The 142,389-nt window shown below is 39.3% G+C and overlaps 10 protein-coding genes and 1 non-coding gene across 16 annotated transcripts; 5 read left to right on the top strand and 6 right to left on the bottom strand.

Moving 5' to 3' along the window:
* Positions 1-34,745: 34,745 nt before the first annotated feature.
* glulb (glutamate-ammonia ligase (glutamine synthase) b) lies at positions 34,746-40,780 on the top strand. 2 transcript variants are annotated; one of them, XM_085398001.1, is made up of 7 exons: positions 34,746-34,846; positions 38,698-38,881; positions 38,991-39,152; positions 39,236-39,382; positions 39,480-39,607; positions 39,695-39,894; positions 39,979-40,780. In XM_085398001.1, exons 2-7 carry the CDS (start codon positions 38,716-38,718, stop codon positions 40,295-40,297), a joined length of 1,122 nt encoding a protein of 373 aa, XP_085254127.1. In that variant the 5' UTR covers positions 34,746-34,846; positions 38,698-38,715; the 3' UTR covers positions 40,298-40,780. The 2 variants fall into 2 exon arrangements, with proteins under 2 accessions (XP_085254127.1, XP_085254125.1); XM_085397999.1 differs by lacking the exon at positions 34,746-34,846 and adding an exon at positions 38,175-38,328.
* Positions 40,781-54,707: 13,927 nt separating this feature from the next.
* On the top strand, positions 54,708-57,479 carry znf648 (zinc finger protein 648). The gene is made up of 2 exons (XM_085398590.1): positions 54,708-54,826; positions 55,104-57,479. Exon 2 carries the CDS (start codon positions 55,104-55,106, stop codon positions 56,568-56,570), a length of 1,467 nt encoding a protein of 488 aa, XP_085254716.1. The 5' UTR covers positions 54,708-54,826; the 3' UTR covers positions 56,571-57,479.
* Positions 57,480-57,661: 182 nt separating this feature from the next.
* Positions 57,662-73,857, bottom strand: sec16b (SEC16 homolog B, endoplasmic reticulum export factor). Of its 3 annotated transcripts, none has more exons than XM_085398588.1 (25): positions 73,732-73,857; positions 72,941-73,219; positions 72,610-72,698; positions 72,409-72,511; positions 70,144-70,346; positions 69,917-70,068; positions 68,021-68,082; positions 67,759-67,897; positions 67,406-67,636; positions 66,876-66,973; positions 64,625-64,706; positions 64,407-64,524; positions 64,218-64,329; positions 63,946-64,051; positions 63,169-63,306; positions 62,960-63,073; positions 61,251-61,326; positions 61,012-61,171; positions 60,736-60,899; positions 60,604-60,632; positions 60,341-60,448; positions 60,158-60,253; positions 59,965-60,079; positions 59,607-59,650; positions 57,662-59,218 (listed from the first exon to the last, which is right to left on the bottom strand). In XM_085398588.1, the coding sequence occupies exons 2-24, from the start codon at positions 73,201-73,203 to the stop codon at positions 59,634-59,636; spliced, it is 2,775 nt and encodes a 924-aa protein (XP_085254714.1). In that variant the 5' UTR covers positions 73,204-73,219; positions 73,732-73,857; the 3' UTR covers positions 57,662-59,218; positions 59,607-59,633. The 3 variants fall into 3 exon arrangements, with proteins under 3 accessions (XP_085254714.1, XP_085254713.1, XP_085254715.1); XM_085398587.1 differs by having other exon boundaries at positions 57,663-59,218; positions 73,294-73,807; XM_085398589.1 differs by having other exon boundaries at positions 57,667-59,218; positions 60,158-60,250; positions 73,294-73,806.
* Positions 73,858-74,600: 743 nt separating this feature from the next.
* gadd45ab (growth arrest and DNA-damage-inducible, alpha, b) lies at positions 74,601-76,459 on the top strand. Its single transcript, XM_085398996.1, has 4 exons — positions 74,601-74,738; positions 75,045-75,146; positions 75,248-75,455; positions 75,660-76,459. Exons 1-4 carry the CDS (start codon positions 74,689-74,691, stop codon positions 75,771-75,773), a joined length of 474 nt encoding a protein of 157 aa, XP_085255122.1. The 5' UTR covers positions 74,601-74,688; the 3' UTR covers positions 75,774-76,459.
* Positions 76,460-78,679: 2,220 nt separating this feature from the next.
* gng12b (guanine nucleotide binding protein (G protein), gamma 12b) lies at positions 78,680-116,179 on the bottom strand. Of its 3 annotated transcripts, XM_085398774.1 has the most exons (4): positions 115,938-116,179; positions 111,651-111,714; positions 80,821-80,941; positions 78,680-80,718 (listed from the first exon to the last, which is right to left on the bottom strand). In XM_085398774.1, the coding sequence occupies exons 3-4, from the start codon at positions 80,911-80,913 to the stop codon at positions 80,593-80,595; spliced, it is 219 nt and encodes a 72-aa protein (XP_085254900.1). In that variant the 5' UTR covers positions 80,914-80,941; positions 111,651-111,714; positions 115,938-116,179; the 3' UTR covers positions 78,680-80,592. The 3 variants fall into 3 exon arrangements, with proteins under 3 accessions (XP_085254900.1, XP_085254901.1, XP_085254902.1); XM_085398775.1 differs by lacking the exon at positions 111,651-111,714; XM_085398776.1 differs by lacking the exons at positions 111,651-111,714; positions 115,938-116,179 and adding an exon at positions 84,534-85,005.
* On the top strand, positions 89,665-92,023 carry LOC146641499 (uncharacterized). The gene is made up of 3 exons (XM_085398163.1): positions 89,665-89,684; positions 89,938-91,840; positions 91,908-92,023. The coding sequence occupies exons 2-3, from the start codon at positions 90,694-90,696 to the stop codon at positions 92,021-92,023; spliced, it is 1,263 nt and encodes a 420-aa protein (XP_085254289.1). The 5' UTR covers positions 89,665-89,684; positions 89,938-90,693.
* Positions 116,180-117,841: 1,662 nt separating the features above from the next.
* Positions 117,842-121,186, bottom strand: LOC146641497 (protein wntless homolog). Its single transcript, XM_085398426.1, has 10 exons — positions 120,950-121,186; positions 120,703-120,858; positions 120,454-120,590; positions 119,695-119,863; positions 119,511-119,608; positions 119,383-119,435; positions 119,134-119,255; positions 118,923-119,006; positions 118,623-118,788; positions 117,842-118,514 (listed from the first exon to the last, which is right to left on the bottom strand). Exons 1-10 carry the CDS (start codon positions 121,097-121,099, stop codon positions 118,414-118,416), a joined length of 1,236 nt encoding a protein of 411 aa, XP_085254552.1. The 5' UTR covers positions 121,100-121,186; the 3' UTR covers positions 117,842-118,413.
* A 1,145-nt stretch (positions 121,187-122,331) lies between these two features.
* dr1 (down-regulator of transcription 1) lies at positions 122,332-125,615 on the bottom strand. Its single transcript, XM_085398972.1, has 3 exons — positions 124,694-125,615; positions 124,406-124,569; positions 122,332-123,527 (listed from the first exon to the last, which is right to left on the bottom strand). Exons 1-3 carry the CDS (start codon positions 124,911-124,913, stop codon positions 123,381-123,383), a joined length of 531 nt encoding a protein of 176 aa, XP_085255098.1. The 5' UTR covers positions 124,914-125,615; the 3' UTR covers positions 122,332-123,380.
* A 2,073-nt stretch (positions 125,616-127,688) lies between these two features.
* Positions 127,689-130,203, bottom strand: LOC146641495 (retinol dehydrogenase 8). The gene is made up of 6 exons (XM_085397630.1): positions 129,956-130,203; positions 129,030-129,191; positions 128,752-128,931; positions 128,582-128,675; positions 128,026-128,209; positions 127,689-127,941 (listed from the first exon to the last, which is right to left on the bottom strand). The coding sequence occupies exons 1-6, from the start codon at positions 130,050-130,052 to the stop codon at positions 127,711-127,713; spliced, it is 948 nt and encodes a 315-aa protein (XP_085253756.1). The 5' UTR covers positions 130,053-130,203; the 3' UTR covers positions 127,689-127,710.
* A 149-nt stretch (positions 130,204-130,352) lies between these two features.
* On the bottom strand, positions 130,353-142,039 carry scinla (scinderin like a). The gene is made up of 17 exons (XM_085397629.1): positions 141,883-142,039; positions 140,858-141,050; positions 140,603-140,757; positions 138,081-138,242; positions 137,816-137,965; positions 137,615-137,701; positions 136,410-136,542; positions 135,417-135,505; positions 135,097-135,309; positions 134,886-135,019; positions 133,989-134,079; positions 133,239-133,409; positions 132,968-133,142; positions 132,773-132,888; positions 132,555-132,632; positions 132,400-132,460; positions 130,353-131,836 (listed from the first exon to the last, which is right to left on the bottom strand). Exons 2-17 carry the CDS (start codon positions 141,033-141,035, stop codon positions 131,691-131,693), a joined length of 2,139 nt encoding a protein of 712 aa, XP_085253755.1. The 5' UTR covers positions 141,036-141,050; positions 141,883-142,039; the 3' UTR covers positions 130,353-131,690.
* trnac-gca (transfer RNA cysteine (anticodon GCA)) lies at positions 135,796-135,867 on the top strand. Its single transcript has one exon. It is a non-coding gene; the product is annotated as a tRNA-Cys (tRNA).
* Positions 142,040-142,389: the final 350 nt, after the last annotated feature.

Genomic DNA, 142,389 nt, shown 5'->3' with positions numbered 1-142,389 from the left:
CCCCCTCAACATAGTGCAGGTGGTAGAAGACAGAAAAACTTTGGCAAAAATTATTATATAAGATAATGTGTTCATGAAAAGATTCATGAGCACATACTCCTGAGTCTGAAGGGTTTGGTATAAATACAGTTAGTCTATTTGTAATTCTAATAATCAGATGAGCAGAGCTGAACCGTAGGAAAACACATGACACACCATGTGTGGGAATCTTTTCAAAAGATGGCTTTCTTTGCCTCTTAGACACTTGCTCACTAATTATGTCACAGACGAACAAAAGCATCACTTGTATAATTTGCCAAGTCTTAGTCACAATGGGTGATGTTGGCTTTCTTTCACTGAAAAAGTGCAATAATAAGCAAAAAGAGAAATAAAACAGCAGCAACAACAAAAGCAACAACAAAAAACTTTAAGCTTTTTAAATATTGTTTCCCATCGTCATAAAAGCAATTAAATTTGATATTATGAAACTGTTGACTGTTACTGGAAAAGGAATGGTCAGTGCAGCTGATCCTTATGATGAGTGGTGGGCAGACAAAATCTCCAGTGGAAAAAATTCTCAAGTTATCTGCATGAAACAGTGACAAAATAAGCTTTTTGGAAGTGGGCAAACAAACCTTTAAAGTGCATAAATACTGGATTCGTGTTATTTTGGGACTGTTAGCATGGAAGAAGATCCCTATTGTTGTGACTCATGTTGAATAAAGATAGTTACTGCCAGCGTTATTTGCATGGTGAACGCATGTTACCAAAACTCTCAGTTTACTCTCAGTTTCCAACCAATTTACAACCTGTACTTAGTGCAAGATGGTTGTGACATTGATAACATTAATGTTTGAATTTCTAACACTAATGTTTCAATGGCCAAACCAACCTATATCACTCACCTTAATCATGTCAGAGTGCAAATGGTAAACTGGTACTTGCTACTGGTACAAGTGGCTGTTTGGGTGAAAAAACTGTTTGGGGCTCTGTGTTGTTTTTGAGAAGGATGTGTGTTCTGTCATTCTGCAGCTTTACTGCAGAACTTAAAAGATTTTCCTTCTTTCTCTCCAGCTGCAGACCATTTAGTGGCCTGAAATCATCTGTGCTTAGTGAGAAAATACACCAAAGAGTATGTATTTTGTCAATTTTTAATTCAATGAGTCTCTGATTACATGGACACTTGGATTACTCATGAATAAAGATTCAACCACTCTCTGTGTGACTGCAGGGAGGCTTGACTCCCCAGCGCCTTTTGGCAACAAGAGAAACTTCCACACAACTTGGCACAGCTCCTTCAAGACCTCTGAATACCCCTGGCAGTGCATGAGTCACACACACATGCACACACACTTGATGAGGATAACTTCCACTTCAGCTGGTTAGGTGGACTGCCTGGTCTCTCTTTCTCTCTCACACTCATTTTTCCCCCCATTTCACTCTTTCTTTTTCTCACTGTGTATCTAACGGACATCCCTGGGGCACCAGTAGTTGTTAGTGTCTCGTAGTGGAGGTGGCGGTGGGGGCCGAAGTGCAACACGGTCTCATTACCTCCACATGCTCACCCTGCAGCCCACAATGGGGGTCTGAGATGAGGGGTGGCGGACAGAGCCTGATTCGTTTTGATGTTGCGCACATAACGAGGCTCCCTAGTGTTACTCCCTGTCCCTGAGTGGAGCCCCGAGGAGCCTGACGCGTGGCCCACGCCGTGGCTGCATGAATGCCTTGCTGCAGCATCCCAAGCAAACCTCACAAAGGTCATGGAGTAATGTCTGCTGAATTTCTGTGTCCTCAGGGCTTTTCTCATTAACAACCCGGAGTGGGTGGATCTCCAGCGTCAATCAAGAAACACTCTAAGGATCTCCCAGTAGGATAAAGAGAACAATACCACGCTGTACTCTCTCTGTAACAAAGCAGATATAATACAGTTGGGACTATTCTGCAACCAAACCTCAGGAAGGCATCTTACCCTTCTATCCCCTAACTCTCATTCTCATACACTTCCTCCCAGCCCATTTCCCGACCACATGCATCGCACCGTCACACATATCCTGCACTTAATCTCCTCAGCTTGGCCTCCAGACTGACAGTTAAGCTTGATAAGGTATCTGGTTTTCCATTATTGTGTCTAGGATGATGACTGAGAGCATGTACACATGTACGGCTAACACCGAGCTGTGTCTGCCTCACTGATGCTTCTAACTGGTAGAGCCTATTACCACCTGATTGCCAGCGCTCAGAGAGGCTTTACTCCCAGTCTGCCACCCTCTCCACTGCCTCCTCTCCCAGCTCTGTTGTTTGGTCTCTGGAATAATCTAATAGGCACATCACGCCTGAGATACTTCGGCCTAATATTTTCTCTCAGAGTCAGCTCGGATGCGGCTGGGAGTGAATGCCAGCTGACTGTCTGTTGAAGTATTCAGTCATGACAGAGTGCTGGAAAATTTAGATGTATTTTTTATACATTTGAATTATAGCTTAAAAAGGTATCTGCATGAAAAATACACTTCCTGTGACCCCATATCTGCACTGCACTGCACACAAGCTGATATTAACATCACTACTAATGTTACTGTTAAGGCAAGTTCTAATAAAATAGTAAGAAGTAATAAACAAAGGGTTAGGTCATCGAAATAATGAATGTATTCTAGATGTAGGATAGAGTCTATATAGAGTTAGGGAAATAATTATTTGATCCCCTGCTGAATTTATAAGTTTGCTTTACTTATTTCATTGAGTGAAATAAGTATATAGCCAGAATCATTACAGACACTGCTGACCTCAGCGTATGTGTATAAAAGACATAACAAGGATGTCAGGGATAAGGCTGTGGAAATGCACACGTCCAGAATGGAATGCAAGACCATCAACAAGAAGCCTGTTGAGGTGATAACTGTTGGTGCGATTTTTTGGCAGCGGAAGAGACATAAAAAGAATCAGTCACCCTCAGCCAGGAGCTCCTCATGGGGTGTGGATGATCATGAAAAAGGTCAGCTCAAAACCACATAGAAGTAGTCTGCTAATTATATAAAGGCAATTGGGGACCACAGTCATCAAGAACACCATTGATAACACTCTTTTTTGTAATGGACTGAAATCTTACAGCACTGGCAAGGCTCCTCAAGAAGGCACATGTGCAGTACAGACCAGTCTTACGTTTGCCAGTGAACATCTAAATGATCCAGAGAAAGCGTGGGGGAAAGTGCTGTGGTCAGATGAAACCAAAATCTAACTTTTTGGCATCAAGTCAACGTGCTACATTTAGAGGAATAGAAATGCTGAGTATTGCTCAAAGAACACCACCCCCACAGTCCAGCACAGAGGTGGAAATATTATGCTTTGGGTTTGTTTTTCTGCTGAGAATATGGGATGATATTTTGTCTATCGAGTGTCTATCGAGACTGAGGTTTTGGAACAAGCCATTTGAGGACCTAGTTTTAGTTTTCTTGAAGGACAGATGGATAATTTTTAAAAAAATTATCTGGAAGGCAGAGAAGTAGCGAACATACAAATGCTTTATTATTGTATTTAACTATCTGTATTTCACTTGGGTATTTATTTTTCTGGCAACTTTTTACTTTTATTCCCTACATTTTTACACAAATATCTGTAATTTCTTACATTTTCAAAACAGACCCTTTACTTTAGGTTCAGCTGTGTCATTTATAGCATTTATAGTTAAGGGTTAAAATGGGTCAGAACAAACGGTGTCTGTAAGTTGTGTCACTTTAGAATCTACTTATTGCTGCTGAATAAAGGGAGTAACATTTTTTAAGTGGCAGGTATTTTTAAATGCAGCTTTTCTATTAGCTCAACAAACATCAGCAAACACACAAATTGTTCGTGTGTAGTTTGTCGCATAGTGGGCTGCTAGCTAAAGGTCCCGCTTCTTTATTCCCTAAGAGAGAAAAGAGTGTGAAATAAGTTCAATCAGAGATGGAGAAAGATGTAAGAAGACAAACAGGACAGGACAAGAAGAACAGAAGTTATATTTAAAGGTAAAGACTGCTCAGTGACACTTGCTAAACTGCAGATTTAAACATTAAATGCAGTTTTAATCACATTTTGGATCTGTATGTGATGTATTATGATAAATTATTTATTTCCATATTGTAAAATGTCAAAGCAGCTAAGTATACAAATTTTGTGTTATTCAAATGTTGCATCATAGCAGGATAAAAAGGGTTAGCTTGTACTGTGGTGAATTTACAGTAAATCACTATGTTCGGCTGGTGCACGGTGGCTGTGGTACTCATGGTCAGTATTAGGTTATCGATTTGCATTTACACCGATGACACTAAAATAATTCACTTAATTCCACCTAGACAATATACAGTATACTGTCAGTGTGGGATCAGCCAACAGAGCTCGTGAAACATCTCGTATCTTGTTGAATTTAGTTGTCTAAGGAAAGTAAGTAAAGTTTACTTATTAAGTTCTTGTCACCGATAAACAATCACAAAGTGCTGTATGTAAAAAAGAGTGAAATAAATAAGAACATTAATTGCCATAATAGTCAATAAAAAATACAATAATACACGAAAAACCCCTTTTAAAATAAATTAAAAATTATGAAAAAAATCTCAACAGAAAACCTTTTTAGACAACGTTTTTAAATGCTGAGACATAGCAGGTTTTCCTATCGGTATGTTAAAATGAGAATCTTAAAGCTTCCATTAGAAATTATTGTGATTCTTTTTCCCATGCTTTGCTACTTGTGGAGGCAAAGTCAACCTCTACATAAGAAGTAGAGAGAAGTAGAGAGCAAATAGTATTATTTTTAACACAGGCATCTGTACTTCTATTTAAGTAAAGAATGTCTGTATTTGCCACAACTAGAACACCACTATTGATGTGAACTGAGTTAGGTTGGCAGTATATTCTAAGCAAATTACTATAAATTTAGCTTAAAATAAGCCATTATTAATGATTTTTAAAATTTGGATTTACTAGTAGATGCAGATTTATTCCACAGATTACATAAAGATGTCTAAAAACACGTATTATTTAGTAAAAAAATACTAAATAATACAAGCACTCAGCAGAGCCATAATAATAGACTTAATAATAGCATGTGATAGATACGAAATACCTGAAATAATAAAGTAGGAAGTATATATAGCAGCTTACAAACTGTTAGATAAACAACACTGAAATCAAAAATGCACATATATTTGAAACGAAGAAGTGATATTTCATTTTATCACGTGAAATAGGCAATGTTTTACTTACTATGTTTCAGTCAGGACCACTACAGCTCAAAAACTTAACTGAATTGAATTTTCTTGTGCACTAAGAGCAGCAGCAAGACCCAGCAAAGACTAGATTACATTAGATATACCATTAGAGGAGGAGCTTGAGATGGGTTGCAAAGGGAATGACTCAAAAGTCAGCTGTTTGATTTCTTCAGGTCTTTCTGAACTAATGTTGTGCTCAATGTCTGTCATATTTAAGTCAGTCTAATCTTGGAAGTTAAACCACTTGAATGTCAACACTGTAGTATTCCACCAGCTCCACCAGAGACAACTCTCTCTAACATGGAATAGATTATATGTGAAAATAACAATATTTTAAAAAAGGCTAATAGCAAACAAACAGCAAATAAAACAAGGCTGATAATGAAGATATCACTCCTTTTTCATCAGGAGTAAAAGATTAAAGAGCATTACTGTTACTGCCTCATCAAGAGCTGAGGAGAAGAAAATAATCTAATTTTAACCGGCTATCAATTTCAGTTTGCAGAGACTGCAGGAGCAAAATCAACAAGAAAGGGTTACAAAGAAGCCTGTCTAATTTCTCTGTTTTTCACCTTTACTTTCTTTCTCCTGGAAACCCTGTAATGTATGTGCCTCCAATATACTGACTTCAGCAGAACCGTGATTGGCTCCTTTGTGCCTGTCCTATCAGATGGGAGTTTAAAAAGAGAGGTCTCCCTCAGCCTTCAGACATCTATTCAGTCCTGCTCCTCTCCCCTCTGCTGTGCCAGGCCAACAGAATGAGAAGCTGCAGACAGACAGACGGACAGCAGCAGGCAGGTGGAGATGGGATGAAGCACACTCGAGAGTTTCTTGTTGATCACTATCTGACACACAGGCAGGGGAAGGCAATCAGCACAGCAACCAATTCTTACTTTTCTCCTGCAGCAGTGTTTTATCACAGCAAATTTTATCTGCACCTGATGCTTAGATACTCAAGGAGCTGAGGACATGGAAAGAGATTACCCAAAATATACAGCCTGGATGAGACTAGATACCAGCTGCTCACAATGCTCCATACATATGCTCAAAATGTATTTGTTTGTGGAACAGGAAATTTATTTTGTGCCTTCACCTAATTTTTTACCAAGACTTTCCTAGAAAACCTTTTGAACATGTGGTAAATTTGTGATGAATATGCAAAATGAATGTGCATATGCAAAAAAACAAAAACAAAAAGAGAACAAAAGAAAGAAATGTATGTCCATGACCATTTCACAACTGTGAGGGTTTCTATACATGCACTGTTTAGAAAAAAAAAAACTTTTCCCCATTGGCCGCCATTCTAAAAGACATCGCTAAAACAGCTGCCTTCCAACAGCAAACAAAGTCTAGAAAAATAGGTTTTAAGTAATGATTCTCCAGAAGGGTTCATAGAGTGCAAAAGGCAGAAGCAAAGCTTGCTCATATGACAGCTGTGAGTCCGGGTTCAAATGATGTAAATCAGTAAATCAGTGTAACATAAACAAGCTAATGCTGACTAACATTTTTGCAACCATGTGCGATGAACTTGTGAACTTATTGCCTTTGAAATGGTTGCATCCAAGCCAGGGACCATGTAAAACACCATTTACGATCTTCAGAGCAAATCTGGTGTAGCAAAACAATAACACAACCATAAGTCTGGTATCAGTTTGCTGTTGAACAGGATCAGGCTGGTAATTACATGCGGTCTGTTTGTGGTATTGCGGAGATTAAGTGTGATAAATCTATATTTATTTGGCAAACCTGCTGCGAACTACATACACAGAAATTCACATTAACTATTTGTGTTAATGTTCAAGCTGGAACATTATAGTTGGAATGAGAATTGATGTATTTGCTGCATTATAGCAACTCAAATGCGACATTACATAAATGCTAAGCAAGTTTTATATATAAGAATTATCCAGAAAAACTCATTTGCAGACAAACTGGTGAAGGTTTGTGAATAATTGCTGTTTAATTTATAAAAGCAGAAATAATTAGCCAAGCTTTCTACTTTGTGTGAGTAGATGCTTAACCTTGTTGGGTTTAATTTTGCAAAGGAATGCTTAACTTAAATTTCACTATGTTTTAACAAGCTCAGATAAAACTGAATGCCAGTGGCAAGCGTCTTTTTTCAAAGTCTGTAGGCTAATAGGCTATTCAATGGAACACAGAGGTACTTGACAAAGAGTCCCACTACAAACATCAGCTGTCAGATGTCACTTAGTCACTATTATGGTAGATATCATAGCCATAAATATGTCCACAAACTATTGGCTATTTTTTAAAAGCATGGAAATATATGCAAAGGATTAAGTAATAGTTTTGTTTAGGGATAAAGAATTCAATTATTTAAAATGCAAATATGCATCAAAAAATTATAACTGTTTGCTCATCTTTAGTGCAAATACTTTACTTTTGCTTGTTTGCAGGATAAAACAGTTTTTGTCTATGCATTTGCATGACCATGCCTGCTTTTTAAGGCATTTCTGCAGCAGCCTTTAACTGGCTTGCAATGTGCTCTGGGAGTACTGGTCTGTTTTCTCTTAGTCCAAAGCAGGAGATGGGGATCAGAGGGTGAAAAGTCAGAGGGAGGACAGCTTGACAGATAGAGCCGGGGTGGTGGAAGGGTCAGCGCTGGGAGGGCCATTTCCTCGCTGATTTTTATCTGTCTATTAACACAATACACCACCTGGCAGCTATAAACACACATGAATAAGAACACGGTGAATGCATGCATGTTCAAGGAACAAACTTGCAAGAGAAAGAGACTGCCTGATTGTGGATCATTTAAAAACTCACAAACAGCCATGCTTGCAAAATAATATAATTCAGTATGTTCTTTTTAAAGCACCATTCCAGGAACAGACTCCCACATTAATCAAAATAACTTTGATGACAAACTTTAAAGGTAACGCTTTGTCCCAAGGAACCGTCTCTTTGATTGCATTTTCCTTTTATTCTTCAGTTTAATCAGAGGAGCCTTTTCAATAGAGAATTCAATTACTCCATACACCTGAACACACAATACTCTGGACCTCATTCAGAGTGGGTCATTGTTGGTCTAAGCATCAGCGTCTCTAATAGGAAATATTGATTCAAACTTCCTCGCCTTCTTTCAGTTCAGGCGCCAGCATGTGTTCTGGTCTGCAGCTGAACAGATCGGAGTCAAAAGTGAACGGGTGTTTATTTCATTTGGGCGTATTTCCCTGCGGACAGCCAACGCCTCTTTGCAGTTTATTGCTTGGATTATCATCCTGAAAAAGCAATTAGTATGAAATGATCCCTTCAATTCATTACTATTGGGAGAGAGGGATGAGGATTCAGGGCAGAACACGCTAACCTTTCTATGTGGCTTGAATACCATTTGTAATGAAACCTGAAGCACTGAGAGCTGCTTAATGTTACACACTTAATAATCCTGACAAAGGTAACCGTGTCTCAGCAGCAGAGGATGTAAAGGAATCATAATGGCAAAAAATACTTAAAGGAATGAATGCCCTTTTGCAAGAGTGGTGGCATATTTTGTTAAAGGTCAACGTGGTAGAGTCGACTCCCAGAATAAACAGGAGTGCTCCATCCAGCTCTGGAAAAATGCAGCGTTCTTTGGACAGCACCAATTTCAAATTCAGCAGTCCAGCCAGAGCCAAGTGGAGTATATTCATCATGTCCAGGTCTAAAGCGAACAGCATCTACAAACGACTCCTGCACAGATCACTTCATAAATCTACTAAAGCGCACTTAATGAAGGTCTCCGATCCCAGGCACAGAGATTTACATACAAGTTATGACACCGAAGAAGGCTCCGAGTCGATGCTGTTATCTACTTTCATTTGGTTTTAGCTGGTGCAGAGGGCACTTTCTATCCAAGTCTCCATATGCCAAGTATATCAATTTAATATTACAGGCAAGAGACACTCACTGCAAGACCACACCATAAAAACCATTCAATAGATATTTACCGTCAATGGCTGTACTTCTATTGCAGTACTACTTACAGGATCGTGCGCACCCAATGCACTTTAAGTTCAGTTTTCATATGTGTTATATGATATTTATTTAAGAGTGGATAACAGATTTTCTCTTTAGGTTTTCACAGTTTTCTCTAAAAGCTAATTAAGATTTAATAGTCTGTGTGTTCACTCTGCTGCTTTGCAGCGCTGCAGACTTTTTGCTTGAATCAATCAATTCTCCCAGTTTTAAATGGTCTCTTAGTAAGTATACTTCTCTATACGGGGAAACAACAAAAAACTACACTTGTCCACATGACAACACTACTAATACTAATACTTGTGGTTTTTTACACTGGCACGCTTTAGGACATCTAAAAATGGGACTTTGAGAAACACTCCTGAATTTTATAAAGGCTTGTCTATGTCGGCAAATTTTTTGAGTTGACTGGGTAAATTTGCTTCAGGTGAGACCTGTTTATTCAATGTCGAAAATTCTTTCTTGAAGCTTATTTTCATTGACTTTTTTATTTCTTAATAAGGTCAGCCTAGTGATGTAGTTTACTTCCAGGGCATCAAGGACGAAACCATTTCAGCCCAAAAGTTTAAAGAAAAAATCCACTTATTACCGATTCTGACAGGCCTGGAGGGCTCCAGATCAGTTGAAGATGGTTGCACTAGCTGGCAACCATAAAATAAAAATTCTGGGAGCCCTGAAAAGTTGAAGAAAAATCAAGCAGATAAACAGAAGCAGCTAAAAAATGAACGTCATATATTTAGAACAAAATTCCCGGTACAGATTAGAGGAGAGAAAATGAAACATACTAGAACAGAGCAGATATTAAACATTAAAGTCCTCATGGTGCTTCAAAACAAAAATATGAATACTGTATATTTTTTACTGCTTTTTAATGGCAAGTTCATCCCTCATAGTAACATAAAGAAATACAGTGTCATGTCTACAACAGAGCCTCCCTCTGTGTTTTCCATCTCGGAATAGAGGCACTCTACAGAGCATGTAGTCTTCTCTCTGTGTATATCTCTGTGTGTGTTTGTGTGCGTGTATGCTGTCTACCTGCGTCTACCACTGAACCCATTGCAATGGGAGGGAGGAATCCGTGATCTCCCATCAAGCGCTCAGGAGAGCGCAGCCACGCAAGATTGATGACACCCTCCGGAAGAAACAAAAGATCTGCCGCCTGCGAGAACCGGCTTATGAGACCTGATAGACTCGTCTCTTAATAAACATCACTGATATGTCAGCCACAGCGTGTTTCACCCACAGCTGCATCGTGGAGGGTGCAGCGAGCAACTACACCCTTACTGTCACTGCACTCTCACAGTGAAAAGCCATAGTGGTTACAGCAGATGAGACAGGGGTAAAATACTAAACCACTAATATCACAAGTTTTCCATAGGGATTCTGGGGGGAATTATTGAGGAGTAAAAGAAAAAATGCCTCTCTGTCACAGCACTGCTTTAAGGCAGTTGACCTTAAAGCTCTTTTATTTAGAATTTCTAAATAAAAGAGCTTTCACTCTTGGGACTTCTGGTTTCATAGTGGGTGTCCAGGATATCCAGGATACATCGGGTCCTAGGGAGGCGGTGCCAAGGAGTATAACATTTTATAGGTTTCCTTGTTAACAGGGATATTGCATTAGCCATGCCACTTTTTAGCATTCACCATTGATTTCAATTACAGATAAGAATTTCTAAAAAAGCTCCTGGCTAGCTGTCAACACCGACCACCCAAAAAGCTGCTTTTTATGCAGTCATGTCAGCGTCAATCGCAATTGTATTTCTATCGCATATTCAAAGTAACAGAGCTGACCAAAGTGTTTTGCAAGTTAGTTAGTGGACAAGAGAAAAACCATAGAAAAATAAATACAATAAAATATAAGACTGTGAGATTTTACTTATGTTGAATAAGTCATATTATTCATCATTAGTTTATTTTACATATTTGTGTTTCCAAATCTATTATTTAAATCTTTAATTGTTTATATATGTGTGTATGAACCTGATGAATCTGCTTTTATGGTTCCGTCACATTTACCTGAGTCTAAGACCTAGCTTGTGATTGGCTACTTCAGTCACATGTTACTGTTTTGATTTCACTACATACCCAATGTGTACTCTTGTTATGGTTAGTGATAGCCAAAGCGGGGCTTTGCTGCCACTCCTGCTGCCACTTTGTAAGCCAACTGTCAAAACTGGGGTGAACTACACCAAAAACTTAAACTAGCCATCATCACTTGGCATGGGTGTTCTGAACCACACTTGGGCTTTGTAAGCTCAGCACAGCATCAGGCCATGAGTATTGATCATCCAATATCTAGCCATTATTTGAAAAAGTGCACCAACCGTAAGTCATGTTGGGAATCTGTCAGTGTTAATTTCACAAACTGTACAAAGGTGCTATTTTATGTGTTTTATGGGGAAAAAAATCCAGTTTCAGTTTTCTGTAAGAAAAACTGAACCATCTTAGTATTGTTTAATTTCATTGTCACTATAAAATCAAGACAATATTTGCAAAAACTAAAATAAAAAGTGGTCTGTAAATAAAAAAAATTGCCATTTAGCTCCATTCAGTATTATCCCTTAAGGACTACCTTTATGCGTCCTGAGGATGAAGTGCAGTGAATTTCAGCAGAATGGTATCAATAAGAAGTGAAGAGGCTTTCCGTAGATCAGCTCAGCATTTCTTATTCTAAAATTGCACATTTCCATACTTGTCTGGTTATGGTTTTCTAATAGGACCTTGAAACTAAATCACACATAATCAATACTCAGTAATCACTCTGTGAAATAGAATGTTTTATTTGAATGAATAAAACTGGAACCATTGCTGCTCCTACTGCTAAAAAGCTCTAAATAAATAGTGTTTTGCCCATGTATGTAATTTCCACAGGGAAGAAGAAACTGAATGACATCTATACATACATGAGCAGCTTTCCTTTCTGAACTCTGCCACATTTATACACTCTGCTGTTTACAATATTCTGTATTCTTGCCGTAAAAAATGTTGTATCTGTCACAATTCTATCTCCCAGACCTTCCCTCAGTGCTGTATAATGCCTTGTTAAAGTCAGCCGTGTGTGAAATGGCGTTTTAAAATAAATGAAACTGAGCAGGAAAGTGAGGAGAGGGGGAATATTGCGATGTCAAGCTGACAGACAGGCAGTGAAAATGTAACAAGAGCTATCATCTTAAAGGAAACTGGATTAAATAAGAACCTAGGACCGTCGGTGCATCTCCAGCCCTGATATTGACATGTCTCCAGCTAGGGCCATTTTTCATTGTCTCATCAAGACAAAGCATTATGGGAGATCAATCTCCCCCTCTTGCATCAGATAGGCACATCCCGCTTAAAGTGCTGGGTGTTGGTTTTATTATTCCTGGTAATCCACTGAATGTTTTGGACACTGCGAGAACAGCGCTGTCACACTAGCATGCCAAGAGGAAGCTTAATTTTAACCTGGAAGGATTCATAGCATCTGTTGTCGCCACACAACCGGATGTTAATCAATAAAATACTGCTGGAATCATTTTGCATTTACTTAGCCATCACGCTGGCCCTTTACTTGTAAAAGGTTGAGTCAATTTAGATAACAACTGTGAAAATCAAAGGCAAAAGCTTCACTTTTAACCACAAACTAATGGTTGTAAAATTCTTCTCTGTGTTGCAGCGCATGATAACAAATAACACACTGAAAATTGTGCCCAACGATGACACGAACATCTACATCATGCCTTTAAGCGCAAGTGTTTGTATATCTTTCAGGGTCATTAATTTTAAAAGTCAACCATTAACCTGTGGTAATGTGGGCTGAGAGATGTAGTAAAGCAGGTCTCTATAAAAACAAACACAGATTGCAGATGTGCCATCAGAGCACAGACACGGTCAAAACTGCTTAACAAGTCCAGCAGTCTGAATACTTGTTACACAAAAATTGCTCATTTTGCAGCTTTTGACTTAAATTTTAATCTTTCTTGTGCAGCAGGTCTGAATGAGGGTGATATCTGCATATGAATATGCAGAATCTGTAGGCAAGGGAAAATATTTTTGGTAATGGAGTTTCTTGGTTTCCCTTTACATTCCAAGTTCTATTGACCAATCAAATTTGATTAAGGTCTTGGATGCAGGTGAACAGTCACTGTGTAGTGCAAAAGAAGCATGGCATTGCTGAAATCCCAGCCCATTGAAAAATGTCTAATGGTAATCTGTATTTTATTTGTTTTTTTGATTCATTTGCATTATAAACAAAGGCCTGCAGATTAAACAGGAAGTCTTGGCCCAGATAGCCGATGCCTAACTGGAAGCCCTGAAAAATGGTCTGTTACTCCCAACGGCTTCCCAGATTGCATGTATTTTCAAACATGACAATTGAATTTACATTTATTTAATCAAATTAAACTGAATCTACAAAGTCATTTTAGTTAGTAATAGAATTTTTCCAATTCGATTTACCACGCTTAAATACTTAAACATTTCTTGTTATTGAGCAGTGAAACTTCTGCATAATTTACTTAACCTCATTAAAGCTTAAATCCACAAAACCTGGGTTAGGGTTAAACTGCCTAATAGTCTTTAAGATAGAGTGTACGGGTTCCATCTCAACTAACAACAGCAAAGACTATGTAAGCATTATTGAATCAGGAATATGTATCCAAACGTGATCTATAACAGCATAGCAGAGCTAATAATTGTTATTCATTTTGTGTGCAGACTTGTGATGGTATTTTGTTAGGTTTTGGTATTTACTTAAATAAAGACTTCATCAAAATTGAAGTTGATATTAGGAATAATAGTTGGAGTAACACTGTGATGCGCACTCACAGATCACTTTATCCAGAGATGTCAGTGAAGTGCACAACAGCTCCGCCTGAAATCTGACTTTTACATCTCTCTCATGTATTTTGTGTTCTGTACACTAACAACAACAAGAGGAGCATCTTTCTCAGCATTTAACAATGACAATGTTCAATGCTGGTAAAAGTATAAGTCACAGCAGAGGTGTACTAAATACTTGTAATAAACAGAACAAATACCACATAGCAACAGTAACCAGTTTTGTAACAGAAAGACAGGTCCTTGTATGTTGTCCTGTGACAATAATACTCATGTGTGATTGGTTGATTTACTCCTTATGAGTTGGAAGATTTGAGCAGTTATATTTTTATGATTACCAGAAAGACAGACAAGCTGTTCATAAGTATAAAAGTCTGTTTACTCATTGTCAGACAGCAATTAAATTATTTAGCATTATGAGCCCCAAGCAATGAAGTGAATAATTACAATTTTTAAATAACAGCTTTTTGCAAGAACAATAAAGAGCGCAGCCGAAACAAAAACAAACTGCTGTGCTCTTCTGCCTGAGCTCTCCCTTAGTGAGTTCAGGGCTCTGTGATTTTACCTTCATGGCCCCGCAGGGAGTTAGGTACGAAGTCTTGGCTTTGCCTGTTGATTGCACTTTGACCGATCATTTCCTTGAAGTGCTCCAGAATGTCACATACAAAAAGCATTCTTCATTCAGTGCAGGGAAGCCAACGTCCACTGAGATCAAAGAGACATGAATGTATCTGGCACTCTCCCACAGAACCATAAGTCCTGAGTGTTTAGATTTCAGTGTCTATAACTATATTTGGCTGCATGTGTCAGAGAAAACACACAAGCTCTCTCAAACTAATGTTTTCTTTGTGAAGGGAAAAAAAATGTATAAAGTTTATTTCCCAAAATACAGCAAAAAATAAAATAAAATCTTTGAAGCTTTTTTACCTTTTGAAAACATGTTTGACATTTCACACAATGGTAAGGAACAACAGCTAAAATCAGCAGAGATTTAGCGCAGTGCACCCGAGTCAAGAACAAAAAGAGAACCTGATGTATCCTGCCCGAGGAGAAAATCAGACCCAGAGCTGTGTTTGCGAGGATTAAGATGTTTGACGACCAGGGCCCCCTGACCGAGGCGGTTTCTGACCACAAATAAACATCAGCCTCGGCGGGTCCCCGTGCTCTGGCCTCTGCACGGTCAGCAACAGGAGCGCATCAATCACAGCTGGAGTGGGGGCTCCCCAAGGCGGGTGCATTGAAAAAAAGCCTCAGCCAGCTGCCGCCCCAACCCTTCACTCATACAGTCATGCACACGCAAACACACAGAAGCTTATTCTCCCAGCACAACACAAGTGTGATAGACACCCCATAGTGTGGCTGGAGCACACGCGAGGCTGAACAAAAAATGAAAAGAAAGAACAGAACTGTGATGTTTTTATTTAATAAAATACTTCATCTCTTTTGTTTACTTAAACTATCCAATAATTAAATGTAATTAAATGTATACTTTTCTGGTATTTAGCAAACAGTTTATTAAAAGTTGCTTTTAAATAGGTTTAAAAGCAATGGTAGTGGAAGTCCCATATTAAAAATCTTACTACTTTATGTGAAAAGCACAGTACTAACAGCTAAACAGGCTTAATGAATCAAAGCATAGGCTTAAATGTTATATACTATTGGGATATTATTGTCAATGCTTTAGAACTTAGATGACATTTAATATCTAAGTTCAGTCTTTATTTGGATTATTCAGAGTGTAAGAGACAACAGCACAGTCCAAATTCTGAAGAGGCAGAAAAATACACATATACATAACAAATGCATTTACATCTAATTGAATATATTTAAAGTCACATTTAATCATGTCTGAACTAGAGGACATGATATGGTGCTATGAATGATCTACTAAAAATGCTCCATATTAAATAATTGCTGTGTTGTAAGATAAAATCTACTTTGCAAACTCTCGGTTATAGCAACGTTACATTGAATTTAGCAATTTTAATTTAAATTGAAAGAAAATGCCTCAATATTGCACTGAAGTCCCTCTAATTGGTTACTGTTCTCAGTTACACTGTTGAGAGACAAAAGTGAACTCAGCAACATATCAGTAAGTTATTTCTATGTCAGCAGCCTGTATTATGTCCTTCATCTGCAGGTAATTATGTGGAATGATTTTGAATTTCTGCTGCTAACAATTCTGAATAACTGCACAACACTTTCACCAAGGTGAAAATACATTATGCAGTGGTAATAATCCACTGCTCATGTGGAAGCAGAACGAAATTATGCAGCTTGTAGTATTTACATGTGTATGTGATGTGTGTACCTGTGCGTGTGTTTGTGCGTATTAGTGCATTGTATTTAAAACAAATCCTCAAGCTAGCGACTAAATGTGTAATAAAGCTGGTTTGTGTGAAACATCAGTGTGTTTATCTGATATCAAAGTGCCTCTTGTGAATCAGGCGTTCGTTTATTTTGTGCGTTTTACAAAAAGGGATCTCATCATTTCGAGCAGCCGTTGCTCTTCTGCAGCAGCTGTACAATTGAGTTGGATTTCCAACAACATTTTATCACATTAGGTTGAACACTTCCGCATGTTGTGATCAGGGAGCCGGTGTGTTTGTAGGCCATCAGCTCAGAAGATCATACTTAATCTGTTTCTTTTCCTGGAAAACAGTTGATATGATATGCTTTGATTTTGTCTCCCAGTTTTGTTTTTCAGTAACAAATCTTCACCTTAATTTCAGTCAGCGTTGGCTTGTCCTCCCTCCTTGGTTAACATTGCCCCCTGCTGGAAGACAGCAGACTGAGCTTTAATTTTTAGCAAACTGAGCTGCAACTCAACATATCAACATATTATTTTTTTTTTCTGACAGATGTTCAAAGTCCAGAAAATGTAAGAAAATCACCAGTCACTATTCTTCAAAGCTGAATGTGACATATTAAGTTGTCTCAGGTTTTTAAGCGTTGCATAGAAAAGAAAAGGAAGAAATTCATACACTAAAGAACCTGGGAGATTTGTCTTTCTTTCTTTCTTTTTGGCTGTAAGAATGAACAGTTAACTGATAACATATAGATAATAAAGCCATTGTCAAAAACACTAAGGAAAGAAAACATTTTACAAGCAACAATGACATTTTTCTTTCTTTCTTTCTTTCTTTCTTTCTTTCTTTCTTTCTTTCTTTCTTTCTTTCTTTCTTTCTTTCTTTCTTTCTTCAAATTTCCAAAATAGGAAAAACCATTGAACAGAATAAGAACATTGGTAATATTTAAACATTAAAGACACAATATTGTGTGTGTTGTGTTTGTGAGGGAGTACTTGCACAGTTATTTACAATTCAGAAATGGCAGGGAAAGGAAAACAACAACAACAACAACAAAACCCCCGGAACGTATACAAGAGAAACAGGGAAAGTACTTGGAATCACTCACACTATTTAAAAAAATAGAATTAAGTGTCCACAAAAGGGCCCATATAGCATAACAGCAGGGTGAGGTTGGCCAGTCCTGTTTCATCATGTCCTAACCAAGTCCTAATTTACGATGATTGATGTTATTTAGTTGTTATTTTCTTCATTTCAGAAATGTTTTCTTACATCAATGCTGTGGTCTTATGCATTATAGTAAAGACTCCTAATTGTATTAATAGCTTTGCTTTTTTCTACATCAAAGTAATACCACATGTAAAAATTTCTGAATTCAACATCCCTGCAAAGGATTATTAGCAAAGTGTCAAAAGTAAAAGCACTCGTGCAGAAAAACGGCTGCTTAAAAGACTGAGGTCACTGTGACCTCAGAATTGTATGCCACGGAACAAAGCCCAATGTTAGGAAATATTTTTAATAGGTAAAATATAAGGAATTATGTGTTTGGATTGTTATTTCTGCTGTTTAGCTGAAGCTGAGCCACCAACCTTGACCTCTTTGTTTTTGTGTTTATTGAAAGTGCAAGACTAGGTCTTAACAGAAAGACAAAGGAGAATGCAAAGATAAAAGGGAGATAACAAGCTTAAGTTAAGGACAGAAGGTGTCTGGCTGAAAGAGCATAATTATGTATCTTACATTGCATGAAGGTCAGTGCGAAGCTTTGTGTAATGATAAAGGGGGAAAAGAAAGTCAGGTCACCAGCGTTTGAGTCTGAGCGCAAATGAGGAAGTTGGTCCTGCTTTTGTTTTAAGATAAATGGGATTAATTAAAATGACAAAATGTGGCGTGAAATGTAACACATAATGAAGTAAAGTTCCTTCTTTGGATACTCAGGTATATAATTTAGATTTGTTGCCAGGGCCACAAGTCAGTCTTTAGATTAGCAATGAATGTTACATTTTATTACTGGACTATTTCTTACCCATAAGATTTTAACTTTGTCATGTTAGTGATCATGCACCTCCTCGATTTGTTGCACCAAACTGAATATGAACCAGGGCACTGGTGGAAAAAGCAAACCGATGTGGGTAAACAAGGAAAATGTATGCGAGGCATCACTAAATATTCATATTTTCTGCTTTTTAAAAAAAATGTTCTCAGCACAACTTTTTCCTGTTACGGCCTGCATATTATAAAAACGCCGAGGGAAAAAAAAAAAGAGCAGTGGTGCCAGCAAATTAATGTGTGCTTCAATGTGCATAAACAGCAAAGCTCTATCATCGAAGTGCTGAATATTCATTTCCCAGGACGCAGCGTGAGCAAATTAAAACAGCTGACCTCATCTGTTGGATTGATTGATATCTGTCAAAAGTGGAAAAGCAGCCAGACGGAGCAAAGATTCACCTGACAGTGTTCAAAGCACCACTCGAGTCTTACAAGTACACACGGTACTGTAACTTTAAACGATAAATTTCAATAAAACTGTGCTGGATGTTGGCTTTGGTTTGGAAAAGACAAATTTTCTGTACTAAAACTCCACATTGAACAAAGGCTCAGAATCCTGACCTACATGTGTGTTAGTGCTTTTGTGTTATAATTGAAAGCTGGTTAGGGATGCATTAATTAGTCAAGGGTTCTCTCCTCCTCTGCCATTTGCAGCCATTATGAACACTGCCTTCACAAAGCTCTCCATGTAATTGATATTGTGAACAAAGATCATAAAATCTACCTAAATCAAATAAAAAATAGTTAATTGGTCGACATATTACATTCCAGAGTCCATTATGAAGAATTATATTATATTCCTTTTCTCTGGGAGGTAATTGAATTTCTAATAGAACATTTAGTTTTTGAAATGACCTTTTTCAATTAAGCCTCTTTTAATTGAAACTATATCTTTTTCAATCACTGGATGTCATTTAATTAAACTATATCAGAAATATATAGGACATGCTGGTTCTCAAATTGTTTCAATTTTTTTGACACTTAACTCTTTCTGGATTTTTGTGCCTTTGGCAAACTGCCATCTGATAAAATAATATTCACATCATCTTGTCATTAATATTAATTGCAGTAAAATGGGGATGTTACATTAAATCTCTAGTTACATTATAATATATTTATACTGTGATACAACTGTAGACTTATTACAATTTTAGACCAAAACGGTTAAAGGTGAAAAGAACAGATTGGACAAAGAAAGAGATTATACTAATGTAATAACAGGGTTATTAAATAAATAAGAGAAAGACAAATCTAGAGCTCACAGAAAAGACCGATATCCAAAAAAGAAAACATTTCTCAAAAAAAAAAGAGACAACATGCAGCAAGTATTTAAACACAAAAAGTGAATTTCTAAAGAAATTACTTAAAGTACAACCATCAACTGGAAGATCCACATCAGCACACGCATCAATACCTTCTTGTCAAATGGTGTCAAATACAGTCAAACCTGAATGTGTCTAAAATGGGTATGAATGGGTGAATGCTGCATGTAGCAAAAACACTTTGAGTGCTCAGTTAGAGAAGAAAAGTGCTGTATAAGCACCGGTCCATTCATTCCATTACACTGGATAGACAACAATGTTGTTATTGCACAGTAACTGTGATACAGTAGTATATCATCAGCATACACGTGAAATTTTATAGAATTGTTTATAAAATGTGGTCCAGAAGCAGCCAAGGCAGATCTCATATCCTGAAGGCCCAATGGCTGAAATATTTTACTAAGAAACAAGTTGCAGTTTCATTATTTCCACAGATACCAGCATACCATCCCATTCGCTTAGTGCTGTAAAGCTTAGCTTATTAAGCAAAGTAACTGGCAGCACATTCCTTAATTGATATCTCTCAAGCAAAAACACAAAAGCATTGATTTACCAGCTTCTTAAATATGAATATTTGTTTGTTTCTCAGGTCTCTCTGAGGGTATGCTCATTATCTGGATTCCTTAGAGTCCAAAAGCACTGGTGGTCAAGGTTTTGAAATAAAAATCCAATATATTATGCCGCATTATTGTAGATAAGGCTACACAACAGTACATAAGTAATATCTGTGCTTGAGCACTTGAGCCTAGAAATAGTGCCCAATCTACATTTCTGCTATATTTATTTCAACAACCCTGCAAACTCTGGGCATCTTGCATGGTTGTCCTTTGTCATCTTTCGTGTCCCTCAAGTATCAGCTTTGGGTGCTCTTTTATTCTAACTTTATTCACTATAATGGGCTCTGGAGACAGACAAGTCCCAGGTTTCCCCTTAAAATCTTGGTCTGTTTAATTAAAACAATACAATAAAACAACTGAACTAACACTTCTAACAGCTAAATTTTCACTTTTGCACATAAAAAAATCAAAAATCCAATATCAGGTCTTAAATCCTGTGGGTTGACTGACAGAAAACTCTTCTGTCAAAATCTACTTTTAATACCTCAGTTGTTTGGTCTTAAGTTGTTAAGTTCTCTGATCATAAAAACAAAAAATATATATATTATTTGAATAATTTTTTCTTTATCAGTTAATTAATACTAAACAGACCTTTGACAAGATAATGTTACTTCACCAATGAAAGCAGCAAACAACAAATTTTCATTTTGATCTGTGAATTATTCGTTAATTTATTGGTAACTTTTATTGTTTAATGTATAAAACTAAAATAGGAATCTATCCATCTACATCTTATGCCAACACCTTAAAAAGGACAAACATTTATACATTTTTCTTAATATTGTTTAACTATTCAATAGTTAACCTTTAAGCTGCTTTTTAGTTTTCTAGATGAGCAGTGAGCGGCAAGCTTTCCACTTTGTTGAATCTGTGAGGGGAGCACATATATTTAATGAAGTGTGTATTTTTTTTTCTTCTTTAAAAGAGAAAAACAAGACAGCACAATGAGAAATCCATCAGCCATAATAAGATTTGACAAACAATGTGCACACCTTGCCCATTGCTGTTGTTGCCCTGGAATATTTTTGTCTTTTACTCTCACCTTTCGGCGTTGCATCGTAATGCTCCACTGCTGTCTGCTTGCTTTCTTGCAGCAGCTGTCGTTGTCCCCCGCGCACCCACCTCCCTCCTCCCTTTTTCCCCCAACCCCCTCAAAATCACCTTTTCTTTTCGAATCAAATTCAACATCTGGAGGAGAAAAAAGTCCCCCGAACCGCTTTTGTTCTCTGCGTCAGAACAGATTTCAGGCTAGCTGAGGCACAATGTAGGACCGCTGTAATGATTTGTCCTAAATATGTTATATTTTAGCAGCAATGACCAACTAAGGAGAATTTTTTTTAACACCTTCTGTTTTTATTTACATGTTTAAAACAGAATTTATTTTTAAATAAATCACATTCAGTCTGCAAACAGAATCTTCATCATCTTGTTAAACATTTTCATCCACATTCTCCTGACAGACGAGAAAATTTGAATATATATAAAATCTGTAATGATATCAGCATAAATACTTTGGTGTTTTCAGGCTCTGTTCAATAAAGGGACCAAACATTACAGTCGACACTGGATTATGTCAACTTGAGGCCAAACCTCAACTGCAAGCGGTGCAGATCTGTGACAGTATCTGACCAAAAGGGACTAATAAGTAGGGGAAAGAGACAAACATCAGGGCTGCACAGCCGAGCGGCGGTTGTTTGTTTCCAGGGTGTATCACCCCTCAGAACATGGGATGCCTTTACATCCAATGTGACAAGACTTCCTCTATTCTTGACTTCTGCTTCTGTGGCTGCTGGGTTGGAGGAGAGCAGGGTTAGGGTGTGTGGGGGGATTGGAGGGATAGAGTCGGTGGGCTCCTGGCAGTGGCCTTACAGAGGATTGTCTGACACAGCTTCCGCCTCTTCGCTCCACGAATGTGTGCCTGCAAGACAGCACGCAGCCATCTGCTGGATCCCCCACCATCACAACCATCGCCACCACCACACCCCAGACCCTCCATTCACCCACCCCCTGCCATCCGGATGCTGCTATAACCACTGACAACGCAACAAGCTAATTAGGAGATTTACTGCGCTAATTACACATGCACAGAAGTGTTGCTGGAGATTTCTATTTGGGGCTCAGCTCTGCGCACGATTTCCCCTCAATTAAAGGCAAATGTAGCATGTAAAACTGTGTGATTGTCTTTTACACCCCTGCGTGATGCTGATTCACAATGACACTCGACAGACAGCTGGAATGGCTGAGGGCCACCTGACTTCTGAGGGCTGTAAGAAAGAGATGCGCTCCAAGCCCCTGCAACCAAAGTGAGAAATGAGTTGTGCAGTGTGCCGAGGGAATGCCAGACTGGAGATAACACCCACAATCCATAACATTGTGGTCTACTTTCTCTGTCAATTAAGAGACAAGCAACAAGATGACTACAAAGGCAACAACAAGCCTACAGAATGGAACAGCAGCCCAACGCACCCAGCAGTTTCCTTTGATATCAAAGTCAGGTTTACTGCAAAGCTTTTCAAAAGTTGCATTGAGCCCCAAAGGAGGAAAAGAACAGTTATCAAATTTATTCTCTGTAACTGAAAAGGCAATGTTATTTTGAGCAATCCTCCCCAGAAAAACTATGAAAAATATTTCACCCAAATACTAAATAAAGTTTTTTATATTGCTATATACCACCGTGAACTTGCTCAAGGTAAAGCAATCCTCTTAAAATATCCTCCGATAAGCAGACAATGTCATGTACAGTTGCTACATCTGCAGAGTTATCTCGAAACTTGTTATCAGAGAGGTGCCTATTAGCACTCTCAGCAGATAGAGAGCCTTATTAGCATTCAGTCAGAGCTGCGTCTGTCCTGATTAATTTAAGACTAATTTTCACTCTCAAAATTAAAGTTTTCTTGCTGAGAGATAGATTAAAAGATTAAAATATTCTTAAACTCTCTCACATCTGTTTATTTAGTATGGAGCTCAAGAAAGTTAGCTTAGCTTAGCACAAATACTGAAAGCAGGGATAAAATGCAAAAATCCCCCTGTCAGCAACAATAACTGTAACTGACACATTCAATATTTTGTTAATGCTGGACCAAAAACAAATGTATTCTACTAGTGTTTTTGCATGTTGGATATGTATCTTATACACTGATTCCAGGAAATATGCATGCATTGTTAAGTCTCATGTCAAAAGCAATTGTCTTACTGATCCTTTTTTAATAATGTACAGCCACAGAAATGAAAGTGTACACAGCTGTGTTTCAAATTTTGTCAGGTACAAAGTTTAGTTTGCTTTAGGCAGTTCGGGCTCGCTGCCTGACACTTTCTGTTGATACAAAACGTCTGTCTGTATATGCCAAAGACTACAGTAGAGATAATAAGCATTCTAGAGCCAACCAGATTTGTTTTACCAGTCATACTGCATATATGTTATATGTGCTACATGTAGACTTTGCTCATTCAGTTTATTATTACTTTTGCAACTTTTTGCTTGCATTTTAATTTTAAAATTTTTGGCTCAAAGTTTCGTTTGGTTTATTTTTAAAATTATTACACATCCATAGCATCAGCACAAATATCACTTGCATTAATTTTTTACCTATTAAAGCCATTTTTTACAGCAATTTGTAGAGGCCCAAATAATTGGACAAACCAACAGCGTTTTAATATATGGATAGTTTGATGAAGATCATCCATCTATCTATCTATCTATCTATCTATCTATCTATCTATCTATCTATCTATCTATCTATCTATCTATCTATCTATCTATCTATCTATCTATCTATCTATCTATCTATCTATCTATCTATCTATCTATCTATCTATCTATCTATCTAGCCAGTAGACCTATAAATGGTGTATGGTGTCCTATAAATGCCCTTAAAAGCACCAAGATGATGAACACATTCAAGAAGTCCAGTTCAGTGACTCAGATTTGCAAAAATGAAGCCTAGGTGACACTGATGGGCATCCCATAATTTCAGTATTTACATGGATGAGTTATATCAAAGGTTTTGGATCCTGTTAAATGGCCACTAGAGGAAATGTCTTTAAAAAAATCTGTACAACACATTTTCACCTGTGTTCACAGTGTGCAAACAACTATCATAGTTATGATGTTTGTTTATTCCTTAATGTCCACGTAACCTGATTACGGTCTTATTCTGATTTTCAAGAGTCCATCCTGTCCTCTCTGGAGTACTCCAGTAAAATCCAGGATATTGAGACATATGATCATCTGATTCAGGTTTCTGGACATTTAGTCTGCTGCTAAAAAAAACCCCCAGACTGGTTTACTTGACGGTTTACAAAATGAAACACAAATGGCAGGCAGCACGATGATACAGCGGTTAGCAAAAACATTTCTGTTTTGAGCCTTTCTGTGTGTGAAATGTGAATTTCTCTCTGTGCCTGTGCTGATCTCCTCTGGGTAGTCTAGCTTTGTCCAGCAGGTACAAGTCTATGGAAGATGGAACTTGTTACCAGTACAGATGACAGAGAACCCAGTAAAACTGAATTAAAACAACTTTTAAAACAATATTTATTTGGTCTGGTTTTTGAGCATGGTTAGAAATTCCAACATGAATTTGAAATTTTGTGTGTGTGCTGTAGTAATGATTGTAAATCAAATGTTATGTTATGTTATGTTATGTTATGTTATGTTATGTTATGTTATGTTATGTTATGTTATCGTATCGTATCTTATCTTATCTTATCTTATCTTATCTTATCTTACCCTGATATGATGCCAGATTTGTGACCCCAGGAAGTATGCTTAGTTGCTGTAAAAAAAACCTAAAGGTCACAGACATGCATGTTAGATTAACAGTTGATTCTAAATAAGCCGTGGATGTGAAGAAGAGGAAATGTGTGTTCAACAAAATGAAGTATGAATAAACTTGTATTGTCACGTGTTTTCAGTTGATTTTAAAATGTTATTGTTTACTTATAAAATCCTAAATAATATGGCACCTGATTACTTAGCTGATCTCCTCCGTCTGTATAGCCCTAAGAGAGCACTAAGATCATCAGGCCAGCCGCTCTTAGTGCAACCTAGGTCTCGGCTTAAGACCAGAGGAGACCGTGCCTTTGCACCCAAATTATGGAATAATCTTCCTCTTGATAGTCGCGCATCAGATTCTATTCAATCTTTTAAATCACGTCTAAAAACGTACTTGTTTAACCTGGCATTCAAGGCTAATTAGGGTAATTTATATCTGGCTCTGCATTTAGATTATGCAATTATTTTATATTTTATATCTGTAATTTATATTTTATATTGTGATTTTGATTGATGATTGTGATATTGTGATCTGTATCATGGTTTTACTGGAAAGCACTTTGGTGTACTTCGGTCTTTAAATGTGCTATATAAATAAATTTGATTTGGTCAGTACAACTAGAAATGCACATGATGAGATACCTAAACATCGCAGGCAGCAATGAATAGAGTCCATTTTCAGGTAAAAGCTCAAAGATGGTGCCAGGATGAAACTCTGGGAGATCCTGTCTCTTATAATAAATGCCAGTTTCAAAACCTTTCCAGAAATCCTGAATTGGTTATTGAGAAAAAATCCACAAATCATGTTGTGATAAGTTTTGTGTAGAAACTATTTTGTCGTTTGCTGAACAGACGGATGATGAGGGGACCATGCTCATAAGGCTATGACAGTATGCAAACATTAAAGGTGTCCCCCTAAGCCGAACTGTAATTTCAGCTAGCTGTGTGCTGCATTCAGTTGGATGTAGACAGTGGAAATAAAGTAGTTTCAACATGACAAATGTTCACGACAAGTTCTATGAAATCTGAGTAACCAGGTCATGATTTATGGAAGTTTGGGATTTTTTTGTTTTGTTTTGCTTTGCTTTATTTTGATTTTTTGGAGTGAAACCAGACAGGTACCATCTTCCTTCGTTATACTCAGGAGAAGGCAGACATCTCTGCAGCTTATATCTCCTAAACGGTGCAATCAAATCAACTGAGGCCAAATGAGTAATTTGTGAACTCAGTTTTGGGGTGAATTGTCTCTTTAATGTCAGTGCTACCGATTTCCTCTTTTAACTGTTGGACAAAAAATAAATAACAAAGCAAATAACGCTAATCACAGTAGTCCAGACTATACTTGTGTCATCATGTAGTAATTTCACCTCTAACCAGGCCTGGTTAGAGAGTGGTCATTTAAACAATGCTGTACAAACATGCTGCCTGCACTTTTCCACCTTACTGAAGGCCAAGCAGAGCAGCAGATAATGCCTGGGAGCCCACAGGCTCTCTAAATATTAATGAACCTCTGTCTCACACGGGAATAGCAGGAGCATCTTTTCTTTTTCCTCTCCTTTAGTGTGCTTGTTTGTTTAATTAAAAGAGTGTGTTTTAGGGAAATGAGCTGCTGTCAACCACCTCTGGGGTGGTTCTCACCAGGAAGTGCATTGCTGGCATTTCGATGGAGTAGCCCGACACTGTCGTGAGACCTGGTGGAAAATTACTTTGTTTTTAGCCACGTCTCGCTATTATTTGTCTTATTTAACAATCTAATCATTTAAATATGTAAATGTAGGTAATAAAGATAGTTATTTGTAACGAAATAATCCTAAATAATAAAAAGTAACCAATAAAATCATGCACTTTTTAAACAATGTGCTATAAAACAGCCGGAGAATGTGTGGCTGATGTGTGGATGTGGCCTGGCTGCATAAAAACATGGCCTGAGGCAGCTTTTAAATTCAAGCTGCACAGTCCTTCATCATTAATAAGAGTGAGGTATCAGATAGGCTCATCTCTTCCATAACAATAACACGAGTAAACAGGACCTCCTTTGGCAAGAATGATCCAGGGCTCTGTTAGAGCTTCCAATTTCTCCATACTTTATCCTTTCAGAATCCAATTCACTCAAAAAGACGACATAAATGAGGCTGAGCTATAGTTTGAACAGATAGCAGACAGAGAGCTTTTTTTTTTTTTTTTTTTTTTTGGATTTCCAGTATAACAGTGACAGGTTTGCAGAGAATACGACCACACTCGAATCCCTGTTTTAATTGCTTTTCAACTGTGGTAACAAAGGAGTAATTTAGACCACATACAATAGCATTCTCAGCTGGCCTGCCCCAGTTATTCCAGAAAGAAACTTTTAATTCAAAGTGCTGTGTAGATTAATTTTCTGATATGTTAAACATTGTTCTGCATACTAATTGACACCGTTTTTTATTGTGCAAAGTAAGTCTTTTCATGGAGGCGTAATTAAAAGGGCTGCTGAGGCTTTTATAGCACACGTTGGAACGGAAATTAGCCAATTACCATTTCTGTTTGAGGGGTGAAATGACCATCACACTGCCTGGCACTCTTTTATGTGTCCCACTTAATGGTTTTCACCCCCCTCACACTCACATCTCTCCACCCAAATATTTAGTATTCCAAGCCAAAAGAGAGATTGGAGAGCAAATTACCCAGCCAATATATCACTCCCTGGACTGCAATCACTTTGAAACACAACACACTGGAACGGAACATGCGCTAATTTCCAAAATAAGTATGTTTTAAATTATGAGTGATGATTTATAATCCTTTTGATTTCCATCCCATAATGAGTGAGTCTCTAATTTTCACACGTGCTATAGGGTGTATTGTTACTCAAAAATGCCTCTGCATGTTTATAGTCGCAACAGGGATGCAAAAGTAATCTTCAGATTAAAATGCTCTTTGCCTTTGACCTTAAACTGTGTTATATAGAGTAATGCAAAAAGTGACGCTTTCAGGTTCCAGTCGTGGTTAAGAGTGAAAATAGAGTATGTGGAGTTATTGCGCCACCCTGTGGTTAAAGCAAGTGTAGAATATATAGACACCAAATGCAGTGGTTCCATGTGAGACCGGACTCACCACATCACTCGCCACATCAGGGGCAGTCATCATGTCAAGGCAGATTTACTGATAAAGTGCAATATCACAAACTGATGGGCTTCACAATCTGGACTACAGATAATCTACTGTTCTTTAATCACAGGTAGGCATGCAATACATGTTGTGTATATAAAATAGAAGATTTACAGCAGAGGTGTTAAACTCCAGGCCTCGAGGGCCGATGTCCTTCAGGTTTTAGATCTCACCCTGGGTCAACACACCTGAATCAAATGATTAGTTCATTACCAGGCTTCTGGAGAACTTCAAGACATGTTGAGGAGGTAATTTAGCCATTTAAATCAGCTGTGTTGGATCAAGGACACATTTAAAAACCTGCAGGACACCTGGCCTCGAGGCCTGGAGTTCGACACCTGTGATTTACAGTATGGAAAGAGTATAGCGTATGATCCATGAGGACTTTAAGCAATCATGCACATCAACGATGAGAAGCCAAGCGCAGTATAGACCATATGTCAGGGACTGGCAACTGTTACTACCAAAAAAGCAGTTTTTGAATCCATTTTTAACCAACCAACCAGCCTTATAATGAAGGTGACGCAGCCTGTTAAATGTGGTGATTTGTAATTATATATGTGCACTACTTTGCTGTAGTGCAGCCTATTTATGATTATTCAGTACTTTAACTTGACATTTTCATTGCAATGATAACACTACATAAATGAAACTGCAGTGAAAGCAATGAAAGCAGTTTATGCATATTACAGTATGTAAGAGGGTTAGGGTAACAGCTGCATGCGACTCTGGAGGTGCAGGTCATGAAATCAGCCTTAATCTGTTCAATATCTGGTATATACAGTGGAGTCCAAAGAGCTTGCATTAGATTTGAAAATAATGGATTGGTTTTGAAGCCAAATTGTTTGTTGCATAATATTTCTTATTTCTCTCACTCGCCTCTCATTTCATGTCAGCTGTGGTTTCTGAAACACCAAGAATGTCCAGACGTATGTAAACAGCTATTTAAAAAATCCCTGAAAATTACTTTTATGGTAAAGTGTAAACGATCCAAAATTCACATTAAGAAACACAAAATGTTTCTATGTGTAAAATCAATGAATGGTGGTAAACTTCCATTAAAGCAATGTTCAGGTGACACTTTAATTGACTCACTACAGGCTTGTTCAAGTTGCAGCCATTGTTCACCTGCCATGAATATAACTGTGTGTCAAGCGTTGAATGATTGCTCTGATCATTCAACACAATGAGCACGCTGATGGTGGAAAACAGGACGTCAAACTTTTATTCTCAGTGTCAGTTCATGGCTAAATTTTCCAGGTGGTGGGTCATGACTCGTTCTCTAAAATACCTTGGAGAACGAGAATCAGTTTCTATGCAAAGCATTGGGGAGAACTAAATTTACCACAGCTTAGTCGATTAACATATTCAAGTTTCTTTATTAAGAGACAGAAAATCTGCTTCATCGCAGAACACAAAACTCCAGTCAGCACATATAACGCTGTCTAAGAGGGTCGTAGTGCAGCCAAATAACTCTGGACATATGAATAAATAATAATAATAATGATAATAATAATAATAATAATAATAATAATAATAATAATAATAATCAACTGACTGAATTTGTTCAAAACTATTTTAACTGTTTGGCCTTCACAATGACATGACCTCCATCTCACTGTCATTAAAATAAAATATCTTTTAAAATGTAAAATCTAATTTTAAGTCCAGTTGAACTAAGATGCTCATTAATGCGAGTTTTGGTGGGCATCAATTTATTCCTCTGCAGTAAGTTTAATTGAAGCTGTGATTACGTTTTATTATTATTTATTAACATGCGGAGGGTTCATGACAACGCTGGGTAAACTTGGGTAAAACACGAACAATTTCAGATAGATCTGTAGATGTTTTTGGAGAGACTGCACAATTCATACAAGTGTTGTTCTGCATATGTACCACCAGATGTCGCAGTCTGACCACATCTAATGGTGCTCTTAAACTTGTTTACTTGCACGCATTATTTTTAAAATCAGTCATTTTGTCGCTTCCTTTTGACTGTAGCCCATCTTAGCTGTAAGAAAATAAGTCAAACTGCTTTAGCGTTCAGTTTTTGGACTCCAGCTTTATTCCACGTACAGCAAACTGTTTTTCCTTGAGCTCTCTGGCACTACAAAGACCTCAACCTCTTATCTGGGCCTTAATCAATTACATCAGCTTTTTTTTTTAAGAGGGGCAAATATTTATCTATATTTTATTTAAAAAATTTTGTACTAAAATTATTTTTTGTTACATCAAATACCCATTTAGATGTATATTTTAATTAGCAACCCTACCGGTATAAAGAGCTCTGGAGTTTTCAATAAATGGAAACACTTTTCATTCACCATAGTCTGCGAAAAAAAAATGACAGTGAAAGAATGAAAGAAAGAAAGGGAGAGAGAGAGAGAGAGCGACTTGGCAAGAAAAATAGGCTAAGCTGTACTTTTGCTTGTACTGGCAGACCTTCTGCTAGCCTTCATGATTAGTTTTTAGTAGTTTTGAATGCAAAGCTATAAGTAGAAATAAGGTTTTGGTCTCACTGTAGTACTGTAGTATATGATTTTATTTTGAAGGTATACCGTTGCTGGGGAACATTGTATGGCATTACATACATTGTGCATTCAAGTAGTTAACTGATGAAAAATTCATGTTTTAAGATATTCTTTTGCCAAGACACACAAATTGTGATTCACATCTTAATTTTGGGACTGCAGAGAGTTGTTTTGCATGATTCACAGTATAAATTAATCCTCATTTCTCTAATATTGGACCTTGGTGGAACCCCTAACTTCAAAGCAAGCTATTCTAGTGCCTCTCCTTATAAGGCTGTCATCCATTAAGGCCATTGTTCTTCTGACTGACTGCAGAAACAGAAAGTTAGGCTGGGAAAGGTGGGTTGGTTTGCTCTGCTCACAGACAGAGCTCTGTGCCTGAGACTGGAAGATTAGGAATATCCCCTTAAGGACTTTTTCTTTTTTAAAAGTTAATATTTAAAGCTGGTGACACGGTGATGCAGTGGTTCACACTGTTACCTCACAGCAAGAAGGTTCTCGATTTGAACTTGCCAACTACCTGTAGACTTTCTGTGTAGAGTATGGACAGAAGGAACTCCAACTCCACAGCCCAAAGACAAGAATGTTAGGTTAACTAAGAGTCTCTTTGTGTTGGCTCGTTAATAGAAAGATTGTCTGTCCATGGTGTACTCACCTGCAGTTAAGCCAAATGGATGAATGAAACACTATGTTTCGGAGGGTGTCACCCCATCACCTCCTGTGGTTTTGTTTGCTTGTTTTCCTTGCTTAATATGGGCTTAATATGATACTTTGTAACAATGTGGCAAAACAATTGGAAATAATAATATGTCAGCTCTAAAGTTTACACTGATTCTTGTTTGTTTGTTTTTTTTATTATTTTTTTTACAATTTTAGTAAACAAATTCTAAAAAGAGGCACTGAAACCTCTTGAAATGACCTAAAACTTTTAAAGAAAGCAGTTTAAACCACAATAGTTTTGATGGTCTTTGAAGTTTTTCAGTTGTGTTTCCATTGTCACAGAAAGAATTAGTTCTATTTTGTAGTTTCTTTGGCTCGACTGACTTCTGTCCCCAGCTTTATCTAAGACAACTCTGATTTCAACACGACACACTGCTCTGAGCATGTGAGCTCAAACCTCAGGAGCCCGTTCTCACTCCCGAGACGTAACATCCCGACGTTTTGTCACGTCCCGCGGCGTTCCCGAGGAACGCGAAAGGTGACCCTAACCCAAACGGTTCTCATATGTCCTCAGTTTTCCGATGTCGTCACGTAAGAACGTGTTAGTTGCCCGAAAATGTAATATGTTGACGATTTGTCACCTAGCGTAAAATAGGCTGCCTCACCATTTCAGGGTCTGCAGCCTTTTTTTTTTTTTAATATTAAACTTTATTAAGAAACAGTATACAGAACATGTATACAATCAGAATAAAATTAACATAAGCCAGGGGGTGTAATACAAAGAATTACAAACATTCAAATAATTTGTAATTACTACAAATAGTAGTTTTCATAGCCTTTTTATTAAGTGATCCACTAATCAATTTTATGTAACATAAAACATCATTATAGTAATGTTTAAAATTAGGTTTTTTGTTTCTGTATTTGCATTTTTGAAAATAAAATTTAGCTAAGATAACTAACAAGTTTATTATAAGGTAAACATCTTCTTTTTTTTGCCTTCGAAAGAAACAAAATACAACATTTTCCCATTTCACAGTAAAGTCTTTATAGAGATGTCCAGCAATGAATCTACCGAAGTCTTTCCAAAATGTTCTAGCGTATGAACAGATCCAGAAGAGGTGTTGCACAGTCTCAGGATGGCTTCCACAAAATTCTATTCGAAATATGAGAGGCAAGAATTTGGGTGCAAAGTAAAAAAAGATAAGGGCTAATCGGGCAACCTTGGCGTACACCTCGATTAAGACTAAAACGAGAAGTGGTGCCATTTTTCATTCTAATAGAACTATTAGCATTGGAATACAGAGTTTTGATAGCTCTGCAGCCTTAAAGTACGCATTTCAAGGCCGATTACGTCACAGCGGCGCGCCGAAGGCTGTCCCAATTCAAAGGCTGCTCGAAATGCGGCCCTGAAATGCGTCCTTCATTTCCCTGAATTTTAAGGCTGTGGCAGTGTAGACTTCGTGGTCCCATATATCCCACAATTCATAGCGCGGCAGTCGGTGTGGAGAATTCTGCCGCAGACGGCAGAAGCGGAGTGGCCGAAGAGTAAACTGTGAAAAGTAAGTACTGAATATTATGTCACTTATTTATGTGCAAATGTTTAATAACGAAGAACATTAAACATTACTGTTGGCCACATGTCGGCAAAGTTATGTGGCATTAGTGACGTTTGTACTAACTTGGTTTTAAAGCCTTTACTTTAAAATACACGCCGTTCAATAGCTGAGCTTAATCCTACAGAGAATGATCAAAGCTCATGTAGAAACAAACAAACAAATGAACAAAAGATTTTCTCCTTCATTTCTGTCAAACAAAGCTATGACACGTTTCCAGTGGTTAGTATCATGGTTGCTAGGCAACCTGGGCAGCGCAACCTGGGCTTTTTTTTTTTTAAAACTTTATTGACAAACAACAGTATAAGCGCAACGGAGGCTAGACCGTCCCATTTCACAAGCCTCGCACTTCCGGCCTTAGCGGTCTTTGAGTACGCGGCCCTTGAGGATCGTTGAAGCTGCGTACTTTAATAAGGCTGCAGACCCTGAATTGGGAGACAGCCATAGGCTTTGGGAGTGAGAACGTGTTGACCTCAGACCTGCTCTGCCTAGATGACTTTTAACAACAGATAAGGCCTTTTGTTTTTGACAGGTAAACATGTAAAAACATATCTGAAACGTCATATAATGTGTCTTCCCAATCCCTGTTTTTATGCACAGTGACAGGTCTAGATGCGTTTTACTGGTGACGTGTATTCAAATTAGATGTTCGTGCTGTAATTGTTGTTGAAACAGCTCCAATTGGAAATACTTTTTTCCTGCTTGCTGGAGCACTCTGACCTCAGACCTGTTTTCTTCACTAACCTTAGTTGTAATCAGGGGGGATTCTAGGATCAGAGCTTTGGGGGTGCTGAGCACCCAGAGAGCTGCCCAGCCAGGCAACATAAACTTTACTCATCACAATAAGACTTCTTCCCTGAATCTGTCGGTCCCTGCATCCTTAAATGTCTCCAGTTGTCCTGAGTTCTCTCTGACTGTCTCCTTGGTGCTTGGTGCTGACTGTCTTTCCTTTTCTTCTTGTTTCAATGTCAGCCTGCTATATTTTTATATGCTTTCCTCTCTCCCTCTTTGGACTGACAATCATACACATATAGATTGTATTCAATTAGATGAAAGAAATACATTAATATGAAAAAAAATACTATTAATCACTAATAAAAAAGACCTCTCTCAGTGTACTTTGAACCAAAAGGCAAATAACCAAACCACATGTACATAAAACATATAAATATTGAAACACTGATGCAACATTATTCTTGATTGACGGATCATTTGATCTTACACTTTTACCTATGTGGCTCCTTTTTTTGAAAAAACGTCCTTATATCCATTATGAACCTGGCTGTCTCTCTGTACACACACACACACACACACACACACACACACACACACACACACACACACACACACACACACACACACACACACACACACACACACACACACACACACACACACACACACACTCAGTTAGCTAGTTACTACCTTGGGTTTAATATCGGCACATGTACATATGACAAAATAACCAGTGGTAACAAGTTTTAGATTTTAAATAGGGTATATAAATTTCAATGGGAGCAACAGGACGGTCAAATGTCGCTGAATTTACTACAGAGCAGGACGGATTGTAGGGTAGCAAACATAGTCAGAAAACACGTTTTCAACACAGCAGGTTACCTGGGTGTAATGTTTTTCAGCTAAAAAGAAACATGGTCCGACTCCTACCTATGTAAAGAGTAACTGAAGGTTAAATGCAGCTAACATGTCCTGTTTTAAGCCAGGCACTTACACCTCTGCTCCGCTGCATCTCAGCCACCACCGCTCTGGCAGAAAGGGGCTAGAGCCAGAATAGGGGAGAGGCGAGCTGGAACAACAACAAAAAAAGTAAGAAATATTTGGGGGTGCTTTGAAATGGGCTAAAAACGCCCCTGGTTGTAATCTTTTTTTTTTTCTTTTTTTTTGTAAATCTTCAATACAACTGCTCAAATGCCCCACATGTGCCAGTTTCTACTGAAGTTATTTGTTGTGCAGCAAAAGTCACACTGAAGTATGGAGAATTTTCTTTGATAATTGATTGATTAATGTATACAGTTCTAAAAAAAAAAAGAAGAAGAAGAAGAAAACTGCATATTACATTGTGCATATTATGTTCATATGTACAACATTTTTATATTCTTGTGCTCTACTTCGCATGACTCACAGTTCAAAATAATCTTTATCTTATACTGGGCCTAGTTGTGGTATCTCAGTTCATCCACTTTCGAAAGCAAACCGTTTTTGCTGTTTAACTCTACTAATGTGGATTTGCATGATTCACATTTTGAAATAATCATTATTTTATACTCCTTGGTCCAGCCCTTTAAATCATCCTCGGTCTGAAACAAGTCATTTTAGCTCCTGTCCCTTTGAAGGTAGTCCCTCCACCATCACTGCCAGCTATATTTCCTCTGACTGGTTGCCCCTCATAAGCAGAAGATGGGTGGGTCTCTTAGAGCCAGAGTTTTTGTGTCTGAGATGACCATCATAACAGATCCACTGTAACTTTGAGAGGATTTGTTTTTCTATGTAAGAGTAACAGAAAATTTGGAAACCAGCATATGTTCACTACTGAGAAGACGCTATCAGATTATCAAATGTTCCTAATTAATTTTTGTCAGTTAATTATTATTTTGATTAAGCATTTATTTCAGCTCTTCATTCGGGTACCTGGTTGCCTGGGGAAATTATGAACTTGACATTTTGCTCCAGGGCACATTATGAGGTTAATCTAGCCGTGCTCCAGTACAGAATCGTATCATTTGCATCTGTGGGACAATCCTAGCTGCAATGATCAACAGAAAACCCGTCTCCAAAAAATGAGAGGAAGAAATTATGTGTTTTTGTAACAGGCCGTTTGTAGCAAAGTGCACCTTTGAGAATTGGTTCTTTGCTAAGCTGACTGACTGTTATATGTAGACACATAACTAGTTGTTGAGGTAGATGCCTTTGAATGATTCATAGGTCAAGTACAGGTCTTAAGCTGCTTAACATACAAAAAGTTTCATCTGAAAATGGTCAGGTAGAAGAACTGGAATGAAAATGAGTGTAAAAAGCAGCCAATATTCATAAGGAACACTTTGAAAGACCTTCAGAAAGCCTGGAGATGTATTTCTCAAGACCATTTTGAAAACGACAAGAAAGTCTGACTCCTTGGAAGCAAAATATAAAGAAAGGAGGGGTGTATCAAGACTTCTGGATAGTACTGTATATGCCTGCAGGGACTTTCTCAGCAACAAACATGCTGTCTTTTTAAATTTAGACCTCAGACTTTCTGTTTTTTGTTAAAAAAAAATAGCCAACTTATACATTTGATACATTAGATGCCTATCTTCTTAAATACATCTTTCCAACAGTCAGCATGACATACAACTTTGGGATCTGCACTTGATTTTTTAAGTGGTCTGAACCAGTGGTTAGCAGACCACAATATGGACCCTTGCTAGCATTTTCTTTCAACCACAAAATAAATAAATAAATCGTATGATAATATAAGACTGTAGACAACACAATCCACCTTCTGGATTCATAGTTTATGTTAGGAATTTAAAAAGAAGATTCACAGTTATTGACCTCATTTATTGATAAAATGGGAGCTATAGCTTCCCGTATATTGCACGAGAGTCCCATATTAGGCTTGAAATAATGAAAAATGACTGAAATTATATTCACTCACAAAACAAACTATAATAAATATTTTTTAGTTTTCACTTTCTAAAGGGCTATTTGGAGGTAATGTAACCATGACTGGTTCACGCGTTAAGGAAGACACTCTGTTACCTCACTTAGCAGGAGTATGCATTTCCCTGTTATTTTTGGCCATCATATTACAAAATGTGTTTAAGGTTTAATAACCTAAACCAATTTATATTGGTTGTCAGCCCCAAACGTCTTTTATTGGTGCCGGAATTATCCATATGTGTGGAAAAACATGGAAGAAATGTTGTGACATATGCATAACCTGATTTCAAATTTTAGAAATAGTTAAACTAACAGGGCAACTATTAAATTAAATCTAAACATGTTTGAATAAAACTCTGAAACAACAGTGACACAAGCAACTGTCTCTAGAACTAGCTTGGATTAAAATTCACTGAAAAGAAAAACTGAAAACAAACGTTTAAAAACTGTACAGCTTTGACTCGAGAACAAAAAAGAGAAAAAAGAAGTTCATGGTCGACCTAGGCACCGATGACTGCAATCTGCCTAGGCTGCAAAATGAGCCCAAATCATCACCCCTCCAGATGCTTTACAGTTGATATGAGGTTTTTGTTCTAAAATGCTGTTGTTGGTTTTCTATAAACATGGTGCTGTGCATTATGGCAAAATATCATAATAATTCATCAAGTACTTCTTGTTACTACTTATCCTTATCCTTACTTATCCTCTTACTTCTGATGGAAGCAGGAAAGGTAGGCTTTATTTTTCCACACATGTTATCTAATTTTAAGTCATAGTAGGGACCAGCTGATTTTTATTAAGTCCAGATATATAAAACCCAAGCAGGTAGATATAAATCCCACAATATTAATTTCAATAGTACTGTACTATATTTACATGTGTAGCACGTAGGTGTGGTAAAGCATTGCAGCACAGCATGTAAGACAGTGTCAAACAACAGAACTGCTCAGTGTTGCTAAATCTTTTAACCTCCCATAAAAACAGCAGTGTTTGCAACACCGCAATCAGCTTTTCTAGGGCGTCACTACAAGGTCCAAACCTTGTGAGATATTTCACATCATTAAATGACAAAATGCATAACATGAAACGATTTTCATGGGTTTGCAAATGCGAATTTCATCGGATTTATAGGTCACGTGTGGTAAATGGTCCCTATATGTTACCTTGCTTTAAATGATTCCCAAACATGTGAACCTTTGGGAACAGCCTGATCTTTTCAGTACACCGAGCAGTCGATGGAGGGCGCAATGCTGTTTATCGCTTCTCCAAGGCCAGCCGACACTCATTGTGGATGAAAACTGTCGTTTTACCCACTTTGCGTGTTACAGTTTAAGCCGGTTTGTTTTGTTTAACCACGGGAGTGCCTTCACGCGCTCATGTGAGAAACATGAACAAGTAGTGATTTTTTTTCTCCTTTTGTTATCTGCTGCCACAGCCACAGAGAGCAAACACACTCGCTCACACGTCTCCTCCGCGTCACGGGCTGATCACGTTTTCCTTCCACCAATCAGGTGGTTCGAGCAGGACTATAAATCCAACAGGGGACGCGGTGAGGGGCAGCAGGAATGAACAACAATAGAAACCTACACAGGAAACACACATCCATAGACTCTGTACATCTTTTAATATTTTCTTACACTTAACATTAGGTAAGTCGTTTTTTTAATTGAATCGAATCGTTTTTTAAATGCTTTTAGAATTTGTGCGTGCGAGGAAAAACAATGATAGTAGTGTTAACTTGCATCTAACGTCCATTTGCGCTTGTGTTGTATTTTTCCACTTGCGCGAGCTCCTAGTAAACAGCTGTTTGTGTGAGAGCAATAGTCGATCAGGCCGGTTGATCACAGATGAACCTGTTGTATAATCAGTCGTGATGGAGATTTCAGTTGCATTTAGGTACTTAGGTGTACTTACCTGTGTTCTGTGTATATTTTTGACATCCTGCCTGCTGTTTTACACATGCCTTCATACACATTGATCTGAATTGAAGCTCATCATGCGTCCATTTATCTCTGTAGGTTTTCAGGGTCAAGAAAATGGCCACCTCAGCGAGTTCAAAACTGAACAAAGCAGTTAAACAGCAGTACATGAGCCTCCCTCAGGGGGAGAAGGTACAAGCCATGTACATTTGGATAGATGGATCTGGAGAGGGACTGAGATGTAAGACCAGAACTCTGGATTCTGAACCCAAGACAATAGAAGGTAAGATGTAGTTCCAGTATGATCAATATGATTCAGGAAAATAAAAAAGCACGGATGGCGACATGTTTTAAGAAGGTTTTTGAACAGGGTTGTTGTTGTTTTTTGCCAGATCTCCCTGAGTGGAACTTTGACGGCTCCAGCACCTACCAGTCAGAGGGTTCCAACAGTGACATGTACCTAATTCCTGCTGCCATGTTCAGGGACCCATTCAGAAAAGACCCTAATAAGCTGGTGCTCTGTGAAGTGCTCAAGTACAACCGCAAACCAGCAGGTGAGTGGAAATTTACAAACCGGGGCGTCATGAGATTTTAAGCAGTCTTAAGTTTTAGCTAATTTCTGACTCTGTTCCAACAGAGACCAACCTCCGATACACCTGTAAGAAGATTATGAACATGGTGGAAAACAACCACTCATGGTTCGGTATGGAACAAGAGTACACTATCCTGGGCACAGATGGACATCCCTTTGGTTGGCCTTCCAACGGCTTCCCCGGTCCACAAGGTGAATGTTGGCCTCTAACTTGGCTCATTTTGTTGAATTATAATACATCAGTAATCCCAGCTGAGTGTTAATGTTTAGTCTCTTTCCACTTAATCAGGGCCTTATTACTGTGGAGTCGGGGCAGATAAGGCGTACGGACGAGACATAGTGGAGGCGCACTATAGAGCTTGTCTGTATGCTGGGGTTCAGATCTATGGAAGTAATGCTGAAGTCATGCCGGCACAGGTAATTTTCCATCATGACAAAGGCAGTGTGTAAAAACCGGTAATTATTAGTGTAACTGTTAATAATGCCGCCTTTGTTGTGTTTTAGTGGGAGTTCCAGATTGGGCCTTGCGAAGGTATCGACATGGGAGACCACCTGTGGGTTGCTCGCTTCATCCTTCACAGAGTCTGTGAAGATTTTGGTGTTGTGGTGTCCTTTGACCCCAAGCCTATCCCAGGGAACTGGAATGGAGCTGGCTGCCATACCAACTTCAGCACAAAGGAGATGAGAGAGGATGGCGGGCTTAAGTAAGGATGAATTCAAAGTCAGTTAAGTTTAATAAATGAAATGTGGGTTTTTGGTGTGTTTCTAACTCTAACTCTCATCTTCAGAGTCATCGAGGAATCCATTGAAAAGTTGGCAAAAAGACACAGGTATCACATCCGGGCCTACGATCCCAAGGGTGGGCTCGACAACGCCAGACGTCTCACTGGTCGTCACGAAACCTCGAGCATTGATGAGTTCTCAGCCGGCGTGGCCAACCGTGGGGCCAGCATCCGCATTCCTCGCTCAGTGGGGCAAGACAAGAAAGGTTACTTCGAGGACCGTCGCCCATCCGCTAACTGCGATCCTTACGCTGTCACAGAGGCACTGGTGCGCACATGTTTGCTCAAAGAAGAGGGCGAAGAGCCCGCAAATTACAGCAAGTGAACGGTTTAAAACAAAAGTATCATTAGCAGTACTGTATTTAGCTCTGTGTCTGTTTCAAGACTCGACAAACCAATCTTTATTTTTTGAAATTTCTACTTGAAACATGAAATAATGATTTAAGTATTCCTGCATTCTTTGTGAATTCAACTGACACAAACACTGCCACATTTTGTCTTGGTGTCACAGTAGCTGATCGTTTGTATAGATGCACACTAACACAATGTGTTTAACTTGTACTAAAGGAAATTTAAGTACAGCAGAGTTTTCCTGGAGCTCATGTTACATTTCCCCAAAGGACAAAAACCCAAAGGCGTTTGAATGTTTAAGCAATCTTGGCCTCTGTCTCGATAGTGGTTGTGGATGGGTAAGGTTACTATGTAAGCCAGTTTACTTTTGTAGGTTTTATAAAACTATGCATGTCTGTTTTTATCTCTTCTTACAATTGTAATTGTTGCGCTCTTTAATAAACTGCTAACATTTTTATGTATGCCTTGTTTGCAGCTTAATCCCACACACTTCATTTTATCTGGAGTTCTATTCCAACAGGAACAAGTTCGCATGACACAGGACTGTCAGCTGACACGAATCCCTGAAATGTGACTGTTATTAAGGGAAAATGCACTGTAATGTTTAACAAACTGTGATTAATTTAGACAAATTACAGCCACACTCCCCTTCTCAGTTTAAAAACTCAAGCACAAGATTACGCTGAACCTTGAGAGTGGTTTTGGTAGGTTTATCATTTCATGTTAAAGCTTGAACACACTGATTGTGCTAAGGACATCACAGTAGATTTCACTCTAGCACAGGCCTGTCCAAAAATAGTGTGTGATTGTCTTTCTGGTCTGTTTTAATCACAAGCTTTGATAAGCTAGAGGCTTAAAGTAGGTTGAGAAAGTAAAGACAGGATGGCAGCCTTTGTACTAAAGTCTGTCTAAAGACCAGCAATTCAATGGAAAAGGGAAGGCGCTTCATTTCGAGAAGTTGTACAATACTATTTAGCTATCATAATAAAAAAGAAATGGCTCAAATTGTGTCACCATTACACAACTTGAACTAATAAGCAAGGCTGACTACTAATCTCCATTGCTCCATTAAAAAGCACATGCATACTGTACTAAGGATTCAAATTCAATTAAAACCTCCACAATGTAGACCCACATATGGTGCCTCTCATTTTGTAATAAACCTGAGCTGATGAGAGTGAGTTATTCCCTACACGCACATGCCAAACGTGTTTACTTGCCAAAATAAGAGTGCTCGATGCTCAGTGTGGATTTGATGCCAAACTTTTAGTCCTGACATGACAGCTCCTCAGGTCATCCTCTCCCCATCTTGTTCATGGTTTACACAAATCACTTTCAGTTCTGCTTTGCACGACTGCTTATCGTTTTCTCAAAGCATGCAGAAGTGTATTAAATTTTTCTGTCGGGCAGCCGCTAGTCTGTTTATGTTACTCCCCCATGAAAATCAATTTGCAAAGATTTGAAACATGCATGGCTTTGGATAGAGTCCTCCCTCCTTTCGTTGTTCATAAGGCCCTATTGTTGCAGTGACAGGAGATTCAAAGCAAATATGAAGCATTGATAATGTGTCACACAGCAATTGTTATGAACAACACACATATTATTACTGGATGCATTAAAATGCTTGACTTGAATTAATCATGGTAAATGTTTATCAAGTCAAAAGCGTGAGGAATCCTCATGTATCAGCTATGGAGCGTGTATTAGTGGAAAGTTAGACGGGGTGAAACACATCTGAACCTTCCTAGTGACCAACAGGGTCTGAAAGGGTAAATGCTTTTTATTTACATGTGGACGATATTTTCCAAATGTACAGAACTGGAGTGACGTATTTACCATCTGATGTATCATACTTTGATGAATTACTCTTGTTGTCTCCTAAAAGTTGGAACAACTCCCCAGAAACTGTTCAGATTGTGGTTTGTAGTATGGTGTTATTTAACTTTAACTGGGAAGCAATCATAATAACGATAATATCCAACTTTTGTACTTTCGCTCCTGTAGTTTGTTTTTGTCCTGTTTGCTGATCATGATCTTTCCATGCTCCTCCCCCCACCTCCAACCAGTACTCCCAGTATTCTCTAAGTCTGATTCTGTTGGTGATCTCTTTTTGTTAAAAGGGAGTTTTTCCTCTCCACTGAGGCCAAGTGTTTGCTTTTTGTGGCTTTTCTCATCTTTGGTGTTCTCTCTTCACCTCACAATATAAAGCACCCTGAGATGTTTATTTATCCGGTATTGTTGACAACATTATTTGAAAGTTAGACCATGTTGGGTATGAGTTTTAAGCACAATAGCACTTTTTTTTTTTTTTAAAGGACACCGTCAGAAAAACAAACTTTTTGTCACTTCTGTACAAGTAAACCTTCAGGTGCTCAAATTTTATTAACCAATTTTAAAATAGCCAGTTTATAGCCTACCATTCACCACTTTATTGTAAAAAACTGCAAAACTTCAGCTGAGATTTCATGACACATTCATGATCGTGCTAAAAAAAAAAGAACATGTGGATGCCACATTTGTAACTAGAATCGTTTCCACCATTTATCCTTTGCTCATGAATCTGTTGCATACATTACTTTTGACGAGTAATGGATTGTGAAAATGTAATGATAAGGGCCTTTACTGAGAGACACATAGTATTCCTCTTCTGTCTGGAAACACTGGAACAAATGACCTTATGTACTTATGGTGTTCTGGCATTTATGAAGTGCTTTTCTAGTTTTACTGACCACTTAAAGTTTTTTACTAACTCTGTTCACATTATCAACCCTGTAAACATGTCTGGCCAATTAATAATCATTAGTTGACCTAACACGTGTGTCTTTGCTGCAGGAGACTGCATACACAGGGTGAAAACGCAAACCAAGCACGCCAGGAGATTCAAGCCCAGAACTTTCCTGGTGATAACTTATTATAAAACATACAGACAACAACATTATATCATTGTTGCCATTATGTTGTTGGAGTTCGTTTTTACTGTTTTAATATTTTAGATGGATTTTGACTTGTGTGTCTAAAATGACTAGGACAGAACTAAATTGAAACATAGTTTAGTTTAGCTTTGAGGGGCTATATCATAAACACGGGTGGCCTGGGAAGTTCGTTTCATGCCATGCTTCACTTGCTGAAAATTAAACCATGACCAAGAGCTGGTCTGGAAGAGTGCTCTGGTCTGCTAAACCTGCTGTAAAACATACTTTCTCCAAGGTTCATGGGGTGAACACCTGGGGCATAAAAGGTAAAACATGTTAACTACCTGCTTCATTCAGTGAGGATGCTTTTTTCAGAACAGATGGCCAGAACAGTAGCGGTTTTCACAGTTTCTTAGACACAGTTTTCCCCTTAAAATAATGGCTCTTTACATTTTGCATCGAAGTGGTCAGATTTTTGGTGGAGTTTTCTGTCATTAGGCAATTTGCCAATGACCTATGCATAATTCAAGCACCACAAAAGGAACCTAACCTCACTTAACCTCACAGGGATGAACCATTTGTGAATCTACACATAAAACAAATTAGCAAAAAACTCAGTTTAAACTGTATCCTTAGGCATTTTGTTACCGGCAGCCTGTCACAAAAACATGTGATTTGTTCCAATTTCTTTAACTGAATCTATTAAAAAATGCCAAAGATTATACAGTTTCACAAGAATAAAACAGAATGGTGCACCAGCAATGTGTTTCATAAAGACCTATCAGCTGCAAACTTTGTATATCTCAGTATGGTGTGCAATGCGTCCTTAAAAAAATGTAGAAAACTGGACAAGCAGAAGACAGAAGAAGTGGCAAGTGGAAAAAAAAGCTATCTACAGCAGACAAACAGTGTCTGAAAGTTATGTCCTTAAGAAACAGGAAAAAAAAAATCCAGCAAAGACCTGACACATGACTGGAGAGATGCATCTGGCTCTTCAGTCAATCTATCTACTGTCAAATCTAACGGAATTATGAACACATCAAAATATCATCAAATTCTGATCCACGATGCAATACCATCTGGAAATTAGAAATGGCTTTATTTTTCAGTGTAATCTCAAACTCACTGCGAATGCATTGAATGCCTACCTGGATTTGAGGCAGCCAAAATCTAAAGAAGAGCTTTGAATGCCCTTCAGTTAGCCTGGAGAAATAGTGTAGAAGACTATTTAAAGAAATTACAAGCTGTTTATCTCTCTGTATAAGCCCTGAGATGGACTTGTGCCATGTTCGGGGTGTGCCCCACCTCTCTACCTGTGACAGCTGGGATAGCCACACAACAATGGATGGATAAGCAGTTAACGTATATGGATTCAACTGTCAGTTTCTATTCAGCTCAATATGGTGTTCTGAGCTCAGATGCCTTTAAGAAAAGTGGAGCCAAAGTGCATGTAGCTTACAGTAATACACGTGATAGGAGTTTTAGAACCCACCAAACTCAATTTAGTTAAGAGCTTACTGCCAAACAAGAACTTCAAATCACACGCATTGGCCTCCTTAAATCATGCTCAGCAACCAAGCTCAGGAAATGTTCCAGCACTTGTAGAGAGGCATTTTAAGTTACTGCCTTACAGCATATTTTGTCTTTTTTTATATAGTTTTTGTTTTAGTTAAATATAGTGGAGGAAAAACCAAAAAATCTGTTTCCACAAACAAGCCTTACAGCTCGAGACCATCAGCACATACTCAAGCTTCCTTGTACGTGCATATTTATTCTGCTGCATATATACTGTTTCATAACCTATTGAATTGTCCTATTGTATTACAAGCACAGCCACTCCTTATGTTATTTAACCCCGGTGGACTGTCTGTAGAAAGGTGTGTAATTTTGTCAGTTTTCCTTCAACAACATGACGATATTTGAGATAAACTGGTCAGAAGGAAGGTCTCGTGAAGAGAAAGATAACGCCTTCGGCTTTGTTTCCATGGCAGCCACAGTGTAAGCTCAAGCAATCTGGTGTGTGTAAGAGAGGTGGGGGCTGGGTTTCCATACCAGGCAATTACATAACAGCGGCAGTTGAGGAATATGTATAGTACACAAAACAAAGAACAGAGTTTACAAACCTAGACTGCAGCTTTTTTGCTTTTTTAAAAAAAATCTGGTGTATTACAACAGAGAATCAGCACACTATGTAATCCCACTTCTTTCTATGGAAAGAGGTACACTATGTAATCCCACTTCTTTCCATAGAAAGAAGTGGGATTACACTATTATTTGCAATTCAGCCAGAGGTTCACAGTTTAATCAGATATCTGTAGTCCAGACAGCAAATGAAGCACCATGCTTGTCCGTGCTAGGTCTAATCTCATCACATGAATGCAATCTCCTGTTCTATGGAGGCCCTTCAAGCCTAGCTATCAGCACTGTCATTGGTGACAGCACACTGGTTGTGACTGCCGCCCCCCCCCCAAACTCACGTGGTGGTGAGTTTTGGGGACAAATCGTTGCAATGTGGTTGGTCTGATGGTTGGAAAGTTGTGCAGCTGTGAAAGCAGAGCAGCACAGTGAGACAGAGAGGTTAGAGAACCCTGGGAGAAGGAGCACGGACGAAGCCTGGACCACCACCAATTGTGACAAACGTCACTGCCATTTTAAACAAACAATCAGCAGTTGCACAAAGAGAACCGGCTTCACCACCAGGATTAAATGTGACCTTAAAGCGATGCATCTTCTTCCACCAGACAGTTACTAAGGTACATTCTCCAGCTGGATAATGGGAAACAACATGGCTCAGTTCAAGATATATCCAAACTCTGCACAAAAAAGTCAGTTATGGTTGGACAAGGAGGTGCTTTGTGTTTTTGTATGTGTGCCCTAATCAGTTTTGCTCTTTTGCTGCACATCCACCACAGCTGACCTGCTGATAGGAGACATGGAAAAGCATAAAAGTGACAGTCCCAAGTATAAGCTGAATACATTGAAATGTAAAAAAATAAATAAATCAGTTAGTGTTAGTTGTTTCACAGAATGGTACATGCGATTGGAAACTTTTCTCAATTTAAAACTGATACACCTGAAGCCTGACTTGACACTTTCTGCAAGACTGGTACCTGATGAAATATGTATAAACAGCTAGGGGGGATTTTGTCTGGTTTAGCATAGACATTTGGAGAAGCAGCTGCTAGGTGTTTACCAGCTTGACTGTGAAAAGACTGAAAGAAATAGTTCAGAATATAACCAGCATTACAAAATGACTCAGTTTAAAACTTTTTTTTGTGATTTACACTAAGTAAAAATATGTAAAATGTTTATAATTTTACAGTGGGGTGCCCAACTGGGTCCCTCTGTGTGGGATCCACATGTGTCCCATACCATCCCACAAAAGATTTATGTCTCCTTCAAAGCTCAAACCAGGGAACTTTTGCTTGATAGTCGAACTTTCATGGTCCCTGGGACTTGAATTTGGATTCCATGGCTTAGTCTCTCACTCTCAGTCTCATACTTCTGACAGAATAACTACATTATGTGGTTTCCTCTTCTCCACAGTTCCCATTTCCCTGCATGCTGTTTACACATTATAAATAATGTACCAGCAAACATGCCGGTGCAGGCCCATAGTGGGTAGGTGGGTGAACTGTGGTGTTGTGTGTGCAGTGCAAATTCACACTTATTCCGCATGGGTCGCAACTGGGTGTGCCTATACACCCACTATAGGTATAGCTGACAGCAATTTTGCTGTTTGGGGTCCCTATATGGGTTTTCTGTGAGCAACACCACTAAAGCTTGCCCACAGAAAACTGTCATGGGGCCCAGAGGGGTAACCCACGGGGGCAATGAGTGAGTCCCTCTTGGGGACCCAATAGTACACAACTGCTATGGGCTCCACATGGGTTAGCCCATATGGGTATTTTGTGAGCAAGTCCGTAGTGGATTTGCCAAAAGAAAATCCATATAGGAGTCCAAAAGAGCAAAACTGGTCTGTGTTTGTTCACCCTTTTTAGCCATACCCACTTGGGGCCAATGTGAGATAAGTGTGGTGTTTCCCTGCACACACAGCCCCACAATTCACCCACATCCACCTTTGGAGAATGCAATGGTCTCATGTTGTTAGTATGCCACTGAGACACAGTGTTCTGTCTAAGTGTGTGTGTGTGTGTATGTACGCATGTGTCTATGCTTTTGTGGTCTTTGGAAAAATGTAAAAAAAAAACCCTGATTAGATCTATTTTCTGTGCTTACTTCAAACAACAGATTAGTCTTTGCCCTGACAAGGACAATCAGCAATAAATTCATCCTTGGCTATATTTGTTTTTGTCACTGTCTATCCAAATGTAGTTAAAAAGTGTCAATCAATGAATTAATCACTGCTAACAAATGGGATGGATAAGTTTGAAACAAAAGCAGCTAACTGAGTTGTGAGTTGTTTTCAAAATGGATTCCCTTACTCTGATTGGCTTTCTGGACTCTGTGGTTCTCACAGTGCAAATTCTCCCCTCTCCCCCTAAAATCTCATCCTGCCATTGACAATGCCCCATTCCAAGACCTACAAGAAGTACAACACCACCCCCACCCCAGAGTTAAAGGCTGTGGAATTTTACAAAGGTCACACAAGTGAGAGGAGGGTTAGCACGCAATCAGATAGAGCCTGTAAGCCTGAGGCAAGTAGAATAACATGAAAGCACTAAACAAAGCAGTTTTGTCACTATTACAGTAGTAAAAATTATTTTCTGGCCTTCTTAGAGACGTACATTTTTATACACATTTTGTAGGATTTGATGGATTTTGTGGCCATTTTTGGAATTCAAATGTCCCCTGGCACTCAAGGTCTTTACCCTGTTAATGATCATGACATGTTCTTGAACCAGTGTTCTCAAAGTGCAACCCTCAATGTGCAAACCTTGGAGAAAAAACATTTCTAGTGCACATTTCATTCATACATAGTTCATTGTATACTTTGATAAAGAAGTGCAGAGCAAGATTTTTAAAAAGCATGATCCTTTTTTAAATTCAAACAGAGCCAGGAAAGTAATCCTTTTTCAATAATGAGTAAAACTGGTATCAAGTACTGTAACAGCTGCCTAATTATACAGCTGTAAATGTCAATAAATCATCATCCTCTGACATATAATAAACACTAACTTAAAGTGTTTTTATTATATGTCAGAGGCTACCTAAATACCTCAGTAATTAAGATATTTGAGACTTATTTGTCTGCACAGTAAGCTCAATAGATATCATTCTATCCTGTCCTAAGACAAAAGAATCTTGTGACAAAAGTTCAATCTTGCTGTTTGCCTTAACTCATCCTGTCTTCAGTTGACCTTGTCCTTTAATATTTCCTTTGGTTTTGATAACCTTTGTCATTTCTTGTTGTTATGTTAAAAATCTTTGTTCATATAAGTCATGTTATATAAGTGATTGAAAATAATAAAATATTTGGCGGCCACAAAATAAAATCTAGATGACAGCAATAATCCGATTGTTTATGTCCCTGTAAAACATTATAATCAGATAACATTTTGGGAACCATCTTCTTACAAATAAGAGCTGCTTAGTTTTGCTTAGCTTATCTTAGCTTAAGTTAATGACAATTTACCAAACTACAAGCTACATATAAAGCTCATTAATATAAAGTCAAAGTATCCAGGCTACACATAGCATGGTATGCATCAAGCCTTAGTTGCTGGTAGATGTAGCTGTTTTCCTACTGGTAATTGTCTTCTGTTGGCTTGTTGAAAGGTCTTTGAAGCACATATTGCAGGATGACGACAGTTTTATGGCAATTTTGTGTCATTACTGCTCATTCTCTTTTCTGGGGTGTGAAATGCTGGACTCGCTTATTTGGGCATAATGTTTCCTTTGGCAGTTGTGCCTTGATTCACTGGGATACACATTGCAGAGGACAATGGTGTCACTCCTCACTCATCAATCAATTCTAAAGTCGCTGAAAAGACGTTTTTTTCCTAACTTTTCATATGCAGTGTTACGCCATCACTAGTATTTTAACAACTTGGTTTGGGCTTGGTTAGAAGTGACAGGGTGGTCACTTTCAACTCGTCATTTCTCAGCAGGCAGCAGATGTGGTAACTGGGCAGATTTTTGACCCAAAAAACAAATGGGAAATAGAATCGTACATGGAAATGCAGTATATAGGGGAAAAACAATTCTAACAAACTTGAAAATCTAGATTTGGTATGATTAGCCTGAACTCTTTGAAGCAAGTGTTGTTGTTGTTTTAACATAGTCCTCAGGAGTAGTTCTGCAGGATTACTGAAGGACATTCAAAGCTCTTCTTTGGATGGTGGCTGCCTTTTGTTCCCTTCTTTGGTAAAATGATCCCACACTGTTTCAATAATGTTCAGGTCTGAGCTCTGGGCAGGCCAATCCATGACTGGTGGAGTTACCTTGACTCTATCAACACACTGGTAAAAGTAAAATTTGTCTTCATCACCCCATCAGAGGTCCAATTTTGTTTACCACAACTTTTCTCCCTGTTTCCATTTTTTAAGAAAATGAGGCTTGAGTGAGTCAGTAGATTGATTCACTTGAATGGTCAGCTGATGTCCTTTTTCCAGTGTAGTACACAGCAGGAGATATTCTCTGACTGACTCCATCAGTGTCATGGTCCTGGGTCGAGCGACCCAGTGTTTGAGTTTTTTGTATCTTTTGTATTTATTTGTGCCTTAGCTTAGTTCACCTAGTTAATTTCTAGATTGCTGTTTAGTCTTGTTGTCTCCCCCTGTACTAAGTCTCCCTGGTTCATGCGTCATGTCTGCGTGGTTATGTTTAGTTCATGTCATGTCTAATCTCCATGTTTCCTGTTTTACTTTGAAAGTCTGTATTCAATGTCAGTGTATTTAGTTTCTCCTGTCCTGTCGTAAGGTTCATGTGTGTCAGCTGTGCTCCCATGTGTGGCCACTTCCCCTGATCATCCCTCATGTGTATTTAGTCTCTGTGTTTCATGTAGTCTGTGTCGCGTCGTCTGTGTTTCCACCCTCCATGTTGTCACAGCCAGTCTTAGTATTCATAGTTATGGTTTCCTGTGTCTTCTTAGTTTTTCCTAGTTTTACTTTCCCAGTTTAGTCATAGTTTAGTTTGTCACTGCGTTTCTGCCTTGTCTGCACTCCTTGTCACCAGCCACAAAGGCTCGCTTTCAGTTAAGTTTACTCCAGTTTACTCCAGTCTACTCTCGTGTGTTCGCACCTGGGTCCACCACACACACCACCACACGGTCTGCCTCCTCAGATCGTGACAATCAGATTGTTTTCACTTTTGGAAATACACAGTTTAAGTTAGGTGAGAGCACCGAGATGCAGACAGTGCAGGGGACTAGATACATTAAACCCGCTCGCTTGTTGGAAATTCATTGGACTGTTCTCACATGTGACTAACTTGTTTTTTGGAAACTGGCTGAAGAAGTGAATGCCAAAATCAAAGTGCCTCAGACAATTGTGTTCTCCCATGCACATCTGTTACATAACATCTAGAAGAGGTAAGGGCTGGGGTGCTTGTGGGAAAACAGATTAGCAGTATGGTGAATCAACAGAAGTGGCTCCTTCCAAATAACAACTAACAAAGTCCATCTTCCAGCACCTCCAGCTCATCTGTTCTTATCTCACTCTTGCATGCAAATAAATAAAGGTTCCCAAATTGTTGCTGTAAAGTTGGAGCCCTAAATTTTAGCCACTTCCAGAAATAAAAATTTCCCCAGACTCAAATGTTGTAAGCGTGTGTACTTTAAAAACAGTCAAGACAGAGTGGAATTAGGAGTACTGTTGATAACTTTGTACACAAAGGAGATGTTTACAAAATAATCCATGTCACAAAACAAAACAAAAAAATAATAATTCATTAACACTACATAAAAGCATAATCTAAGTTTTAGTATGGGCAGCCTAACAAACAACAAAAATAAAAATATACCAAAATATACCATGAGCTGGAACTTGCTTTAAGTGGATTAGTTGTATGGGCTTTGTATGCGCTTTAAGCCTTTAATTATACTTATTCAACAGTACCTGTCAAATGCAATTGCTGATAGCAAACTATAATCACATACTAAGGTAAATTGGACTCATACAAGTCCACTTCTTAATAGACTCTAATTTAAATTTTCTCAATTGCAGAGAAATAATAGAATGAAAATCCTTGTAAACTGAGAAACTGCAGGTGTGAGCTTGAAGAACAACCAAATTCACTTAAAAAAAACTACTAAGGACAAAGAGGGCAGCTTTTAGTCTCCCAATACTGTAATATTCACCCTAATGAATGGTATAAGTTTAGGGTCCCATCTTTCTGTGACCTTATGTCCACAGATAGTAAATAAGATTAGGAAGGATACTTACCAGCAACAGGTTAGTAAACACTTTCATAATAAGCTAGTACCCCTTTCAACACTAAAGTCATTCTAACAGGATGTTTTTCGACAGTGCATTGGTACAACTGTTCCTTACTATATTTAGAAGCACACTGAAGTTATGAATCCTGCATGCCAACGATGGTGCCAAGCTTGTCAGCGCCGTCCAAGATGCAAACATACTGAACCACTAATTGTGCACATGAGAAGTAAGCCTGCAGCTTATGTGACTACATTCAAATAACCAGTGATCAAATCAGGTTTGAATTAAATACATTACAGTTTGTTATCATTTACAGTGTTCAGCATCATAAAGAATCTTAATTCAGCTCTGTCGGGTTACTGTTGTGCTTTGCATTGCACTCTATTGTAAGCTGTTTTCATTTTGTTCTCCCCCTGTACCTCATCACCCCATGCACGAACCAATTTGGCACAAAAAGAAAATCTACATGGAAAAACTGAAAAGTGAAACCACACCAAATTTATATTGAGTGGTACAATATGTCCTTTAAGGTAGAACTTATGTAAGTGGATGAATAGTGAAAAAAAACCAACAATTTCCACAGCCACAGAGTGAAGGTCTGTGGAAAATTCCCCATTTGGGTATGTTCTCAATTAAGGCAGTTTACTCTCCAGCATGAAATTGAAGAACCACCTCCAGGATGACTCTGCACTTTTTCAGTGCACTTGAATGAGTTGCATGGAAATCAATAAAATGTTTATTCAAGTGTAACTTCCAAGGAAAAGCAGGTCAGTCAGAGCGAGTAGAACTAAAATTTGCATTTGGAGGAAGAGTCGCTCTCTTTCCATTACTTGCTTTGAAGGAATCACAAGGGGATTATAACACTTTCTTTACTGGGGGTCTGGAAAAAACACAAACACAAAGTAAACTAACAAACCACAATCTTTTTACTCCCAACAGAGACTTCCTGGGTGATGATCTTCATGCTGATTGTTAGTACAGCTTCGGCATCCGGGTTCACGTCACTGCAACCCACTTATGCAACATCCACCAAAGCTTTGTTATGACAGCTTCAAGTTGATACATATACAAAGAAAAAGAGTAATTACCAGTTTAACTCCTGATCTGATTTTAACATTATGTAGAGTTAGAGTTACTTTTTCAAACTTGGAACTTGATGAATAAACTTGAAATAAACTAAAAATGATGGTTTTCACAAAGCTAAATGTTGGACAACACATAAATATGCACAACTCCAGAGATTATTTTCATTGTTCTTTTTGTTTTTTCTTTTAATTGTGATATCTATGAAATTGTCCTAAATTGGTGTATCAAATCATCCATTTGTACCTACTGTTCAACAAAGGGGGCAATATCCCTGAAAGCTTACGTGAGAAGACATGTACAGGTATTCTTGTGGTGGATATGTGTGGGAAACTGAAGCCAAAACTTTGTGTTGAGGTACAAACGAATGGAAAATGCAGCCTTGTAAAGGTGATTTGTTAAGGATCTGATTTCAATCTGTTCTCCTGGGAAAGTGCTCTGAGTGCAGACTACAACTGTCAATTTAATTAAGATTTAAGTTACTTAACACATGCAGGTTTAAATCCTGTCAGTCCCTATAGTGTAAAAAACAAAAACAAAAAAACCCACCATTAATCTGACAGGGAAAAATAGGAAAGCTCTGGAGGATTTTATCAGGGAGGGGAAAAACACGAGTTCTCAAAAATAATAAAGACATGTCCTACTATTGAGTATGAAAGAAATATTATTATATTTTGATTACAGGACAAGTGGATTCCCTTATTTCCTTTTCCATGATGACTCTGTTTACTGAATGGATATTTCGAGGCCATCTACTGGCAAAAAACTGGACTGCAACTTATTTATCACAAAAGCTGTACACAGTGTTCTCTAAACAAGGGGGGGCACTAAGTTGAAGCCATTCTCCCATGTTGATTTTGTTAAGCATACGTCGGGCACATATAAGTATCCTTCAGAACTTCTGTTGTTTCGAAATCAACAAGATTCATCTGTTGATTTAACCATAGATATTTTTTTTCATTCAGAGACTGAGCTGAAAACATCGTGTTTTTTTCTAAAGCAACACAGATGTCTACAATAAGATGCATTCTAAAATTCACCCTTTTTTCTCTTTTTCGTAGAGCTGGTGATTTTCCACAGTTTTGGCTTCTGACTTGGCAAAATATCAGGTGAACAGTGACATCTTGTGGTCGTTACCCCAAAATGCTCATGGACTTAAAATAGAGGTGAAAATAACTTTGCTGTTATCTGAAACACCGTCATCAATGTGATACTTTATAGACTTTTGGACAGTACGGTGCTCACTCTTAGATTATTACTAACGGTTAGAGTTTAACGGGGAATGAAAATATACTTGAATATTAGCTGTGCTGAAACGGTTAGTGTTGGTCAAATGTTTTCAGCTCAGTGTAATTATTTAACAAGCAAATGGTTTAAATTTCTGTCCGTCTCCACCTGACCTCATAATGCATTTAATTAAAATATCAATGCACTAGTCGCATACTTACAAATACGACCATTATTTTATACCCGTTCAAAAACAAAATATGTCACTCACTAATAGCAAGGGCGAGTAAACTTAAACTGAGCAAAAATGTTTCCAGGTCTGTGATATGTAATTTAAGTAGAGTGTTGCATTTTGTTTCTTCCTTGGCTTAAAGGTAATTTGAACGTTTCATTAACGCCCTCCTGAGAGCGTAACCTAAATATCAATGCGCGGACGGCGGCACTAACTCACACATTATCAAAAACATTTTATTTTCTTCTTTTTTTGTTGTTGTTGTTGTTGTTTTTATTTCTATTTTTTAAAGCTGTTAAAACAAATTAATAAAAAGAAAAGAAAAAGAGTCAAAAAGAGTGTTGGTAAACTAAAAGTTAATTAAAAGTTAGTCTTTCCAGTTCAAGGATCCAACTTAAGCGAGTAAACTGTTAAAGTTTCCGACTTTCTACCGTCCAACGCAATCTGAAAGTCTCCGTCTGATGCAATTACTCAACAAGTCGTATGTAAAACGGGTGGCAAGTTCAGTGAGCGGAGGGTAAATTGAGCCCGGCTGTGAAGATATAATTGCTGCTGCTGACTTGCAGGATAGATGCTGACCTACAGAGGCTTGCTGCCAAACTCCGCCCGTTAACGCAACCGGACATCTCTCATAGAGTTATACTAGTACCCGGGCTAGTATATCTCCCTGGCATCTCCGGGATCTGACCTGCTCGCGTGGAGACTCCAGGGTAAGCTGCTCTATAAAACGATTTAATGTGTGAAATTACAAAATAATGAATTGTTTTTATTTTTATAGTAATATAACGCTGCGGGAACACATAGTAAAGTTCTGGTGTCATATGACAAGCATGGTGTCAGAGCATGTGTGGGATATTTACATGATACTGGTGCATGCAGCAACAGCAGACTTGCTGCAGAAAGTCTGTGTGGCATCAGTTATGAGTAAAAAATAAATAAATAAATAATTCAAAACACATTTCTGACAAAATCAGTGTCATTCTGCAGATGTCTACTGGGACAGATGTTGACAAAAAAAGGAAAAGGAAAAGGAAGGGAAGTGTCACTCATTTTCCCCTGGATGGATACATCTTGAGTAACACTCACAGTGTGAATATAGAGTCTTCATTTGGCAGTAATGGTGTAAGGATGGAGCCATTCCCAGAGAGAAATGAGACTGGAATCCTTTATCTGAATCCTCAAACACCAAACTTCTCTCTTGTGGAGAGGTTTGCAGGGCTTTCACCAGGAGAAGAAACACCAATCCAGGATGAGCAAGAACACAAAGGGGCATCGCTACGATGCACTACATACACTAAGACCAATGAAATATGTAAACCAAATGACGTGCTCCAGGATGCTGTGACACAGAATGAAAGCATGTTCTTGAAACAATCCAAGAGCCAAAGTGATGTCTCAGACCAACAGAGGACATCTAAGCTAGAGTTAAGTAGTGAGGAATCTTCTCCAAGCGAAGGTGAGAATAAGACCAAACATCTGAATGTAAATAGTCCTTCACTTATGAAATTGCTTAAAAAGTGTAAAGACGACAAAATCCCTCGACTTTTGGTAGCAATGAAAAAACGCAATGGAGTTGACACTGACACAGAGGAACGTCCATTCAAATGCACGCACTGCCAATGGGCTTTCAAGAAGCTGTGCAACCTGCAGAGTCACTTACAAACACACACAGGCCTCAAGCCGCATGTATGTGATATATGTGGCAAGGCTTACTCTCATCAAGGCACGCTGCAGCAACACAAGCGTCTGCACACGGGTGAAAGACCGTATCACTGCCCCTTCTGTGTCAAAAGCTATATCTGGTCCTCAGATTACCGTAAGCATATCCGTACACACACTGGTGAAAAGCCATACATCTGTGACACCTGCGGCAAGGATTTCATCCGCTCTTCAGACCTGCGGAAGCATGAGCGGAACATGCACACCAATGACAAGCCCTTCCCATGCACGCACTGCGGCAAGACCTTCAATAAACCCCTAGCTCTGAAGCGCCACGAGCGTAAGCACCTGGGAGAAAGACCCTTCTCCTGCCCCGACTGTGGGAAGAGGTTTGCCCTGGCTAGCCGCATGGCAGAGCACCAGAAAATCCACAGAGGAGTGCGTCCTTTTGTCTGCTCTGTGTGCTCCAAGTGTTTCACAAAGTCCTCCAACCTGACCGAGCATGAAGCCATTCACAGCGGAGTGCGGCCCCATAAGTGCACAGAATGTGGCGTGGCATTTGCCATGGCTTCCCGTCTTGTTCGTCACCAGTTCATACATAGTAAAGAGAAACCCCACAACTGCGTGGGCTGCAGCAAGAATTTTAGCCACCCAGCAAAACTGAAGCTTCATCAGGAGCAAAACTGTGCAGGGAGGATTTTTGTTTGCACAGAATGTGACAAATCTTTCCAGTGTTCCACAAAACTTGCACAGCATGTGCAGAAACATGGGGACAAAAGTGTCGCAGCCTGTTAAAGACAAGAACTGTACATATCCATTACTGTGCTACAGCTGTTTCATTTCAGTTATTAAGGTCAAGAAACATTGGACAAAAGGTTATAGGTATAGCACTTTACATATGCTAATGAGCAATATTTATTTAGAGTGCCATGAGCTGTAAAATCTTCACTCTGTTTCCCCAGGGTGCTGGGCTCCCACGAGAATGTCTTGGGATAAAAATTACCGCCAGCACAGCACTGACACTGGAGCTGACAGTTTAATGGTGTGATATGAAACTCATTAAAAGAGCACTGAACCCTTTTTTAAAACTGTGAATGCACTGTAAATGTAATTAATGTTACCCACAATATAGCAGTTAGGCATTTAGGCATTTTATCATACGACTTCTTCAATCATGCACTACAGCCATGAACTTTACAACACATTTCCCAAAGGAAGTGTGGAAATACATAAATGCACCACCACTCTGTAGCAACAGTGGCAGAAGCCAAACATACACTAGACATACCAGCTTCAAATGATAGGCAGCTTATTGTTCTTAACCCTTGCGAAGAATAATACAAATACAATTACAATATTTAAGTACTGCTCTTGAGTAGATAAGATTTTGCATCACTGATACTAAAAACATTACTGTGACAACATTAATAGACCAGTGCATTTGTAATCATTCAGGGAAGCTGGATTGCCAGTCAGTTACTGCTTACTCTTTTTGCTGATTTTGACTTTTTGGATGTGAATTTCACGTACTAGTACTTTGTATTCATAGTGCGCTTTATTTATTCAACTACAGCATTTGTCATGCTTACTTTTGTAGTTTAATTTCTATTTTACCAACAGAAATACACATAGTGAGAAAAATTGAGTTTGCCCGGATACAGAGTGTGATATTTTCTAAACACAGTAATAGCATTTATGATATTGTACTAGATGTCAGATTCCTATACGTTAGGTTTAAATGTATTTTAATCATGCATGCTGCCATCTTCTGAGTTTTGGTTCTTTGTAATCATATTGCTACATGTACAAGAAGCGTAGCATGTTTGGAGTTTATCAGTGAGTAAAAGTGAACTAGCATTTTACTGTGAATCCGAATCTCAATAAAGATTTTGTATAAGATGTCTGCCTGTTGAGGTTTTTTTATTTGTTTATTTTCCAATTATCAAAATATGTAACTTTGTTCGAAATATATTAGGTTCTAGTATAGTCTCATCTGGATGCCATTTTAAGCAGTCTTTCATAAATCCACTCTGATAATTTGTATAGTGACACTTTATTGGCAGGACGTATGCCGTAGTTCACATGCTGCTCATCTGCATGTGTGTGTTTGTTTGTGCGTGTGTTGAATTCAAGGCCAGCGTGTGCCACTCATTCTTGGCTACTGCAGACTAATCGTAAAAGGAGACGGCACCTGCCGTGTTGTCACTTGCTCTACATTAATTGAGAGGCTCTGTCGGGAATTGCAGCTATTTCTTGGCAAGATGTAATTATTCAATATGTGACTATTAACATGACTGCAGATACAGCTTTTAATAATACTTTCCTCTGCTGCGAGAATCTGCTGAAAAGCTAGAGAATAAACACATTTCATGTGGTCGTATAGAGGTACAAAAACACAATACATTGAAACTTAAAGTCAAATGACTTAACAACATCCCAGTTACATCCAAACATGTTTACACGGTGACACAGAAATAAAAAAGGTCAATCTAAAATCAATTACAAGAGTATATATTACTGTTTTTTATATACAATTTAAAGAGCAGTGTGTAAAATCAACCTTTTATATGCTGAGCTCCATTTCATTACAAATAAGTCATCAGCACATAAACAGTTTGGTCCTGGAAGCGTCTGCTCTCTGGTGGGTGTAGAGGCTGTAAGAGGGTACTGGGTATTTGGCTGGTAGAGGTCTTCCCTGAGCTATCCTCCCCTCTCTCGCCATGTGGTATCATCAATCTTGGCAGTATGACAACATGAGAAGACACTATTCCAATTTTATTTTCAGCATTTATTTTCTGTCCCGTGTGCAATTTAAAATACAACTGTTGCACTTTTCAGATGACAGAAAATAATCAAGTACTGCCCATGATGTGGTACAGCTCTGCAAAGCTGGGCTACAAATTATGCTTAAAAAGCTTCTGTGACCACAGCATTTATTAGTGTGCGTCTTATTTCTGTTTTAAAACAGTGGTTGGAGCATAGATAATATAACTGCAGTGGTATATGTGTGTATATCTTTAAATATTTTCCATGCTTATATTTAGCTGGATATTTAATTGCAGCATATAGCACAGATGATCGTGGCATAGTGATCACAGTTACACCAACATTTTTTGCCACAGTAGAACTTCAGCCCCAGTGTTGCTGGCGTGATTGCTCTGAGTTAAGCTATCCCTTTCCCAAGATATGTACTGCGTCTGCTGGTAATTTCCCCTAAGTCAGCTTTTAGAACACACCTCAGCTGTTTTTGTCACTGCAATATGAGTTGATATCCAAGTCGATGCAGAGTATTCCTGTAACTAACAAGGAACATCATGGTTTGCAAGCTCTAGGATTTTAAAGGGCATTACTAAAAAAGAACTAGTGAGCGGTATGCATCTTACAGTACACGACATGTGGTGTGACATTGTGATATCCTCACTTTTGGTGCAAGACGCATGACCCTGCAAACAGAACATGTTTAGTTAATGTGAATCCGTAAAGAATTATAAAGAATCAATATGCTTATCTTTAACCTCCTAAGACCCGAACTCTTCCACGACATGCATTTTTAATTTCTCTTTGATATTTGGGCATATTGGGGCCAGATGAATGTAAAAACAAAGAATTACCTGATTTTTTTTTAACCTTATTTTTGTTTTTAAGAAAATTAAGAGCCACATCTGAGGATATTCATTTAAAATTTTGATAGAACAGTAGCAGTATAATGCCCTCGTAAGTGGATATCAGGCCCATGTAGAGCAAAATTGAGTATTTTAGTCTAAATAACCCAAAATGTGATGTCCACATATGTGGACGGCAGGTCCTAGGAGCTTAAGTAACGTCATTTACCTGTGACAGAGGTGAGTCTCACGGTTTCTAACCCAGCTGCTGGCCTATAGTGAAGACATGGGTATTTAAAGAAAATGCTCACAATTGTAAAGTTAAATGGAGGTAAAATGTCCTCAGTAACAGCCGAAACACTTGCAATGTTTTAAGTTTCTGCACTAAAAAAAATCCAAGCGGTGTCCATCATGACTGTAATATATGAAACTGGACACGCTAGCTAAGACACTCATTGACCTCAGAACATACCATAAGAATGTGGAAGCTGACAACATGTTTATGTTGAAATCTATTATTAAAATAGTGATAAGTGACTAACACTGACACAGAGCCAGAATATTATGTAACTGATCACGTGACCCACCTGCTTTCCGTGAGAATGGATTAATCCCAGCAGTGGAAGACTGTGGTGGAAACGTGCCAGGAGGGATACTGGCAGGCGGTGGAGGAGGACAGACGTCAGCAGATGGCGAAAAGTCCTGTAACATACACAGCGATTAGTATCATTAAATGAAAACTGAGATCACATCTGAGCTCATAGTATGCTTGATACTTACTGTGTGAGCTGGGCCTCCCTGCTCTGAAGCCTCTTTTTGGACCACTTTAGGTTTTGACTTGAACCAGCCACTGAACCATCCTTTCTTTGTGTTCTGCTTTTAACACAGAACAAAGTGTGATGCATGTAAACTAATTCTAATGTCACTGAAAGCTGTGTGACATATGATAGGCAGCCCACCCACCTGTTTAGGAGGCTCAGTGGTGTCCTCAGAAGCTTTCAATCCTTGAGGGACAATCTGCTCGACTTGTCCCGGCTGACCGAAGTTCGTCTCAATCATCTGACCGTGTATCTTCAAAGGCAAATAAAGGCAAACATTTTAACTTATAAGCAGCACTAATCAATGCACAGCACAATACATTTGAATGTAATCTTTAAAATTATGCTTATGCGATAAATAAATCAAAGCGAAAAGTTGCCAGTGGAATATTAAAATGCATTTCTCACCATCCCTGCTCCAGAGGATGCTCCGGCCCCTGTAAAAGCAATAAAAAGAAAATGTCACACTGACTCACCGCGGGCCATAGTAAATACCCGAACAGAGAAGGGAATGATTGCTGTCTAACATTAGAGTCTCACCCTCTGCTATTGCTGGCAGATTATTTGGAGGACAATGTTGTGAGGCACTTTTGACTTCACCACTATCTGTGTTATGATAACTGAAGTTCTGGCTTGGAGCCACTGTGGGCAATGAGGGAGTATAGGCCACTGTTACTGGTGTAGCCGGGCAGTGGGCCTGTGGCCTAGACAAAGAGGCAGAGAGAGATCAGTGACATAATAGACTCTGTCAGGACTCAGTTACACATATCAAGTAAGAGTGTTGTCTGTGTGAAAGAAAAAGTAAATGAGGCACACCAGTCCTGAGCTGCTCCCATGCCCCATGACCTCACTGCCATTTCCTCAGTGTCTCCTCCATCTTCATGCAATATGCTTTCTTGGTCCTCATGTCCTCTATAATAAAGGAGTTCAGGCTCAGGACTCTGAATGCCGTGGCTCAAATCATCTAAATCTGATTCTGCATAGGGAAAAAAAGCATTTTATTAAGGTATACTTCTGCTCTACAGTGTGAAAAAAGCTACACAATGCAAAGTTACCTGAGGGCATTTCATGTGACATAACAGTATTCCCAGGAGCTGGCTGGTATGCTTCAGTAGAGTCGACAGTTCCAGTCTAATAAAGATAACACCATATTAGTTACAGAGTTTAAGTTCCATTACAGCTATGTTAGCAGTGTGAGTTTGTACCGTGTACACTCCACAGATGCTAATATTTCCCAAGTACAACATTTACCATGTGATGAAATTAATTTGACAGTCATTTTGTTATAAAGCCAAAATGACAATAGTTAAAAAGAAGTGAAATATTGGTGGTGCTAGACGAAAGGAGCTAGAGCTGTCTTTGCAAAATTCAGAAGCAACCATTCAATATGTTCATCTTATGTCAAACTTGTCATCATAGGCTACAGTGCCTGGGATCCCTGCATGTCTGTACCAAATTTCATGGTAATCCATCCAATAGCTGCTGAGATATTTTAGTTCGCTCTACAGTAGAGGAGCAACCACCAGATGGGATAACATTACCAACTCTACTGACACAGTAACATGACTAAAAAAGCTTTGCTACACAACTGGCATAACCAATATTCAATACATTTTATAATGATTAATAATTATTATTTTTAGTAGCATAATCAGCCCTGAATGTTTACATAAATATGGAAACTGAAGCAATTTAAGGGACCATTTTTATTCCTTTAAAATCTATTAAAGTAGTTTTTTTTCTTATTAATGAGTAAGTAAAGGGATTTGAAATGTAGAGAAAGATATAATGAAAATATTTAGCGGTCTATCATAAATGGCTGTGAGGCAGGATATGAACCCAATACGCTGGATTCAGGAAATGGAACATGAACTCAAAAAACAGCTCTAATGGTGAAGTCTTCAATTCACAGCTGTAACCAGGAATCAAAAACCTACGAATCTAGGGTAAAATTCAGAACAATGGAGCACATAACCGAGAGTAAAGCAGGAACCGCAGGAACCACAGAAAGCATGGAGCAGAGGAGCACATAACACTGAGAAAGGACACAAAAAAGGGCAAGAGGAGACTTGAGTTATAAATACACACAAGGTACTTAGATAGATGGGAAACACCAGGGAACACAGCTGGAACTAATCAGGGAAATTAGACTCAGGAAAGTAAAACTGAACACTAAACACGTAGGGCAAAGGTTAACAAAATGAACCAGGAAATAACTAAGGGAGGCAGGAATACACAGAGACCCTAACCAAACCTAAACATGAAAAAACTAGATGTGAAATCAGAATTTTGAAATAAAATAAAAAGAAACCAAGAAACACTTTAATTAAAAAAAAAGGTATCCCAGACCCAGGGACCATGACACAACCATCAGAACAATGATGATTTGCGAGCCTAATTCATGAAACAACTTCCTACTACTTATTTTTATATCACAGGAACGCAACAGTAACTTATGTGTGCAAATAATACCACTGATATCTGAAAAAATATGCCTCACTTACCGTTTTGATTAGGTACCTCGTATCACTCCTGTTCAAGGTGTGATGAGGGAAAAATGTGCACAATAAAATCACAAGTCACTTGTGAGCAGTTGTGATTGCTGACAGTGCTGAACTGATGCTAAGCTAAATTAGAAACCCTCATATATCATACATTTCCTCCACGATTTAATTCTTCCTTGTACAGCAGTGACAACGGAGACATTTCCTCTCACACACAGGTAAACATAGTATGATGTGAAAAGACTGAAGAACCTGATCACCTGTAAACTGTGGTGCCTAGCACGTAGGTGCTTCAGCCAATCAGGTTCTTGCCCGTCTCTATGGAGCCCTGCTTCACTGAACTGACCCTCTGAGTATCTCAGTCTGTCTGACAGCTGCAAGAAAAACATACATACAGTATAACCATTGTGTCGTAATTGAACAGATCACTGATAGTTAGTCAGATGTGTAAGACAACCTGTAGGTTTACCTTGACGACTTCACCAGTCAGCACAAAGAAAGGCTCCTGATGCCTGAGGATCGCCTGTCCGACCACCTCACAATAATCAAAGGCCTGAGATGAAAGCCCACAGTCCAACAGACGATTGGCGTACAGGAACTTATACACCTGACCAAAATACAACAATAACCACAGTCATGCATTTATTGCAGATTTAATGGTAATGATTCCAAATATTTAAGTCTTTGCTAAGGGTTGTTTGATCTAATGCAGTGAGTCTAAAATAGTGTCCAGAGATACAAAAGATGGGCAAAGTTTTGCCGGCAATCTTTATCCTTCAAGATCAGGTCCTCTACCAGAGGTCTAGGACTTGAGGGTCCCAAGCAGTATCTTTGCTGTTCCTAGGACTGCGATCTTCTGGACAGAGATCTTGGAAGTTGTTCCTGGGATTTGCTGGAGCCTCTCAACTAGCTTGGGGGTCACTGCACCAAGTGCTCCAATTACCACTGTTACCTTCACCTTCCAGATGTTCTCAAGGACCATACATTGCAACAAAAAGATATTCTGATTCTGAATGAAATGTTAATGTATTATCTTCCTGTATTGAATCCAAACTAGAAACCTTTTGTTAAACTGTGTAAAAGTGTCTAATAAATTGATGGGGGGAAATGTATTCTATGTGCTAGTGGAGCTGTGTTATAATGGAAAAATGTTAGATGTTAGATGACACAGAGAATATTCGGTGCCTTTAAATTTGATATTTTCATTTGGTACACCATTAACACAAAAAATATAAGTAGCACCCACTTGAAAGGAGGGTATTGAAAAGCTTTTGTTCCCAAGAGTCTGGCAATACTCATATAGTTCAGTGCACTGGATGGCAGTGTTTGTGGCAAAGCACTCAAACAATTTCCTAGAGGAAATAAAAACAGACAAATTCAAAGCAAAGAGCTGACAGAAATTAAGATCAAAATAAGACATGCACGTGTTTCAGCAGAAAATTAAGCTTGTGCTGTCAGTATAACCAGATGAACAGCACTTGGACTGATGAATGGCAGCAAGTCTGAATCACAGCTCACCTGTGGCTGCTGCCTAGAAGTGCCAGTCTCTCAGCCTTCTGTGTAAACACCCCGAAGGGAACACTGGCTGTCAAGTAGCACACATGGGCAGCATGTATGAGGCCTCTGGAGGCTGCACAGGGAAAAGCAACACACATCAGTTTGTATGTGTGTGCATGACAACCTGTCAGTCAGTCGGTGTATCAGTACCGAGTGTATCTCCCATGGTGACGATGGCCTTCTGTTGGATGGCTGGATCTCCTGTCTCATTGGAGAGCATAACAGCCAGATGGGGCCTCCAGTCTCCCCATTTTTCATTTCCACAGCACTGAGCACAGAAAATCACTATTAAACCTTAGTAATAAGATACAGGCTATAGCATAAGCTTGTCTTCATATAAGAGTTTTGTTAGGTTCTGGATATTTTACCGTGGCTGCAGCAGGAATTCTCCCAGAACGCAGCTGGAAGAGAGTCTGGAGGGGATCACTGGGCGTTAGCTGGCCTGTGAACCTGCCAACAGAGCAGCCTGTGTCACTGCACGTCTTAAGCAAGGCTTTACAAAAACAGGAACTATCCCATTTAAAGTGCATCTGTTCTGCTAGTATGCACACAAGTGAAACACCACACTGATAGCTCAGATTCTGCCCCTCTTGTCAATTACAAATCAAAATCAGTCTGCCTATCTGCCAGCCTTCTCCCCAGACATTCCTCTACTGACAACCTGCTGCTGGGCTGCTGAGACATACCACTTAGTCTGTACAAATAGTCTGTAAAAACTAGACTGGGTTACATGATAAATAGCTCACGGGAGTTTAATGAGAATATCTGTATTATAATGATTTCTGTTTATTACTGTTAATGAAAACTAAACAAAAAAGAAAACTAGAAATAAATGATTTTAATTACGAGGCTTTGGTACCGATTTTTAGTGTATGAGGGAAAGCCAACTGTTCTTCTCTAATACGTTTGGTGAACTTTTCAAACGTTTCCACTGACAAACAGCACCTATATTGTCATTAATTAGTTAGTAAATAAAAATGACAGTGAAACTAAAAAAAAACAACAAAAAAACTAAACATTTTGAAAACAATTAAAACCAACCAGCGCGGTTAGACACACACACTCTGAAACTCTGAAAAATAGCTGACGCTCAAATTAATTGAAACAAAAATATAAAACAAAAAAATTAATGCAATATGGTGCAAAAGCCAAACGGAGTATTTATGGCAAACTGAGTTTGTACAATTATAATGATCTTCAAAGTTAATATCAGGCATGAATATCTTTATTTTTCAAAACAACCTAAACCCCCTTAAGCAGCTTTCTCATAATTTCTTTAGGTAGTCTTCAGGAATACTTCTCCAGGCTTTTTGAGGGACACTCAAAGCTCTTCTTTGGAAGGTTGATGGCTTCTGCTTCATGACAGAACCTCCACTGTGTTTTCAGAATGGTGGTGGATACTCACTACAAGACTTGTTGCCACTGATTGTCAGTCCATGTTTTGATTAATTTAGCATAGTGGAATGGCTCATCCAGTGGGATCAATTCTAGGGAAGCTTCAGTAGATAGATCAAATGAAGTGACAGATGTAATTCTGAGGTACACTTTCAGCTCTTTGCTGGATTTCTCCCCCTATTTCTAAAGGATATTGCTTTCAGATGCTGCTTCATCTGCTGTAGATTTTAGGGCTGCTACACCTTATTTTATCCCCCCTTTGTCAAGTTTCCCGTTTTCATTTTTTAGGATATGTGCCAGGTTTTTGATTAAATGCTCTATAGGAATCACCTTGCTGGGACAAAAATATATTATATGCCTGTGAAACTGTGTTTTCTTCAGTGTCCTTTATAGATTCAACTACATAAATGGGAATAATTTAAACCTTTGCGACAGGCTGCTGGTGACAAAGTGATTAAAGAAATCATTTAAGATTGGTTATTTGCTAAGTTTTCTGCTATGTGTAGACACAAGACTGGTTCATCTCTTGAGTTCGGTGCCTTGTTATGTTTGAATGAGTCATAGGTCAGTGTTAAATGTGTTAAAAAGAAACAATCTCAAAAATGGACAGTTCAGGACCACGACTGGACTGAACTGGACTGAAAATGAGTGAAAAGCAGTCAATGTCCAACGAAAAAACTTTGAAAGACCTTCAGAAAGCCTGGAGAACTATTGCTCAAGACCACTCCAAGTCTAGTTTCCTGTTCTGGAAGCAGAATATGTAACCTCTACTTTTAAAAAGTAACCTTCTCATCACTACTCCTAATCTTAGCTGTCCTTGCGCCTAAAGGCAGGAAAGTCTGGGTACTCACTGTGATTGCTTTCAGCAAAAACAATCAGATCTCATTTTAAAATATTTCTATCTAGCATATCAGATCACTAAGGTACTGTTGGACAAATGAAAAACCTCTTGGGAGTGCTAGAGGAAGTTACTGGAACATCAAAGTTTCTATTTTTCATCCTCTGAGGATTTGAAAGTCCACATTTTGTGGAAATATATCAAATAATTTGAGTCTGGACCAAAATGGACCGACAGGAACATTTCTCACACTTCCTAGTAGTGCTAACGCAAGTGTGAAGGAAGCCATAAATATCTAAGTTTAGCAATTCTTGACAAATTACCACATAGAGCTGTGTGCTGATTTCTCTCAGCTGTCACGTCTCAGAGGCCATGAGTTTTCTCACCTGTTCAGTACAGTCATATAGGACCTGTTGTCCATTTTGCTGGCCAGAAAAAGTGCATGTCCCCACAGGCCGCTGGTCATAGCCGACTCCAGGGCCTCCTGAAAACCACATATGAAAGATAGAGACTGAGCTACAGTACACAGTACAGACTGATTAATATTTGATTATTTTATCCTGACTAAATGTGACTGACTAAATTCTTGCATATATACACATGAATTTAACTTGATTAGTTTCATTTTATGCTAATTTATATATTTACTCCAGAGCATCCCAGAGGAAACATTGTAAATTTGCATTCATTATACAATATCATATTACCTGTTGCTCTAAAGAGGTCTCTATAATGTTTCACGCAAAATCAAACATTAGAGAAAAGTGCAGAGGATTAAAACTAAAATCATGTCTCATGGTCACATTAATTTATCTTGGCTCTGTGCAGTGGGCCTGACGTCTTTTGAAGCCACTAGAGTTAAATGCTAGACTTGTCAGCAGCTGTTAAAAAGCTAATTCAAGGTGAATGTGGAGACCTTCTTTCTTCCAGCCAGCAGTAGTTGAGTGTAGGTCTGCAGGCCCTTCTCAGAGTTCTCTGAGCTAAAGCTGCTCCGGTTTCCTGTGAGCAGGTCGTCTCCTTTGCAAGGTGGTGCTTCAGCAGTTGTATCCTCATTGAAGTCAATAAGCGTGGGGGCATCTGATGGGCAGCTTCCATCTGAATGTGAGTCCTGCATCAGCAACTCTGCGATATCTGACCCGACTATTTGCTGAAATACCAAAATACAGTGACAACTGTATCAAAAATAATCACAATAATTGCCCTGATGTCTCTCTGATGGCAATGTGATCCCTCTACATACTGTGTAATGCCAACACATAATCCACTTACTCCATTCTGTCTGCAGAGCAATATCAGAATATTCCACAAAAGGGCAGCAGAGCTTTTATCTTGCAGTTTGTTGTCCCTCGTGCAGGCGCCTGCCATCTGGTGGGCAAACTCTATAGCATCCACTTTGTGCAAATCCTCCCTTCAGTAAAATATACATAACATTCAAACATGGAAGTCTCACAAGTCTAATAATAATCCTAGATCTGGCATACAGCTGAATGCAGTTTGTTATTGTCAGAATTACAAAACCAAAGACTATTACCTGGTTAAAGGCCCTGGGAAGCTTCTCATTTCATGCTGCTCCTGTGTCTCACTTAGAATAACCTATGTACATTTAAAGACAAAAATAATGTCTTGAAACCTTACTGGAAACATTACTGCTAATGTTTTATTGTAAGGGCCAATTTACTCTCCTGTAGCTGTAAATTATAAAGGTATTTCTAAAACAAAAATAAAATAAAAGCCCATTTCTGCAAGATTTACTATTTAGTACAGAAAACTGGATAGTATTAACTACTGTAGTTACTAACGTACCTAGTGGTTATATTTAAGATTATAAGGTGTCAGTCTGCTGAACCAGAACCCCAATACAGGAAGTCTGGATCAGCCCTCTGTGTTAAAAAAAAAAGAAAAAAGAAAAAAAGTCCAGCCTCTGACCCCGAGTATTACCCAGCAGGCTAAATTTCATGGGGAAGCGTTTAACTGTTTGTAGACTCATATCCACTGTTTTACTATAACTTTTAGTAAAAATAAAAATAAAAATTAAAAATTAAAAAATTAAAACACTAGAGGTACATTTGAAGAGAAAAATCCTCCATCAAGACTTATTCTCCCATGTGCAGTTTCAAAACATGGATTTATACTGATACTGACAGCAGACAAAACAGAACTAAAACCATGGTGGACAAAATGTGCCACATCGAGTAGAAATATAAAACATATATTTGTAGCTACTGAGTAGTGGAAAACTTAAAACCAATGTGCAGGAAAGACCTCAACAAATCAATATTCACCAATTAATAACCCTAACTACTCTGTGACATAAATATTTTCAAACTCAAAGAGTTTTTAGGTTTCCAAGAAACCATTATACATGCTGTGTTACACGTTTCAGGGGAATACAAAGCAACAACAGAAAAAATAATGTATTCTGTATTAGGGCTGTGCAATATGACCAAAATATCATATCCTTATATTAAGACATCTACCGTCCGATAACGATATAAATCACAAAAATGTAACATTTTCTGTAAATTCTGTGAATCTCGGGCAGCTCGACTTGCGTTAAGTGTTTCCAGCTAGGCGTCGTGTACCTGGAGTTGAGTGTTTTAAGAAACTATACATTTTTAGACATAAGTTGTAACGGCCGCCGTTTTCTTTGTGAGTATTTATTACACAGCGTGCTGCGGGGAAAAGCCTGTTCTAACGTTTGAGTCTAAGGTTTATTTTTTAGCACCTGACGGCTCTTTTTTTGCTTCTCATCCGTAAACACTCTGCATCCTTCACGTGATTCAGTTTATTTTGAAAAGTCTCAACAGGATCTTGAGCTTTATTGTGAAAGGCTTATGTGGACCAAGCGGACACGCGATGGTGTTACCGTCGTTGTTGCTAACGACAAGGCATAAAAACAAACGCTTGTCTGTCTGTAGTGTGGTTATATTAAATGTAAGAGAAAGAGAGAACTTTAAGAAATTAATATAGCCACTACAGTGACCATCAAAACGATGAAAAAAATATTGCCATAAACAGTTTATTTTGCGACACCACGAAACAAACAGTAGCGTAAAATGAAACATAGACATTTTTATATCGTCATCCGATATATATCGGTTTATCGAACAGCCCTATTCTGTATGTATTTATTTATTTTATTTGTTATGGACCCATGTGTTTCTTTAATAAAGGGAAATTAAATTAAACAAATGACAATGCATGAAATATTAATGTTAATGGCTTAATTATCACTGACATGAGCAAAATAATTGTGGATTTGTGAAATCCTTTCCAACAGACCCAAATCAATCCTATTAGTCTGACTATAGTATACCTTTAGGACCCTTAAGGTCCATGAGAGTGCTATAATTTTCATCTGGTAAAAGATTAGTAGTATCCTCCATGAAAATCGGTTGCTTTTTTTAAACAACTTGACTGAACCTACCTCCAGACTGTGGATTTCCAGGTGGCTGACATTCTCCTGTGCTGACAAGCCTGTAGTGACCCGAATCAGTTGACCCGCAGGCCCAAAACTGATAACAGCATGAGGGATCGAGTACTTCAGAGGAGCTGACATCTGATGCACATGTGCTTGGTCTGAGAAAATACAAAGCTTTAAAAAAAGAGGCATAAGCAGAGACAATGTGGACGTGAGAGGAACTGCGTGCTCACCTCCATAGGGTTGAGGGGCAGCATCACTGTGTTCAGCTCCATTCATGTACTGACTCAGCTCATAGCTGCTGGAAGATAACCCTGAGTTTTTGGAGCTTTCTAATGTCCCAAGGTAAAAAGAGGAAATCTCTTCATTGTCTCTGGAGGGATTGTCCTCAAAGTCATTGAGGTAATGCTGAGAGCTGTCTCTCACCTGGTTGTACCTGGAAGAAATGCATTTTCATGTGCATTGCTTTCTTCTTCACTGCGAGAACACATAGCAGTTAAGTCTATGCTGTATTCGTGTGACTTTCTTGCTCACAGAATTTGCAGTGATTATTAGACAGACAGTAATGCAGGAAGTATGTTTGTTTTTTAATAAATATTTAGGCATTAATTGTTTATACAGGGAGTGCAGAATTATTAGGCAAGTTGTATTTTTGAGGAATAATTTTATTATTGAACAACAACCATGTTCTCAATGAACCCAAAAAACTCATTAATATCAAAGCTGAATGTTTTTGGAAGTAGTTTTTAGTTTGTTTTTAGTTTTAGCTATTTTAGGGGGATATCTGTGTGTGCAGGTGACTATTACTGTGCATAATTATTAGGCAACTTAACAAAAAACAAATATATACCCATTTCAATTATTTATTTTTACCAGTGAAACCAATATAACATCTCCACATTCACAAATATACATTTCTGACATTCAAAAACAAAACAAAAACAAATCAGCGACCAATATAGCCACCTTTCTTTGCAAGGACACTCAAAAGCCTGCCATCCATGGATTCTGTCAGTGTTTTGATCTGTTCACCATCAACATTGCGTGCAGCAGCAACCACAGCCTCCCAGACACTGTTCAGAGAGGTGTACTGTTTTCCCTCCTTGTAAATCTGACATTTGATGATGGACCACAGGTTCTCAATGGGGTTCAGATCAGGTGAACAAGGAGGCCATGTCATTAGTTTGTCTTCTTTTATACCCTTTCTTGCCAGCCACGCTGTGGAGTACTTGGACGCGTGTGATGGAGCATTGTCCTGCATGAAAATCATGTTTTTCTTGAAGGATGCAGACTTCTTCCTGTACCACTGCTTGAAGAAGGTGTCTTCCAGAAACTGGCAGTAGGACTGGGAGTTGAGCTTGACTCCATCCTCAACCCGAAAAGGCCCCACAAGCTCATCTTTGATGATACCAGCCCAAACCAGTACTCCACCTCCACCTTGCTGGCGTCTGAGTCGGACTGGAGCTCTCTGCCCTTTACCAATCCAGCCACGGGCCCATCCATCTGGCCCATCAAGACTCACTCTCATTTCATCAGTCCATAAAACCTTAGAAAAACCAGTCTTGAGATATTTCTTGGCCCAGTCTTGACGTTTCAGCTTGTGTGTCTTGTTCAGTGGTGGTCATCTTTCAGCCTTTCTTACCTTGGCCATGTCTCTGAGTATTGCACACCTTGTGCTTTTGGGCACTCCAGTGATGTTGCAGCTCTGAAATATGGCCAAACTGGTGGCAAGTGGCATCTTGGCAGCTGCACGCTTGACTTTTCTCAGTTCATGGGCAGTTATTTTGCGCCTTGGTTTTTCCACACGCTTCTTGCGACCCTGTTGACTATTTTGAATGAAACGCTTGATTGTTCGATGATCACGCTTCAGAAGCTTTGCAATTTTGAGACTGCTGCATCCCTCTGCAAGATATCTCACTATTTTTGACTTTTCTGAGCCTGTCAAGTCCTTCTTTTGACCCATTTTGCCAAAGGAAAGGACGTTGCCTAATAATTATGCACACCTGATATAGGGTGTTGATGTCATTAGACCACACCCCTTCTCATTACAGAGATGCACATCACCTAATATGCTTAATTGGTAGTAGGCTTTCGAGCCTATACAGCTTGGAGTAAGACAACATGCATGAAGAGGATGATGTGGACAAAATACTCATTTGCCTAATAATTCTGCACTCCCTGTACTTGCCTGTTTGTTGATTTCTTGTGTACACATTCTCCTCTAGCTTATTTCTACACTCACTCTTGATCAAGAGTGACCATCTATCACCACAACATATTATACTGAAACCCCAACATTATAGGTTTTCTTTTACTTTTTATTGTTTCTTCTTTTTTGTTTTTATTAAACCCTCCATACAAACTTTGTAGTGCTAGAGAACCGTTTAACCTGTCAACATTTCTGGATGTACCTCTCTCTTTTGTGCAGGTATCATTTTCACAGTATCATCAGATAGCAAAGGCACTGGCTTTGATAGAAGTAGAGTGCACTGACCCACCTGTACTCCTGAGCATTCACGCTTCCTAGTTGTTCTTGGTTGTGTGCCCTGTCATGGTACCGATCTGCTCTCCATGGTTCTTGAGGACCCCACTGGCCACCATCTTAAAAAACAGCGTTACACATCATCCCATCTCTCTTATACAGAGAGTAGAAGATGACTTTTAAAAAAAAAAAGCTTGGCTGTTTTGTATCACTACACCTTGTCGTCCATGCTGCCCTCTGTAGTCATAACAACCATAGCTGTCTCTGTAGTCCCAGTGGCTGTAAGGTGGATAGTCATAACCATGCCTGAAAATAAAGGAGAATCTTAATGAAGTCATTACATTTCCATCATCTGTGATGCACTGCATATCCCAGCATGCACTGTTAGCAAGGACAGAAAGCTACACTAAGCTCAGTGTTGGAACCAGGCTTCTTTTACCAACTGTTGTGCAACTTTTATCCTACATTGCATTCACAAACACACTAATAATACCCAAATAATAACTCCAGCTTAGTAGCCAGTTGGGGTCACTTGTAACTGTACAAACCTGGACAGAGGTCTTTGGTGCTCAGGTCCATACCCATACTGATACTGCTGACTGTTGTATGGATAAAAGTCAGGTGTAGGCAGAGGGAAATGAACATTGTAACGGGCATCAGGATGGCCCCAGTGCCTGTCCCTCTCTCTGAGGTCCGGAGGTGGATAGAGCTGGTCCCTTTCCTGCTGAGAGTGGCTGGTGTATCCCTCTCTGTCTTTTGTTCTGTGGGAATGACGGCCTGAGTCCGGCCAGTAGTGACCTCTGTGATCCATGATGATCCTTTAACACCTGCGGTAAAAAATGGGAAATGTCTGCAATCATTAATTCGCAGGAAGAAAGTTGCAAACGTTTGTTATACTTACAGCTCACACATCCCAGCCACAGTCAAAGTACATCCACAAATGCCACATCACTCCATGGGAAACTCACAACATGAGCTGATAACAAATCGGTATGATAACAAGAGGATAAAGTTCACAAAATACTGTGACCCATAAAAAATGTCGTCTCGGTGCTCTGGAGGTGAAATCAGAGTAAATCCAAGTGCGAGGAATATATTATATATATATATATGTATATATATATATTACCATAGTATAGTTACATATTAAACAGATTAAAAAGCACACATAAGCGGCGCACATTCCTTGATCGCCGTTGTGTTTGCATTGTGTATCTCAGTGATCTGAAGGTAAACAGTGGAGCACGCCCTGAAGAGTTTGACAGCTGCTGTTCCAGGGGGCTGTAAAAGAGGAAATCACGCTCATCCTCGGGATAATCACAATAAAAACTAAACTGACCTTCTGGTCTACGTCAGCACAACATGACAAACCGTGCCTTCGACTGTAGGTTGCATGTGCAGAAAAAAGCGCAACTTGCCACGTTGCCGGTAGGCAGGATGCAGATGACGGTCAGCTGGTCTCCGATCAGATTTAGTTTTCGAGACAGCGAAAGCGTCAGAGCCCAACGTTTTTTCACAGTTTAAAAAAAAAGTACACATTACTTACCAGCAGAGGCGCTATATCCCACATTTCCTTTCATTCAAGTCATATATTTACATCTTCCATCACATGGTGCTGCAGATGTGTAGGCTGCACATCCATGACGCGAATCTCGCGCTCTATCACACCCCGTTTGATTGCGATCTGGTGACTGTGGTGGTCATTAAAGTGCAGTGAACTTACTGTCATGTTCAAGAAACCATTGTAAAATTATTAGACATTTTTATATTGAAGCCAGAAACTACTTTGCACCGTAAAACGAAATCACTAAAGGTTAATGTTTTAAATCTGTATTTGTAAAAACACATGAATGCATTTGGGGTCTATTTGTTAAAATGAATATTTACTGGGGATTTTTTTTTTTTTTTTTTTGCAAATGTTCATAGAAGCTATGACATGTTACTTTGTTTCACCGTGTGGAAGTGAAATAAAATGTTTGGTTAGTTGCTGTAATTCTGAAAATGCCTCGTGATTACTGACGAATTGGTTTTACTATATTTCCAGAAACTAGTTCTGATTATTCTCATATTAGTCATTGTCCTGTTATGGCCACGGGATGTCGCTTTCTTCTAAGCACAGGTTCAATGTGAATCACGTGACCAGTCATCCACAACTGGGTAGGCTTTATGCAAATGAGTTCTGCGTACACAGGATTTTTACTACTGGAACCCGGACGCTCCGAGCACAGCGAGAGTCTCACTAGACAACAGAGGACGCACAGATTCCGCTCTGGACATTATACCAAGACCCGGTTGGATGTGCAATATGACTTTTGAAGATACCAGTGGAGATAATTCAACAGAAAGGTTAGCTTTGCGTTGAACTCTGCATTTTCCTTTAATTTAATTCTGTTTTTAATACGAATTTAGAAACTTTTTGTTAGAATTATTGGTTTGCAGATATAATTGCACACTGCCCTTTGTGACCGACATTCAGCCCTATTATATTGAGCCGTCCCCCGGTTCTTGCATTTGTATCACACATGCAACGTTACATCACGAGCTGGCATTCACATGTCACGTGAACGGCGTTAGATGGAAAATTGGGGCATCAAATCTTAAACTAACAGCCTCTCTGATCATGCGCGTTCTGTTAAACTTTTGTTTCTTTAGAATGGACTCGGTGGCTACAGCGTTAGAGGAGGTCCTGAGCTCTGCATTGCCTCAGGGTTGCATCACTGTCGGAGTTTATGAAGCAGCAAAGTCACTCAATGTGTAAGTTGATAGTAAGCTCGCTACTGCCGCACTATGAAAAACTAGCTGGGATGAGCATGAAGTAGTAATGTTTGCTTTATCTTTTTCCTCATTGCTTTTAGGGATCCAGACAATGTGGTGTTGTGTCTACTGGCCACAGATGATGAGGAGGATGTGGCTCTGCAGATTCACTTTACCTTGATACAGGCATTCTGCTGCGAGAATGACATCAACATCCTGCGTGTGAGCAACATGAGGCGTCTGGCAGAGATACTCGGCGGAGTGAAGCCTGGAGGAGAGCCAATGGACTTACACTGTGTTCTAGTTACTGTAAGTACTGTTACTCACGTCCGTGTAGTTTAAACCTTGGGAATATTGCTCATTTCCTTTTGAGCAATCAAATGTACCTGGGGTTTATTGCTTCTCGTTTCTGCTGTCAGCACTTGGGAGTTGGCATCAGTTATGCAATCTGAATTATTATTTGCACGTTTCATAAAAGAACAGATGGTAACCGCTTTGCTCTTTCCTGTGCAGAATCCGCAGTCATCCCCGTGGAAGGACCCTGCACTGAGCAAGTTGAACAGATTCTGCAGAGACTGCCGGTGTTTGGATCAGTGGGTGCCTGTTATCAACCTTCCTGACCGATGAAGCTGCTTGGAATATAAATGTATTGTGTGCAATGGGGAAAAAGTAACTGCCTAAGGCCTGTGTTAATGTCTGTGTTGGACTTAATTGGAAAGCGCCCCAGAGAGAGAGAAGTGGAGAGGGAGCGACGGGAGAGTTAGGAGAAGGAAGGGGGGAAAAAAAGAGCACAAGCGTTCCAACAAATTTACCAGGTCAGGGTGAACTTGTGGGCCAAGGAAGAGTGACTCAGCTGTCTGGGTTCCCGGATTTTAACGTATGACTGCGCCTTTCTCTGCCGAGAAAGAATAATTTTCGAGGAAACTGAATCATGTGAGCATGGAGCACACGTGGTGCCGAGCACAGGCGCATGGACTGGGGGAAAAGCCGACAGAGTGTCTCAGCTGACAAGACTCCAGGAACTGGACCACAACAGAGTGGATCAGTCAGCTGTCAGCTTGAAAAACTCCTCATGAAAATTTGACCAAATTGACTCAGCATTTCTTCAAGAGAACATTTACTTAATCTTATTTAAAAACTTGTCACTTTGATAACTCTGATAACTCAAAAGGGAAAGTTTTCACAGTTTATTATTATTATTATTATTATGGACAATACAATGTTTGTCTGGTAACTTGTTATGTTATTAATTTAATAAGTTATATTTATTGTGCATAGTTGAAAAGATTGTGCCTTGAAAATTTGAATAAAATAACATTTAAAAACAGTTCTCAGATGGGTTTTGCTTTACCTTTTCAGCAACTACTCCATCCGTGCACTTTTAGAAAATCATGCATGAATTTCCTGACATTTGGAGTTTGTTGTTACATGTCACAAGGGAAGTGACTCGTTTATTTATTTACTTGACATATGCTTTCGCTTTTTTCTTTTGCATTTCAGCATAAAGCCAACCTGTTTAGGAGGGTGTACAACAAAGACAGAAGTGGAGTAGCTAACGTGTTTTCGGTAATCCACATGGTCTGAGAAGGAACTAGAGTTGTGCACCTCATCTGGGCTTTGTTTCCCAGCTTGAGGGGGGGAAAAAAAATCTAGCCTGTGGCAGAAAAATGGACAACTACAAGTCTTTTCAGACCAGATTAGCTGGCTTTGAAATGTGCTGCAGGCATTAGGTTTCTTGAAATAAAGTTTACTCCTGCATGGGAACCCTAGTAAACGTTGACCTTTTGCACATCTTGGAGATCTTATTACACAGAGGGGTGGAGAATTCCCATTGTAGTCAAATCTAAGTGGGATGGGGCTCATTGTGACAGCTCCTTCTTCACACCCCTCTGCATTCACGCAATCAGTGCTAAATTTACTGCTGAGAGAATTAAAAATAGCAGTGAGGCATGAAAAAAAAAATGTTGAAGACCCCTTTCAGGCTGTAAAAAGAGAAAACCAGAACTTATGGTGCTTGCACAGAGTTAGAAAGGACAAAGGTTTCCACACAGAGCGTCACGAGACAAAGGATGCATGAGTCAGGGCTATTCAGCTCTATTGCTAGAGCTGTACAGTACTTTAGCTTTATGCCTAAAAATAGCCACATGAATAGAGGCATACCCTCTGACCACTGGCAATAATAGTTCTTGTAATTAACATGCAGTGTACGCACAGAGACTGACCCACTGAAGAGATGTCAGTTTGCAGGCAGGGATATCACAAAGACAACATTCCTGTCAAGCGGAGGGCTAACAGATGGGGAGGGAAAACTGGGTCAAAAAGGGACTGGAAGACTGAGGAGGATTGTGGGGTATGACAGAAGCTACACGGTCTGTGGTTGTCTTAAACTGACCGCAATAAACAAGAAAATTTTGCAAATCTGATAAACTGTATAGAAGTCTGTACATGTAAATAACGTTAACCTTGATAGAATTTTTAGATCTGAAGAGGTTTTTTTAGGTTGTTAAACAATATCAGAAATAGTAGAGTCTGATCTGTATGACATGACACCTCCTGAAAATCAGTTTGATCACTGAAAGGCCTTCCTGACACTGAGGGAGGAGCTTCTAAAAGTAGGTGAGATAATGGAGATAGTGGATTATTGGCTTATCCCAGGGCTTCTTCATTACCAGGTAACACTATCACTGCAAATGATGCTGCTACAAAAGCCAGCCATGTAAGTCATCTGACTCGAGTGGGGATTACATGAATGTGGGCCAACAAATATGGCCTGACCTGATTGTGGATGTAACATCGCACCTGAGAAGACTGAGACAGGAGATAAAAGGGTGCTCACAGAAGTAGGGATTATTGCATAACATGGTACTCATGGCTTACGGGCATGTAAACAACTTTGCTGAGAAATTAGAACAATCAAAAATGTTTGGGTCTTTGACCTGATTCACTCACCCACTTGTCTAAACATTGTGACTTGTGATTCAGACAAAGGAGTAATATTCATGTTGTTACAATAAGACATTTTCTATATAATTACAGTGGTGGGCGTGCATATAAAACATGCTCAAACTCTCAATTAATGAGGTCAGCAACCCCTCATAGCCAAAAGCTCAAGCTCCAAATTGCTTTAGATGCTCGATATCAGGACATTTTTCTGCTCTCGGCTCTACATAATGTCAGTGAGAGTGGATATCCCTACTATGAATTTCTTAATGTCAGGAACACAGCTACAGCTACAACCACAGCTGTTCAAACCCTGCTGTTTACAAGGGGCAGCCAATCAGCAGATAGCTTGCTTAAAAGGTAGTTCAGTTTGTTTTAGATGTTGGATTCACTTAAGATCTGCACCAATGCTCAGTCTAAGACAAATAAGGATCATCATGAACTTTAAATGATGAAAACCTACTATTGTAAAGTCCAATATCAAACATATGGAGCCGAAAAATGAACACTGTAGACCCTCCATTTGATTATATAAATGATGATTCATGCAATGAAAATGTCTAAAACAGGCTTATGTAAATTTAGTTGAATAATTTAACTTGTTTTCCATATTTATTTGCATTGAATATATGCAACAACAGGCAAAGGTTTGAATATGACAGTAAGCTGTTATTGACACCACGTGTGAGAAACCACAGACTTATCAACAAAAACATAAATCCATACAGACTGATCAAAATCAACCAGATGTATCGTTAACACAGCAACACGTAACACTTTTTAATCCCAAACATTGAACTCATGAAACAAAATAGAAAGTCAAATGTTAAGGTTTGACTGAAACCTGAAAAGAACATTTACAAGCAAGCACATACTCTGGTACATGGGCACAGTGTTACAAGCCTTTAGTAAGATATACCCCATATATCTCTTAATTCACCTAAAGAATCTTATAATTCACAGTTTTAGACAACAGCACTTATGTGACTTAAAGGTAGTCAAGAGGTTAAAGTAGGATTAACTTCATTATTAAGGCCCTGGCTGGTAAAATTACAAAAGTAGTTGCTCATGTTTTAGCAAGAGTATAGCTCACAAATGACATAAAGTTGCAGCTATGTCAACATGATATAATCAAAGGAAGTTTGAGCTGTAAACATGAAATGTTTCAAACTCATAACAGTCATTTGGTGTTCATTAGTTTCACAGTGCCTGAAGTGTACAAACAAGAAGCCTCAGGTCTGCAGACAGAAGCAGCGAAACTAGATCTGATGAGTCTGATTACTGTAAATATTTTTCTTCTACAGTAACGGCTTCATGGCAAGGTTAAGGTTTACTCCATTTAAGAGTGTCATCCTCCAAGTACTTGCATCGTAAGACTTACAGATATCATGTTCGTGTTCTTTTATCGCTCTCCGCTGAATACAACCAAAGTTGCAAAAACAGCAAGCTTACAGCAAAATTAAGCATCAATTCATCCTGAAATATTGGCACTGCACTGTACAAGTGCACCACATCATTTTTTGAAATGTCTAAAAAAATCAAAATCTGAATTATATTTGAACAAACTCTTTGCATCTCTGGAAAGGTTATATAAGGTTAGATATAAGAGACACGTATGATCGAGTAATCCCTATGATCTAAAAGCTCAGCCTTCAGACTGCTCTAAGCACAGCTTCAGGCAGTCCCCCTCCCTCTTGGGCAATAAGGTATGGTGCAGAAGCCCCACCTACTTGTGAGAGGCAGCCAATCAGATTAAACGTGACATAAGAGGAGGGGAATAGGAAGTAAAGTAGAATGCACAAAAACTAAGGAATATTTTAAATTGTAAAATCATATAAAACTACTGTAGTAGAGTCTAAGGATAAAATGCGGAGCTGGAAATTATCATAATGGGTCTCCTTTGATGATTCTAGACCATTTCTTCTGAGTCAAAATGCGTGACAATAAAAAGTACATCAGTGGTTATGGACCTCCCTTTCTGTTTATCCCGGAAATGCAGGTCCATTAGAGTTTGGACAGTTAACTCATCTGACAGGATATCATTATCTTGTTAATTGTCTCATTCTGAACAGAATACAAACAGTTTCCTGATGAAAGCAAGAAGTGAAAACCCAAAGCCTAAATCTGATTAGACCAATGACTTGAAGGGGGCTTGTTTATACGTGCTGTCATAATTACAGTCATCAACTCTCCCAACTCTCAGCTCCTTTCAGGCTGAGGTCTGTGGCCTTCCAGATCCTGTCAGATTACAGTGCAGACAAACAAAAGCCACCACTTTTAATCATCTTTGTTAGAGCCGCAGCTTTGATCAGAGGCAACGGCTTCAGCCTTCTGCCCGTTCTTTGGTGTCACAGCTATTTGACTAAAAGGCAGAGAGGACTACATTCCTTATCAAACTCAAGCAGGCATGTGAAAAAGTTAAGGGGTATACTGGCCTTAAGGCAAGTTGTGAGCAGAGCTTTTACACATAGGATTTAGCATCAAAAGCAAGAGTTCAGGTGTTTCCCTACAAAACTGTGCAAGGCTTCTTGTCCTTGAAAGGGTTTTCTGAAGCAGGGATACCCATTAGCAGCGGGTCATTCTTGGCGTGCTCTCCACAGTAGCGCATCAGCTCCGATGAAGCCTTGGACACCTGCAAAGAAATCAGTAAATACACCAATCTCCTAAAAAAAAAAAAAAAAAAAAGAAAGAAAGTGGAACAGTCATAGTGGTGTGAATGTGACTGCAGACATACCTTTATCCTCTCGATGCTGGCTTCTATCCTCAGCTGCTGCACCGTCCGTCTGGCCTGAACTATGCTACTGGAGCTCTGCATTTTTGATGACATTGCAGTTTTTAGACAGCTGTGCTTAAACCTGTGTAAGACAAAATATGATCCTTACTGAATGCACGTTAATTAGTGTAGAGATGCATCTGGTATTTAGATAAAGGAAACCAAATAAACCACAGTCTAATTAATTTGTTGATATGCTGACTGGCAACAAGATGTTCCTGCGGGAGATTAAAGAAGTGACACAAAGGCCAAGCTGCTGCTAAAAATACATGCGAGGCTATAACAGCAACAAAACAGAATCTAAGTTGATGAACATAGACTTGATGCTATTAGTATATAGAGACGAATGAGCTTAGCATCAAGTCAAATTGCAGTTATTTGGCTTAAAAGCTGTATTCGATACCTCCCATGTCCCAGCTGCACATTACCTTTCTGCTAAGGTTACAGCATTTAAATGCAATATTAAGTTACAAAATTAAATGTTGAAAAAAATATTGTTTTAAAATGATACCAATAAGAGGAAAGATGTGAAATAGAGCTATAAAAGTTGAAACGGAGCAAGAAGGAATCTGGCTTGGACTAAAACAAAAGAACACAAAAAAGTCTCTTCTGCCAAAAAATTAATGCTCATGTACTAAGTGGGAAGTGCAATTTTATTTCATGACCCAACGACAAATCATTGTGGCATGATTTGTCATACCTGACATCAATTGGCTTGATTTTCCTCCACCTGCCATAAGATTCTCCCAGGAAAGTAAAAATCCAATCAAATGACAGATCACTACACGAGGTGGTTCTAGACAAAACATCAAGGACCAATGGCTTTAACCATCTTTGAGATACAGTCTATATCACTGTGTATGTCTGCATAAAAATGTTGCAACAATCTATGTAATACATGAAATATTTCAGTTATTGGCAAGCACTCACTAACAAAAAAGGGCTATAAGAAAAAATACAAAGCTGCATGTTTACGCATTAGAGGTTTTATGCATGATGTCCTTAGATATAAGAAATCAAGTTACTAAAATGTGGAAGCTGAAACAAACTCTATAACTGTGCAACTTCTCAGAAGTGGCAGTTGACCAAATCCTGAATTCATTCAATATGCATAAAAGCTGTGACCCAACCCAGTTTCACAATTCCCACTTCCAGGATACATTGGTTTGCTTTTACCGACTCATTACGTCATTGCTCGTAGGGGAGGCGACACGCTGGCCATTTTTTACATTTAACTTTAGCCAACTGTCAGGCAGAATTCAAAGGGGAAGCAGTCTTTGAACAAAACCTCGTGTTTCCTTTCTGTTTTCTCCACTAAAAGCAATTTCCTTTAAAAACCAGAAACAGTCTCTAACGCAAGAGTAACACAATGTCTTGTATTCAAAGTTAGAGTAAAACACAGTAAATGCACTGTTGAGCAATTTTATTGAGAACTTAAACTGTGCATAGCAATTGTTCAGCTGATAATTTGCAGCTTTTGTTCCTGGAACACATTAAGAAAACACAGCAGAGAGCAGCTCTGTGGGACTGACAAAAATAACCTTTGGCATGTGGTGCAGTAAATGTTAGCTCTGTGCTCTGATGCAGGATATTACGGAGGAGGGGAACACGCTGAAACGGAAGGGAGATGAAACATGGGCAACTGCAGAACTGCCTACAGAAAAAAAGACAAGACCATACATCTCTCTAACCCCCCCCCCCTCACCCACCCACTCCTTTCCGCTTCCTCCACAGGAAGCAGTATCGCCTGTTACCCTCCAAAGTATAAATGATTAAATATGGGGTGGAGGTGCTAAAAATAGAAGCTACAGACATGGGATAATAACCTAGGATAGAGAAAGTGTAGCTGTTATTGCTGGAGTGCAAGGCTTTTGCAAGGCAGTTGTCAAGGTAGCTTTCCTGAAAACCTGCATGCTGACATTAAAACCAAAAGCACGATTGCACATATTTACTGTCAGGCTCGTGTACAACATTCTGGACCTGTGTACTCATTGTACAAAGGAAGTTACCACTTCATGTCATGCATCTCTCGTCAACACAGCTGTGCTGGCCAGGCAGGAGTGGACTCTGAAAAAGGTTAGAGCTGCGTCACAGCAGGGTTAGTAACTACCCACTAACGTCTGCATGGACACTGTGTGACGCTGGCTGTTACTATCAAGCCCTGAGACCAGAAACATAAAAGTGCTGGGTAACAGTGACTGTTTACACTGATCTAAACATTAGATTTTTGAGATGGAAGTGTAGAGACCTTTCATCTTGCAACACAAGTCACAGACTAAAAAACATCTAAGGTATTTAGGGCATCCATACCTATCCTGGTATGGCTGTGTAGGTTTACTTGCAGCTTGCATGTTTAATGTTAGTATAGCAAAGGGCACTATGCCCTAAAAAACTGTGACCCCCTGTTGCATATTATTCCCCATACAAACTGCCATAATAAGTACACTTTAGAGTCCAAAAAACTCTTTCCCAACTAAGCAGCTTATCCTTCTAAATATTGCAATCCTGCTTAGCACATTTTATGCCTAAATGAAAAGGAATGCTGCACAAACATGCTACAGCTAGCATGAGTAACCTGTTTGGAATTTCAAATATTATAGCAGATATACTGATCCAAAAGAAAACTTCTATAGGTGTACTACTTTGCTCATATAAAACTGGGTCAAGGGAATTAAAGAATTTAATAGATAAACAAATTCAGTAATGGAATTGCTGTCAATTAGACGCATAATTAAGAAGATCCACTTAAGATTGCACTAGTTGTATGACAGCTTTGAAAGTGAAGCAGATTGGTGGCTTTCAGATTGTTTAGGTGAAGCAACTTTTAGCTATTGTTCCCTCACTGGTTATGCCTTAAACCATTAGGCAAGAAAGCAAGTAAACCTGGCTATGCCTCACATTTCCAGCAGACCAGGTGTGTCTACCCTGGAGCCGAGTACCTGAACTTAATCAAAACCCTGACCAAAAACAAGCCACACTCCATTCTTCAGAGAGATGCTCCACCCTGCATTTTTCTGGAGAATGATACATACTGCAGCAGGACAATGAATCCAAACACACCTCAAAGCTTTGAGGGCCTACTTGAACACCAAAGTAGACCAGGGAGTGTGGACTGCTACCTGACCTCAACCTCAAAGAGCATTTGTGGGGGCACTTCAAAGACAAGTATTCCTGGCATCTCAAGAAGTTCAGTGGAACACTGTCAGATCATGCCAGTTTGTGTCCATGATGTTATTAAAATACAAAGAGTGAAATAAAAACCCATTCTGAAATAAATGTACTTTTTTTCTAGAGATTCAGCTTCTCACTTAAACTATTAGGCAAGAAAGAAAGCAGAACTTATTTATACAGCACATTTCATTCTAGGTGGATTCACAATGTGCTGCACAAAGCACGAGCTACCACAGAGGCTGCAGGCACAAACCTAGTCAGATAATATGAAACTAAGTCAACAGACTGACGTGAGCAAGTGAATAAATAAAATAACTAAGAATATACCCATAAGATCCATAACACTTCACCACTTTTGACTGATGTCCCAGAATAAGCAGGCAATGAAGAAGAAAAAAAGTATTAGGGGTTTAGTTCTAAAACAAGCAAAAGCCAATACAATGACCTCAGTACAGGTGCTATAGTGGTCATATTTCCTGTAGAGCTGAAATTAGGATGTTTACCTGATAATCCTTTGAGCTGCACATCCAGACAACTAAAAGTAAAAGCATGGACAATTCTTTCTGCACATTAAACAGATAAAAGGTTTAAAACCTTTGTGCTATTTCCCGATTTATCAAATTGCTTGATTTATTTTGGCTCTGCTGCTGATTTGTGAAAAGATTTATAACCTATACCACTTTCTATAGAAAGCTGTAAAAAGTTCATAAGAAAAACAAAGTGAAATTATTTGCAATAAAAAATAAGTTCCAGGTTACAAAAAAAAAAAAAAAAAAAAAAAAAAAAAAAAAAAACTCATGAGAACAGCTAAAAAGTAGCTGCTGGGAGGTGATCGTCCACCAGTCACAGAGACGTGGAGACCGCAGAGACCAGATGTGGCATACTGTCTTCAGCAGCCAGACTGAAAGAGGTGAATGGGTTTACAGATCCTTCCAGCAGGATTGGTTCATCACACACAGACTCTGCTGTGCAACTTCGTTCAAAGGAACTGTCTGATACAGGGAGGTCCCTCTCCTGAAATGAGCTGGATTCCAAGTAATCCCTTATTATAAGTCAAGGCAGTGACTAGTGTTACAGTAACCCTGCTGCTTCTGAGGGATCAAAATAAACTAATTACTTCTAAATTTCATGCATGTCAATAATGTGACTTTTGTTGTAGGTTCTCCTTAAGATTCTGACCGTACTAAAGCTATTTGAATAAAATGAGTATTTTTATATTTCTTGAAGAAGAAAAAAAAACTCCCATACTTTTCCCGTAATATGTATGTACTGTAGTGAGGCAAACCGGACTGGTTTATAGCATGCATACTCAAATACAAGAAACGTTTAACCTGGATTTGCCCCAAAGTCAAAAAACATAAACAAGCTCATTTGCCCCGAATGAGCTTGTTTATGTTTTATACTTCTTGAAAAACATGAAGTATTCCTGAGTTAAAACCACCACTGCACTATATGCAGATAGTTCCTACTGCAAGGAACACTTTTTAGTACACTAGAAATTTTATTTTTGAAATAAGACCTCAATTAAACAAATGCGTGGTTTAAAAAAAAAAAAAAAAAAAAAAGTGCACTCATTCCAGTAAAACAAACATAAACAAGTAGTGAACTTTTATCACTGCGGGTGTGTGATTCCAAGTGCGGCAGAGTCTTTAAGATCCTGCTAGCCAAAAGAATGTCTGAAATGTCTTCAGCTGTGTTGCGCCTGTCTGCATCTAGCGTGTGTGCTTATGTGTGGCAAATGTAAACATGTGGCATACTGAAAGGATTGATGAAAACATATTTGAAGTTTTACAGCGGAGGGCTTACTTTGATGTGGCTTCAGGGCTTTTGCACAGGTGGGCCCTCACAGTGCCAGCACAGAGGTCCTGCAGAGTTTATGACAGCAGCTTTTGCCCTTTAGTGTGTAATAGTGCACACAGATCTGCTGCCTGACCAAATACTCTAATGACCTAATGACATATCATATGCCCATATGTGTACTGAAATACTCCTTAGCTGTTATTATCATTTCTTTGGTCCATATGGTCCTCCCTAACCCTAACAAGCTCAAAGCGGGAGTGATTGCTACAAAAATTTGCAAAACTCATTAATGAAAGCTCAAACTATTCCCGTTTCCATCCGTGACTAGCAAGAGTTCAAGAATTGGCTGTTGGTGCTGCAAATTCTTCATTTTTTAAAATTATGTTCTGTGTTTAACCTTTCTGAGACAATTCTTTTTTTTTTTTTTTTTCAAGAGTGAAATGGTCAAGAGGGTGGAAAAAGATAGGCACACGCAAACATACAACTGAACAAATTAATTTTCGGTGCAACATTCAAAAGCATGGGTACCGTTTTCTTGATGCTTTACAAATGACTTAAATTGCCCCACTGCATGCTTCTCATGCTCTCTTTTTTTTTTGGCATGTTCCAGTTCCAAAGCCTCACTTGGCATCTCCCTTTCTCACCTACAGTGGCTCCAAGACCCACAGTTTGAGAAGTGAACTTGTTATTTAACTGACATTTTGGTCTGTTTTCTGGTTTTTGACGTGCAAACCTTAGGCTAATTAGAGATTTATTGCGCCGTTATATCGATACACCTCGTTCTCATTCCCCAGGCACCATTTAGTGGTATTTTATTAAATTTGTGACTCATTTAGGTACAAAGTGTCCTGTCCTGTGGCACTGGGTAATGGCAGGTTGGGTTACTGAAGTGGCTTTCATTTCCAAACAGAGTTACTGTGAAGTGAGCAATTTTAAGCTTTTTTTTTTTTTTTTTTTAAACACGAGTTATGAGAGTAACCACAAAAGTAAAAAGCTAGTGAGAACAAAAAGTAACAGAAAACCAAACTGTAAGAGTTCCCAAGGTGATGCACTTCCACCTGCATGTGCGCCCAACCTGCAGTGTCTCCATGCCTCCATGCTTTGAGAAGCACTGCAATAGAATACTGAAGCCTGTTATTTAGCTGGCTTACAGCCCACTTGCTGGTCTTTGATTTGCATGTTTCAGGCTAATTACAGCTCTAGATTTTTATGCATCGATTCAGCTCATTCTCATCCCCAGGCTTTTAGTTCTGTTTTACTAAATAAGCTCACATGGCTCATTTAGGAACAAGGTTAGCTTCCGGACCCTTACGCACTGGGTGATGACATTAGTGATATGTGGGTGTAACGGAAAACTCCTACAAGCAAGGTTACTATTGTGAGAGGGCATATTTCAACTTGAAAAACAGTATTTTCCTAACCCTAATCGACAGGAAAAGGACCTTGAAAAATAAAGCAAATCAGCAAGTGGAGAAAATAAAGTGCAAGCAGGACACGCACCAGGGTATTCATCCTGATAACAGGGTTTGGGTTAGAACTGACGCATTGCCTGTCAACAGTGTGGCAGTGTCATGAAAAAGCACTCCCCCCTTCCTGATTTCTTTTTTTAATATTCATCACACTTACAGATAATCAACAAATAACAACAATAGACAAAGATAACCGGAATAAAAACAAAATGCATTTTTTTACATGATGATTCAATTCAGAGTTAACTCATTAATTAACCATATTGTTTGGAAAGCTGAGCTCAATTTCAATAGAGACACAAGTGTAATTATTTCAAATACTGTTGAATCAAGAAATCACTTAATCTGAACCTGTCTGATAATATGAAGTAAGCTAAAAGATCTATAAACGCAACACATCATACCACGATCTAAAGAACAAATGAGAAACAATGTTATTTATATCTATTAGTCTGGAAAGACTAATAGCCAGATTGCAAGCCGTTCAAGGTTCAAGGTTCTTTATTTGTTATCCACAAATGACAAAAACTGGGATCAGTGGTGAAGACTAAGGAGCTGGTGGTGGACTTCAGAAGGGGTCAGCACAGAGACTACAAGCCCATTATCATCAATGGAGCTCCAGTGGAGAGGGTGCAGTCCTTCAAGTATCTTGGTGTCCACATCTCCTCAGACCTGACATGGGCTGCCCACATTCAGGTCCAGACCAAAAAGGCTAGGCAGCGCCTGTATCACCTATGACAACTGAGGAAGTTCAGGGTCTCTCCAAAGATCCTCAGGATTTTCTATACAGGCGCTGTGGAGAGCATCCTCACACAGAACATGACATCGTGGTTTGGGAACAGCTGTGTGAAGGACCAAAAGGCTCTCCAGAGAGTGATCCGTACAGCAGAACGCTGCTGCAGGATTGCTCTCCCCCCGCTTCAGGACACCTACACCAGGAGATGCCGGACTAGAGCAGCGCAGATACTGAAGGACCCGTCCCATCCTGGCAACAAACTGTTCCAACTTCTGCAATCTGGTAGAAGGTTCCGCATCTTCCGGGCAAGGACAGAGAGACTCAAGAGGAGCTTCTATCCCCAAGCCATCCGTGCCCTAAACACACACACCTGCCTGCTCACATCATCTATAATTGACTGAGACAGGACTCTCTTCCAGACACTCTAAACCCAGGCACAATGTACATTTCAACTCCTTTAATTTTAAACATGTTTATATTGTCTATCCTGTAAAATAGTCAGATGTCTATTCATATTAATGTACAGAATTCGCCTGCTTGCAGTATTCACTGTGTGTTATACTTGTATAACTATGCATGTGACAAATAAAGAACCTTGAACCATCCCAGGAGTGGCCAGCCTACCAAAATTACTCCAGGAGCAAGAAAGAACCCAGAACTACGGACATGCAGCACTCACTTGTCTCTGTTAAGGTCAGTGTTCAGAATATTTAAAAAAAAAAAAAAAAAAAGAGTGGGCAAAAATGGAATCTACTGGTGAGGTCCAAGGTGAAAACCACTGTTGACCAAAAACAACACGGAAAAAAACATTGATGAATAGATTCTGTGGACTGATGAGACAAAAGTTGATATTTCTGGAAGGTTTGCGTCCTGTTATATCTGGCATGAAACTAACACTAACACAGAAACAGCTCATGTCCTGAAGCTCAAGCTGGGCAACTCAAGAGTTGGGAGTTCGCCTTGTAATCGGAAGGTTGCCGGTTCGAGCCCCGGCTTGGACAGTCTCAATCGTTGTGTCCTTGGGCAAGACACTTCACTCGTTGCCTACTGGTGGTGGTCAGAGGGCCCGGTGGCGCCAGTGTTCGGCAGCCTCGCCTCTGTCAGTGCTCCCCAGGGCAGCTGTGGCTACAATGTAGCTTGCCATCACCAGTGTGTGAATGTGGGTGCAATGTGCTTTGGGGTCCTTAGGGACTAGGAAAGCGCTATACAAATACAGGCCATTTACCAAGTACAAATGATTCTGAAATACTCCAGCAAATTAAATGAATAAATTTTTTTTTAAATATGTAAAAGTCAAAGTCTGGACTTAAATCACATTGAGATGCTCAAAACCCCTCCAAAGTGGCTAAATTGAAAAAAATATATATATATCAGCGAAGAAGCTATCACAGCTATCACAAACACGATAGAGTGCAGATGTAACGGGTGTATTAAAAAATAATTTATATTTCACCAAAGATCCATCCTGCAGTGTTATCTCGCTTTGTCAGTATTGGTTATGTATATGTGTTTATTTATATATGTTTATTTTCTGTATTTATATTTTGGGAGCTTTTATTTTGTTTGTGTGACCTTTGACTTCCCATGAAGTCACTTCCTGTAGCTGCGCGCTATTTTCCTCAGTCGCCTAGAGGCCCCGCTGAGGAGAGGTGAGCGTACGCTAGTGTTCTCAGTTACAGAGCAAATAAACACAGTTAAAGTAACTAAAAGTAATTCAAACACTGCTCGTTCCCTTTGTGCATTTTGTCTCATAGTTCTGTTAGATGTTTTAGTGTGAATTATTGTTTCTCTGTCGAGTACAGCACTTTATTGTAACATGCTAGTTAGCATGTCTCAGATGAGAGCATAGGAGCATGCACGTGGCTTCTCATGTGGTCTGCTATCCTTCTCTCTCCCTTGAAGGTGTTCATGCAGAAGTCCAGTAAAGTGAAGTTGCTGTACTGTTTTGTTTTTATTTTAAACAGGTATGTGAGCTCCCTCTTTTATTTTTGTGTCATGTGAACTGGTTATATCTTCTGTTTGTTTGTGATTCATGTTCACTGTTTCAACTTACTGTAAATATGTAAAATTGCCACTGGTAAATGAAGTCTCCCTAAAGTATAATTTTGTTGATGAGGTAATTGTCACTATATGTTCACGATGCAGTGCATTTTTGTTTGTTATATATGAATATAAATACATTTTAGCAGTATTATTTGGTAATTGGATTTGTTGTAATGTTGCACCTCAGTCGCCTAGAGGCCCCGCTGAGGAGAGGTGTTCATGCAGAAGTCCAGTAAAGTGAAGTTGCTGTACTGTTTTGTTTTTATTTTAAACAGTTCTGGGAGAATAAATCCACCCAGCTGGCAAAGTGAGAGCTGACTCCTCTGGTCATTCGCACAACACAACGCAGAGAACTAACGGCAATAAGAGTTTAAGGCCAGACCGGCTACAGTGGTGCCGTGACCCGGATCCACACCACTTCAGACTTGCTCATCGTGGTTCGTGGAGACGCGATCAACATCAGTTTGGTCACCAGAGGTTGCTGTAATGGACAATTTAATGTAAGCTCTGAACACAAATCCCAAGCGTTCGAGGAAACACTTGCACCTTTTTTTTGGACTGTTGTTTACAAGGTAAATTTAATTCTGCTGTTTGCATTGTACATATGTTATAACAATGGATGATGAAAAAGTTTCAAGTGACGGGTTCAGCTTTGCCATGGGAAGAGGGAGGGTAATTGAGGGGTTGCCTAGTACACCTGTTTGTAGTGCAGGCTCCCCAGCTTTCTGTTCCACTCGCATACTTGGTTGCACATCTTCCAGTAGTGGTAAAGGTAACTCATTCTCAGACCCTTCAGCTACAGCAGACCCAGCATTAAATGACCTGATAACACATATAGCTCAACAGGTGGGGCAGACCATTAGGGATCAGTTGAAAAAGGAATGTGGGGAAAGGGATGACGGGGCCGCACAAGCTCAGAGCAGTGTAAGCCAGCCACCCAGCGAGCCCACTTACCTTAACCTGACTGGGGCAAAGCTAGTCCTGCAGTCAGATGTGAGAGAGCCTCCAGTCTTCAGAGGAGATGGGTCGGATAAACATACAATCTGTGAGTGGGAGGAGCTGATGAGAATGTATGTCAAGAAGCGAGCAACACCCCTTCAGGAACAGTACCAAGAAATAATGTTCAAGTTGATGGGCAAAGCTAAGGACATTGTAAGAATAACTCTGAGAAGCACCCCATCGTTAAAACCTTGTGAGAATCCAAATGTTATATATGACATACTGAGGCAACATTTCAGTGACATGACATATTCGTGTATGCCTATGGCCGATTTCTACAGCACAGTTCCAGTGCCAGGAGAAACTCCTGTAGAATATTGGGTCAGACTGAATAAGGCAGTTGATGCAGCAGAGGAAAGCCTGAAGAGACTCGGACGGCACATGGAGGATCCCTGCCAGGAGGCAGCCATGATGTTTGTGAAGTACTGCCCTGATCCCACCCTTGCTGCTGTTTTCAAGTTCAAGGCACCAGATAAGTGGACAGCCAGTGAGATTCAGGAGCAGGTGAATCGGTACCAGCTTGAGATGAAAGAGCGTATGCTCCCCAGGTCTAAGTGTCTCACACCAGTTAAAGCTAACATCCAGACCCCTGCAGCTGATGGTCTAGCGACATCAATGCACCCGGGAGAAACACAGGTGCAGGCGGGATCAAATGAGACAGTAAAGTCCCCTTGTAATGACAGTTGCCTGAAATTACTAATCAGCCTTTTTGACCATGCTTTATCGCAGAATAACCAGGTTGCAGACAAGCAGCTTGCTCCAGGTCAGGCCCGACCCAGATGTTGTAGAGTATGCCAGTCCCCTGAACATTCTACCCTTGTGCATTGTAGGCAGAAACACCTATGCCTTGCATGCTTTGAGCCAAACCATATTAAGAGAAACTGCCCTCGTCGCTCACCGATTCAAAGGCGCCCTGCCTCCCAACCTAATGACACCCAGCCTTTAAACTAGCTGGCCCGCATTTGGTGAGGGGATTTGTGGGCACAGATGTTGAAACCCTCGGCAGTGATGATGTTGAAAAGCATTACATTAAAGCATGTGCAGCCGCACCAGATGGTGTTAAGGTGGTAGTACAAAACACACAGAGAGTTGGCCCGTTTGACAAACTGTTTTACACTCCCGTCAGCATTAATAACAGACACCACATGCAGGGTATGCTTGACTCTGGTTCCATGGCGTGCACACTCAGTGAGCAAGCAGAACAGAGTATGCTGAGTGAGAATACACTGCCAGAACCCACTCCCCTGCCTCAAGAAATAGTGCTAGTAGGCTGTGGTGGCACACTTACCAAGCCCAAGTGCATGTATGAAGTTGAAATGAAACTGTATGGAGAGACCTGTATTGTTCCCATCCTTGTAGTGCCAGGTCAACGTGATGATATAATCATTGGCACAAATGTCATCCGGTTTCTCATGCACCAGTTGAAAATAACCAATGACTATTGGCGCCTCGTGTCAGGTGGCGGTTGTCCCCCAGAGTGTGAGCAGTTTCTTGACCTCATGGCTAATTCATCCCGATGGAGAGGTGAAGAACTCCCAGACAAGATCGGCACAGTCAAGCTTCAGCAGTCAGTCACCTTGTTAGCAAGACAAGAGCATCTAGTCTGGGGCAAGCTGCCGAGTAATGTTTCTATGTCACCAGGGAGCACAGTGATTGTTGAAGCCACTTCATCAAAGTCCATGCCACGTAACATCATGGTTGGCCGCATCATAACGCCATTGTGGGGTGATAGGTGGGTTCCCATGAAGGTCACTAACCTGTTGGATAAACCAGTCACCCTGAAAAGAAACAGTAAGTTGGCTGACGTGTCCCCTTGTGTTGCTGTTGAGGATTTTGAAGTTTTCCAGGGCACCTGTCGACCCCAGAAATCTGTGCAGGAGGAAGAGAAGGATGATGCCCACCTCACTGATCTTAAACAGAGACTAAAACAGGTTGGGCTCAGCGAAATTGATATTGACCTGTGCCATGTTGGTCAAGGGGGGGGAAGGAGAAACTGGTTAAAATGCTTGAGAAGTACAATGACATTTTCTCCAAGCATGCACATGACTGTGGCAAGGCCGAAGGCTTTGTACACCGCATCAGGCTCACTGATGAGAGGCCATTCCGCCTTCCTTACCGCCGAGTCCCTCCAGCACATTATCAAAAGCTGCGACAAGTTTTGTCTGAAATGGAAGAACAGGAAATCATCAGAAGGTCCGTGAGCGAGTATGCCTCTCCACTGGTGTTAGTGTGGAAAAAGGATGGTAGTTTGAGAATCTGCACTGATTTCAGATGGCTGAATGCAAGGACCCTCAAAGATGCACACCCACTGCCACACCAGTCTGACTGCCTTGCTGCATTGGGTGGAAATACCTACTTCAGCACCATGGATCTGACCTCGGGATTTTATAACATCCCTATGGCAGAGGAAGACAAGAAATACACAGCATTTACAACCCCAATGGGATTGTTCGAGTACAACAGAATGCCCCAAGGACTCTGTAACAGCCCCGCCTCATTCATGCGAATGATGCTCAGTATTTTTGGGGATCTGAACTTCAGTAGTCTGCTGTGCTATCTCGACGATCTGCTTGTATTTGCTCGGACAGAAGAGGAGGCCTTGGAGCGGCTAGAGACTGTGTTTCAGCGCTTGCGCATCCATAACCTCAAACTAAGTCCTAAGAAATGCCACTTAATGAGGTCATCAGTCAAGTTTTTAGGCCACATTATAGATGGCAATGGAGTGGCTGTGGACCCAGCAAAGGTTGAGGTCATAGCAAAGATGACAAAGGCTGAATTGATGGAGGATGATGGCTGCACCCCGTCAGTTAAGAGGATTAAGTCATTCCTGGGGATGATATTCTACTATCAGCATTTCATCCCTAGCTGCTCCACTATGGCCAAGCCTTTGTTTGCCCTCACTGCTGAACAGAAGAGGAGAGGGAGAGTTAAAACAGGCACCAATGCTGGTGTATACAGAAAACTGAAGCCCTCTGACTGGACAGATGAATGTGACGCAGCTCTGTCTAATCTGAAAGAGAAGCTGTTGAATTGTGTAGTCCTTACACATCCAGACTTTTCTTTGCCTTTGATATTGTCCATTGATGCTTCATTAGATGGGCTCGGTGCTGTATTGTCACAAATACCAGCTGGACAGCAGAAAGCTCGTCCAATTGCTTTTGCAAGTAAGACCCTGAGCAATTCACAGAAAAAGTACCCAGCCCACAGGCTAGAGTTTTTGGCATTGAAATGGAGTGTGTGTGAGAAGTTCAGTCACTGGCTAAGAGGTCATCCGTTTACAGTGTGGACAGATAACAACCCTCTCACCTACATCATGACAAAACCAAGGCTTGATGCTTGTGAGCAGCGTTGGGTGTCCAAGCTTGCTCCTTACACATTTGATCTGAAGCACATACCTGGTACCAAGAATGTCGTAGCTGATGCTCTCAGCAGAGACCCCTTTGCAACAACAGTCAGCCATAGGCTGATCACAGAGCAGTACAGTCACCTCCTTGCTGAATCTGAGAGTGTCAGTTCTGAGGGAATACAAAATGCATTCCGGCTGAAGGTCCAAGGTCAACACGTGGACACACCACCTTTCCACACCACAGGACTGCAGACGCCCTCGTCTCAGCCTGGGTGTGATGCTATGGATGTTAAGGCAATCCTGGATTTTCACAGTGAGTGGGATCTGGCTGCTGAAACAAGGGCTGTGGAACTGTTCCAGTCTGTTCAGGACCTAGTGTGGCCAGGACAGGAGTCATTTCCTGTGTCCACACTAGAGGAACTCCAGCATAGCCAGGAACTTGATCCCAGTATTTCAAAGATCTTACCATTTGTCACAAGGAGAAGGCGACCTTCCAGGCGTGAAAGGGCAGGATTTGATGTGAAAGCCATGGTGTTATTTAAACAGTGGGAAAGGCTTAGGGTCCAAAATGGAGTCCTCTATCGGATCACAAAGGACCCCCTGAGTAAACAAAGGAGACATCAGTTTGTTTTGCCTGACAGTCTCAGAGCAAAGGCACTGAATGGTGTCCATGATATTGCAGGACATCAGGGGCAAGCGAAGACTTTATATCTGGCAAGACAACGGTTCTTTTGGCCGAAGATGGAGTCTGATATAAAAGAGTATGTCAAATGCTGTCAAAGATGCATCCTGGCCAAAACACCAGAACCCTCTGCTCGAGCCCCACTTGAGAGCATCAGAACCTCCGCCCCTATGGAGCTGGTGTGTTTGGATTTTTGGAGTGCGGAGGATAGTAAGCAACGCTCAGTAGATGTTCTTGTCCTTACAGATCATTTCACTAAGCTAGCCCATGCCTTCCCTTGCACAAACCAGACTGCAAAGCAGGTGGCTAAGAAACTATGGGACCATGTTTTCTGTGTGTATGGGTTTCCTGAGCGGATTCACTCCAATCAGGGGGCAAATTTTGAAAGTGAGCTCTTGGCAGAACTGCTCAAGTTTTCAGGGGTCTCCAAATCCCATACTACGGCATACCATCCCATGGGCAATGGAGGGACTGAGAGGTTCAATAGGACACTTGGCAACATGCTTAGGTCCTTGCCCCTCAGAGAAAAGAACAAGTGGCCTCAACAAATACAGAGTCTGACATTTGCATATAATGCAACTGTACATGAGACCACAGGTTTTGCCCCATTTCAGCTCATGTTTGGCCGCATCCCGAGGCTCCCCGTTGATGTGATGTTTAAACAGGTGCTCTGTGATCCTGTAGTTGTGGATCAAAAAAATTATGTGAAAACACTCATGTCACATCTTCATGAGGCAGCTAAGATTGTCTTGTTCCTTGATGGCATGAGTCTGGGCAAACAGGCAAAAGGATATAACAGAAAAGTAAAGGGCACGTATCTGAACATAGGAGACAGAGTACTCATTGCCAATAAGGGTGAAAGAGGAAAGAAGAAACTTGCTGACAAGTGGGATGCAACAGTGTACACAGTCAGAGACAGAAATCTGCAGACTCACACATACAAGTTGGAAGATGACAGAGGCAACATAAAGGTGGTACATCGCAACCTGGTTTTAAATATCAGCTTCCTGCCAGTAGTGACCGCTGAACTGTGTGACACTGGATCAGAGGGAGGGTCATGTGCGTCAGACCAGTTAGATTCCTTGGATGAGGAGACTGCAGAGGACAGGACCAGTGCTTGGATCAACTCAGATGATGATGAGAGTCAGGAGATCCTGAGTGAGGGACTCTCGGGATTGGGCAAGACAAGTCAACAAGCTCCAGAGGTGGTTGCAGGGGATTCAACCCAGTGTTCCCTGGTAGGAGAGGACTACCCAGACAGAGACACAGACTTGGACAGTTTGGTAGCAGAACCTGACTTGGACCTCCCGTCTGTGTTAGACACACTTTCAGAAACTGCACTCACTCACTCACATCCATCAGACACAGATCGTGATGCACACACCAAGCCCCTATCAGTAGTCCCTGTGCATGTCGCCGACACGCAGATGCCTCCAACGGATGTATGTCATGATGTGGGTCCACAAGGACAGCCACGGGCAGGCCCGGACAATGTTGTCATGACGCGAGCCGGCCGAGTTAGTAAAAGAGTTAATCGACTCATTGAGTCCATGGTTCAAAAGCCTTTTGGCTTTAAGCGTTTGGCAAATTCAGTTAGCAGAAGGTCTCAGTCTCTTCTTACGCTGTTTTAAGTAAACCCAGGTGTCTAGAGATCTTTCTGTATTTTGATTCTAGGGGACAGTATCATTATGGCACAATTAAATACATAGTGTGTTTTTAAGGTATTGATGTGTGTGGATGGCTGGGAATGTGTGTGGTGTAAATGGCATCACACTGATCTAAGAAAGGCTGAGGCCTGATCACCCTCATGCTCTTTCTGAACCTATCTGGTAGGTGGCTTATACAGCTGATACTAGAGCTTATAGCTCGGAGGTTTAAACCCGTGCCCAGGAGCCATAAATTCTGTAGATTTGTCCCTGTGTTCCAATTAGATTGTTCACCTGACTGTTCTGGATTTTGGTGAAATCTAGGAGGGGAGGATGTAACGGGTGTATTAAAAAATAATTTATATTTCACCAAAGATCCATCCTGCAGTGTTATCTCGCTTTGTCAGTATTGGTTATGTATATGTGTTTATTTATATATGTTTATTTTCTGTATTTATATTTTGGGAGCTTTTATTTTGTTTGTGTGACCTTTGACTTCCCATGAAGTCACTTCCTGTAGCTGCGCGCTATTTTCCTCAGTCGCCTAGAGGCCCCGCTGAGGAGAGGTGAGCGTACGCTAGTGTTCTCAGTTACAGAGCAAATAAACACAGTTAAAGTAACTAAAAGTAATTCAAACACTGCTCGTTCCCTTTGTGCATTTTGTCTCATAGTTCTGTTAGATGTTTTAGTGTGAATTATTGTTTCTCTGTCGAGTACAGCACTTTATTGTAACATGCTAGTTAGCATGTCTCAGATGAGAGCATAGGAGCATGCACGTGGCTTCTCATGTGGTCCGCTATCCTTCTCTCTCCCTTGAAGGTGTTCATGCAGAAGTCCAGTAAAGTGAAGTTGCTGTACTGTTTTGTTTTTATTTTAAACAGGTATGTGAGCTCCCTCTTTTATTTTTGTGTCATGTGAACTGGTTATATCTTCTGTTTGTTTGTGATTCATGTTCACTGTTTCAACTTACTGTAAATATGTAAAATTGCCACTGGTAAATGAAGTCTCCCTAAAGTATAATTTTGTTGATGAGGTAATTGTCACTATATGTTCACGATGCAGTGCATTTTTGTTTGTTATATATGAATATAAATACATTTTAGCAGTATTATTTGGTAATTGGATTTGTTGTAATGTTGCACCTCAGTCGCCTAGAGGCCCCGCTGAGGAGAGGTGTTCATGCAGAAGTCCAGTAAAGTGAAGTTGCTGTACTGTTTTGTTTTTATTTTAAACAGTTCTGGGAGAATAAATCCACCCAGCTGGCAAAGTGAGAGCTGACTCCTCTGGTCATTCGCACAACACAACGCAGAGAACTAACGGCAATAAGAGTTTAAGGCCAGACCGGCTACACAAAGGGTGGCGCTACCAGTTATTACGTCTAGGGGGTAATTACTTCTTCGCAAAGGACCAGGTTTGGATATTTTTTGGCTTTTAATAAATCATATTTTCATTTCAAATCTTCATTTTGTCTTTACTCGGACTGTGTATGTCTAACATTACAAATTCTTTGATGATCTGAAGGATTCAGCACACATATGATAATATGTCAGTAAGCCATTAAGAGTGTTTGGTCAGGCAGATCTCTGTGCAATGTTACAAGCCAAAGGGGAGCAACTACAGCTTTGGATGGACTATGTAATTTCAATACTCTGCTGCAATATATCACTATTTATAATACTTAATTGCTTCAATAAAGAACAAATGCTTCATTAACTCCTATCTATTGCATACAAAGGTGTTATTCATTGTTTTGCCCAACTAAAGGCAGGCTACTAACCATGTCCTGTATGATTAGTTATCAGCTGCAGTTACAAAAGTGTTGCTCCGTGGGACACAGAGCACCTCTGTTATCTGTCCCTTACACTGAGACAACCCCGGCAGGCTCCACAGTCTACTCCTGGGCCAGGATCTGTGGCAGCCTCTACAATAAGCTCTGAGGCTTAGGCTCATTTGAGAGGCACAGTGACAATGCAGACAGGCTATCAGTATTGTGCCACACTCACAACAGCTATTTTTGCATTGTTCACAGCAGAGGCAACTGGGACAGGAGTTGTGAGCTTTTACAAGTTTAACTGCGCCCTCATGAGCACTAATCTCAGACAGCCTGATGTTATCAGGGAACCAGACTGCCCAGTCAGGCGTGCAGAGGAAAGAGACAGAGGCCTCCCAAAGAGAGACAAACACACAGCGTCTCTTCTGAGTGTTGGAGGAGGCAAACTGTATGACTAATGCTATAACATTTCAATGTGTGCATGAGCATCATCGATTACAAGCTTTGATGGTGACAGACTTTAAAGGCGTCGGCGGTGCTGTCCAAAAAGCTTTGAACACCTAACTGTGTGAAGTCAGCAGACATGAAAAGAATCACAGAAGGTGTCGGTGTTTGCGCTGCAGATTAAAAAGGAGATCGGGGTTCCGAGCCGCTGAGTCACAGGCTGCAAGTTTCTCTCTGAGCTTCTCACTTTACTTTACATCCATTTCCTGAACTACTGGCATGCAGATTTTTTTTCTTTTTTTTTTTTCTAAAACCAAGGGTGAGGTCAGATTTAGGACAACAGATTTTCACTCCAGTTTCCGTCTGCCTGTCCTTTCTTCCCACCTGGGCCCCATGTGCGGAAAAACAGGTTTCTTTTGAGAGCGTGTGCATGTTCGGTCACACAGCCTGCAGACAGGCGCAGCCGTTTAAAAGTTCAAAGCTTTGACTAATGTGCTTCTGATTCCCTGAGATATAAGTTCATCTTGGTCTTTTTCATACACACCCTGTGGAGAGGTACAGTGAATGACATCTATAGATTAGAATGCTCTTTGAAGTTCTGGCAACTTGTCTTTTATGTACTTGGAATTTAGTGAAAGACAAGCAGCTAAAAAGCCCCAAACCAGGTGCTGCTCTCTTCTACTACACTTTATCATGCTGTATTCAGTTTCCTCCTCCCTCTGCTTTGATTATTTTCCAAAGAAATTAGATTTGGCTTTGGGAGATATTGCCTTTATTTGACAAATACAGAAGAGCAACAGACGGACAAAAAAGGAACTACCCCACCATGTCTGAAGCTAAATCTGGACGGCCAGATGCAAGACAACATGCCAGCCAGCAGCTGTTGCTATTAATATGGAAATTAATGTGGGTGGGGGTTATCATGCAAACCTGTTGCAAAACTCACTTTGAACATGTGTAATAAAAAGAGCTTTGAAACAACACTTTAAAAACTTGTTGATTTTTTCATCCACCCACTTTGACTGCAATCCATCAACAGTTGTTTGATGGCTAACTTAAAAAAGTTTTCCATCTAAATCAGGGATGTCAAACTCATTTTACATTGCGAGCCACCTACAGCCCACTTTGATCTTAAGCGGGCCGGAGAAGTGAAACTCCCCTTTCTGAAGCCACATATTGGACTGTTTTCTACATCTTAAAGAAAAAGTTGCTGCGACAAAGAAAAGAAATCTGTCAGAAAGTTGAAATCTCTTTAGTACTGAATAGCAGAAATTAGGCTCTCTTGTCAGATGTCATTTTTTGGAGGAAAAAAAGGAGGCCAACAACACTGTACACAATGATAAACTGATGCGTAATGAGCAAGCAAATAAGGCAGAAAATAGAGATTTTTGATGGGAAACTGGTCTCAAAGTACACTGAGCGAAAGCTGTGAGGGAAGACAGCCAAAGTAAGTGGGAATTCATTACAATGTTTTTCAAACGTAAGGTGTAAAGTAGTCGTCTCCTTTTGCTGCTGGTTCAGTGAATTTTGGTTGGAGAGTGACAAAATCTGTAGTTTTGGAATCTGGGAGATGTTGGCTTCCCGCACCTGTTCGTTAATTGTTTGCCGATTTAGCTTTTTGGTGGTTGTTGAAATGGTTTTATGAGCTTTTAACTGAGATTCTGATGTTTCTGTTGTCTATATTCAAACAACAGATCTGGCGGTACATCACATTAAGCTAGATGTTCTCCCGCTTGCCCCCGATTGTTTAAAGCGATGTTCAAACAATCAAAATGCATTGTGGGAAATGTAGTTTATAGCCAACATATGCTTTAAGCAGCATACAGTAAATGTATTTGAAGACAATAATGCACAAGCTTTCGCGGGGGTTACGCTTGCAATATGTGAACTAAACGATCATTTGAGTCTTGTTACTAGCATCTGAAATGATGAACTTTCCTGAAATAGCACACATGAGTTTCCACTTCAAAATTAGTGACAAACTCCGAGTCATCACAAAGACATGTTATAGAGTGTGCACTCACATTTTTTACCACCTATTTGTTCATTTTAAAGTTAGAAGGCAACTATCTACTGATCCCAAGTAGTGCAAAGAAATGTATTCAGTATCTTTGTTTGACAGTAGTGAAAAGTTTAACATTTTAATATAATCGCCCAATCCTCCCTGACACCACGTTACTAGCGCCCTACTCCAGACAAGCCAGACATCCAGATTGAAGGGGACGGGGCGTCTGCAGGGATATTTCTGTGTTTATCCAGACTTTATTATCGTCACTTAGATTTTGGAAATGGTTAATAAGTCTGCTGTCAACCCTAAATCCTCCAGACAAGAATCTGTCTTGGCTCCAGGAAAGAGCCCTCAAGGCATGGCTGAGTGTAAGAGTTAATGAACCCTTAGTTAGTTCTGTCTGCTCACTGACAGTCATCGTCTTTGACTTATCTTGCTGCAAACAGCCACTCAGAGACAATTGAGCCACACAAAGGACGTCCATAATCAGAAAGCTAAAGACCCGTTTTACTTGTAAAAATGTTCTAACTGTGATCCAACTGTGATGGGCCCTACACAAAGTGGCTGAGTGTGTATGCATCTGTAAATGTGAGTATTCAGGATGTTATTTCCTGGTGAGTGTGAGACATGAAAGCAGTGGGATTTTTATGCCACTGATATCACTGCACACATGCACCAAGCTGTCTCCACCCGATCATGGGAGAAAAACTCCCACCACCACCAACAAAACAAAAAAAAAACCCACTCTCAGCAATAGGCTGCATTTGCTGAAATCCCCAAAGGAAAGAAAAGTGAGCAGGATGGAGGAAAAAAAAATAACAGCCTACTCTCTCCCACCAATACTTCCTGGAGCCTGGGGCAGTCCTGGATCTGCATGGGTCTCCCCGACAACTGAGCTTTGTCTAGACAGAAACCAATGCACCGCTCACCAGATAGGAATTCAGTAAACCCACAACCCCTCAGTCTCGCACCACCTTTAGCTCTCACATGGCACCCAACGTACAAGTCACAGCTCTCATTGTTTAAATAATCCAGCATTTACACTTCTAACCAACTGCACCACCCTGTTATTCATGAACAGAAATGGATGCATTTAGCTCCAAAGGGTTCTTTCTCTGCAAGAAGACCAACCCGTTTTACTCCCTACTTTGTGGGAAAATAAACAGGGAGAAGGAAATTCCTCTCAGTCCACATTAAACTGCAGCATCACATCACAAGACGCTTCACATTTAGCTTCAAAAACAGCAATACTGAACACAGACAGGGGTGTGAATGAACAGTTGAATAACATGTCAAACCAAGTAATCTACAACTTTTTTTTTTTTTTTTTTTACATGCTCTGTTGCTCAAGGATAAACGTCAGCAGGTCGTCCTCCCTTGTATCACCATTACACATTCAGCCACATTCACATTTTTTTTACTATTTAATTTGTAAAAATGTGTATACACACACACACACACACACACACACACACACACACACACACACACACACACACACACGTAGGAAAATATTTAGTATACACATCCAGAAATGCATACACTATTATATATTGTACATATATTTATTAGTTTCAGGTTGGCCATTCTTGTATTTTGCTCGTTTGTGTTGTTGTGTTTGCACATCTCTGTTGCTTGTGGGGCTCGCACACAAGAATTTCACTCGCATGTGCTGTGCCAGTGTGCCTGCACATGTGATGTGACAATAAAAAGTGATTTGATTTGATTTGATTTCAGCTGACACTTCCATGCCATTCCTCCAAGGTTACCAACACACAGTGCTCTCACCTTTTCCCCACTTCCCCACACTCAGCATGCCTAACCATCACACATACACTTATTAGCTTACATGCATGCAAAGGTTGTTCTTTCTTTACTGGTTCTGCCAGAGAGGAAGGCTAACTCACTATACCTTTACTACTGGGTGGCAGGTTTAAACATTTTATATACATTCTATTATAAAATAAAATTTTGAGAACATTTAATAGCAGGCAGTACTTCACACTTCACTCAACCATTAAAAAAAAAGTGCAAAATAAGAAACCACATTTTGTGGCAACTCATTAGCATACATTTTATCAATGCTCAGTGCACATTTTCTGCAAAGAAAGCATGCGATTAAAAGGGTAAGAACGTGTAGGAAATTATGAGCATCCTGAGTCTAATTCTGAGTCTAATGATGGTAAAAATCTAATCTAGTATATTTTTTATTTATATTGTGGAGGGTGCAAAAGACTCCTGCAAAGACAATGCAGTCCATTACTTTTATAGATGATTTTTGTGTCCATCTTTTCAGATATTACTCTCCTTTCTACTCTTTTCCACTGCAATGCAAAGCAGGTCAGTGGAAAGTTGCTCCAATTACCCAGGATTAAAAAGGGAAGTTTATCTGAAGCTACTACTCATTTTTTTTTAAATGTTATTTCTTTAATGATTTGTTGCTTTTAAATTTTAGTCACTTTCACTTTTAAAAAAAAAGAAAAGATGATTATTCTGTAACTGACATCAGCAAACACATTCATTCATTTGATCAGCTGCTGTGCTCGCAATTGCTACCAAGGTCAAAATGACCCCTTCCTCCTGAGGTTTGTCAGGACATTTCAATGAGACCCAGTTTATCTTCATGTAAGAACTCCATCCTGCAATTTAAAAAAGCAGGGATGATAACTGATCTACAACTAAAATAAGTTAAGCACTCTAAATGTGCTTGATTTCAGCACATAGACTTTGCAGACTCAAAGTTTTGGTGTTATCAGTGGTGTAGCACTAAAGTCTGAGCCCTATACATGTGCAGGCGCAGTGCCACCCCGCTTCTTTTGATGACTCCACTATCACACCTCCTACATAAAGCTAAATCTATGTGTCTGAAGTACTTATCCAGATTGTCAGTAAATGTTAAACTACATTTAAATATATTCTTTCAACATACTTCAAATACTGTGTGAATTTTTTAAGCAAGAACTGTACATGAACATAGCCACTGTAGCATCATCTATTGGTTACTTTGTTCTAGACTTCACATCATGAGGCGTTTTCAAAGTGGGCATCATGAACCGGATCAGGTGGATCTCAATGGGAAACCGTCAGTAACTCTATGCTCTTAAGGTAGCAATTTCTCAGCCGATTCAAAGAATGCAATTGCACAAGATGCAACACAGAATGTTTCATAAGCATCTGAGAAACAGCACTTCCCTTCCCGAAATATATGTCGTGTCTGTGACGGAATCAGACTCAAGCAAGACAGATCTGAGTCAGAAACATAGAATCTGTAGTCCATCCTACATCAAAAGTGGCCAATGGAACAAAACCTGATGCACTCACAGGTCACATTTGAGTGATGGGAGCAATGTAAACACAAATCGATTAAATGTTTTAATTTAACTATGCAAGTGTGGATTGTTTAATGAGCCATTTAAAAAATATATATAGTTTTTATTAACAAATTTATGCGATAATTAGACAGTTAGACTGCACATATTTATTGCATTACATTGTTTGACTACATGGCATGACTTACAGAGCAAGCTGAGCTTCGAAAGCTGGACCTGAAGACCTGCTAAGTTTAACACATATTTACACATACAGTAACTGTATCTCCATACCAATATCAAACACAAACAAGTTTAGCAGCTTACATCTTTTATGGGTGTTTTTGAAATCTAAAACAAACACTTGAAGTTTGAAAAACTCTTCTCTTTATTATGCTAAGCTGATGTTCTGGTTTTTCATAAACTGGAAAAAAATTTGTTGTCAATAATCAGTGACTCTAACATGCATTGGGTGCATGCTAGATTTTGAGGCAACCAAAAAATTTATTCTGGTATGGCATACCACGTTGCATGGCAGATTACAACCTGTAAATATAATACTGTCTGCACAAATAAAATGAGAGTCTGGTTTTTAGTCAAATGAGAGCTTCCTGTGGTTTTTGTAGAGAAGTTGATATAATCGCATGATGTAATCAAACATGCCCACTAGTGAGAGAAGGTGGTGTTAAGTGATAGTGGCTGACAGGGAGACTACTTCTGCTGCCACCTGACTGCTTATCATGACGAACAAAGGACAGAGAGGCATAAAAAGAGGCTAGGGATGGGAAAGAAAAACACAGCCTTCTGACCTCACACTAACAACTCTCCCACCTCCCTCTTCTTCTCCCTCCGGTGAACTCTAGAGCACCCCAGAGCTGAGTGAGCACACAATGAACAGCCGTGGGAGAGGCAGAAGACAAGGCTGCAGACGTAAGAGCAGATAGGGTGGACACCGTGCAAAAGTGTCCTAATAGGGACACTACACAAGCGCTTGCAGCTTATGTCTCGTGACACCTGATTGTAAACCTGCAGTCCTAACCCATTACTAATCTGCCCTTTGGACTAACACGTTATTACCAGAGAGTTTGCATACACTGAGTTGAGAGCAATGAAACAGGTATTATTAACTGAGAAAGAATTCGAAACATCCACCTTGCCCATCTCTGCACAAGGAGGCAAAGTACATTTGGGAAAGTTTCAGGATGACAAAAACCTATACAGCACATCACTGAGGATTTAGTTTTCACGGAAATTCAAGTTTAACTGGTCTGAATGCAACTGCAATCTCAGTGGACATTTTGACTGAACCCAAATAATAATAAGAAGAAGAAGAACAAAATTACTATTTGAAAGTACATTAGTTTATTTAGTTAAGCATTTGTCTTTAACTTGTCCATTTATAATGTGTCACCTTAAACAGTCACACTTTCAATCATAAATATTTTAAATGTATTTTACAGGAGCAATTATAAAGCGCAGTTAAGCAAATACACTTGTTCAACAGATTTCCTGAAAAAGAAATTAAAAATAATAATCATATTTTATACCTTTTTAAGTTTGTATGCGAGTTACTCTTTCAGCTCTGTTTTTGTTTTCTATCAACTTACAAAAGTTGTTTTGTTATAGACACCAGATGTTTGCCAGCTACATTAATAACATAGTTACAGCTAAAATGAAAATAAAAGCATGTCTTTACTAGTTAGGGCACATATCTTTGACTGGGCAAAGGACAGAGAGACCTTCAGAGTCTACAAGGCAAATCAGTTCTCACTTTCACATTAACTGGCTCTACCATTAACCTCCTAAGACCCGAACTCTTCCACGACATGCATTTTTAATTTCTCTTTGATATTTGGGCATATTGGGGCCCGATGAATGTAAAAACAAAGAATTACCTGATTTTTTTTTACCTTAATTTTGTTTTGTTTTTTTAAAAATAAGAGCCACATGAGGATATTCGTTTAAAATTTCGATAGAACAGCAGCAGTATAATGTCCTCATAAGTGGATATCAGGCCGTTGTAGAGCAACATTGAGTATTTTGGTCGAAATACCCCGAAATGTGATGTCCACATATGTGGACGGCAGGTCCTAGGAGGTTAAACATGGCGTCATTGTGCAGTAATCTCATAATAACCATTAATATTGTCATTCCAGTTCTGTAAGATATAAGAAGAATTCTGCAACCCCTCCTGCCTTCATCTCCAAGACAGAAACAATGAAGTCTGTAGTACGTCTTTCCAAAGAGAAAGCATTGAAGGGAGGGATTATAAGACTTCAGATTTCCATGCACTGCAGCTTTAACAAGGTTTTACAATGTAGTGTAGGTTTTGTGTTGTAGTCATGCATCATGGCTCATGTCAGAAGCATGCTGAGCAATAGATCAGTCAGTGATACTGCTCATTTCCAGTCATGACAGTTAAAACACCAAATAAACAGGATTTACTGCCGCCACCAACCAGTCAAGCTGCAGTTCACATTTTCCCCTCTAGTTCCTAAACAATGCACAACGGACAGAAAATCATTTTTGCAGAATATTATAAAGTGAGGTTGACCTTTTGCATTTAAAAATTAATTACTTTATCACTTCATTCTTTCTTTTTTCACTCTTCATACATTTAGTAAGGTTAAAGCAACTTTTGAACACCAAATTTGAATAATTTCATTACTGACTTGCATTTCACTCTCAGCATCTTCAGCAACTTCAAAACTTCAATGTCAGTTTGTCTGCCACATGTTCTGACCTGCTGTGTCACTGTTGAGAAGTGAATCACAGCTGCTTCGATTTTAACAATGAAAGCTAAACAGAGCGCTTTTCAATATATAATCTCTTGGCAATTAAGCATTTACATCAGTAAGAGCATTTATGCTGTCATTAGGTTACAAAGACCTAGACAGGTCTGCGATTTCAAAAGTGCAGAAATCTGTAGTTTCATGCAATAGCGACCTGCTTATTATCCAAAATAAGCAATTTAACTTCCCAAAAGATTACCTCAGTCTGCCTACATGACCTACATGATATGACAGTCAAACCCGGTCCAGTGCAGAGAGTTCAGATGGTGGCTGAGCCTTTTTCAGTCATGCATTTTGGAGTATTATAATGCTGCATTCATTCAAAGCACCGACCAGGATCTCACAGGGAAAGTATGTGCGCACCAGTTGGAGCGGTTTGTTTTGAGAACAGTGCAACTGCATTGGAACGTGGCTGCAGTGCTGAGCTGCATACCACCCTGTTTCATCTCTAATGAATGTCAATCAAAGGCACATTTTTACAGCAGCGCAGACCACCAAGTGTATACTTGTAAGGCAATGCAATTAAAAGCAACTTATTTCTGGACTGGAAAATATTTCGCTGTGCCACTGTCTGGTAGAGGAAAATGTTTTAGGAAAAAAAAAAAATCAAAGCAGGAAAGAGCAGCTTGTACAAAAGAATCCCAGGCATGCAACCAGTGGCTAGGCAGAGTTTCTGGGCAGGATGACATCCCGACGGCTGCTTGGCCTCCCTCTCTTAACTGCCAAACCCTTATGTTTGTTAACTGGACGCCAACACTCCCTGAACGGCTTCCGCAGCAAAGATCAGGGTGGCTGGAATTCTCGTCTGGCAGACATGTGGCACAGGAGCGTCTCAAAGTGGACACCACAGCACACGAACAGATAAAGCAGCCTGTGTGCACTGTTTATTGTCAGGGCCCTGAAACCATGATTAGAGCGTTGGGGGTTTTTTTTTTGTTTGTTTGTTTTTTTAAATGGGGCACATTTGTTGCTATGCAGAAGCACTTTCTAATGCCTTCTATACAATAGCATGTACAATGACAGATACATATGAAAACAAGCAGCTGCTGCTTTGTCTCTACAAGGGAAAGTCACCCATGCTTTGTATGAACTATAGCTGGAGTGGACAGGTACTATAGTTGCATGCTCAAAAAACAAAACAAAACAAAAATGCAGGTTTGCAGGATAAAAATATGCCTTTAGTTGCATTTATGTGTACCAAGGACAGAAATGGAGCTAAACAATGCATGGAGCCTGTGCAGACAGCTGCATGCATTGATTAATGAAGATCATTACTACATCATCAGATATGCAGTACAGGGACAACTGAACGCTTCCTGTGTGGACACAGCTTAACTGCCTATTGCCGTGTTAGTACCTCCATGAGGATGTACACAGTCCACAACTGGGGTAATTACAAAAATCTTGCTAACCTACCCACATAATGCTAATGTTGAAACGGATCATGTTTACCATGTTAACCATTATTTACAATTATTTTTTCTATAAGGAAATGGCAGTGGATCATCTTTCAGTTCATCTTTAGAAAACAACTCTGTTGTTGCAGACTGGAGAATGTATTCAGTTCTTGAACCATGCATGCGTGCGCAAAACTTCATGGCAGTTGCATGAAAATTCTATTGATGGAAACTGGATATGCAGTGACCTAGTTGTTGACTAAGCTGATATTTCATCGGGAGCAACAAGAGGGCGGCATTGTAATTACACATCTGAAACTGTAGCAATAATTCATTTGTGGCTTTATGTCTACATAATGATGGGTAGACTGGACGTTCTGTTTTATTCTCACAAAGCATGCCATGGAGAAGGTTCCTGTGCTAACAATAAACTACATAGTAGATTTATAGTATTAGTCTAATGCATATGGTTCCCACTGAAAAGGGTTTTACAGGTAAACAAGGAGCAAGTAGAATCAGTGGCTGAAGTAGCCCCAGCTGCACACTTCTGAGACTTTATGTTCTTTGACTTGCAAACTTGATGAATCTGTTTGTCCTACTTCAAAGCCAACATGTGTCTACATTATAGTTCTGCAGATAGAAGAGCTAATCTCAAGTGGCATCTGCAAGCCTTCGGGGCAATCAAAGGCCACCCAGTGAACGCCAGTCCATGTTAGAGGTACATAAATAATACTAGAACTTAAATCTCTGTTTCACTGCAGTTTCTGGGAACACGGGACCAGTGCAAAAGAAAGTCCAGATGAAAAAGAAATGCTATCGAACGCATTCACTTCCCATACACTTCAAATACGTTTTCCAAGAAACAACTTGAAGCATGGAATGTGCGACATGAGAGGAAAAAAAACTTCGCAAAGCAAAGTACAAAATAAGTGCTACCCGGCATGAGAACTGGTGAGCAAACTACTTCCTGCAGAGGGGCCGGCCACTCCTGCCTCAGCCCATTGCTAACCGGCATGAGTAGGAGTGTGCGTGCATGTTTGCGTGTACAGTAAGTGATTGTGGGGTGAGAGGGAAATTCGAAGGGAGGGGTGGGGTTGTTGTTCAGGAAGTAGACAGTGCAACAGAGGAGAAGGAAGGAAGGAAGATGCCCATATATGAGCAGGCGCTTACGAAACAGGATGGAGGACATGACTGAAGAGGCCTGGGATCTCCCGTGGGTGCAGAAATAATTAAGTAAATGTGAAAAAACCTCCTACACATATAAAAACACACACACTGTCAATCAAAAAATGCCAAGCCCCAATTTTCATGCATCCTGACGCTTGCACAGTAAACTGCTGTGTTCAGTTAAGATCTCACATTAAACCTGCTCAGTAAGAAAAAAAAAGGTGTTAGAAATTGAAGCAGTTATTGAGGAACCAAGATAGTCCCACCAAATGCAAGACATTGCCCCACAAGGTTTCTGTTAGCACAGTGGAAAGACTATAGACAGAGGCCCTGCAGCCAATTAATAACACACCTGCACACAGGCAAAAAGAGCCTTTGTTTAACACCTGCATGTAGACTGGGTCACCTTTTTTCACTTGCTGTTTGATTTAAATTCAGGTGAATGCATATTTTTCAAAGTACTTACTTTGGACCTACAACTGATTTAAAGCTTTTATTTCCTGAGGGGCTGCCCCCACAAATTGCACAGTAGTTTACATTACACACACCATAAATTTCACTATACACCCACAGGTTCCTATAAAAGGCAAAAGGTTTGTGTTGTACCCCTACACAAACATGTAAAAAAATAAAATAAAATAAAAAACCTACACGTTATTAACAAATGCAAAGTTCTTAACAGGGTCACTCTGCACAACACATGAGTATTCACACACAAGAGTCCCAACACAGCTGCAACAAATGAGCAGATGTGCATGCTTATGGAGGTCCCAGTGTGGGACATTTCAGATTCTCAGTGTTTCAATGGCATAAGCGAAAAAGGAAAAACAAAGCGGTTTCTACATCAGTTATTAATTTAACAGACCTTCAATATGCTGCAGCAATGAAAGGGTTATCTCACGCCTAACATAAGGACAAACCTATAGACTGTATAATACTGCCACCATGTGGGGGAAATTTGTAGAATTGAGTCATACAACTATCTGTAAGAAGGTATCCACAGAGAAACTAATCTGAAACTAGCTTTTTCTTTCATTTCCTAGATTGATATTGTGTTAGCAGCAGATCTCTTAATTAAAACAGATACAAGTAACAAAGAACAGATTGTTTCCTTATTAGTACATGTGTATTGATTGGCAAACCTGAGACTTTTATTATGTGTAATATACTTTTAACTGAGTTATTAGCCAAGACATTTTTATTATATTTAGGTGCATATTTTCCTGACCAAGAAAATAACAAACATTAGTTCAAGTAAGTATCCAATGCACCTAATCATAGGTAATTATTTAGAGAAATTAATTCATTAATGCTATCAAAACAGCTTCTATTTCTAGTTAGAGAAGATTCTTTGGATCTAAATCATGATTTTGTAGAAATGTTTTAAGTACTGATATCATTTGGAGCCAAAACGTGTACAGGCTTTTCTTCCTTTCTTCTTTCTGGCCTGAATCTAGTAATGTTTCACATTTTTCCCCTCTAATATTAAATGAAGAACCACTCAGAAAATAGGCCATTTAAGGCCCTCACAGTAAATTCATATTAAAGGGGTTATCAAGTATAAAGTTGGATGCTTGAAAACAGGGGCAGGGGTGAGTAAGATCCAATTTCATACAGTTAAGTGAAACAAATTATAAATGTTATGTTTCACTGTGTTTGAAGCATACATTACCAGTAATGTAATCAGTAGCATGTATTTGTATCTTACAAATTCCACACCTGTGATGCCTTTTTGTAAATGTAGGACCCAAGTCATAATCCTAAAGAGCAATCCCCTATGATTTAAGAATAAGAAGATACAGTGTAGACTCTTTCTAAACACAAGAGGGCAGCACCTCACAGATGGTCCTTAAGTCTGAAGATATGAAATACTCAAACAGGCTGTGCCTAATTAATAATGAATAGGCTGGTGAAACAATGTTTGCAACCTGAGCCACCTTGCAATTACAGAAATGGCTGGTGGCGATAGTTGTTTTAAAGATGGGAGGCAGCCTATAAACAAGGACACAGACCTGTGTGCGAAATGTTCTCAGGGAGCATGTACTTGGTGTTTCTGTCTGAGTGGGCAGCATAAATCTGGAAAGAAAAAGCAAAGAAAATATTATTTTTCAAAAAATTAGCCAATCGTGGATTCATGTTTACCATTTCTTCCAGATGAGGCCAAACAAAGAGCTGTGAGCTCCCACGGTGTAATTAATGAATGCTAGCCCTCTGACACTAGTTTCCACATCATTTAGGACAAAATGTGAAGCAGTGGTGGGTGGGGTATACCCAACCCACTGCTCTACTTGCATTCATTACCACATTCCAGTGAGACCAGTTAGATGGCCAGTCCTTTAGTCAGAGAACTTTGTGTCTGGGCAGTTTGTCCCAACAACAGAGAAGAGGCAGGACTTGGTGGTTTAAAGTAAGGAACAGATATCCTCAAATATTTTTAGTACTTTCCACTGTTTATTATTTTCTTTCCACAGTAGTAATTCATCTTACACATTCTTCAAGCCTGAGCAATACTCGGAAGAGTTGGTATATAAGCATTAACATATAAATAATATTCTTAACTGAAACAAATGCAACAATTAAATACAACATAAAAGGTTTTTGCACAGAGTAGTAGAGTTTTTGGGGACAAACATTCATACTGAAGGTACCATTTATTCAAACGCACAAATTAACTTGGATTCACTTTAAATGTGTAACTGTTATTTAGTCATTATTTACAGTAGTTATACATGTTCAATATCAAATCAAAGCACACACACACAGTCCTGGAGTTGGTTTATGCAATTGTCAGTTGAGCTGTACATCATGTAGAACTGCTCAACGAAGCACGTGTCTATAAATAACCCACTGCAGCAATATGACAAGTCCCAAAATGTCACTGAGATCAGACACAGGGTGACACGAACAAGTAACCTGGCTACTGTCACACAGGGTCTGTGTGTTGCTCTGCGGGTCAGGGGGAGACGCGGCAGATGAGATGTTAATCCTGCCACAAGGATGGGAAAAACAACAATGAGGCTGCAATTTCTGCTCCCGCTAAAGGAGTTTACAGCAGATGTTCGGCGGAAATAATTTGGAAAATTAAAGGAATCTTTGATGAGAACGCAGAAGTAATAAAATTTCAACACGCAATGTTCTAAGATGCTAATATTGGGAGCAACAAGAAAGCCAACAAGTAAGGCGAAGTAAGAGACGAGAGCGTGAGTTGGTTTGGATAAAACAACAACCTCCAGGGACAATCCAACAAAGAAAAAAGCCAGGACTGAGGTTTCAACATGTGGAATCCCAAAAACAGATGACGTCATGGTGGCTACATCCATCTTCTACATACCATCTATGGTTTATAGACAGATAAATGAACTGAAGTGGCACAGCAGTTATAGTCAAATATACAGAGAGTTTATTTGACTACACAATCATCTTGTTCAATCAAACCACCTAAATATTGTGCATGCGTTTCATTCTGAAATGTTACATTATAGGGCGCTCATTTCAAAATTGCTTTCCAAGTAGACAAATAGTAAAAGAATACACAATCCCAAGTGACATCTTTGTTCATTTATTTATCCGAATATTGACATAAATCCTAAGTATTTTTATAAAGGTTTAAACTGGAAAAAAAGGGAATCCTTACACTTACAGAACCTTTATGAATTGCTGCTTGATGAATACCTGCATCAATTAACTTGTAGCTGACTAGTTCCCTGCATTAAAATATCTGTTAAATGTCCATGCTTTTAACTGTCTCCATGACATCTGGAGGAAACAGCTGCTGTGTGAACAACGGTCTGATTTTGATTAACTGATTAAGAGCTACACTGGTTTTATTGTAGAAGGTCTGAATATTACAATATTAATAACAAAAGCCCTTCTCTAATCTAATAACTTTAAATAGAACAGTACACTGCCTGGTGGCCATCACACAGTTTTCAGAAATGCCGCATCTTGTTTGAAGACAGAGAGAGTCAACACTGTAATTACAGGGTGCATGTAACTAACTATCGGTTTAAAAATGGAAAGTATTTGAGAGGTAAAGTCATTGAAAGCTAATTGTGAAAGCCTTTCATCACTTGCTGATAAGCAGTTAATGCCTTGTGCACTAAGCAGCCCTCTTACGTGCGACATATTCTCCTCGTTGAGGGTATAATACCTTCATCACTGTGACACGCTCCAGTGAGGAGGCTAAGAGAGCTCTGACATACGTCAAAGCAGGAGGACATTTTTCACATATTGCTGTGGACTAACAGCTCGAGGGTGCCGGCGGCGACTGTGCTGTGTTGACTGGAACTTCTCTCTAAAGGTCTTTGTGACCAGAGCTGTGACGCACAGACGAGTTCCCCAGAGGCTGAGCGTGGAATTTGAGTCAAGGGATAGAAGGGGGGTAGGGGGGGGACCTTCTCACGAGATTAAACCACGCTAAGGTCTGCACCAGTAAGTGTGGGGTAACCAGGCAACATGACCATACCCACGTCAGCACCACAAATGCACTCAGGTGGAGTCACGCTGGACTGCCAGAAGCCATGACAAGATAATTCTCCTGAAAGATGAAAATCATTTGTCATGGACACACAGAGTTACGTTGCATGCTCTCCACAAACATGCTCACAGGTTCAATAATAATAACAGCCATACCAAAATTATCTCACAGAAACGTCATCATACTACTGAAAGAAAGTAAACACGTGTAGCGCTTAGAAAAATATGTAGCATCTGTTTATGCAGTGTAAAAGACAGCTGTTTTGATCAAAACTTTGCCAGTTTTACACTCAATTTTTATATTAGATTTTGGCATGCTGCACTTTCCTTTGGGGTGGACCGAACATTTGCTCAACAAAAAAGCTTCAACTGAATGCCCCCTAAATGCAAAATTTTCAAATGCATCCCTTTATTCATTTAAAAAGTCTGACAGACTAACACTAAAACACTGCTGAATACTGCAGATGGATTTCCTGGTACTAAAAATCTTGATCAATACATATTTAAAATGATCATCATTACCTGTCTCATTAGCTACAAAAACAAACAAAAAAAGCTATTAACTGAGAGTTAATAGATTACTAGCTCGGTTAGTAAACTGAGACTAGTTTTGCCAATTTTCTGTAGTAATTGGAGATGGGAATCCAGAAGTGGTTCCAACTGATTCAATACATGGGAATTATGTGCCTCAAACTTCCTTTTATCATTGCTGGCATGTTTGTTTTCCTGACAGTTGGATGTTGCAAAATGTCAGAAGCTTTTGCACAACTCAGTCATATGCAATTCTTTGTCTTCTACTCTGTTTCTGCAGTCTTCAAAGTCAGAAAAAAAGACTAAAGACTAGTGCAGGTCTTCATATTATCCACAAAACAGATACTGTGTGGAGTAAACGGATCAGAAATCAGAAAGGGATTAATACCAAATAAATGTAAGTACTAAAAACACTCTTAAACACTTATTAACATTTAAATAAAAGCTAAACTCTACAGTTATTTTTTAATCATAAATCAGTCTATCATCTACATTACTAAAAGTCCAGTCCAAGAGTTTGTGCAATGCATAGGCTTTAAGAATGCGACTTCACATCTTAAATTCAGATTTTAGCTGAGCACATTCACCTGAGAAATACACCGCTTGGAACGTCAGATATTATAATGAAGTGTTGCTACTCCTATAAGAACAGCAACTCCTCCCGAAACACGTCTGAGTTAAAGAGAAGTTTAAACATTTAAGGCAGACTATGTTAATCTACTGTTTACTGCAGCTCTAATAAAGCACTTCACTCACATTTACTGAACAACGTTTAAAAAGAAGAGCATCAGTTTCCCCGCTCTGATAACCTACAGTATGATAACTTCCCACAACACGCTGTAGTGTTTTCACACTGTTGTAATACTGGCGCTGTTAAATTCAAAGAAAGCCCTGCTGCAGGTAGGCTTTCCAAGAAGTGTAATATTCCATCATACTTGTAAATCTCTCAAATATTCGCTGACCTTCACAGAGATTTATCCAGCATGTTTTCTCAGAAATATCGCCATGACATCACTCATGTCTCCTCTTGAGAAAAAAAAAAAAAAGAATCCTAACCGCTGATTGAAACACCTGTTTACCAACCATGTATTTGCACAAAAAAAATTTGCCAACCATTTAAAGCTGCAAAGTGTTCTTTCCCATACTCTTACCTCGTGTTTACACTGGTTGTTGCCTCAGGTTAATGGACTGGAAGTCACAGTCTACCATCTGGCGTTTATTAAAAGCAGCAGCAGTGTGGACACAGCAGAATGAAGAAAGATTATTTATGTAATCTCTGTACTGATACTCACCTGGCCTCTCGGATCCAAAACCGGGTTTGTTCCTTTGTTTTGTTTTTGTTTTTTATGTGGTTGTTTTGTTTGTTTGGGGGTGGTGGTTTCAAAGTCGAGCCATGAAATAATCCCACACGAAGCTCTCGCAACTCGACAAAAATGTCGACTGAAAAGTTTCAGCTCGGATTAAACAAACATTCAGCCGTGTGGAGGTGAAAGCGCAGTGACGGGAGACGCGCTCAGTCATCTGCTGTTGGCTGCTGCTAGGCAGGACTACACGCCGCTTCCTAATCTTTGGACAAGGCAACAGCGCCCCCTGTCGGTGTTTTATACAGATGGTAATTCATAGGATCCTGATTGTGCTACATCTGCACCTGAGATATTCAAAATGTAGAAATCCAGGTGTCCACGTCCACGTTTCAAAATGATCCTGCACTTGCCATAAATATATTTTCAGTATGAAGTGCGGTTTTGTTTTGGTTTTTGTAATCTTGATAAATAAAAAATACAAATATTTTCATTAGTCAGAAATAGGTTTTTTTTTCCCCTTTAATTTTGTCTCCTGATTGTCAATACCCAGAGAAGTTTATATATATATACATATGTATATATATGTATATATGTATATATATGTATACATGTGTGTATATATATATATATATATATATATATATGGTAAATGGCCTGTATTTATATAGCGCTTTTACTAGTCCCTAAGGACCCCAAAGCGCTTTACATATCCAGTCATCCACCCATTCACACACACATTCACACACTGGTGATGGCAAGCTACATTGTAGCCACAGCCACCCTGGGGCGCACTGACAGAGGCGAGGCTGCCGGACACTGGCGCCACCGGGCCCTCTGACCACCACCAGTAGGCAACGGGTGAAGTGTCTTGCCCAAGGACACAACATATATATATATATATATATATATATATATATATATCCATATATCCAAGACATACCTGAAGCACTGGTAAGCAAATCAACTAATTTTACTTACTTATCTAGCTCAGTGGTGTCAAATTTAATTCATGGACTTCTCAGAGCTTCATCTACTGACTTGACCAATAAAACAACTGCATAATAATCTAAAAATGAATAAACCAAATAAACATTTTTAAAATTCTTCCCATTTCTTCTAGTATAGGTTTTAGCACATTCTGAAAACATTTACATTCCATAAAGCATCTTGCAGATGAACAGTCTGAGATGATGAAGAAAATTACATGCCATTCCAACAAAAGGCCTCAGGGTTTTTTGTTTTTTTTCGCATTAAAGAAATGCTGTTATTGTAGATAAAGAGAGCTGTTAGCTGGACTCCTCGGGTTTTAACCACAATCAAGGAAATAAATGTCTAAAGTTACAGATACAGTACTAGCAGTCTTTTACCCGGACTTTGCTCCATAAATAAAAACAAACAGAACAGTGGATGTACTGAAACACAAGCAGGAAATTTTCAGTGATATAATCAAATATTTGCTGGAAAAAACACCTAATTTTTTATTTATTTTTTTGGTTTATCTCTGGCAGGCCATGGGAAATATCTTAGACGTCTATAAAATGAACACTTCAGACTAATTTTCAGACTTTTCATCTGGTGGCTACATGGGTCTGTTCTGGCGCTTTGGCCACATATTTGAGATCCCTGGTCTAGATGTATGATTTAATTCATTTGTTTGTTACAACCTTACGCTGCATGTCATGAAAGCTCATTCTTGCATAAAGTAATAAACGCCAGAAACATTCAGTAGCAAAGTAAGTTGAAATAAGCAATTTGAGCACTGTTTTATTAGTAGAAAGCATATATATAATACTTTCACACAATGCTTTTTCACTATTTACATTAAAAAAATTAAAGTTGTATTTTGTATCTGTGTTTTAGACTGAATGTGCACAAAACCTGAAAAATTGTGAAGAAATGTTTAACTGTCCATGCACTTTGTTGAGCCATACACTGTATATATATAGTATTAAACCAAGGATTTAACAAAGGATTTAGATTTATTTTGGCATTTTGCAAAGATACAAAGAGTGAAAAGATTGGCCACTTTTTCTTTTCATTACAAGTTTAAGGAAACAAATCTACATTATAGGAGGTTGTAACAACATAGTCACATAAGGGGAGTCACAAGTTAACAAATTTCCTGTCATACCACGTAGAAGATGTCTGTTAGATAACAATAAGAACTTCAATTTATAGCATGCTTTAATTATTTTTCCCACGGTCACAAAGTTTAAAATAAGCAGCTTTTGGAGGCCTCTAAGGTCTGACCTTCCAGTGAATCTAACTTTGAATATTCAAGCTTTCCTCACTTTTCCTTATACTGTAGCTTCCTGTAGCTTTTGTTTCCCCAGTCTGTTCACTTGTTAAAGGTTACAGTATTGTACAATGGCTCACTTGTACATTCAATAGTGTAGAAGACTCTGGCAAGTAACATCAAATTAAAAGATAACACACCACAAATATCCTGAAACGAGCCCAGCAGCTATTCCTCAGCCACCTTCCCAGTGATCCTGTAGACCTCTGTCGGCCCCTGCTCTCCACAGGTCAGCTGTGTCTCTTGGCTCTCGGGCTTGTCCGTCATATCTGCAACATAATCTCAGATAAACACCTCCAGCATATTTACAAAGCAAATATCTCTCGCCATCGGTTCGCTAAACTGGATTCTGACCAAACAACAGAACTGTTACGCACCTGTGTGTTGAGTGTCTCCTAACTTCTTCCTGTTGTGCTTGTGTGAGGGGGCATAGAGGAAGATAATGGTAAAAACGTACAGGTTCCACATGCCATAGATTCCTGTAAGAAAAGCACTGTGGACCTGGAGAGTGTAGTCTCCCCAGTGCCAATGACCTTCGCTGACCTATTTGAAAAAATAAGAATATTTGAAATAATTTTTAAGAAACCCAAACATGTCCAAATAACAAATCATAAACATATTTTAAAGAAGAACAAGCTGCAATTAAAACTGCTGCTCCTTAGAAGGCTAAAACTTACTTGATTTAAGATGAAGAAGATGATGGTGAGAGCAGCACATGTGAGTGTTGCCAGCATTAAAAATTTAAACCTGAAAATAATACCCTGGGGGGAAAGCACACCTACAGTCAGTAAAGTAAGTAGAATTTCTGCATAATCTAGTGAATGAAAAGCTTTTTCTTTTTGTCAAATTCACTACTTTTTCTTATGTGATTTTGATATAAAATTAAACCTTATAGCGCAGTCTCCGAGTCTCTGGCATTGTAGGAAGCTGTTGCAATTTCCCACTAATGGTTCTGAACACGCAGTGCACCATGCGACACAGGGAGAAGAAATAAAGGCAAACAGAAATCCCTGCCACAATAATGAAGGTAATATGTGGTTTCAGATAAGAAAAAAATCTTGGATGTTAATGGTAGCCTGACTGCTGAATTACTTTTTATAATAAAGAATAGATATTTGAAGGATACTGCAAACTTACTCCTGGATTCTGACGCCCACACACTGTAGAATGGATTGCTCAAACGAACCCCCCTTCGGTAAGAGAGAAAACAACTTACTTTTTTTATTAAATCCACACCAATAACACAAAAAATGAAAAACATTTACCTTTCACTCAGGTCAAATATGAGAAGAACAGAAGATCCAAACACCACAAGCCCAACTTGCCACCAATAAGCTGAGAGGAGATTCCTCTGACGTTGGTCCTGGTGATTTAATGAATGAAAGAATAAGTAACAACTGGCAGGAAGGTGCAGAGAAATGTGCAAGCAGCAAAGAAAGACCTGCTAACCATGAGGTGTTCACCACAGAAGATGATCCAGAAACAGAAGAGTACAGAGTATAAGGCGCACTGCTGGGCATCTTCAAACAGCAGCATCCATGTCCACTCAAAGCCCATGGACAGCCACTCCACCGGCATGTCCAGGAAGGCCATTGAGAGGCCCAGAGCAAAAATCACCCTGAGCAGGACGAATACATCAGTGAAAGAAACACTTACATCCACTCTAACAGACAAATAACTCCTTCTGCTCTATTGCAAATGGAGAAATGACCTAGCCCTAGGCAATCATGCACTTAGATCAAACACTTTTCATTTCCTCTGCTTGGAAATGCTACACAAAAGTATGTTGGACTTCTGAAAAACAAGCTCTTAAAAGTATGCCAGAAGGTTTACTTGCAGTTTTAAGTTCTCATTGAGTATAAAAGAGCCAGGAGCTCCTTACAAGTAGCTGTATTGTATAACTTCACTCTACCTTTTAAATAAGATGATTTTGTTTCAGTCTGCAATAAAATCTCAATAAAATCAGTCCGCAGAGGCAGCAATCGCAACCTAAAGTGCTCAAAATTAAATATTCTTATTCTTATTAGTGGTAGTAGGAGCAGCAGTAGTAATATTATTATTATTATTATTATTATTACATTGTTTTTTATCATTTGAGAAATTATTAAAATTCAACTCAGTATTCTGACATAAAATTCATAAATATACTTAAATGTTAAAATGTCACTCTTAATCTCTCTTTCCACATGCAGGCTAGCCAAAACATACTTTTCCAAAAGGACCGGAGGTCTCGCCAAGAGCCGAATCCTGTACCAGTACCAAACTGTAGCCACTGATATCCAGGGACTGAACACAGTCTTCATGCTGATCCACACTTTGGTGAAGCCTCCATTCTGGTGGATGCCCTGAGGAAGAGGAGGGACATCAGATGTCAGAGTGCCAAATTTTTAGCTTTGGAGATTAATTCAAACACAACATGCCGTATAACAGAAGTTAACATGTAGAAATTATACTCACCACTACATGGATGTCCTTTATTTCCCCGATGCCAACGTTCATTGTGTCATTCACTGGCAAACGCAGGTTCATTAAAAAATATTTGTGGGCTACACTTCCCAGCTCCATGAATGGTATTGGGTCACAGTGATAAAAGCGCCCTTCGTTTTCATACGTCTGAAAAAAACACTGGGTTTTTCCTCACTAAGCAGAGAAAAGTGTAACTATTTCTCATTTCTGTGTATAACATGAAGTCATGCAGGTTTACCTTGGATACTGCAAATGTGCATCTGAGTGGCCTTTGCTCCACCGAGTGAAATTTTGTGGTCCACTCAGACGTCATGTCGTCCCTGTACGCCAGACGGGCATCGATAGTGATGACCACATCATCTTCTACACAGGCAGGAAAATTGCTCATTTTATTAGAAACCCACTGTAACTAGGAAACTACGCTATTTACATTTCTGACAAAGACAAGGCACATGTCTTACCAATCTGATTTATCATTTTGAATGCAATGTCAAACTGCAGAACAGCCAGCATGTATTGAAACCACGGACTCATTTCAGTGTTGGGTAGGGGTACATGCACAGCAAAAACAATGTCGTTGGCATCGAGTGTTTTTGCCAGAGGGTCGTCAAAACTGTGGACCTGCTGGCATCGATTTGAGCCCCATGGCATGAGCCAAGCACGTGTCCTGTGGAAATTGATGCATTTGGTGGCCAAGTAGCTGATTGCAGTGGTAGGACTGGGAGCTATCATAAAGGAAATCAGATATATATTATGAAAAAAGACAGACTAAAGCTTAATCATTAAGAGCATTGGGAAATTTTGTTTTTCAGAGCGCTTCCAACACAAAAAATAATGTTAATTAGACTTCATTTTCCTAAAATTGAAATCATTGAGGGCTATCCTGCATTTACAATCAAGCTGAGTAGCTCAAAAGCACACAAACAATTAAAAAAATATACAGTAGGTGCAAAGAAACTCCATGCAAAAACTATAAATATAATTAAATATGGAAACTCTACAAGATAAAAGATGCAAAACTGCTCACCCAGGTGTAGAAACAAGCTAAACTGCTTGCAATCAAGAATTTAAATTAAATAAATGTTTAGTTTTTAGAATACATAGAAAATAGAAAACAGTGAGGAAATAATTGAGAACATTAAAGGAATGTCGCCAGCTTTCATTGGCTGGCTGAGTAGAATCTGCAGTGCAGTAACATCTAAATGCACATAACAAAGATTGAATAAGATAAATTACTCCAAATAATTATTAGAAAACATTATTATTTGCAAATAAATGGAAAAATATGTTTTAAAAAAATCATCTACTTACATATCAATGCTCCAACCAAGATGGAAAATATTTGGAATAATAAAATGAAGAAAACAAATAAAACCAACTTTTTAGTGCTCATCTTCTCTATGATCGCTCCTGCCATTTGTAAAAAATATTTTGGGTAAAAAAAATATAAAAAGAAAGTGTTGTCCAGACAAGCCAAGTGCTCCACTGAAGCTCATCTACCTGCTCACACACATCTGACTCTCATATGGGATACGCCAGACATTAGGCTCAAACAGAGCATGTGCAGAAGGGACAGGAGGTGGAATCATTAGGCATTAAAAAGATCAGAGAACACTGGTCTATAAAACATGATTCCTTTATTGCTTAAAGAATACAACTTTGTAGTATAGGCAAGTGAATGTGTATCACAACTAGGTTACTTATCTTTACACTGAGGATTGACCACAGTCACAATGCAAATGTTTGATACTGCACCCAAGGAAAAGGGAAATAACAAATCTGGCCTCGATATCAAAGCGTCTTACAAAGTTATAGGTTAATAATATTTAACATTATTCACACTGATCTGGAGCCAGCAATGAGAATCACAGTAGCACCTACACCTTAAAAAGAAAACAAAACACGAACTCTGGGCTGTTAGTCTATCTTTGGTTCTATCAGACAAAAATATTCAGTTTTTCAAAGGTGCAGCTAAGAACCAATACTGTGTGTAGTTCAAGGTAGAAAGGAAACAACATAATGTTTCTGAATAAGCTAAAACAAAAATGTATTTTTCCATTATCTAATAGTACAATTTCAATATTGACGCCCCCTCAACTCTTCCACTGTCGAACAAATAACTCCACAGAGGGGTAAAGAAAACCCTTTTTGACAAAATGGCAAAGACAAGAGAAGAGGAATTAGATGCTCTGGAGTCGTCAGGAGCGATTCGCCTACACCACTGATTGTTATCTAGCACTATGGTTGACATAAACAAGCTAGTTGGTGCAGTACCTGAAAGAGCAAACACCTGCTGCACCATTACCAAACTTCAGTGAAATGTGCCTTCAGTGCATCCACAGTACATCCAGAAATCTACAAATTACTCACAACATAACATCAAGACATAATTAAACGGAAGTAACTTAAAAAGGGGGGGGCGGGGGGATAATCCAAATTTTATTAACAGCTTTTCAAACCAAACAAATTTCAGGTTCTGGTATCATCATGTTGACATCCCCCTCCAACTCCATCTCCACTGTCGATACCAAATGTGCATTTTCCTTGTGTCACTGATGTGCACCAGCGGTCAAACACATCTCAAGTCTCTGTCAACAACAGCACTGGGAGGTTTGCCCGCCAACACTGTCCCAGGAAGGGATTCGGACAAGCTGAACGGTATCCTGGGATCATATGTCATCCTCTTCGTCTTCATCCTGAGAGGAACCGGCCTGTTGGGCAGCAGTGGCAGATGCTGCCGCCATCTGTGCCTGCTGGGCGGCCTGCTGCATCTGCAACCATTCCTGCTGAGCGAGTTCTGCCTGCTGCTGTCGCGCCTTCACAAACACATGAGAGGCATGAAACAGGCGAAGGTGAATGAGGATTATATCAGGCAATTAGAGAAGCTCATGGTGGTGATATCTGATGTCTAATTAGAACTTGAATATTTTAAGACACATTCGTTTTATATGTCACTATAGCACTGAACATTGAAAAAAATGAAAATAAAGTTTCTGCAACATATTACTATCGCTGAATTATACTTGCTTATACTTGTTTCTAGAAAGGGATTGAGTTAATAATTAGCAAAGTACTGCTGAAAGTTAACTAAATGGATCTGTCATGCATTACTGAACAGTATAGTGCAAATAATGTGCCTCAAGTGGTTATGTGTAACAGCCACTCAGCACACAGATGATTTAAATCGGACATGGCTTTGTTGTATTTCTCCCTAAAGGTTTACTCATTTCCTAAGGAACTTAGCCCAAAACAAAAGACCAATCACAAAAGACCTACTTCAGAAAGACTCAGATCTCTACATAATGTGAAGTTCTGGTCCAATAATTTTGTTTATCATAACATTTCTGAGCAATCATAGTTGTGCTGGTTTGTTTAATTATTTTTTAGAACACAGTGTGGCAGCAATAAATTCATTTTCAATTCCACTGTTTTCGCGGACTCTGAAAGCAGCACAGAATGATTTCCTCTAGTCAGAACTTCAAAAACAGCTATGCTCAGTTCAGTGGCTGTTGGAAGCACCTGGACATTTTCTAACAGCTGCTTTTTATCATTTTATTATGTCTTTGCTGTTTTTAAACCTGATTTTTAAATGCCCCTCAGAGTTAGACTAAATGACCTGGTGTGGAAGTCAGTTCCCTGAGCTGAATTATGTGGATTTGTACTGTTTCTTGTGTCTCCTCTCTCAAAATCATACCTTTGCAAACAATTCCTGTTGTTGTCTGAGGAGCTCTTCTTCAGGGATGCCCAGGTTCTCCAGTCTCGAGCTGGCCTTCCTCCTCTTCAGAGCAACAGTTTTACACTCCTGGAGGACGTCTTTCACCTCCGTGATGTACGATGCGAAACCGAGGCTCTCGAGCGCTGCGGTGCGAAAGCAAGAGGCGAAAGTGTTTCAATCACTCTCTGTGGTTTAAGGCTCATTACATGGTGCTGCACACACATACACACACCTTTCAGGGTGTAGGGAAAACAAAGCTGGACTCACCGTTGATGACATGCTCTGGGGAAATGGTTTTCTTCTCCGACTTGTTGCATATATCATTGGCTTCTGAGGATATGAGGTGGATGAACTCTGTGCAGCAGTTAACAACAAGCTCCCTGGCATCGTTGGCCACCCGTACATTGGGGAGAGTTTCTTTAATCATTTTGTTGATAGCTGCTCTCGGGATGGTGAGGTCGTCGTCATTTCCAGAGGAAGAAGCCATCGTGGCAGTCGACGGGACAGAAACCAGGGAAAAAAGAAAGAGAAACTCCGATACTCGACGGAAGGAAACTGTTACGAGGCCTTCTCGGGTCGGCAGAATTAAAATATAACGGTCAGGTCAAGACAACGTCAACGCAGAGTTAAATGTCATATGGGAGAGTGACGTTCCTCCAAGTTAGCCGGCTAGCTTAGCTAGTAGCTAATAGTTGAAACAATTTCCGCAGAGTGGAGCCTTTGTGCGGAACGTGGTAGAAAAGAAACCGTTAGAAAACGCTAAAGCACATACACCATAAAAGAAGACAAAACGTCAATACTGTGTGGAAAGTGCTTAGCTAGCTAGCAGCCAGGCTAGCTAGTAGCTGTGGTCCCTGTCGCCAGAAAGCCGCCGCAACGCAAAAGACAAGTGAAAGCGGAGAGCATGGCTACCGCTAGGCTAACAATGAAGTGCCTCCCGCATGGCTAAACAGTTAGCTGCATAGACACAGGAACGGGACACACGTGCCACAACACTGCCTGTTGTTCTACCCTGCATCGAGAGATGATTTGGACATTTTAGATAAGCAGAAACATGGTATCGATTCGTTTATACGTTTGAAATGTGGGCAACATTAGCTTAATTCAGTCCGGATGCAACGTCAAACAAAGAGCCGGATACCGTTCTTCTTCTTTGGTGTTTAAAGCCTGTCTGAATCGCATTGCTGTGTCCTTGTGGTATTTGTCGTCCATTACTGCCCTTAGAACAGTGGTTCTTAACCTTGCTGGAGGTACCGAACCCCACCAGTTTCATATCTGCATTCACTGAACCCCTGTTTAGTGAAAAATAAAATATGATTTTTTTCAAATTCAAGACATAGATATGTTATTTTGTTTTAGATTTTAATGTCTGTTTTCTGCCTCTGTAAAGCACTTTGTGATTTTATCTTGAAAGGTGCTATATAAATAAAATTTTATTATTATTATTTATTATTATTATTATTATTGTTTTTTACTGGTGCACAAAATGAGCCGTGCATGTCATGTCGGAGGCTCTGCCGAACCCCTGAGACCGTCTCACCGAACCCCTAGGGTTCGATCGAACCCAGGTTAAGAACCACTGCCTTAGAAGATATGTTTGGAGAATTAATACAGATGGTGGAAAAACATCGAGATCAAAACAAATAAACTGAATATGTACTTTTTTACATTATCTATATATTTTGATGGTAGCTAATATTTCGTATACAGTCAGAGGACCGAATCCCATATGCACCTCACATCCAAAACATAAAAGATGAGGCCAATCCATAGCTGATTGTGTGAGTTTTATATCCAGGTATGTTTTTACTACATTATCTTTAAAAAAAAAATGAAGCTGTTGCCAATCAGATGCTTTCCAGATGGTCTTGTTGTACCCATCTCCCGAATTTCACTTTTTTGTTTATTTTTCATATTCACCATTCCATAATACCTGTTTCCATTGATCTTCAGTCCAGTTCAGCAATTTCTCCCTGTGTCCATAATTCCAGTGAAACCTCTTCTAATGAAGTTTCTGTTCGTGGATCAACTGATAGTCTTTGCTAGGGTTTTTTGTATTAAGGACATGATTTCCAAAGACTTTTCATTTGCTGTACATAGTTTTTCAGACCTTCCACTTCTTCTTTTGTCCTCCACTTGTCCAGTTTTCTCAACAACAACAAAAAAAGCACACAGTGCAATATGCCAGGTTTTCGCCTAATAGTTCAGTGGGATTTATATTGTTGGTGCAACAACACAAATTATGTGCTTTGGTGACAGGCTGCTAGTAACAAAGTGCCTAAAGACATCGTTTAGAATGGGTTCTTTGCTAAGCTGTCTGTTATGTGTTTACACAACACTGGTTCGTGTAGTGAACCAGTATCTTTGTACAGTACTGTATGTTACCCTCGTGTGGTAAACATAATTATCAAGAGCATCTCTTTTAACCCTGTTATCTCCTCCCCGGAAGGGTACGTCTGATAACGTGTCTACTAATGCTTTTTCATGTATATTTTTCAGCACAAGCACAGATCTTGCTGAAACAAATTTGAGCCGCAGTCATTTATGGCCCTATTTCTGCAATAATTATCTATTTTATTTTTGGACTTATCAGTGTTCAGCAGCATCCAGACTGGTTTCACAGATGTTTGAATTTCCTAATAATTGTTTACTGCCATCTAGTGTTCATCAAGAGAATACCAGCTTTTACTTTATTATTTTCTTTTTATATTCTAACATGATCAATTTTCTAACCAAAGCCTGTCAATATCCTACAAAAAATAAATAAATAAAAGTTTTCTCACATTAAAGTCCATGTGGCGCGAGGCTCAGAATTCAGCGGCTATATTCCAGATTAAGCCATGAGTAATTATGTTATGTAATCCAGCAGATTAAGATAAGATAACCTTTATTAGTCACACACAAGATTATGTAAGATATACATAATCTTCTGACACTGTAACAGAACCCATTAACAAAACAATGCTTTTAAAAAGACAAAAAGTTCATAAATTAGTCGTTATAACTCTGAACTACCTGATTTACTTTGATTTAATCTTGCTGTTCGCATAGCTTTGCTTGTTTCCCATATTACACAAGGCTCAAGGGCTTGTCAACTTAAGACAGTTATGCCACTTGAATGCACCAGGGTGTGGTTTAAACCTGCAAGAGCTTACTGCCACGTATGAAAAGAGACTGCATTGTCATGGCATTTCATAGCTTTATTTATTTCAGGGAGGTAACACTGCTAGACAATAACAGCCAAATATGCCCATGTCACAAAAATAACAAAGATATGACATGATTCAGTTGCTCTTCTCTAACTTAAAACTCTTTCGGCTTCTCCACTGCAAAAGCTTGATGAAGTTCAGGCTGGCCGTGAAGACCTTGTCGTGTTCAAACACCATTTTGTAAAACGTTTCAATCGGGAGGTCACCATTTGGGTCAGCGTACTTGAGTGTGGTCATAGGGGTATAGAGAGTGTTTGTCTGGTGCCGGAAAGGGGGATTGTCCATGATGAGGATCTTGAGGGTGTGCTATGAAGAAAGATCATTCATAATATAGTTTATTGCTCTTGTAGTGCATTAAAGGTTAAAGGTGAAGTATTTGCCAAATGATACCTCTGCCACGTCCTCAGGAGTCTGTCCGAGGGTTTCAAAGATCTGTTTGTAGTTCTTTAAGTAGACATTTGTGAACATGTCAGCAGTCACTTTGTCTGCTTTGCTGAGATCAATCTTTAGGCCCTCGTCATAAACCTTACGCTCAAACTCGGTTATCACTGGACCTGGCTCTATCAGGCTGATGCTGAGGAAGAAACAGAAGAGAAGAACATCAAAAAATCTCTTGAAATAGGAAACTGAAATTCAGTGCACAACTGTGAAAGGTAATTAAATATTACTTTCATTATACAGGAAACTTTAGAAACCACATTAATATTCAGTCATCATTTGATACTGTGTTAGAACATGCCTAAACATCACAGTGTGCTGTGGTTCAAATATTTTCCTCCTAATGGTGCAGAAAGTGCTAGGTGTTGTTGTTCAATATGACTTCACAAATATACCAGATGCAAGGGCTAGTTTTCAGGTAGTTACATTTTGGTTGCACTTTTTTTCTCTCACAAACATGCTAGTAAAAGATGAACAGGAATAAAAAATTATAGACCTAGCATCTTACTTTAGACCAAACCTCAGGGCTTGTATCGCTAGGCTTTCACAAAAGCCTTCCAGTGCAAACTTAGATGCTGCGTAGATATCGTTGAATAAAATCCCTGAAACAGGGAAAGAAGTTGTGAAGCAACTGTCTTAAAAAATGTTCTCATGATCAGCAGGTGAAGCAGCTCTTACCCTGAATCCCCATGACGCTGCTAATGACCACAATATGACCTTTTTTCCTTCTCTTCATGTCGGGCAGGATTTCCTTCATTAATCGCACAAGTCCAAAGAAGTTGGTGTCCATGACACTTTTCATCTCTTCAATAGACTGACACTCAATGGGTCCAATCAGACCCATCCCAGCATTACTTACTGTGAAATAAGGTCACACAGACACATATCATTTAAATTTCCACAGACGGTCGAAAAGCCAAATTAATACTGTTTCAAAGCAAATGGTAGGAGCTTACTGAGAATGTCTACCCTGCGCTCAGGCAGACTGTCCACGCAGGCTTTGATGGAAGCCTCGTCACATACGTCCAGCTGCTTGATCTCCAAGGTCCGGCCCAGGGTCCGACCTGCTGCCTCAACCAGAGGCTCAGCCTTACTCAGATTTCTCATGGTGGCATAGACTACAACAACAAAAACTCATCTGAAGCTGTTGTATTTTTATTAAATTTAGAACTGAAATTAAAATTTTACATTACATTTGAGAAACTATCACAAAAATTATCTCCACCAGGAGCAGCAAATGTGGATTTTTCTCAGATTTCAACTTTCAGGTGTTGCCTGTTACATCAGTACGACATGGTTACTAGTTACTCAGGGTAATCAACAGACCAGGAGGACCATTTCTTCCATAAAACATGTTTAAGATAAAAACTGTTGATGGTGAGCTGTATGGATTGTTTCTGGAACCAGAGTTTAAAAAAAAAAAGAACTTGTCAATATTTTGTTTGTAGAAGAAACCCATCACATATTGATAATGTAAATAATGTGAATTTTATCAAGTTAATATCCTTCTAGTGAATGGTTTCAAACTGGTATCACATTTGCACAGTTAACTTTAATGAATAGTCTGCAAAGTATTAATAGTAGAAATTATTGAGCCAGACACAGCAGCCATGTAACGTTCAAGGAAAGTTCAAGTACATGTGAGATGGTAATATTTTAAAACCTCCTACACACTTCCAAAAAATTCAAAAGGAAAACACATTTTTACACCATTATGTGCTAGTTTTTTTCACATAGTTCCTCTAATTTCTCTCATTTGAAGCATTTTCAATCACAATTTAAATACATTATATTTTTCTTTGATCCCTCCACACCTGACACAGAGTTTTGAAATGTAGTCAACAACCCCAGCTATCTTAGAAAAAGTCTGTTAAAAAGTTACCCATGAACCTCTTCTTCTCATCTTTTGCAATATGGACAGCCAATGCGAGGCCAATCCCAGAGGAGCAGCCGGTGATGAGTACCACCTTCTGGTTCATCGTGCCTGGTTAGTGCTTTTCTTACAGCTCCAGCAGTAGAGAATAAAACGGGAACAAAAGAGGAGAGGCAACAGACCACATGCGGGCACTTTTAAAGCCCCTTCCTTAATCAGAGGTTTACAACTCAGCAAAAAGCTGTGTGCACATGGTCTGAAGATTAGTATCATTCGTGGCATTCACATGGTGCTGTTACATGGTGAGGATTTAGGCTAATGATAAATCCAGTTGTAATATGAAGAAAATATCAGACCTATAAGCAAAGTGCATCATCTTATTTAAATAAAATAAAATACAATCAGACAATGGTGAAATATTTTATTTAAATTTGGAATTTCCCACAAATTGTTTTGCAACAAAGACAGCAAAAGGTAAGTTCTTTGTAAAAATATGGAGAAGTTAATTTGTGGTTTTTAAAAGAATCTATTTAAAACACAGTTTTCAAAATAATTTTGAGTAAATTGTAAGACCACACTTAATCTAGACAATGTAGTGGGTTGGGTTTTTTTTTAAAGTAGATGTAAAGTAGATGAAAAAAAAAACATTCATTGCTGTAGCAAATAAAACTTTCTCAACATTGTATTATTTTATTTTTTTTTTACTGTGGGCTGTGAATTATTAAATTCAGTTTTTTAAATATGTACCCTACTGCTCAAAGTTTTGAGATAAAAAATAATTTTTGAAAATTAAAGTCAAGTTGATGAGAAATGCTATTAATATTTAACATGAACATTGGTTTTTTTTATATCTATGCTGACACACACACAGGCCCGTTTTCACCAACTGCCATTCATCTGTTGTAATAGCACGCTGAGTCACCTAAAGCAAGTCTATCCCATTAAATTCATTAATCATTCAATTACAATCATCTCAGCACATCTAAAGTTTGTGAAACTGAGTCAGTGAGTTTGGTTATAGTCTCAAGAAAACAAAACAAAAAAATAACGTGTACTGCTTTTACAAAACAGGAATAAGTGGCTCTGACTGAAAACTAGAGAGCACAACTGAGTAGGACAGCTAAATCAGAAACCTTTTGGTTCCAAAGCAGACACCTCACAGGTCCTTAAATGACAGATTCATTAAATGATATCTCCAAGAGCCAAATTTTGTTGGTTTGTCATGAGAATACCTAAAGCTGTTGTATGAAAATTTCAGTTATCTGGTCATTTTCTCCTATAGCCTCAAACAGCCTTCATTTATTAGAAAAACTTTAAGATGATACATTTTCTTTGGGTTACACATGTTGCTGGAACACAGCACTGACAGCTGCTGAAAAGAGCCTGAATGCACTTATGTAGATATTGCCTTAAATTAATTATTACTTCTCTTCTATAACATTTATGAACATTGTAATGTTATTTTGTGTAAAAGCCAATGTACTTTTCTTTTCTTAAATAGTAGCTTGACTATATATATATATATTTTTTTTTTTTTACTCTGAAAAAATGGGTTGGAAATCGGATGGGTTACGTTTTAACCTGCACCACAGCTTCAAGCACATATTTGCATCTGCACTTTACCTGCAGAGAAGTTCCATCTTAGGTGCCAATTTATGCTTCAAGGTCAACAAAAAATGGCAAACATCAAAACTATCCAGATTTTTCAGAGATGCTTAAAATATGCGTTTATTCCAATTTAATTCTACTGGGCATAAAGATTTTGGGACCACATCTTTGGGTCCCAAGCTTGGAACCATCCGGTGAAGGACGGGATCTCTTCCCCCTGCTTAAGGATGGTGATGGGGGTACCACGGCGGCCAGAGGGGTCTGAATCCACATATTGTTTGGCTGAAAGGAAAGCAGGATGTATTTGTGAACTGAGGTCTCTTCTGTACAGTAGGCTTAAAGGGCCATTCACTATAACCACATTCAAATTGGAGCTAAAATTATAGGAAGAGTGGTAAATTTAGAAATGAATGTAAAATAATATTATTTAATATTCTTTAAAATTATTCAGTCATAAATTTGCAAGATTAAAATCTTAAATGTCCAGCAAAAATATTTTATTCTCTGAGAGTAAATCAACAAATTTACAAACAACATAATATGAGAAAAAACAGTCTTAAATTTCTGAGCTTATAGTCAAATTTTTGAGAAAATAAATTTGTAAATTAATAATCTCAAATATTAATCTAAAGAAATTGTTTTTAGGTAAATTTGGTCATTTCCTTACTCATAAATTTACAATAGTTATCTCAAATAAAATATATTTGCTATCAGAATTAATATCTATAATTCATGCCTTATTTTCTGGGAAAATGATTCCCTCTATATATGTTTTTATTCTCCCTGAATTGACCCCGTTGCTGTATTTCTGTAATTCCTTCTCATGTCTAATAGTTTTCTCTTACCCATCTTAGGTGATTCAAGTTTCTCCGTTTCATTTGCTTCGTTTCCAATCCAAACAAAGATCTGATGGGAACAGTAATCAAAGAGCTCAAGGATCAAAAGGAGGAAAACATCAACTAGCTACAACTCGAGTCTTTCATCAAAAGTGCTTTTATACCTGATCCCATGTGTCCAGAATCATGACATCATCAGTTGCCAGATCGATCTGTGAGAAGTCCCCGGGAACTTCCTCAACCTGAAAATTGATCAGCACACAATTACAAAGTGGCCATTTAAAAATTGTTAAACTAGTTGGTAAGAAAACAATATAACTGTTTATATAAATATAACTACTTACATTTAAAAAATCTGATTGATGAACACTTGAATACTCACTGTTAGCCTGCCAGTTTTGTTTGAACATCCAAACAGTCGTGGTTGTCGGACCACTCCCTGAAGGGCCTTGGACGTCTGGTATTCTTTCTTACCACCCAGAGCAGCCCAGAAAACAGCTGGAAACAAGGAGAAAAGGACCGTTTTCTACTGGGGACATCTCACAAATACTACTTTGTGGAAATCAAAGCTCTTTACCTGGCTCCTGTGTCTCCTCCACCCCAGTAGCAGTTCCTCCAAGGAGGCTGGCAACATAGTTAGCTGCAGCCATCTCATCTGAACTTGCACCCTTTCCCTTCCACAGGAAAAGGCAATCAGGAGTCTTCAGCACAAACACATCATTGGTGTTCAGAGAGGATGCAGTGGGCTCCACCTGTGTGGGTGTGACAGAAAGATAGGGAGGAGTGGTGGCATCTGTTCATTATAAAGAACCAGTTTATTAACATTCGGTGTAATAAATGAGGCTGACCTCAACAGCTCGTGTGGTATTGTTGCCGCTCTTGCGGATATGAAAGAGCCGTGTGCTGCTTGGCTTAGTCTCGCCACACTTGCGGGATGTCCCACCCTGATGGATGACCATGGGCTTGTCCTTAAACAAGCTCACAAGATGGGGGGGTTCTTTACCTTGAGTGACCCGAACCTGCGGAGATACAGCCACACAGTCATTAAAATTGATGAGGAGACTGATCCCAGACTTACCTCTAAGTACAGCTGAGAGCTGGTTAATAGGAGCTCAGGGTAAAGACTGAAAACAGGGGACAGCAGTTCCTCTGTATGAAGGTTAAAAACATCAACCTACCTCTTCTTCTCCAGTTTGTATACTAAGCTAACAGCTGCAAGATGCCAAGGAGGTCATGTTTTTGGTAGTGTCTGCATGCATGTCATCGTGTCAGTTTGTAAACACAATAGCTCAAACATTTTTGAATGAATTCTGATAACATTTTGTAGGTGTGTTGAGTGGGGTCATGTTAACACTCCATTAAAATCTGGTTTAAATCCACCAAAGTCTTCAAGGTCAACTTAATGATTTGTTGGTTGAAAATGGAAAAAAAAGTCTGTTAATGTGAATGATTTTGCAAGTGTGTTGTGTATTTTATTGCTTCTTGTTCATAATATAAAAGATGGACCTGAGAGTTGCATCATTCCTTTCACTAACTGTTGCCAGGTACTTTTATTTCTTAACATTTTAACTCTTACTTGAAATCTGGAAAAATCTTACCTGTGTTGCTACTCCATTCATGGAATCATCCAGCTTGACGGTGAGGAAGGCCGAAGCAGTCAGTTCATCCTGAGTGCATTTCTGCCCTTGCCTACAGCAAGCAAAATTAAGCACAATTAAATATGATATTCACAATTAAGGCATAAAAGTAATGTTTCAAAAACTCTTGATTCTCTCAGCACCCTCACACAGCTTACAAAAACACTAAATACATAAACTGACTACCCACAATTATATTTTATTATTTTACCACAAGTTTAAGAAATCATTAATGTTGTTGGTTTTTTTTTTTAATCACAATGTCATGAGATTTCAGCAGTACTATAACTGGTAACTGTTTTCATTCTGTGGCATCATCATATCAGACAGACAGAATGGATGTGATGAAATTTGTTACATTTGCATTCCACTCTCAGATTATATTAATATTGGCACTCATTTAATTCTAGAAACATTAAAACTGCTTTAGGCTGATTCAGAAGGGGTCGGCATAGCAACCTCAAAGGGGATTGTGTCTCCTTCCAGGATTTTAGAATCATTAATGGGTCAATGTGTATAAACCCTGCCTAACATGCCTGCAACTGAACAATCCCACCAGCTTTGATCACTTTCATTTATTGGTTCATCTACAAATTCTGCATCATATTAAAGAGTGCTTGAAGATAAAGCAAAATTTCTCTATATCAAACCCAAACCCTTCATGAATAAAAATCTTGTTACAAAGACCAGTATGCTCTACAACTCAGTGGCTTTACTTCTGTGTGTGTTGTGTCACAAGTTCATATCATGCTTACATTTTTCATTCACCTAAACAGAGAAAGTGAGTACCAAGGCAGGAATCTTTGCCTTGTACCCCTTAAAAGAACAATTCTGCCACATTGAGCATGTTTTACGCACCAGGTGTAAATGATGTGCTTCTCTCTGCCTCCACTGTTGTAAGAGTACAGCACCAAGTAACAGTCACCTCCAAAGAACTGTCCATAGGTGGATTTGTCCACTGCTACCTTATCGCCTCCTTCCACACGCCAAATCTGCAGACATCCACCAATGTTGCATTTACTTATTAATTTTTAAAATAAATAAAACACTGTCAAGCTGGTTACTGTACCTGAACTTTCCCAGAGCCATCATCAACCACGCCATACTGGGCAGCCATGGCGGGGTTGTTGTGGAGATTGGATGGATCGAAGGGAATCTGCTCCACCTTGGCAATACGACCAACTGTGTGGGTCTGCCCTGGGCCTGTGATATTCCCTTCAAACCATTTGAAGAAGAACTGCTTAAACATGGTGGGCTCACTCCCTGCTGGCACTATCAGGACCTGCACATGACATAATAAACAACAAAAAACACGTTAAGTCATAAACACAATGAGACAGCAGAAGGATGAAGTTCTGGCAGCAGATGATCACTACATGCTAACATTACCTGAGTTTTACTGGAGTAATTTTTGTCTGCGATAAACTTGTCAGCAGCAGCCTTCGCTGCTTTGCGCTCCTCTTTGCTTGCTTTCTGTCCTGCAGATTAAAGTTTGGTACAGAGATCAGAGAGGTTAAACTGGTCAAATCAAAGTCAATGACTCATGTATGTTTAACAGTAGAAACCATCAAATGGTTCATTATGATTCTTTTAAAAATTGTGTAACTCTGTTAAAATAAATCCACATCATTTCATATTTCATGATTTTTTTTTTTCCTATAAAAGGCTTGTTTATCAAAGAGGAAATTTGGGGGTCTGTAGGAAAAAGCTTTATGACCACATATACCTAGAACCACATATTTCCATATGAAAGCTGCTCAGTGACAGAGGGGGTATAGCTCAGTGGTAGAGCGTTTGACTGCAGATCAACAGGTCCCCAGTTCAAATCTGGGTGCTCCCTGTTCATTTAAAAGTCATTATTGCAATATGACAACTTTGAGTGTTATCCGTTTATAGTAATTAATATATTCAAAATTTATGTTTTTTGTAGACAACTATGAGGTCAGTCATGAAATATCACCAATGAGTTGTTTGATCTGTTTCACAGTGAGCTCAAATTCAGTTTTAGCGTTTCCTAATAACAGTCTTATTCTATAATTATTTGTTGCACCTTTTTGTTTATTAGTTTATTCAAATACACATTTTATCTGTACAATCCATACTGATCTGCATGTAAAAATTTATATTAATTATATTTCTAATTTGATGACAACTAATCTTCAAAAAAAGGGAAAATTTTCTTTCCCAATATTGCTGTTGCAGGATGGGGTCAAACTGACACCCACTGACAGTACTTGGGGTTTAAAATTCTTCTAGGTTCTAGCGTTAAACAAAGAGTTTAACGCTAAAGAGAGTTAGTAACAACTTACTCAAATGAGCAGAGACTTGATTAATATAGTAGATGAGAAGTTGTAGAAATAAACAGATGTAAAAGCTTAATACCTTTCCAGACAAATATATTATTATTCAATCCATTGTCCAAGATGTAGCAATCATTCTGGTTGAGCATATCTTGTTTGAATGGGTTTTTATCAGCCACCAAAGATGTCTTCATGGCACCAGCAGCATCAGAAATCTAGACAGCAGAGAGATCAGAGCATCTGTATTTGTCATCTGAATGTCTTATTTACAAGGATCATGTCAAGGGACCATACGCCACGGTTGAAAGTCTGACAGAGTCTTAAATAATCTCTCATATTTTCATCTAAACCTTGAAATGATCCCATAGTGTTAAATTACAGAAGCCTATACACAATCCACACAGGAAGGAATGAAGAAAATCAAACATTTAAGTTTTTCCTCTATTGTTAGCTAGATCAGATTCATCTGAAGCACATGGTATAGTGGCATTAACTATGCTTGACTGCCTTGTGTACAAAGCAATACACAACGCAGGTAGGATTTCCACTGAAGCAGCATTCAGATAAAACTGTATTACAAAGAACAGATGAAACGTTTTAATTGATTCATTAGAGGCGTGTTGAGGGAAATCACCTTGCAGCCACTGCACCTCTTTTCAGCACAGTGAAATCAAACTCAGCATCAACTCTGCACTTGAATGAGGGCTTCAGTTTTAATGGGCTTTTCCATGACAATATGAAGAATCTGTGGAAATTGTAGCATCAACCACAATCGCGCAGACTACAGGTAAGAGAGAATGCAATCAGCAAAAGTCTTGCCAGCAGAAGGCTGTGCAGGGGAGATCTCAGTGCATGGATGGATAGCATCAGGGGTAATAAGAAACCCACCATCATTTATTAACCTATACTGTGCTAAACATTTAAGATGGGCTGAGATCTTTAAGAGCATTTCTTCCTCAATCACCTGATCTCAACTCCACTGGATGTATTTTGGGCACATGAAGACTGAGAAACCCCCGAGGCTCTTTAAAACACAATGGCAGGATAACATGAATAATCAGGTGTTACAAAGATTTATAGCGTCCATGGAGCTTGAGGGCTGCAAAACTGGAGCAAATCAAATTCGTGGACATTTTTTTTAGAAATAGAACTTCTGATTTAAGCTGTTCAGCCAACATGAAATTTTGCAATAGAAATGCCTTTTACTAGACTAAAAAGTAATACAAGTAGAAATTTTTTCACTGCTGCTCCTTGACTTTTTGGGCTTCTCTGTATGTGTGTATTTACCAGATAAAGTGACGCCTTGTTCCTGTTTGTCTTTTCAACATCTGTATCACTGCCTCCTGGTGCGAGATCAGGCTTGGGTCCAAGTACCTATAATGAATACAACATTGTACTTAACATCCTCTCTAGCCACCAAATGAGACAAATAACTTATTTGTTACAGTCACAATGATTCTAAACAAGGAGGAAGTCACTAAAACTTACCTTTGTCACAGCTTCTGGCTCTTTACCTTCATCAATTGTATGGACTTCACCGCGGCCATTTCGCTCATTATCACGAATATCTCGGGCCATCTGAGTGGTTTTGAGCTTCTCAAAGTGATTTGCTTCACTGCCAAACCAGCAGTAAATGTTCTATTAATTCACAGAGAAGATGCAAAGAAAAGAAGAAGTAAATAAGGTTGAGATGACAAAATGCAACATCTAAACTCTGTACGATCTCTGTAAAACATTTTAAATTGTAGATCACCTTTCCCAGATCAATGATGAAGGAGTCTCCTTTGTTAAAGCTTTGCCAGGACAGATCCTCCTCAGTTGCTCTGACTGGTCGACGACCTTTCAAGTGCAGCAGGCGTTTGACATCTACATCATTGGTTACCACATGTTTAAAGCCTGAGGCAACTCCACCTTTCTGTGTTAAAAAAAATCTGAGTTATGCTCTGTGTAAGTGATCTAAGCGCATAAGTTATGTTTTTGGCAGCGTACCGTATAAAGTACCATATAAAGATTTAAAATATTGTGTCACATCTGACCCCTGACCTCTCCTGCAAGGCCAATAGATTGATAGGAAGCCAAAGTGATACTAATGCTAAATACAGCTTTTTAAATCTATTTCTTACTGACATTTTTCCCCTTCCTGGACCTCTGACCTGTTCTTCAAGGTCAAACTTTAATAAAAATGTATTTTATCTTTAAAACAGTACTTAAAATTCTACTATATTTGTACTGGCAAAAGTAAATGACACTGGTATACTGGGATCTAAATATCACATTATAGTTTCCATCCAAGTAGCATGTCTTCTTTGACCTGTGTCCTCACTTTTAAATTTTAGATCTGCCTTTCTTTCAAGTTGACTGAAAAGCATGTTATATCTTTAAAGAAAGTACTGTCAGTAGAAAGAAGATGACCTGCCTAGTTAGTTAGAAATAGACTGTAGTATAATATAATATAATATAATATAATAAGCTAAAGTTATTCATGTCCACTTATTTACAAATCAATAGCTTTTATCCATTACCCACTCCTGTATAATCTTTTAGTAATTAAGGTACCCTTAACTGATATACAAAATACAGCACAGTGAGCTGCTTATAGAGGAGGTCTGTGCTTTCGGAGTGCTTTTTATATGAACGTTTTAGAAAGCTGACACCGCTGTTATGTCTGTAGTTGCTCTAGTTGCAAGAATTCACTTCTTTAAAGTCAACATAATCTCTAAAGATCACGCCTACTCGTTTGTTTACACTGTGCACAAAATGTCAGCAAATCCTACCGCTGACTGGAAAAATACATAAATAAAAGGCAAGAGCAGGTATGGCAAACCTGACAGACAACTAGCTTTGTTTCTAGGAAGTCAGTTCCTAGAAACAGTCCAGCACATAAATACACAGTATGCTAAACATAAAAAAATATGTAGTCTTTGATTCTGAAAAGTGAAGCAAATGCAGGTGCTTTGAATTGTCATGATGATTGAAAACACAAGTTTCCGTGCCATTTTCATTCCAATAAGCACTGTTTTTATTCATATCTCAATAGTTTAAGTAGCACAATAGTTGGACCTTTTTTCGCTCTCTGTTTTTATTTTATATACTAGTCCTTTAGTTCTTAACACAGTTTCATAACCCAGTGCTAAGAGGCAGGAAAACTAGTTAGTAACCAGGATTTCCCCTCTTTGAATGAACAAGTGGTGTAAAAATGCAGGGAATGTTCTTTATTGAATTCCACCATCCATTTAGTTCTGGTCCTCTAGTTATCATACTTATACAGGATGATCATCAATATGCAATAAAGTAATAATTTCTTAAAAATAGTTCTAAACCCAGTATTACTTCTCGTGACAGCTTTGGCTATGGTAGATAGGGGTTTAGCTGCATAAACATGTGGCTGACAAATATGCACGAATGATATGAAGCAATCATGATAACATCGAGCATTATCTCAAACAGCTGTCTTCAGGTCGTAGCAGGTCGTAGCAATTACTAAGGCAGTTCTAATGCTGGAGACTGATCAGTGAGTCTAAGGACCCTGTTAAAACTGTGAACACATAAAAAAGAAGTAAATACAGAATTAAAAGATGGTGCCTTAATCATTTAAATGGTTTATGCTCATATATTACATTTCAAGGAAACCCAGGTGTTCACCAAACTTCTCAAACCTGAGGCTTATAGAATGTGTTCTTTAGAATGGACAGCATGACACCATAATATTCAACATAATATTTTAGGTCTCCCTGACTATCTAAATGTTTTTAGACTCAAATTCTCATAATATAAAGAAAGATTTCAGACTCTTGTATGTCGCCATGTTTTGCCTCTCCTTTTCCAGGAATTGTGAAAGGGAAAAATTCTTTTGGGCCAGTTGTATCACATGATAAACAGAGAAGGTGTTATAACATGCCTCGAATCCTGCACACAGTGACTATACTCCTCTGCTTGTCCTGAAAAGACCTGCTCATGTCTAACAGGGGGAAAAAAACCCTGTTTAAAGGACAAATTCAAGGAAGAATGATCATTCCTTTTCCTATGACAAACAAGAGCAAGGTCCCAGTCAGACTAGTCGCTCATTTTGGAGTCGCGTGGGTGGTGAATTATGACTTTTTAGAACTGTTTCCTTCCCTGAAGCTGTAACAGTATATTTACAGAGTTGACAGACATCCAATAAACTGTCACAAAGTCACAGTCATGGTTTGGTAGCTTAGACTCACAACTTTTACCTTTCTGAGGCAAACAAATTCAAATGACTTATACCACCGTAAGTACGCATGCAAATTTCACCTTGTATTTGATGCCAGACTTGAAGTAGCCCAGGAAGGTGGTTGACTCTTGGTTTTGAAATTCATTGTACTGGATTGCAGCTCCTTGCAGGTGGTCATCCAGCTGAGTTATGAAAATGGCAGCTGCCCCACTCTCATCCTGGGAAGCTTCATCGCCTAAGATAAAAAGGATGGTAAATAAACAGTGTGGAAAATAAAACAGAACATTGACAGGGAGGGAATTTAGCTATTAGGTTGTCAGCAGAGAATCCAATACCAATCCATGAATGAACATTGTATGAGGGAGCCTTGGTGGTGTAAAGCAAGATGTAAGCATCTCCGGTGAAGAAGTCTCCATAGAGTGCAGGGGGAACAGGTTTCAGATCCATGTTCTCCACCCGCCACACCTGCAGCCCAGGCTTCTTCCCTGCAGTCTCAAACTCTTTGTGTGCCATCGTGATGATGAGGACCTGAAAGGTGATTTGTCTTCATTAAAATCTTCAGGTCACAGCAAGGCCAACAGCTACCATTATATGACTTTTGGTTGGCAAAAAGAAGCAATTTTCACATCATTCTCTGACAATTTAGAGACTCAGCAATGAAAATAATCGATTGTTGGAGCCCCAGTTTTATATATAAATAGATATAAAATCTGCCTTCATACTGAAAGCTGCTGATCCCCACTTTCTTTTAAAGCCATCTGTAGTTCACATCACAACATTTTATATTACTATTTCAGTTACTTTTCATTGAATCCATGTTTGTTAAGAATGCAATTTTCAAGACCTTTTCTGCAGTATCTGTTATTTAACCTGTAACGCAGGTGCTTGCGGTCGGTACGCATATCACAAGGTGTGTCTGCTCTCAGTGGCAAACTATGTTGTGGGGGAACGAAGAGCCGCTCCCAACAAGCAACCACAAAAGCAGGCATTTGTAGGTTATCTTCTGCCTGTATAATACGGTACTACTACCTTGTGCAGTTTTCTACCCAACCATGTAAAATATGGACACAAGGAAAAATGCAATAAACAACAGTTTATCGACGAAATTTATATTAAAAGCTTAACCAGTAAGAAGATAAGCACGTTTATTCACGCATTCTCTCTTTATCCTCAACGTAACTAGTTACAGACACTGAAAATAGTTTTTAGTTTGACTTCCTTAATGCAAAATGAGGAAGAGCTTTTCTAGAGTAGCATACTTCAGCATTGTAAGCATCGCTTTATAAATGCTGTGTGAAAGGCTAACTGCCAGCGAGTTATTAGCATTCGTTCTGCAGCACATAAGAAAACTTTATATTACCTGGTATAGACCGTAGACAGATGTTGGGTGTTAAGAAGATGCGCTGCTGCTCTTCCAGTTCTCCGCCCTGGTTTCCTGAGCTGTCCTCTGCTATATAGGCTGGACAAACATCCGCGTTGACAGAGGCGTGTCAGTTCGCCCATCCCAGAACAGCGGGTGATGGAAAACAACGCCCTTGAGTTGGTTTAGTTGTTTGGAATGCTTTTTTTTTTTCGTCTTGAAAGCCCAGTATGCAGGTCAGTTCCGTATTCCCCCTTCCCTATTTCGATTAAATTGGAGCGGTGGATTTCAGAATCAGAATCAGAATCAGAATACTTTATTGATCCCTGGGGGAAATTATTTTTTGTTACAGTGCTCCATTTTAAACCAACATTAAGACAAGACAGACAATACGCTAACTAAGAATAGTACAATATATACATATATATACATACATACATACATACATACATACATACATACATACATACATACATACATACATACATAAGTCACTTATAAATAAAT

Source organism: Rhamphochromis longiceps, linkage group LG23, assembly GCF_057381845.1.
Source record: "Rhamphochromis longiceps isolate RC_006_pf linkage group LG23, R_longiceps_female_GT1.1, whole genome shotgun sequence".
NCBI lineage: Eukaryota > Metazoa > Chordata > Actinopteri > Cichliformes > Cichlidae > Rhamphochromis > Rhamphochromis longiceps.
Note: the sequence above shows the minus strand (reverse complement) of the source record. Positions and strands in the feature narration are given on the sequence as shown.

Excerpts from the sequence above, each read along its gene's own strand:
- glulb (XM_085398001.1), top strand. The coding sequence starts at position 38,716 with ATGGCCACCTCAGCGAGTTCAAAACTGAACAAAGCAGTTAAACAGCAG. Across the intron at positions 38,882-38,990 it reads TGAACCCAAGACAATAGAAG|ATCTCCCTGAGTGGAACTTT; the intron begins GTAAGATGTAGT and ends GTTTTTTGCCAG. Across the intron at positions 39,608-39,694 it reads CTGAAGTCATGCCGGCACAG|TGGGAGTTCCAGATTGGGCC; the intron begins GTAATTTTCCAT and ends GTTGTGTTTTAG.
- znf648 (XM_085398590.1), top strand. The coding sequence starts at position 55,104 with ATGTCTACTGGGACAGATGTTGACAAAAAAAGGAAAAGGAAAAGGAAG.
- sec16b (XM_085398588.1), bottom strand. The coding sequence starts at position 73,203 with ATGGATCACAGAGGTCACTACTGGCCGGACTCAGGCCGTCATTCCCAC. Across the intron at positions 72,512-72,609 it reads AGGGCAGCATGGACGACAAG|ATGGTGGCCAGTGGGGTCCT; the intron begins GTGTAGTGATAC and ends CTGTTTTTTAAG. Across the intron at positions 70,347-72,408 it reads GTGAATGCTCAGGAGTACAG|GTACAACCAGGTGAGAGACA; the intron begins GTGGGTCAGTGC and ends CATTTCTTCCAG.
- gadd45ab (XM_085398996.1), top strand. The coding sequence starts at position 74,689 with ATGTGCAATATGACTTTTGAAGATACCAGTGGAGATAATTCAACAGAA. Across the intron at positions 74,739-75,044 it reads GGAGATAATTCAACAGAAAG|AATGGACTCGGTGGCTACAG; the intron begins GTTAGCTTTGCG and ends TTGTTTCTTTAG. Across the intron at positions 75,456-75,659 it reads TACACTGTGTTCTAGTTACT|AATCCGCAGTCATCCCCGTG; the intron begins GTAAGTACTGTT and ends TTTCCTGTGCAG.
- gng12b (XM_085398774.1), bottom strand. The coding sequence starts at position 80,913 with ATGTCATCAAAAATGCAGAGCTCCAGTAGCATAGTTCAGGCCAGACGG. Across the intron at positions 80,719-80,820 it reads CCAGCATCGAGAGGATAAAG|GTGTCCAAGGCTTCATCGGA; the intron begins GTATGTCTGCAG and ends ATTTCTTTGCAG.
- LOC146641499 (XM_085398163.1), top strand. The coding sequence starts at position 90,694 with ATGGATGATGAAAAAGTTTCAAGTGACGGGTTCAGCTTTGCCATGGGA. Across the intron at positions 91,841-91,907 it reads AGACAAGCAGCTTGCTCCAG|GCAGAAACACCTATGCCTTG; the intron begins GTCAGGCCCGAC and ends TGTGCATTGTAG.
- LOC146641497 (XM_085398426.1), bottom strand. The coding sequence starts at position 121,099 with ATGAGCAATTTTCCTGCCTGTGTAGAAGATGATGTGGTCATCACTATC. Across the intron at positions 119,436-119,510 it reads ATATTTGACCTGAGTGAAAG|GGGGGTTCGTTTGAGCAATC; the intron begins GTAAATGTTTTT and ends CTCTTACCGAAG. Across the intron at positions 118,789-118,922 it reads TCTTCTTCATCTTAAATCAA|GTCAGCGAAGGTCATTGGCA; the intron begins GTAAGTTTTAGC and ends TTTTTCAAATAG.
- dr1 (XM_085398972.1), bottom strand. The coding sequence starts at position 124,913 with ATGGCTTCTTCCTCTGGAAATGACGACGACCTCACCATCCCGAGAGCA. Across the intron at positions 124,570-124,693 it reads CCCAGAGCATGTCATCAACG|CGCTCGAGAGCCTCGGTTTC; the intron begins GTGAGTCCAGCT and ends TTCGCACCGCAG. Across the intron at positions 123,528-124,405 it reads AACAGGAATTGTTTGCAAAG|GCGCGACAGCAGCAGGCAGA; the intron begins GTATGATTTTGA and ends GTGTTTGTGAAG.
- LOC146641495 (XM_085397630.1), bottom strand. The coding sequence starts at position 130,052 with ATGAACCAGAAGGTGGTACTCATCACCGGCTGCTCCTCTGGGATTGGC. Across the intron at positions 128,932-129,029 it reads GCGCAGGGTAGACATTCTCA|TAAGTAATGCTGGGATGGGT; the intron begins GTAAGCTCCTAC and ends CTTATTTCACAG. Across the intron at positions 128,676-128,751 it reads CAGCGTCATGGGGATTCAGG|GGATTTTATTCAACGATATC; the intron begins GTAAGAGCTGCT and ends TCCCTGTTTCAG.
- scinla (XM_085397629.1), bottom strand. The coding sequence starts at position 141,035 with ATGGCACACAAAGAGTTTGAGACTGCAGGGAAGAAGCCTGGGCTGCAG. Across the intron at positions 135,310-135,416 it reads ATTACTCCAGTAAAACTCAG|GTCCTGATAGTGCCAGCAGG; the intron begins GTAATGTTAGCA and ends TGTCATGTGCAG. Across the intron at positions 132,461-132,554 it reads TTCTGGACACATGGGATCAG|ATCTTTGTTTGGATTGGAAA; the intron begins GTATAAAAGCAC and ends TGTTCCCATCAG.